The 144,179-nt window shown below is 34.5% G+C and overlaps 4 protein-coding genes across 4 annotated transcripts; all 4 read right to left on the reverse strand.

Moving 5' to 3' along the window:
* Nucleotides 1-12,928: 12,928 nt before the first annotated feature.
* Nucleotides 12,929-17,989, reverse strand: LOC124367082. Its single transcript, XM_046823734.1, has 2 exons — nucleotides 17,699-17,989; nucleotides 12,929-13,483 (listed from the first exon to the last, which is right to left on the reverse strand). Exons 1-2 carry the CDS (start codon nucleotides 17,912-17,914, stop codon nucleotides 13,289-13,291), a joined length of 411 nt encoding a protein of 136 aa, XP_046679690.1. The 5' UTR covers nucleotides 17,915-17,989; the 3' UTR covers nucleotides 12,929-13,288.
* Nucleotides 17,990-30,461: 12,472 nt separating this feature from the next.
* LOC124367083 lies at nucleotides 30,462-35,296 on the reverse strand. The gene is made up of 2 exons (XM_046823735.1): nucleotides 35,006-35,296; nucleotides 30,462-30,793 (listed from the first exon to the last, which is right to left on the reverse strand). Exons 1-2 carry the CDS (start codon nucleotides 35,219-35,221, stop codon nucleotides 30,599-30,601), a joined length of 411 nt encoding a protein of 136 aa, XP_046679691.1. The 5' UTR covers nucleotides 35,222-35,296; the 3' UTR covers nucleotides 30,462-30,598.
* Nucleotides 35,297-47,184: 11,888 nt separating this feature from the next.
* Nucleotides 47,185-49,655, reverse strand: LOC124367214. The gene is made up of 2 exons (XM_046823868.1): nucleotides 49,376-49,655; nucleotides 47,185-48,118 (listed from the first exon to the last, which is right to left on the reverse strand). The coding sequence occupies exons 1-2, from the start codon at nucleotides 49,589-49,591 to the stop codon at nucleotides 47,924-47,926; spliced, it is 411 nt and encodes a 136-aa protein (XP_046679824.1). The 5' UTR covers nucleotides 49,592-49,655; the 3' UTR covers nucleotides 47,185-47,923.
* On the reverse strand, nucleotides 49,623-113,610 carry LOC124367213. The gene is made up of 25 exons (XM_046823867.1): nucleotides 113,371-113,610; nucleotides 93,224-93,274; nucleotides 89,128-89,518; nucleotides 88,808-89,041; nucleotides 86,749-86,853; nucleotides 84,868-84,950; nucleotides 82,721-82,813; nucleotides 80,056-80,159; nucleotides 79,081-79,145; nucleotides 78,801-78,960; nucleotides 77,204-77,343; nucleotides 76,111-76,315; nucleotides 75,827-75,994; nucleotides 74,661-74,957; nucleotides 72,802-73,050; nucleotides 71,310-71,482; nucleotides 71,071-71,211; nucleotides 67,225-67,486; nucleotides 62,404-62,613; nucleotides 61,540-61,690; nucleotides 53,954-54,179; nucleotides 53,738-53,867; nucleotides 52,692-52,824; nucleotides 52,201-52,422; nucleotides 49,623-49,805 (listed from the first exon to the last, which is right to left on the reverse strand). Exons 3-25 carry the CDS (start codon nucleotides 89,430-89,432, stop codon nucleotides 49,693-49,695), a joined length of 3,969 nt encoding a protein of 1,322 aa, XP_046679823.1. The 5' UTR covers nucleotides 89,433-89,518; nucleotides 93,224-93,274; nucleotides 113,371-113,610; the 3' UTR covers nucleotides 49,623-49,692.
* Between the last annotated feature and the right edge of the window lie 30,569 nt (nucleotides 113,611-144,179).

Below are 144,179 nucleotides of genomic sequence, written 5' to 3' on the forward strand. Positions count from 1 at the left end.
CTCCTAGGAATATTCACTGAGTTGACATTCAAAATTACGATGTAAGATCTAGTGTAACAACCTTGCGTCACTTGATGTGCATACCCGGTTTACTCATAGGTATACTCACTGCTTTAACTCTGTAGATTACTATATGAGAGCTAGTAAAATAACAGTGCAGGCAGCCATTTGACGCATTTACAGAGTTTACTCCTAGATATCTGTTTAATGACTTCCTGAAACTGAATTAAAATATTTTTAAAGGTCCTTCTACCATATGTCGCAGGTTTAAATATTTTCAAACATTAGAGCAATTAAAATATATAACTTTTCTGAACTTCAGTGAATACAGCGATTCAATGTAACATTTAAACTCAGTTTTAAAATCTGCTATATCCCTGTCAAATTATGATATCCGTATTATGAAAATAGAAGGAAGGTGAAGTAGGGAATCTAATCATCATCTCATTAAGTCGTGTTAAAGTTTACATTCCCGTCATACAATACCCGTGTCTTGTAATATACTCACTTTATAATTATCTCCTTTCACACAGTAACGCGTCCCAGTAGTATGGCTTTTCATTACATGTATATTTAACCGTTATTCGACGATTTACATATTTCAAATTTATAAATTTACATATAAATTTAAAATAAAAATATGCATTTTTCATCAGCCAATTATATTAGGATTCAACTGTCTACTACAGAGTCCTTTAACCATAAACCCATATTTCCTACCTTTAATAGCCACCCATAGAAAATTCTCAATACATCCTTCATGTAACAGCCAGCCATAGACAACTCGCCATACGCCGTATCTGTAAATCCTACAGACATCTAAAGACAAGTCATATTACATCGTTCATATAACAGCCACCCTTAGACAACTCGCCATACGCCTTATCTGTAACAGCCAACAGACACCTATAGACAACTCGCCATACGCCGTATCTGTAACAGCCAACAGACACCTATAGAAAACTCGCTATACGCCGTATCTGTATCAGCCAACAGACACCTATAGACAAATCGCCATACGCCGTCTCTGTAACAGCCAACAGACACCTATTGACAACTCGCCATACGCCGGCTCTGTAACAGCCAACAGACACCTATTGACAACTCGCCATACGCCGGCTCTGTAACAGCCAACAGACACCTATAGACAACTCCCCATAACGCCGTATCTGTAACAGCCAACAGACAACTATAGACAACTCGCCATACACCGTCTCTGTAACAGCCAACAGACACCTATTTACAACTCCCCCATACGCCGTATTTGTAACAGCCAACAGACACCTATGCACAACTCGCCATACGCCGTATCTGCAACAGCCAACAGACACCTATAGACAACTCGCCATACGCCGGCTCTGTAACAGCCAACAGACACCTATAGACAACTCCCCATACGCCGTATCTGTAACAGCCAACAGACAACTATAGACAACTCCGCCATACACCGTCTCTGTAACAGCCAACAGACACCTATTTACAACTCCCCATACGCCGTATTTGTAACAGCCAACAGACACCTATGGACAACTCGCCATACGCCGTATCTGCAACAGCCAACAGACACCTATAGACAACTCGCCATACGCCGTCTCTGTAACAGCCAACAGACACCTATAGACAACTCGCCATACGCCGTCTCTGTAACAGCCAACAGACACCTATAGACAACTCCCCATACGCCGTATCTGTAACAGCCAACAGACAACTATAGACAACTCGCCATACGCCGTCTCTGTAACAGTCAACAGACACCTATTTACAACTCCCCATACGCCGTATTTGTAACAGCCAACAGACACCTATGGACAACTCGCCATACGCCGTATCTGCAACAGCCAACAGACACCTATAGACAACTCGCCATACGCCGTCTCTGTAACAGCCAACAGACACCTATTGACAACTCGCCATACGCCGGCTCTGTAACAGCCAACAGACACCTATAGACAACTCCCCATACGCCGTCTCTGTAACAGCCAACAGACACCTATAGACAACTCGCCATACGCCGTACCTGTAACATCCTACAGACATCTATAGACAAGTCATGTTACATCCTTCATGTAACAGCTACCCATAGACAACTCGCCATACGCCGTCTCTGTAACAGCGAACAGACACCTATGGACACCTCACAATACATCCTTCATGTGACAGCCACCCATAGACAACTCTTCATATGCCCTTACTTTGACATGCACTCATAATCAATCTCCGTACGTACTCTCTGTGACAGACACTCACAGGCAATTCCCCACTTCCTCTCTGTGGTATCCGTTTCAATTACGCTCCTATGAGTAACACATTGGTCATAAAGTGTCAGAAGTGGAAGCGTATTTCTCAATTTGACTTAACTCAAAATAAAATGTCACTCTACTTAGTGGGAAATTACTTGCATTATTACACCTGAGCATTACCCTGTAGTACTACCAATGAGTAGGTTCAACCATTTAAACGTTGTACAAAGTAATTTTTTTTATTAAGCAAATTCTTTAAATAGGCTTTTTTGTCATGTTATTTTGAAAGATGTCCATTTTAAACGAACATTTTAAGAGTTATATACTGTATATATGTTGTCTCCTGGAAAAATAAAGAAACAAAGAACGTTTATAAATCCAGAAAATTACTCGTAATTTGTTCTGGCACATTGAAATTCTAAAATACTGAAAAAAACCTAATATATGTTTTTAAAATGTATTAATCCCACGTAAAATGTGGTAGGCTATAGAACTGCGTTAGAAAAATATATTTAATAATAATCAAAAGCAATAGTACAACGTTTCCATTTTTTAATGTTAAACATTAGTTTTTTAGTTATCACTTGAAAATTCTAGAAGTGTCGGTGATCGTTTAGGACACTTTTTCTATCTCACCCTGTATAAATATGAAAATAAAAATATGCATTATAATATTATGAAATATAACACTCCAAAACAAATAAAACTAAACTTAAAATCTACTTAACGTTTAAAATATATTTTTAAATATGATCCCCAATAATATTACTATTAAATATTTCATCCTACGTTTATGAATGTAGTTTTAATCTGTCTCTAAGTCAAAATGGTGTAATATAGATCCCTTCTATATAAACGTTAAATTTTCGTCTCAAATACTGCATTATTGAAATTTCCTGAGCCTTAATGGAAAACTTACATTGTGAAAGCTTTTTTTTTATCAGAATTTCACGACCACAGCGCAGCAGCCTTCAAAGAGCGCTTTGTTAAGCTCCTTCGAGTGTTGTACAGACCGCGCGGGCCGAGATTAATCGTTGACCGGAATCGTGGATTGTGCTCCGTACTTTCCCGTGTTTCTGTAACAGAGTTATAATTTATAACCACCATTATTTTAGCTTAAAACTATGAATTTATTGAAAGTATTTATGCAGCGTAAAACATTCTGCATTGTAATAACAAAACTAAGTTTGTGCAAACACAGCCCTGTTTTACAAATATAATTTTATTAGACTAGTCCATTAGAGGGTTTATAAATGACTGCTATCAAAGGTTACCAATTCATAGGTGATATTTATATTCTAATCTAAAAAAAATCATTGTGGAAAAGTTGCAAAAAAATATAAACGGTAGACAATTAGGCTTTGTAATGTAAGTTGAATGAAAGTTTAACGTGCCGGTTTGTTTGTGTTGGTTTGAGCGGAAGCTACAGCTCTATAGACATTGTCTCACCGATGATACATAGGTCGGTTTCATTGAGGATGCGACAAGGATTTGAAATCGTGTCGTTGACCGTCCTTCAGTGTGTCTGTCTGTCTGTGCGATAACTCGTGTTAATTGAGGATCGGACAGGGACTTCAAATCGTGTCGTTGACCGCCTCTCTTATCCATCACTCTGTCTGCCTGGGCGATCACTCTTGTACATTGAGGATCCGACAGGGCCTAGAAATTGTGTCGGTGATCGCCAGTCCATATGTCGGTTAGTCTGTGCAATAACTTGTGTAAATTTAGAATCCGACAGGGACTGGAAATCGTGTCGTTGATCGTTCATCAGTCTGTCTTCTGTGAAATTAACTCTTGTTAATTGAGGAGCCGACAAGGACAAGAAATCGTGTGGTTGACGGTCGATCAGTCAGTCTGTCTGTGCAAACAACTCTTGTTAACTGAGTAGCCGACAAGGACAAGAAATCGTGTGGTTGACCGTCCATCAGTCGGTCTTTCTGTGCAATAACTACTCTTGTTAATTGAAGAGCCGACAAGGACAAGAAATCGTGTGGTTGACCGTCCATCAGTCGGTCTGTCTGTGCAATAACTCTTGTTAATTGAGGAGCCGACAATGACAAGAAATCATGTCGTCGACTGTCCATCAGTCTGTCTGTCTATGCAATAACTCTTGTTAATTAAGGAGCCGAAAAGTACTGGAAATCGTGTCGTTGACTTCCGTCTGTCTGTCTGTCTGTCTGTGCGATAACTCGTGATTATTGAGGATCGGACAGGGACTAGAAATCGTGTCGTTTACCATCCGTTTATCTGCCTGTCTGTCCAATACTATTGTAAATTGATACAGTAAGAAGTAACGAACAAGGTGTCATTTTCTTTCGCCCAAGAAGATTGGATTTAAACGAGTGAAATGTTTTTCAAGGCAATACATGTTGCAAGCAGTTGGAAGTTTTCAATCTTGTACTTCATCAAATAAATACTTTGCTGCTTTAGCTCTTGCAATCAGCTTTAACCCTTCTATTTGTAAATGCTGCATACACAAGATCAGCCGACAGCACACAACACAAAACGTCAGCGTGAATGCATGGTTGTGAGCGTGGTATACGTCTGTTTCAAATCTGCCGTTTGTAACTGTGCCATACACTAAAGACTGAATATAAAAAGTAATTCTCATGTAAGACCTCAAATCCTCTGTTGGTGGAACCCTTATCACATTCCGAACAACAACTGCTATCACGGCTCAGGTTAAGAATCAAGGATACCCGGTATTTGATACTGATTGCAAGAATATCGAACATTTCTCACTATCTGACGAAGGGGTTTAAGGTGTTTAATGGCAAACTTATAGCGTCAGTCGACACCGGAGACTTGGCAACATTAGATTCAGACATGCTCGCATCTCTTGCACGTCTTGAAACCTCCATTGCTGCTCTCCCATTGGTCCAGACAAGCCCATGTTACAGCCCTGTAAGTACCAGCTGTTTTACTGACTCTTTATCACATGATACTGAACCATACAATTTACAGGAAAGTCTAGATTGGAACTACATCATGAAATTCTAGCTAGAAACAATAAGTCAGTAGTTCATGAATTTTGTTTGTTACGGTGAAAATTTTAAAGAAAATAAAAAGAATACTACCATCCCATACACTTTATTTTAAATAAGCATAAGCTTTTTATACACACATAATATGTATGATATATTTGTGCGCTACTCACTAATTTTACGACTATGCATGCATGGTAAAATTACGCCACAACGCGTGTGACGTAACAGGCCACACTGGGTTTACATGCAAAATTTCAACAATTATTTCATCTTTGAAACGTCCTCCGAACAGTTAAACAAAAATATATGAAATTTCTCCAGAACCTTGAGTTACAAATAAACCAAAGCACTCAACCAGAAACCTTTCGGATTTGCATTAATAGAGCTCTGAGACGATAATATTCAAACAACAGTGAATATAAGATTAAACTTAGTATCCACCCCAAGGCAAGGGGTATAACGGATATGAGCCTAGTTTCCTCAATAGAGCATTCAACACTTTCAAGCTGAAGATAATCTCGTATCAAGTGAAGCGTTCAACCGCACCAGACGCCTCAGATATAATCTCTTTACGAACGGGTTAAGCGGATTACAGGTTTCTTCCGTATACTGCTTCGATGCACATTACTGAGAAACAGTAGCCTACATTGACAAAATGTTTCAATACAAGAATGTACGTTATAATTCATAAAATGAAATTATAATAAAGAGTCTGAATACTTACCAAACCGTTCACAATTTGTTTTGTACACATTCTTTAAGGAAATTTTCATTTAATATTTAATACAATATAATACAAGTAACTATTATATTACATGACTGTAGATGTTTTTTCTATTATTTTATAAATACTGGAATACATGGCATATATAATTGCTTTCCTATTTATTGTCATTATATGAAACATGCTCGTTTCTCAGGTTCAGTTATTATCAATAAAGAGATAATAAAAGTCTGAAGACTATAATGGCTCATACTAGAACAACTGACTTGAACATTTTAGAATTCAAAATTAACTTAGATATAAGCAAACTTTTGGAACTGCTAAAAGTTTTAAATTATTAGTATCACTCATTGCTTATCATTTTTAATGCATTAATGAAACTTCGTGTTGTACTTTTCCTTTCACATCCTCATCGTCAATAGCAAACGTGAAATAAAGGAATGAAAAGTAATTAGAAACTAGGTAAAGGAAAGATTTCTTTAATACCTGTATTATTAAATGCTAATAATGAAGGGACGTAACGTTTCAGGCATTTCAAAAAATGTTGCTGGTGGGGTGCACACAAACTCAAATTTTAATAGCAATCCTCCCCCTCCCCATCAAATGTGAGACACTGTTGGAAAAAGGAATACGTTATTGCGGACCAAAAGTCGCTATCTATCACCGTTCCAAGATGGCGGCCGCTAAATTACGGAGAGGTTTTCAGGTATTTACATATGAACTTGCCCAAAACTTGAGGTTTTTTTGTACAAGAAACGTGTAATTTATACCATTTTAACAAACTGCCGGTCACTTTCAAGGTGGTAGCATCAAACAAGGGATGAAGCGTGTTATCCTTCGTCTTCCGGTCATTTTCTGACGGATATGAATGAAAATTGGTATCTGAGTCTTTTTTAGCATTATAAGCAAGGTATTGAAATCGTTGTTTAAGAATTCCAATACGGAAATTAAAAACTAATTCACTTAAGTTACAACATTTTTTTTCATTAAATTTACTGAAACGATTTATAAATGGATCCATAGTAAAATGTCCTATAACATTTATTGCTGTAGAATATTATTAAAATTCCATACTTTTCAGTTTTGAAAATCAAATCGTAAACATAGCGTTTATCTTAAACATGTATAGCTGTTACCTTGTCGTTATACATTTTTAAATAGACATTAATAATGTTTACATCCAAGCAGCATATTTTTCAATTTTGGTAGTTGTGTTGTAAGGAAAAATAATTTTTAAATAAGACACATACTCTTAGAATTCTAAAATTGTTAACATTAAAGTAGTTATAATGATTTTACTATAGTAAATATTCCCTTAAATTACGGATGTAAGTTTTAAAATATCCAGTCTAGGTTGTTTAAATAATCCTATTATATATATTATAGAATTTACAAACAGATGAAACTCATTTTAAAAGAAGTGGTAAAAGATTGGTAAGGTCACGAGTGGAGGTTTCTATTTCATTATGTAAGAAAATTGCGTCTATTTCAAGTTGAAAGGTTTTATTTAGCTAAAGTGTGGAAAACGCCCTTTAATTATTCTAACCATTTAAACCAGAAGATCCCATACTTAGCATATCTTAATGGAGTAAAAAAACACACCACTCTATATATAAAATTGATTGCGATAAATAAAAAAGAAATTAAAATATATGTGAAATAGTAAAATAAAAAAAACAAATAACAGATTTATCTGCTTCTGTATCTCGTATGCTTTTCATGTAAATGTATTTTGCGACTATTGCAATATTGCAAGTGTTATTTTCAAAAGTTTTCAAAACATTATTATTACTGGTATTTTCTTATAACATAATAAATTAAAAAACATGAATAACATTAAATTGCATAGTTATTATATTGTGTTTAAGATATTTCATAAAAGTAATATTTAAGAAATTTGTAACTAAAGGAATGAAATGTTGTTAATAATATAATTAAACTTGCTATTAAACTATTAAACAGGACGAGCTCCATGTTGCAGCCTAGATTACAGCACCATTAGTGTAATTGTTAATCCCTCGGGCACCACCATTGCCTCGCGTAAGCTTTTAATCACAGGTGGATCAAGGGAACTTACCTCCTCGTTCCGCTGTCCTGTATTAGTGAGGAGTGGGGTGATTTAATGGATAAAAGTGGACGAAACATTACTAAAAATATTACAATTGAAAATAGTAGTAAAAATATCTGTTAATTATGTACATACCCTTGAATTGAAAAAATATTCAGAAAGCTTACTACATGTTTTCTCTATTTAGCCTACAGTCATGTCGTGTTGCAAACAATACATAAAACCTCAATTCATTGAACGTTTAGTGAAATTCCATGGAAATCGGCCTGGTGCAATCACTCAATTTTCTGATTATAAACCCCATCACTAAGTAGGTACACTTCATATTATCTTTAATTAAATAAGACAATCAATTTGCATTACGACAATCAAACTGGCACATGCCCTAAGCCACAATCACTTCACTTACATGGCGCCGCTCTCTATATGTAGTGGTATCGGCACTTAGTTACATGGGCCTAATGGCTCTTGTCACGGAGATACAATATTGTAGTCAGCCTCGAGCTACACCTCACACGTTACAGGTCTGACACAACAAGACAATAATTGCTCGTCAATGTACACTCAACGGCTTTTCACATGAAGCACGTTCTATACCACAATCACTTAACTTACATGGCGCCGCTCTCTATATGTAGTGGTATCGGCACTTAGTTACATGGGCCTAATGGCTCTTGTCACGGACATACAATATTGTAGTCAGCCTCGAGCTACACCTCACACGTTACAGGTCTGACACAACAAGACAATAATTGCTCGTCAATGTACACTCAACGGCTTTTCACATGAAGCACGTTCTATACCACAATCACTTAACTTACATGGCGCCGCTCTCTATATGTAGTGGTATCGGCACTTAGTTACATGGGCCTAATGGCTCTTGTCACGGACATACAATATCACAGTCAGCCTCGAGCACACGTTAAATGTCTGACGCAACAAGATAATAATTGCTCGTCAATGTACATTCACTAGTTTGTCACATGAAAAGATTTCTACGCCGCGTTATTTATCCGATTTCCTCTTATTGTCTATATTCTTCTCTATATCAAGGTTTTGGTTGTTTTCAATGTTGGTCTGATAATATTTTGTATGATATACAAAATTGTAATTGTAACTGAATGGGACAATACTCTTAGTTTAAAGTCCGAAACAAAATATGTTAAGTTGTAACTGTGCCAGAATATCTCATATATATATATATATATATATATATATATATATATATATATATATATATATATATATATATATATATATATATATATTTCTAGTTTTTACTTTTACTTATGTTTACAAATACTTTAATCTGCATTTTAAAAGCTTATTTCTTTCTAATTCAAGAACAGCAATTTATTGTTAATTATTTGCTGAAAATATTTTCAACCCGTTAATCCTTTCATGGTTAATATTTTATAATACGTATCACTTATTACAGAAAATAGTTACAGGTTCTATAAAAAATAAATCGAGCTGATTACGGACAAGACTTTGAGGCACTAGACTTATAATTAATTTTACGGAACAGAATAAAATTGTTTTTGTTAATGCTTAGCCACTATTGTCGCATAATCGTGAAGTCGAACAAAAAATTAACACTTTAATAGAAAAAATTTGTTGTTATTAGTAGGTATAAAAAATATTTTAGAAAGTATTATATAAAACTGACATTTTAACAACCAAAATTTCAGCAATGAATTAAAAATTTTTATGGATATTTACACAGAAAAACTATTTAAATTCATCATGTGTTTTATTTTATTCGTTACAAAACGCTTAATATACTAAATTGATACAAATGTTACGATTCATATGTTGCATTCACAATTAATCACTTAAATTGGTCTGCTTCCGTAAAAAGAAAAATACTAGTGTTCGGTGAAGTCAGTGTTCCGTTGTGCCGTGACAGCTGTGGGAAATATAAAGGTTCCACCATAGCTTAAATTTTTTCGAGTTCCCAAAATAGTTTTGTGTGCAACAAATGCGGATGTCTCTGTAGCTGGGATTCAATAAAACTTTTAATTGGTACACCTTGAAAGAGTTATGCTCACAGCTAAAATAGAAATAGTTATAGTAAGGAAATATCATAATTAAAATAATGGCATAGATTTTATTGAGATATATTAAAAAAACTGTGAGCATAAACAATCAAAGTAAATTGTTTAATTACAGGTAAACATAAATGTTTCTAAACTTTTTTATTTTAAAGTTTGGAATTAAGATGTTATCTTAACATTGGTATGGTAATCTGTTAATAATAGGGTTTGTAAAGAAGATAATACAAAATAATGCTAACATTTTGTCAATATATCTCACTACTAGAATCTCAAAAATAGCTTGGAACCCAGATAATTTTACTTACTAATTTATATGCGAATTCCTTGAGTGTCTTGCAATTAATAACTGTCTTTCCTGATTTTTAGGATCATATCAATATGAGTTTTGAGTTTCCATAGGAACTAATAAAAATAGTAATAAATTCGTGATAATAATAACTGTCCTCTTCGCTGTACAACGTTTGCAAGCCTCCAATTAAAAATACTTAGTTTTTGAAACTTTATTTAAAAAACTAGTATCACAAATACCGTGCTGTATTTCATTTAATACTTCGTGCATGCTACATAATCCCCCACAGTTATGATTTTTACTCTTCGATAAAAAAACGTATTATATTTATATAAAATATTAAACATACAATATTTGTAGCGTTCTAGGCTGTAAAAAAGACAAAATGAGATCTTAAATGAAAACAGAAGTGTCACAGGTTCTAATGGATTCAATTCAACTAAATTCAATTCCAATTCACTGTGTCAACTTCCACCGCAAACGTTGCGTTTATGCTAAGGGCAATCCACACCTTTTGTCTTCATCATTATTTTCAATTATTAAACAGGTCTCATCTGAAAGCTGGTAGTACGTCGGAAGTGCAGAAATAACACAAAATCATAATAAAATAAAGAGTTCTCGAAGATTTAAATGCTCGTAACGAAGCCAGATAAGGGTAAACTATACATGATACTGATGTGTTACATGCATCCCCTTAGTGGGAAGGGTAAAGTCAATGTGAATGTTAGGTTTGGCTCAAGTTCACCTTCCTCTTCGTGCAGTTTCTGGAATCTGACGCCTTCACAAAGTCTACTCCTGGAATCTGGAGTCATCTACATATGAAGAGCCCCAAAGAAAGTTAAAGGAGCTCAAAATTTAATCTTTACGTAGTTCTGATACCAGAGACGCCTATACGATAAACTGTAGTGTATAGATTTTCTCGTTATCATGTACACGATTGAGTACACTACGGTGTTTTTAGACACGTTTTATAAGCATTTGTTCACGATATATAACTTAAATTTAAAGTGATAACCTAACCCTTAAATTTAAGAGCGATATTTTTATAAATATTATGGACTTAACTTTTCCTCAACTAATAAAAAAATAACTGATGTGGTCGTATACTTTATAAGCGTTTTGATACATGAATGATACAAAAAAATCACTTGCATGACTGTAAAACAAATCCGTCTAAATAGCATGTAAATTCAATTACAGCATTACATGCATAAGACCATAATCCAAGTAAACTGTATTCTTTAATACTACTTTTGCATAACAGCGCCCTACGTTCATAATCCCATCAAATATTTATTTTATTATCACATTTTTACGTTTAAGTCTCTTCAAGATTGGTTTCCACCCACAAGAATCTCAAAGTGTCTATTGTAAATAAATTTCTTTTTATAAATAAACTTAAACAGGTTGTACTTATATGTTCTTTAATGTATTAATAATAATGATGTTATTTTTTGAGGTCAGTTTATGTGATATAAATGTTCTAGTTTGACATTCTTTTCAATCAAGTTATGTCTCTAAGATTTATATGAATTAATTATTTGTTTCAATTGACCATATAAATATCAATCTTAAAAGTTTTGAGATGCTTTATTATTATAATATTTACTATATTATATATTTTTATATTTGGTATGTTCGGAAGATAAAAATTGGTTTAAATAGTAATGAAGGCCATGGCAGGTTGTTATTATTTTTAAAGTTTAGGTTCAACAAAGAATGATACAAACATACAAACAAAAATATTTTATTTACCCTGTTTTACAACCAGATTTAACAAATACATATAACACTGAAGAAATCTCTATAGTATTAATTACCAAAAACTTAACAATTTCATAAGTTTTCATATATTATTGAACTTTATTAAAGTAACATGATTAAACATGGCCAATGTTATAAACGAGCGATATGACAAATATAATCAAATATATAACATTTTTCTAAAGATATCTCAGAATTGAAAGTGTACAATTATTATAATTATATTTATTATAGTGGTTGAATTTTAACATTGATAATAAACAAAATAAATACAATAAGATAATTTTGTAGCTAACTTATTGTAAATATTTGAATGCAGCGACGTATGTAAAAACTAATACATGACATATAAATAGTTTCACATATTAAATTAAGTGTTGCTGAAACCGTTTCGTTGCACCATGTTATTTAAATATTAGTTTGTTATTTTTTCACAATAACTAATATTGTTACAAAAATTTCTCCTTAAAGGAATGCAAAGTCTTATTTATGAACAATTTTGGAAACATTTAAGGTAAATACGTGGAAAAAGTATTAAGTTGTAAAATGTTCCAATAATGCATGTAATGAAATGAGTATGAATATAAATATTTAAATTACCATTCAAACTAAATAACAGAGATAGTTTAGAACTATTAAACATTAAAATAATGATTTAATTTTATTCAAACTGTACAATATTTTTACCTTTAAAAGTTGTCTCAATAAGTTGTAGAATTTTATGTAGTGTACTTAAGTATGTTTTTAAATATTTACTGTACCATTCAATTTACACTTCTTTTGGTTTTATATGTCACCCATAATACGGTGTATGTATAACTTAAATAAACAAAAAGAAACATTATTTATAGAAAACACTAAAATATAAAACTGTAAACATACACTATAACGGGTTTGAGCGTGTACTTTATGCTGAAATTATACTCGTAACAAATAACATTGTGATGACATTAATATTGTACAAAATGTATATACAGCTGTACACAGACAATGGTAGACTGTTAAGACCGGGGCTATAAGCTGGTATGTTGTATCAGAATGTATATACAGCTGTACACAGACAATGGTAGACTGTGAAGACCGGGGCTATAAGCTGGTATGTTGTATCAGAATGTATATACAGCTGTACACAGACACTGGTAGACTGTTAAGACCGGGGCTATAAGCTGGTATGTTGTATCAGAATGTTCGGAATTGCGGCATCGTCTCTTGAATTTTTCACACCCCCCAAGAGATAGTCTAAATCGTGACATATCCTGTCCATTACGTCTGCGTCTGTCTCGGTCTCAGTCTCTTCCACGTCACTCTTGTCCTCTTCCTGTCGCTCTGCAGGGCACTCTTCCTCTGCCTTTATCTGAGCAAATAAACATATCATTATACCACTTTTAAATAAATAAATAAAGTGATCATTCTTAATATTTAAGTAATTCAACTAAGTTACATAAAATAATAGTTTCCAAAAGAAATTAAGAAATTATCTTGTATATTGTGGTACTATCATTTTGTCTTACAGTGGGGTACTGCTCCATTAAACACCATGTTATTTAACATTCACGATTAAGCGAAAGTCATTTACACTCGAAAAGCGAAAGTAATTGAAGACAGCTTTGTGCATAGAGTATTAATATGTTTCGATCATTTAAGTGTATCATCTAAAATAACACCAAGAACAGGAGCAGACCTTGATGGACTGTACCAATTAAGCCGAACTTGCCAAATCACGGAAATATGGTGAGAAAATCGATATCTTAGTTTTACTTTCATTTAGGTAAAGACCAAAATTGACTTACACCATCTATTACAGTCACAATATGGCTGATTCTTGATAAAATTTAGGTTGTGAACATCATAACAAGAATTCAGAGCAGTTGAGTCATCTGCATAGCAAATGATGTATGAATGTATATTGTAAGAAATTTTTTTCGTGTATGTTGAAAATGGGAAAGGACCAATTAGTGAATTGCATGGAAAATTAAATTCTCTTAAGGGAAAACTTTAATTTTATATTATATCAGCAAAATTTATTGACAAAAATTAAATGTGAATGTACATATACAGGATGTTACACAACAGTTTGATATAATTCCAGGAAACGATACCATGGACACAACTAAGAAAACTAGTTAATAACAAACACGATTTGTCCTCTCTATCGTCAGTCTGTATATGTCTGCTGCATGAGTTTTAATTTTTTTAAGGAGGGAGTTCAAATAAAAAGTGAAAATCTTTATTTACTAACCAATTTTTACTCATACTACACCTTAAGGTGAAGTTATATAAAACATACAGAAAAAAACTGGAAATTTTTTTTTCCGCTACCCAAGGGTGGGGGGGATATTTTGTGTATGGCAAGGGTTTGCGAGAACATAAATTTCTCAGGTTTTTAAAGTGATAGAGGGTTGTTTTTTTAATTTGTTCCTGAGAGTAATACCTACAATCTCTAGCATGGGTTTAAGGAAATTATATAAAATAAAATTACAGTAAATTTTTAAATTTCGAAAAATTTTTTCCCCATAATAACTGGAAAAAACTATTTTTTTAAATATTTTAATGACATTATTTTTACAAATTCATGCTAGAGATTGTAGATCTTGTCAAACTGAACAAAATAAAAAAAATTTCATCCTTCTATCTAGTATAGAACTTGAGATATTTATGTTCCCATACGAAAAAAGTAAACTTTTGAAAAACGACCGAAAACCAAAACACGGTGCTTTTAGTGATGCACTTCCCTGGAACAGGTTTCTCAGTCAGCTGATGGGTTCTAGCTTTGGAAGTAAATCCATAATACTATATGCCAGTACTATAATTAGTGGCTAGATTTAGTTTAGAATAAGTAATCAATCTACAAAAGCAAACTATGTCAAGATTGTGTAATGCTGCAAAAATCACTAAAATAAAGTGCAACTTCAAAGTATTTTTTTTATGAGAAAAAAAATTGTCTAAGGTTGGTTTTAACTGTTTTATGTTCAGAATTTAATATATAATTAAAAAAAAAAATTGTAAACATTCATATTTTGGCCATTTTTGGCGTGAGCTCCCCCCTTAAGTCACCTTTCAATAAACTTGAAGAAAAAATTGGAATATTGTGAAATAGTCAAAAGATATAATCACAAAACATCCAAAACTCTAAGTTACTCACACCAACGGGTTAGACATTTGCTTTTTAAAAAAACAGTAGCAGTCGTGGGACTGCCGATAGAAGTGAACACGGAACTATTAAGTTGAAAGTAATTAAAACTATAAATTTAATGACTTTTTTAATGTTTTATTTATTAGTTACATATGATGGGTTAAACAAATCATGAACAAAATATAAATACAAAGTGGTTGAAAAAATAACTAATATACAATTATCTTAACAATATCTTAATAAAAACAATAAATGAACATATTTCATAAAATCTAAAATTATTATAAAATTTTTTTAATTTTCCAATTTTTAAATCCACGAAAAAATATTATCAAATAACTAGAAATCTATTTTACCACGCTAGTAAGATAAATCTTATACCGTAATAATACTCATTTCATGATGAAGAGGTTAAATATTAATAAACATAAAATACAAGTGAGTAAACACCGAGTGAACACCAGTGAGTTGAACACCGTTGTAAATAATACAGTTATTGCTACGAATAAAGTATATAATTGCAATAACAATTAAACCCACATTATTTTTAAAACTAATAAATTAGTTAAATTAACTTGGTTCTTCCGTAAAGGTATTTTTATTGCACAATAAACTAATTTATTGAGTTAAGGCCATGTCACACTGCCGTGGCGTCGCGTCCGTCCATCTGCGGATGGATTTTTAAAATAATCGCTAACCATGTTGTCAAATAGGACAAGTCACACTGACATAACCGACGTGGCGCAACGTTCGTCGCGTCGGCCACCGTCTGCTGCGCTATGCGGCTGGAGCGATCCTTGGCCGACGTCGGCGATGCTACGAAGGCTCGCGCATGCGCATAAAGCACTTCCCCAACTCCCTCACCAGGGCATCGCGCGCTCTTGCCACTGCCTACTCCTTTTATTTTATATTTTTAATAATTTGTTTAAAAAACCCTTGCGCGAAGCTCTAAAACAGCCCGACACTCCAGGATGAAATGACCGCCAGTTCTAGGGTTAATGAATACTCTGGTGTCATGTTTATATGCAACCATTTTATTTGTTATTTTTCATATTATGTTTAATCTATAACAAAATTAAATAGGCCTTATTTTAAAAACATAAAGACTTATTACAAAACTGAAAACACCAACACAAAAATTACAAAATAATCCTTTCATGTGCATCTTATATATAAAAATCAATAGTTTTAAAGAGGTATTTAAAGTATTGAATGCCCTAATTACTAAGTTCATAATAGAAATAGTATTGCATGTAATAATGAAAATATAATTTTGATAATAATTATTAATGAATACGCTCCAGAACAATAAATTAATTTGGTAGAGCTATAACAAACTATTAATTCCACTATCAGTGTATAACTAAACAAATTCAAAGTAGTTGAAACGCATAAGCAACTCCTAGAAAGACGTGGCGTTGGCCGCGGACGCGGACGCGTGTCTGGTAGTTTGACGGGATTCGAGACCGTCGCGGCATACGCGGACGTTCATACTATGGATGGACGGACGCGACGCCACGGCAGTGTGACATGGCCTTTAATACGGTATCAGTGAGCCAATGCGCCAACTACAGTTCCGGCAGAAACGTTCACTCATCACTTCATACGCTACTACAGGCTAAACTAAACTTCCAATAAAAAAATGATAAATTACAAAAAAATATTCATCTATTTTCACACAACTTTCTCGCTGACAAATTTTGTGTCTGACCAAAAAATAAAAAAAATCCTCGCTTACTACATTTTTCTTGTCATTGTAAACGCTATGTAAAATGTAAACAATAATCAAAATTATTTCGAAATTTTTTTAATATTTACAAAATGTAACCAATAGATTGCCAATTTAAGAGCTTTAATTTGACGCATCTTACAGAATTTTACGACATTGGCTTCACTTTTAAATCGCGAGAGGAAGCCGTAAAGGTCACTGATTTTCGCAGTCTGTTTTCATACTCCGCCGGGACAGTTTTATCACAGCGAGACTGACTTTTTTATGCAGGTTAGTAGTACGCGGCCAAGACTACGGTTAAAAAACACAGCGAGACTGACTTTTTCATGCAGGTTAGTATCATTAGCATGTCGGTGACGCGAACCGAGGATTTTACCCTCTACCAAAACGCTCAACGCGCCTAAAGAAGTTTTCACTTCAATAACACTTATAACCACTTTTACGTGTTTTGTGCCTGCTAATATTATTGAAGTAGTACCCAGGCACTGTATATGTAAAACATATTAACCATATCAAGAAGTAGTCTTAGTTACATAATTCCAGGTTAGAAATACTAGGCTACAGAAATACGCAACAATATTTTATTATTTTAATACTGCAATTATTATTATTATTAAAACTTATTTTAATATTGTATCAAAAATGAATTTCGGATAAAAAATATGCTATTGTGTAGAAGGATGAAACAATTGAAAAGATTTACTAACCGGCAAAGGATTACTAGCAACTTCGGAGCTGACGATGGACTTGTTGAGGACGGTACACGGCTCCACATCCACGCTGCACACGACTACACTGGGAGTGTCTACCACCACACTGGTGATCACGCAGACTCTTGTGGTGCCGGGGTCAGGTGGAAGAGACAGCTGGAGATCCCCTGGCTCCTTGGTCAACTTGCGAGGACTGCCAGGGTACACCTCCATGTCTACTAGTGGCTGGTGGTGGTACTGCTGTTCATCCTTGGATACCTTCTCGCTCACTGGCCACACATTACGAGTTAGTGTTCCTAATACAAAGACTAATACTAACTCTTGTGGTGCTCCTTGGTGAACTTGCGAGGACTGCCGGGGTACACCTCCATGTCTACTAGTGGCTGGTGGTGGTACTGCTGTTCATCCTTGGATACGTTCTCGCTCACTGGCCACACATTACGAGTTAGTGTTCCTAATACAAAGACTAATACTAACTCTTGTGGTGCTCCTTGGTGAACTTGCGAGGACTGCCGGGGTACACCTCCATGTCTACTAGTGGCTGGTGGTGGTACTGCTGCTCATCTTTGGACACCTTCCCGCTCACTGGCCACACATTAAGAGTTAGTGTTCCTAATACAAAGACTAATACTAACTCCTGTGGTGTTCCTTGGTCAACTTGCGAGGACTGCCAGGGTACACCTCCATGTCTACTAGTGGCTGGAGGTGGTACCGCAGCTCATCCTTGAATACCTTCTCGCTCACTGGCCACACATTAAGAGTTAGTGTTCCTAATACAAAGACTAATACTAACTCTTGTGGTGCTCCTTGGTCAACTTGCGAGGTCTGCCGGGGTACACCTCCATGTCTACTAGTGGCTGGAGGTGGTACCGCAGCTCATCCTTGGATACCTCCTATCTCACTAGCTACACATTACCTGATACTAATACTAATAAAAAAATATTAGTAACTAAATTTCTGTAATTCCTTATTTAATGGCGCTTGTGAGTCTAAGCTTCCTAGGAATTGGGATTGTGGTAATGTTTTGTTCTCTTAACACAAATATATACAAAAATTTTGTTTCTAAAATATATTTCGAAAATTATATCCTTTATTGCTATTCTCTTCAAATATTTTCCTTATTTCTTCACGTAATTTCCATTTCTATGAAACTGTTGGCATAAAGCTGATATTTGTACGTTTTTTTATCACTCTTCCTACGTTCGAATATATTGTTTGAGTACTATCTCTGACAATACGCTAATCCAGTATTTCAAACCAAAACTTACATCGCATATATCATCTAAAAGTCAAGAAACTTACTTTGAAGCAATAACTATGCAGAGATACACAAAAGAGCGATAACACATTAATTTCACAGACGTACTAGTGGTGAGATGTCACGTGTCTAGGCCATGTCTATCATTATAGGGCTGCAATGAAGGTGTTAGCTACTGTACAGGTTCTATAGGTGTACTATTATTTTACTCTACAGTAGCAATATACAGTAAAGATTACTACCTCGTTTAAGTACCGTAAGGTATTTAAATATTTGATACCTATAACTAATCCTAAATACATGAACGAGGATCTTTATTAAATACTTTATAAAGATACTACGATTACTTGTGTGTCATATGTTTTAATATGGCAAGTAGCAAGTCTAGTGCCGTACTTGCACTGCCACAGGGTTCAATTCGCTGCCTTATTTTGCTGTTATGTATGTATGAGATGACGTAATAAACATTTTATACTTTTAAAAATAAGATTTTCTTAAACAAAATACTTCTTGTGATTACTAAACTGCGTCCAAAGGTAATTAGGATGTGAACAAAATATTTAAACAGTCAATTGTGGTACATACAAACGCGTTTGCAAGGAGAATTTGACAATTGTTTTCCTTGTTGAATAATGGAAAATATAAGATAATGTATGTTTCAATAGCAATACGAGACATTTATGTACGATTTCTTCTTCTTTAATCTTACAATAATGCCTTCTAAAGTAAATAATAGTAATATTTAAAGCTTTAAAAGTAACTATATAATCCACGACTCCGGTGTATAGTTCGTTGTACACAACATTGCATTAGAATGTAACTTGCAAAGCTTCAGCTATGAAGGTCAGTGGTACAGACGTAAAGAGTTTAACACTTTGACTGCGGCAGACTAGTAAGTAGAGCCTATACTGTGTAAACGTGTTATTATATTTATTTTCTTCAATCTAGTTTCCATTTTTTTATAGAATTGATTCAAACTAAGTTGTAGAAGCAGTCACTCCACCTCAAGTCCATTTCCCGCAAATAATTGTACAAATCTTTAACGGTCGCGATTCAGCACTCAAGTAGTCCCCCCCGCCATTGTTTCATATAACCTGTCCCAGGTCAAAGGTCATTCTAAGCACCGTCCTTGGTACTCGTGGACGTGGTATAATATTGCATTGATGGTTATTTAAGGACAAAGACCATTAATAAAACTAATAATTCTAGTATTTAATTTTAAGTTTTTTAGATTCCCTATTGTATTCAAAAAATATACGTGATAATTCTCAATTTTATTTTATAAAACAGAAAATTTAATGAACATATTAATACGTACCCTAAATCATTTTAATTATTCATTGACGATGTTTCGTCTTCACTCAAAATTGTCTCATATATTTTGATAAATTGAATATAAATGCAAGTAGAATCTATATTATCACGTTTAAAGCTATTTTTAGAAATTGTAAAACGTGTATATTTCTCTTCATTATAAATTTAACACTTGTAAGGTTGAAAAAACAGCATACCTGTTTGAGAGTTCACTTTTGAAATTCACACCCTTGGACATGTTCAGGCATATGGAAGACAACGACAAGTTCTCCTTGGTCGCCTCCGTGTCCCTAGTCCGGTGACAAGCCGTGGGCGGCGACTCCTTGTGTGGTACGTCGACACCGGAGACTTGGCAACATTAGATTCAGACATGCTCGCATTTCGGGCACGTCTTAAAACCTCCATTGCTTCTCTCCCATTGGTCCAGGCAAGCCCATGTTACAGCCCCATAAGTATCAGCTGTTTTACTGACTCTTTATTACATGATACTGAACCACACAATTTACAGGACAGTCTAGATTGGAACTACGTTATATAATTTCTAACTAGAAACAATAAGTTAGTAGTTCATGGATTTTTGTTAGTTACAATCAAAATTGTAAAGAAAAGAATAAGAATACTACTATCCCATATATTTTATTTTAAATAAGCATAAGCTTGTTATACTCACACAATATGTACGATATATTTGTGTGTCACTCACTAATTTTACAACTATGTATGCATTAAAATAATTACGCCACAATGCGTGTGACGTCACAGGGCACGCTGAGGTTACATGCAGCATTTAAACAATTATTTTATCCTTGAAACGTCCTCCAAACAGTTAGACAAAAATATATGAAACTTCTCCAGAATCGTGAATCATAAATAAACCAAAGCACTCAACCAAAACATTTCGGATTTGCATTAGTAGAGCTCTAAGACGATAATATTGAAACAACAGTGAATATAAGATTAAACTTAGTATCCACCCCAAGGCAAGGGGTATAACGGATATGAGCCTAGTTTCCTTAATAGAACATTCAACACTTTCAAGCTGAAGATAATCTCGTATCAAGTGAAGCGTTCAACCGCACCAGACGCCTTAGATGTAATCTCTTTACGAACGGGTTAAGCGGATTACACGTTCTTCCGTATACTGCTTCGGTGCACATTACTGAGAAACAGTAGCCCTACATTGACAAAATGTTTCAATACAAGAATGTTAGTTATAATTCACAAAAATGAAATTATAACAAAAAGTTTGAATAAATACCAATCCGTTCACAGTTTGTTCTGTAAAGATTCTTTAAGGACATTTTCCTTTAATATTCTATGCAATATAATAGAAATAACCATTATATTACATGACTGAACATGTTTTTTTCTCTCTTATTTTATAAATACTGTAATACACGGCATATAAGTGCTTTCCGATTTATTGTTATTATATGAAAAATGCTCGTTTCTCAGGTTCAGTTATTAGATATTAATAATGTTAACATCCATGCAACATTTTTTTATTATGGTAGTTGAGTTACAAGGAAAAATCATTTTTAAATAATACCTGAATTCGGAAATTGTTAACCCTCCAACTGTTGTTCATCAAAATTTTGATGAATACAACCCATTGTAAGTTGTTGTAAAACATTTCCTTGCATAGTCACTCATTACAGTATATTCCGGCAACGTATCGATTCGATTCATGCACCATTGGATTCGGGAAAAAAAAGCCTAAGGAATACTATAGTTTTATTCCTCTTTGTATTGTAGTTACAACGTACCAAGTTCGTAGTTTGGAACGTAAAAGATGTGACCGCCATGTTGTCGATGCCGTCTGAGTTGTTGATGTGACGAGTCGTGTTTATTAGTAAGTTTTAGTAGGTTTATTTGTGTTTTAGTGTTGTGTTTAGTGTGTGGTGAATTTTTAAATATTGCAGTAGTCAAATAAATATATTTTAGAATAAATAAATTTCTCGAAAATTTTTCGCAAAAGTTTTGAGTAATGACAAAATGAAACTTTTTTCGACTCTTCAAAAAAAAAGTTATGGAATTTATTTTACTACTGCTGTATAGTTTAGTTCATTCTGAGTAATAAAATATGCAATATAACATGTATTGTAGTAAAACTGTATTAGTAAAACTTTTATTAGCAAACTCTTACATATACACCCTATTTTCACAATTTATGCTCATCGCTGCTTTTTGTTATATAGTGTTATTATAGTTTCAAAAATTTGTATAATGCTTATGTGTTTCTGAAACTAGAATAAATTTGATACAAAATGGCTCTCTCACTTTTATAGTTTTCTTACTATAACTTGGTTTGCTAGGTATGGTCCCCCCCAAATTAAAAAAAAAATGTAAATTTTGAATTTCATGGAAAAAAATTTTTAGTCAACATTTTTTTAAGGCCAAATTTAAATACTAATATTATTATATGTTTAATTCTGAACACAAAAATATATACTTTATATATATTACTTTTAATTTATATTTTTAATAAATTTTTAAAAAAACCCTTGCACGAGGCTCGAAAACATGCCGCCACTACAGGAAAAAATGACCGCCAGTTGGAGGGTTAAAATCGAAGTAGTTATAATGATTTTAATATAGTGAATATTCCCTTAAATAACGGATATAAGTTTTGAAATATCCAGTATAGGTTGTTTAAATATCCCTATTATATTTTATAGAATTTAAAAACAGATGGTAACCCATTTTAGAGGAAGTGGTAGAAGATTGGTAAGGTCAAAAGTGGAGGTTTCTATCTCATTATGTAAGGAAATTGCGTCTATTAGAAGTAGAAACGTTTTATTTTGCTACAGTGTGGAAACGCCCTTTAATTATTCTAACCATGTAAACCAGAAGACCCCATACTTAGCATATGTTGATAGAGTAAAAAACACACCACTCTATATAAAATTGATTGCGATAAATAAAAATGAATTTAAAATAAATTTGAAATAGTAAAATATAAAAAACAAATAACAGATTTATTTGGTTCTGTATCTAGTATGTTTTTCTAGTAAATGTATTCCACGACTATTGCAATATTAAAAGTTATTCGTGTTATTTTCAAAAGTTTCCAACTTATTATTAATACTGGTATTTTATTATAACGTAATAAATTTAAAACACATTTTTAACTTTAAATTGCATAGTTATTACATTGTGATTAAACACATCTCATAAAAGTTATATTTAAGAAAACTGTAACAAAAGGAATGAAAGTTTGTTAATAATATAATTAAACTATTAACATACAGGACGAGTTCCATGTTGCAGCCTAGATTACAGCACAATTAGTGTAATTGTTAATCCCTTGGGTACCACCATTGCCTCGCGTAAGCTTTTAATCACAGGTGGATCAAGGGAACTTACCTCCTCTTGCCGCTGTCCTGTATTAGTGAGGAGTGGGGTGATTTAATGGATAAAAGTGGACGAAACATTACCAAAAATATTACAATTGAAAATCGTAGTAAAAATATCTGTTAATTATCTACATACCCTTGAATTGAAAAAATATTCAAAAAGCTTACTACATGTTTTCTATATTTAGCCTACAGTCATGTCGTGTTGCAAACAATACATAAAACCACAATTCATTGAACGTTTAGTGAAATTCCATGGAAATTGGCCTGATGCAATCGCTCAATTTTCTGATTATAAACCCCATCACTAATTAGGTACTCTTCATATCATCTTTAATTAAATAAGACAATCAATTTGCATTACGATAATTAACCTGGTACATGCCCTACGCCACAATCACTTCACTTACAGATAATAATTGCTCGTCAATGTACACTCACCAGCTTGTCACATGAAGCATGTTCTATACCACAATCACTTCACTCACATAGCGCCGCTCTCTACATGTAGTAGTATCGGCACTTAGTTACATGGGCCTAATGGCTCTTGTCACGGAGATACAATATTGTAGTCAGCCTCGAGCTACACCTCACAGGTTAAACGTCTGACACAACAAGATAATAATTGCTCGTCAATGTACACTCACCAGCTTGTCACATGAAGCATGTTCTATACCACAATCACTTCACTTACATGGCGCCGCTCTCTACATGTAGTGGTATCAGCACTTAGTTACATGGGACTAATGGCTCTTGTCACGGAGATACAATATTGTAGTCACCCTCGAGCTACACCTCACATGTTAAATGTCTGACACAACAAGACAATAATTGCTCGTCAATGTACACTCACCGGCTTGTCACATGAAGCATGTTCTATACCACAATCACTTCACTTACATGGCGCCGCTCTCTACATGTAGTGGTATCGGCACTTAGTTACATGGGCCTAATGGCTCTTGTCACGGAGATACAATATTGTAGTCAGCCTCGAGCTACACTTCACAGGTTAAATGTCTGACACAACAAGATAATAATTGCTCGTCAATGTACACTCAACGGCTTGTCACATGAAGCATGTTCTATACCACAATCACTTCACTTACATAGCGCCACTCTCTACATGTAGTGGTATCGGCACTTAGTTACATGGGCCTAATGGCTCTTGTCACGGAGATACAATATTGTAGTCAGCCTCGAGCTACACCTCACATGTTAAAAGTCTGACACAACAAGATAATAATTGCTCGTCAATGTACACTCAACCGGCTTGTCACATGAAGCATGATCTATACCACAATTCACTTCACTTACATGGCGCCGCTCTCTACATGTAGTGGTATCGGCACTTAGTTACATGGGACTAACGGCTCTTGTCACGGAGATACAATATTGTAGTCAGCCTCGAGCTACACTTCACATATTACATGTCTGACACAACAAGATAATAATTGCTCGTCAATGTTCACTCAACGGCTTGTCACATGAAGCATGTTCTATACCACAATCACTTCACTTACATAGCGCCGCTCTCTACATGTAGTGGTATCGGCACTTAGTTACATGGGCCTAATGGCTCTTGTCACGGAGATACAATATTGTAGTCAGCCTCGAGCTACACTTCAAAGGTTACATGTCTGACACAACAAGATTATAATTGCTCGTCAATGTACACTCACCGGCTTGTCACATGAAGCATGTTTCTATACCACAATCACTTCACTTACATGGCGCGCTCTCTACATGTAGTGGTATCGGCACTTAGTTACATGGGCCTAATGGCTCTTGTCACGGAGATACAATATTGTAGTCAGCCTCGAGCTACACTTCACATACCTATTACATGTCTGACACAACAAGATAATAATTGCTCGTCAATGTACATTCAACGGCTTGTCACATGAAGCATGATCTATACCACAATCACTTCACTTACATAGCGCCACTCTCTACATGTGTAGTTGTATCGGCACTTAGTTACATGGGCCTAACGGCTCTTGTCACGGAGATACAATATTGTAGTCAGCCTCGAGCTACACCTCACAGGTAAAATGTCTGACACAACAAGATAATAATTGCTCGTCAATGTTCACTCAACGGCTTGTCACATGAAGCATGTTCTATACCACAATCACTTCACTTACATGGCGCCGCTCTCTACATGTAGTTGTATCGGCACTTAGTTACATGGGCCTAATGGCTCTTGTCACGGAGATACAATATTGTAGTCAGCCTCGAGCTACACCTCACAGGTAAAAATGTCTGACACAACAAGATAATAATTGCTCGTCAATGTTCACTCAACGGCTTGTCACATGAAGCATGTTCTATACCACAATCACTTCACTTACATGGCGCCGCTCTCTACATGTAGTTGTATCGGCACTTAGTTACATGGGCCTAATGGCTCTTGTCACGGAGATACAATATTGTAGTCAGCCTCGAGCTACACCTCACAGGTTAAATGTCTGACACAACAAGATAATAATTGCTCGTCAATGTTCACTCAACAGCTTGTCACATGAAGCATGTTCTATACCACAATCACTTAACTTACATGGCGCCGCTCTCCATATGTAGTGGTATCGGCACTTACTTACATGGGCCTAATGGCTCTTGTCACGGAGATACAATATTGTAGTCAGCCTCGAGCTACACCTCACACGTTACAGGTCTGACAAAACAAGATAATAATTGCTCGTCAATGTACATTCACCAGTTTGTCACATGAAAAGATTTCTAAGCCGCGTTATTTATCCGATTTACTCTTATTGTCTATATTCTTCTCTATATCAATGTTTTAGTTTTTTCAATGTTGGTCTGATAATATTTTGTATGATATACAAAATTTTATTTGTAACTGAATGGGACAATACTCTTAGTTTAAAGTCCGAAACAAAACATGTTAAGTTGTAACTGTGCCAGAATATCTCATATATATATATATATATATATATATATATATATATATATATATATATATATATATATTTTTAGTTTTTCACTTTTACTTATGTTTACAAATACTTTTATCTGCATTTTAAACGTTTATTTCTTTCTAATTCAAGAACAGCAATTTAATGTTAATTATTTGCTGAAAATATTTTCAACCCTTTAATCCTTTCATGGTTAATATTTTATACGTATCACTTATTACAGAAAATAGTTACAGGTTCTATAAAAAATAAATCGAGCTGATTACGGACGAGACTTTGAGGCACTAGACTTATCATTAATTTTACGGAACAGAATAAAATTGTTTTTGTTAATGCTTAGCCACTATTCTCGCATAATGGTGAAGTCGAACAAAAAATTAACATTTTAATAGAAAAAGTTTGTTGCTATTAGTAGATATAAAAAATATTTTAGAAACTATTATGTAAAACTGACATTTTACCAACCAAAATTTCAGCAATAAATTAACATTTTTTATGGATATTTACACATAAAAAACTATTTAAATTCATCATGTGTTTTATTTTATTCGTTACAAAACGCTTAATATACTAAATTGATACAACTGTTACGATTCATATGTCGCATTCACAATTAATCACTTAAATCGGTCTGCTTCCGTAAAAAGAAAATACTCGTGTTCGGTGAAGTCAGTGTTCCTTTGTGCTGTGACAGCTGTGGGAAATATAAAGGTTCCACCATAGCTTAAATTTTTTCGAGTTCCCAAAATAGTTTTCTGTGCAACAAATGCGGATGTCTCTGTAGCTGGGATTTAATAAAACTTTTAATTGGTACACCTTGAAAGAGTTATGCTCACAGCTAAAATAGAAATAGTTATAGTAAGGAAATATCATAATTAAAATAATGGCATAGATTTTATTGAGATATATTAAAAAAACTGTGAGCATAAACAATCAAAGTAAATTGTTTAATTATAGGCAAACATAAATGTTTCTAAACTATTGTATTTTAAAGTTTAGAATTAAGATGTTGTCTTGACATTGGTATGGTAATCTGTTAATAATTTTGAAAGAAGATAATACAAAATAATGCTAACATTTTGTCAATATATCTCACTACTAGAATCTCAAAAATAGCTTGGAACCCAGATAATTTTACTTACTAATTTATATGCCAATTTCTTGAGTGTCTTGCAATAACTGTCTTTCCTGATTTTTAGGATCATATCAATATGAGTTTTGAGTTTCCATAGGAACTAATAAAAATAGTAAGAAATTCATGATAATAATAATTGTCCTGTTCGCTGTACAACGTTTGCAAGCCTCCAATTAAAAATACTTAGTATTTTAAACTTTATTTCAAAAACTAGTAACACAAATACCGTGCTGTATTTCATTTAATACTTCATGCATGCTTCATAATCCCCCACAGTTATGATTTTTACTCTTCGATAAAAAAACGTATTATATTTATATAAAATATTAAACATACAATATTTTTAGCGTTCTAGGCTGTAAAAAAGACAAAATGAGATCTTAAATGAAAACAGAAGTGTCACAGTTTCTAATGGATTCAATTCAACTAAATTCAATTCCAATTCACTGTGCCAACTTCCACCGTAAACGTTGCGTTTATGCTAAGGGCAATCCACACCTTTTGTCTTCATCATTATTTTCAGTTATTAAACAGGTCTCATCTGAAAGCTGGTAGTACGTCGGAAGTGCAGAAATAACACAAAATCATAATAAAATAAGACGAAGATTTAAATGCTCGTAACAAAGCCAGATAAGGGTAAACTATACATGATACTGATGTTTTACATGTATCCCCTTGGTGGGAAGGGTAGAGTCAATGTGAATGTTAGGTTTGGCTCAAGTTCACCTTCCTCTTTGTGCAGCTTCTGGAATCTGACGCCTTCACAGAGTTTACTCCTGGAATCTGGAGTCATCTACATAGCCACAAAGAAAGCTGAAGAAGCTCTAAATTTAATCTTTACGTAGTTCTGATACCAGAGACACCTATACGATAAACTGTAGTGTACAGGTTTTCTCATTATCATGTACACAATTGAGTACACTACGGTGTTTTATACACGTTTTATAAGCATTTTTTCACGATATATAACTTAAATTTAAAGTTATAACCTAACCCTTAAATTTAAGAGCGATATTTTTATAAATATGGTGGACTTAACGTTTCCTCAACTAATAAAAAAAATCACTGATGTACTCGTATACTTTATAAGCATTTTGATACATGAATGATACAAAAAATCACTTGCATGACTGTAAAACAAATCCGTCTAAATAGCATGTAAATTCAATTACAGCATTACATGCATAAGACCATAATCCAAGTAAACTGTATTATTTAATACTACTTTTGCATAACAGCGCTCTACGTTCATAATCCCATCAAATATTTATTTTATTATCACATTTTTACGTTTAAGTCTCTTTAAGATTGGTTTCCACCCACAAGAATCTCAAAGTGTCTATTGTAAATAAATTTATTTTTATAAATAAACTTAAACAGGTTTTACTTATATATTCTTTAATGTATTAATAATAATGATGTTATTTTTTGAGGTCAGTTTATGTGATATAAATGTTCTAGTTTCACATTCTTTTCAATCAAGTTATGTGTCTAAGATTTATATGAAATAATTATTTGTTTCAATTGACCATATAAATATCAATCTTAAAAGTTTTGAGATGCTTTATTATTGTAATATTTACTATATTATATATTTTAATATTTGGTATGTTCGGAAGATAAAAATTGGTTTAAACAGTAATGAAGACCATGGCAGGTTGTTATTATTTTTTAAAGTTTAGGTTCAACAAATAATGATACAAACATACAAACAAAAATATTTTATTTACCCTGTTTTACAACCAGATTTAACAAATACATATAACACTGAAGAAATCTCTATAGTATTAATTACCAAAAAACTTAACAATTTCAAAAGTTTTCATATATTATTGAACTGTATTAAAGTAACAAGATTAAACATGGCCAATGTTATAAACGAGCGATATTACAAATATAATAAAATATATAACCTGTTTCTAAAGAGATCTTAGAATTGAAAGTGTACAATTATTATAATTATATTTATTATAGTGGTTGAATTTTAACATTGATAATAAACAAAATAAATACATTAAGATAATTTTGTAGCTAACTTATTGTAAATATTTGTTTGCAGCGACGTATATAAAAACTAATACATTACGTATAAAATAGTTCAACATATTTAATTAAGTTATGCTGAAACCGCCTCGTTGCACCATGTTATTTAAATATTAGTTTGTTATTTTTTCACAATAACTAATATTGTTACGAAAATTTCTCCTTAAAGGAATGCAAAGTCTTATTTATGAACAATTTTGGAATAATTTAAGGTAAATACGTGGAAAAAGTATTAAGTTGTAAAATGTTCCAATAATGCATGTAATAAAATGAGTATGAATATAAATATTTAAATTACCATTCAAACTAAATAACAGAGATAGTTTAGAACTATTAAACATTAAAATAATGATTAATTTTATTCAAACTGTACAATATTTTTACCTTTAAAAGTTGTCTCAATAAGTTGTAGAATTTTATTTACTGTACTTAAGTATGTTTTTAAATATTTACTTGACCATTCAATTTACACTTCTTTGGTTTTATATGTCACCCATAATACGGTGTATGTATAACTTAAATAAACAAAAAGAAACATTATTTATAGAAAACACTAAAATATAAAACTGTAAACATACACTATAACGGGTTTGAGCGTGTACTTTATGCTGAAATTATACTCGTAACAAATAACATTGTGATGACATTAATATTGTACAAAATGTATATACAGCTGTACACAGACAATGGTAGACTGTTAAGACTGGGGCTATAAGCTGGTATGTTGTATCAGAATGTATATACAGCTGTACACAGACAATGGTAGACTGTGAAGACCGGGGCTATAAGCTGGTATGTTGTATCAGAATGTATATACAGCTGTACACAGACAATGGTAGACTGTTAAGACCGGGGCTATAAGCTGGTATGTTGTATCAGAATGTTCGGAATTGCGGCATCGTCTCTTGAATTTTTCACACCCCCCAAGAGATAGTCTAAATCGTGACATATCCTGTCCATTACGTCTGCGTCTGTCTCGGTCTCAGTCTCTTCCACGTCACTCTTGTCCTCTTCCTGTCGCTCTGCAGGGCACTCTTCCTCTGCCTTTATCTGAGCAAATAAACATATCATTATACCACTTTTAAATAAATAAATAAAGTGATCATTCTTAATATTTAAGTAATTCAACTAAGTTACATAAAATAATAGTTTCCAAAAGAAATTAAGAAATTATCTTGTATATTGTGGTACTATCATTTTGTCTTACAGTGGGGTACTGCTCCATTAAACACCATGTTATTTAACATTCACGATTAAGCGAAAGTCATTTACACTCGAAAAGCGAAAGTAATTGAAGACAGCTTTGTGCATAGAGTATTAATATGTTTCGATCATTTAAGTGTATCATCTAAAATAACACCAAGAACAGGAGCAGACCTTGATGGACTGTACCAATTAAGCCGAACTTGCCAAATCACGGAAATATGGTGAGAAAATCGATATCTTAGTTTTACTTTCATTTAGGTAAAGACCAAAATTGACTTACACCATCTATTACAGTCACAATATGGCTGATTCTTGATAAAATTTAGGTTGTGAACATCATAACAAGAATACAGAGCAGTTGAGTCATCTGCATAGCAAATGATGTATGAATGTATATTGTAAGAAATTTTTTTCGTGTATGTTGAAAATGGGAAAGGACCAATTAGTGAATTGCATGGAAAATTAAATTCTCTTAAGGGAAAATTTTAATTTTATATTATATCAGCAAAATTTATTGACAAAAATTAAATGTGAATGTACATATACAGGATGTTACACAACAGTTTGATATAATTCCAGGAAACGATACCATGGACACAACTAAGAAAACTAGTTAATAACAAACACGTTTTGTCCTCTCTATCGTCAGTCTGTATATGTCTGCTGCATGAGTTTTAATTTTTTTAAGGAGGGAGTTCAAATAAAAAGTGAAAATCTTTATTTACTAACCAATTTTTACTCATACTACACCTTAAGGTGAAGTTATATAAAAACATACAGAAAAAAACTGGAAATTTTTTTTTCCGCTACCCAAGGGTGGGGGGGATATTTTGTGTATGGCAAGGGTTTGCGAGAACATAAATTTCTCAGGTTTTTAAAGTGATAGAGGGTTGTTTTTTTAATGTGTTCCTGAGAGTAATACCTACAATCTCTAGCATGGGTTTAAGGAAATTATATAAAATAAAATTACAGTAAATTTTTAAATTTCGAAAAATTGTTTCCCCATAATAACTGGAAAAAACTATTTTTTTAAATATTTTAATGACATTATTTTTACAAATTCATGCTAGAGATTGTAGATCTTGTCAAACTGAACAAAATAAAAAAAATTTCATCCTTCTATCTAGTATAGAACTTGAGATATTTATGTTCCCATACGAAAAAAGTAAACTTTTGAAAAACGACCGAAAACCAAAACACGGTGCTTTTAGTGATGCACTTCCCTGGAACAGGTTTCTCAGTCAGCTGATGGGTTCTAGCTTTGGAAGTAAATCCATAATACTATATGCCAGTACTATAATTAGTGGCTAGATTTAGTTTAGAATAAGTAATCAATCTACAAAAGCAAACTATGTCAAGATTGTGTAATGCTGCAAAAATCACTAAAATAAAGTGCAACTTCAAAGTATTTTTTTTATGAGAAAAAAAAATTGTCTAAGGTTGGTTTTAACTGTTTTATGTTCAGAATTTAATATATAATTAAAAAAAAAATTGTAAACATTCATATTTTGGCCATTTTTGGCGTGAGCTCCCCCCTTAAGTCACCTTTCAATAAACTTGAAGAAAAAATTGGAATATTGTGAAATAGTCAAAAGATATAATCACAAAACATCCAAAACTCTAAGTTACTCACACCAACGGGTTAGACATTTGCTTTTTAAAAAAACAGTAGCAGTCGTGGGACTGCCGATAGAAGTGAACACGGAACTATTAAGTTGAAAGTAATTAAAACTATAAATTTAATGACTTTTTTAATGTTTTATTTATTAGTTACATATGATGGGTTAAACAAATCATGAACAAAATATAAATACAAAGTGGTTGAAAAAATAACTAATATACAATTATCTTAACAATATCTTAATAAAAACAATAAATGAACATATTTCATAAAATCTAAAATTATTATAAAATTTTTTTAATTTTCCAATTTTTAAATCCACGAAAAAATATTATCAAATAACTAGAAATCTATTTTACCACGCTAGTAAGATAAATCTTATACCGTAATAATACTCATTTCATGATGAAGAGGTTAAATATTAATAAACATAAAATACAAGTGAGTAAACACCGAGTGAACACCAGTGAGTTGAACACCGTTGTAAATAATACAGTTATTGCTACGAATAAAGTATATAATTGCAATAACAATTAAACCCACATTATTTTTAAAACTAATAAATTAGTTAAATTAACTTGGTTCTTCCGTAAAGGTATTTTTATTGCACAATAAACTAATTTATTGAGTTAAGGCCATGTCACACTGCCGTGGCGTCGCGTCCGTCCATCTGCGGATGGATTTTTAAAATAATCGCTAACCATGTTGTCAAATAGGACAAGTCACACTGACATAACCGACGTGGCGCAACGTTCGTCGCGTCGGCCACCGTCTGCTGCGCTATGCGGCTGGAGCGATCCTTGGCCGACGTCGGCGATGCTACGAAGGCTCGCGCATGCGCATAAAGCACTTCCCCAACTCCCTCACCAGGGCATCGCGCGCTCTTGCCACTGCCTACTCCTTTTATTTTATATTTTTAATAATTTGTTTAAAAAACCCTTGCGCGAAGCTCTAAAACAGCCCGACACTCCAGGATGAAATGACCGCCAGTTCTAGGGTTAATGAATACTCTGGTGTCATGTTTATATGCAACCATTTTATTTGTTATTTTTCATATTATGTTTAATCTATAACAAAATTAAATAGGCCTTATTTTAAAAACATAAAGACTTATTACAAAACTGAAAACACCAACACAAAAATTACAAAATAATCCTTTCATGTGCATCTTATATATAAAAATCAATAGTTTTAAAGAGGTATTTAAAGTATTGAATGCCCTAATTACTAAGTTCATAATAGAAATAGTATTGCATGTAATAATGAAAATATAATTTTGATAATAATTATTAATGAATACGCTCCAGAACAATAAATTAATTTGGTAGAGCTATAACAAACTATTAATTCCACTATCAGTGTATAACTAAACAAATTCAAAGTAGTTGAAACGCATAAGCAACTCCTAGAAAGACGTGGCGTTGGCCGCGGACGCGGACGCGTGTCTGGTAGTTTGACGGGATTCGAGACCGTCGCGGCATACGCGGACGTTCATACTATGGATGGACGGACGCGACGCCACGGCAGTGTGACATGGCCTTTAATACGGTATCAGTGAGCCAATGCGCCAACTACAGTTCCGGCAGAAACGTTCACTCATCACTTCATACGCTACTACAGGCTAAACTAAACTTCCAATAAAAAAATGATAAATTACAAAAAAATATTCATCTATTTTCACACAACTTTCTCGCTGACAAATTTTGTCTGACCAAAAAATAAAAAAAATCCTCGCTTACTACATTTTTCTTGTCATTGTAAACGCTATGTAAAATGTAAACAATAATCAAAATTATTTCGAAATTTTTTTAATATTTAAAAATGTAACCAATAGATTGCCAATTTAAGAGCTTTAATTTGACGCATCTTACAGAATTTTACGACATTGGCTTCACTTTTAAATCGCGAGAGGAAGCCGTAAAGGTCACTGATTTTCGCAGTCTGTTTTCATACTCCGCCGGGACAGTTTTATCACAGCGAGACTGACTTTTTTATGCAGGTTAGTAGTACGCGGCCAAGACTACGGTTAAAAAACACAGCGAGACTGACTTTTTCATGCAGGTTAGTATCATTAGCATGTCGGTGACGCGAACCGAGGATTTTACCCTCTACCAAAACGCTCAACGCGCCTAAAGAAGTTTTCACTTCAATAACACTTATAACCACTTTTACGTGTTTTGTGCCTGCTAATATTATTGAAGTAGTACCCAGGCACTGTATATGTAAAACATATTAACCATATCAAGAAGTAGTCTTAGTTACATAATTCCAGGTTAGAAATACTAGGCTACAGAAATACGCAACAATATTTTATTATTTTAATACTGCAATTATTATTATTATTAAAACTTATTTAATATTGTATCAAAAATGAATTTCGGATAAAAAATATGCTATTGTGTAGAAGGATGAAACAATTGAAAAGATTTACTAACCGGCAAAGGATTACTAGCAACTTCGGAGCTGACGATGGACTTGTTGAGGACGGTACACGGCTCCACATCCACGCTGCACACGACTACACTGGGAGTGTCTACCACCACACTGGTGATCACGCAGACTCTTGTGGTGCCGGGGTCAGGTGGAAGAGACAGCTGGAGATCCCCTGGCTCCTTGGTCAACTTGCGAGGACTGCCAGGGTACACCTCCATGTCTACTAGTGGCTGGTGGTGGTACTGCTGTTCATCCTTGGATACCTTCTCGCTCACTGGCCACACATTACGAGTTAGTGTTCCTAATACAAAGACTAATACTAACTCTTGTGGTGCTCCTTGGTGAACTTGCGAGGACTGCCGGGGTACACCTCCATGTCTACTAGTGGCTGGTGGTGGTACTGCTGTTCATCCTTGGATACGTTCTCGCTCACTGGCCACACATTACGAGTTAGTGTTCCTAATACAAAGACTAATACTAACTCTTGTGGTGCTCCTTGGTGAACTTGCGAGGACTGCCGGGGTACACCTCCATGTCTACTAGTGGCTGGTGGTGGTACTGCTGCTCATCTTTGGACACCTTCCCGCTCACTGGCCACACATTAAGAGTTAGTGTTCCTAATACAAAGACTAATACTAACTCCTGTGGTGTTCCTTGGTCAACTTGCGAGGACTGCCAGGGTACACCTCCATGTCTACTAGTGGCTGGAGGTGGTACCGCAGCTCATCCTTGAATACCTTCTCGCTCACTGGCCACACATTAAGAGTTAGTGTTCCTAATACAAAGACTAATACTAACTCTTGTGGTGCTCCTTGGTCAACTTGCGAGGTCTGCCGGGGTACACCTCCATGTCTACTAGTGGCTGGAGGTGGTACCGCAGCTCATCCTTGGATACCTCCTATCTCACTAGCTACACATTACCTGATACTAATACTAATAAAAAAATATTAGTAACTAAATTTCTGTAATTCCTTATTTAATGGCGCTTGTGAGTCTAAGCTTCCTAGGAATTGGGATTGTGGTAATGTTTTGTTCTCTTAACACAAATATATACAAAAATTTTGTTTCTAAAATATATTTCGAAAATTATATCCTTTATTGCTATTCTCTTCAAATATTTTCCTTATTTCTTCACGTAATTTCCATTTCTATGAAACTGTTGGCATAAAGCTGATATTTGTACGTTTTTTTATCACTCTTCCTACGTTCGAATATATTGTTTGAGTACTATCTCTGACAATACGCTAATCCAGTATTTCAAACCAAAACTTACATCGCATATATCATCTAAAAGTCAAGAAACTTACTTTGAAGCAATAACTATGCAGAGATACACAAAAGAGCGATAACACATTAATTTCACAGACGTACTAGTGGTGAGATGTCACGTGTCTAGGCCATGTCTATCATTATAGGGCTGCAATGAAGGTGTTAGCTACTGTACAGGTTCTATAGGTGTACTATTATTTTACTCTACAGTAGCAATATACAGTAAAGATTACTACCTCGTTTAAGTACCGTAAGGTATTTAAATATTTGATACCTATAACTAATCCTAAATACATGAACGAGGATCTTTATTAAATACTTTATAAAGATACTACGATTACTTGTGTGTCATATGTTTTAATATGGCAAGTAGCAAGTCTAGTGCCGTACTTGCACTGCCACAGGGTTCAATTCGCTGCCTTATTTTGCTGTTATGTATGTATGAGATGACGTAATAAACATTTTATACTTTTAAAAATAAGATTTTCTTAAACAAAATACTTCTTGTGATTACTAAACTGCGTCCAAAGGTAATTAGGATGTGAACAAAATATTTAAACAGTCAATTGTGGTACATACAAACGCGTTTGCAAGGAGAATTTGACAATTGTTTTCCTTGTTGAATAATGGAAAATATAAGATAATGTATGTTTCAATAGCAATACGAGACATTTATGTACGATTTCTTCTTCTTTAATCTTACAATAATGCCTTCTAAAGTAAATAATAGTAATATTAAAAGCTTTAAAAGTAACTATATAATCCACGACTCCGGTGTATAGTTCGTTGTACACAACATTGCATTAGAATGTAACTTGCAAAGCTTCAGCTATGAAGGTCAGTGGTACAGACGTAAAGAGTTTAACACTTTGACTGCGGCAGACTAGTAAGTAGAGCCTATACTGTGTAAACGTGTTATTATATTTATTTTCTTCAATCTAGTTTCCATTTTTTTATAGAATTGATTCAAACTAAGTTGTAGAAGCAGTCACTCCACCTCAAGTCCATTTCCCGCAAATAATTGTACAAATCTTTAACGGTCGCGATTCAGCACTCAAGTAGTCCCCCCCGCCATTGTTTCATATAACCTGTCCCAGGTCAAAGGTCATTCTAAGCACCGTCCTTGGTACTCGTGGACGTGGTATAATATTGCATTGATGGTTATTTAAGGACAAAGACCATTAATAAAACTAATAATTCTAGTATTTAATTTTAAGTTTTTTAGATTCCCTATTGTATTCAAAAATATACGTGATAATTCTCAATTTTATTTTATAAAACAGAAAATTTAATGAACATATTAATACGTACCCTAAATCATTTTAATTATTCATTGACGATGTTTCGTCTTCACTCAAAATTGTCTCATATATTTTGATAAATTGAATATAAATGCAAGTAGAATCTATATTATCACGTTTAAAGCTATTTTTAGAAATTGTAAAACGTGTATATTTCTCTTCATTATAAATTTAACACTTGTAAGGTTGAAAAAACAGCATACCTGTTGAGAGTTCACTTTTGAAATTCACACCCTTGGACATGTTCAGGCATATGGAAGACAACGACAAGTTCTCCTTGGTCGCCTCCGTGTCCCTAGTCCGGTGACAAGCCGTGGGCGGCGACTCCTTGTGTGGTACGTCGACACCGGAGACTTGGCAACATTAGATTCAGACATGCTCGCATTTCGGGCACGTCTTAAAACCTCCATTGCTTCTCTCCCATTGGTCCAGGCAAGCCCATGTTACAGCCCCATAAGTATCAGCTGTTTTACTGACTCTTTATTACATGATACTGAACCACACAATTTACAGGACAGTCTAGATTGGAACTACGTTATATAATTTCTAACTAGAAACAATAAGTTAGTAGTTCATGGATTTTGTTAGTTACAATCAAAATTGTAAAGAAAAGAATAAGAATACTACTATCCCATATATTTTATTTTAAATAAGCATAAGCTTGTTATACTCACACAATATGTACGATATATTTGTGTGTCACTCACTAATTTTACAAGTATGTATGCATTAAATAATTACGCCACAATGCGTGTGACGTCACAGGGCACGCTGAGGTTATATGCAGAATTTCAACAATTATTTTATCCTTGAAACGTCCTCCAAACAGTTAGACAAAAATATATGAAACTTCTCCAGAATCGTGAATCATAAATAAACCAAAGCACTCAACCAAAACATTTCGGATTTGCATTAGTAGAGCTCTAAGACGATAATATTGAAACAACAGTGAATATAAGATTAAACTTAGTATCCACCCAAGGCAAGGGGTATAACGGATATGAGCCTAGTTTCCTCAATAGAGCATTCAACACTTTCAAGCTGAAGATAATCTCGTATCAAGTGAAGCGTTCAACCGCACCAGACGCCTCAGATGTAATCTCTTTACGAACGGGTTATTTAAGCGGATTACACGTTCTTCCGTATACTGCTTCGGTGCACATTACTGAGAAACAGTAGCCTACATTGACAAAATGTATAAATACAAGAATGTTAGTTATAATTCACAAAAATGAAATTATAACAAAAAGTTTGAATAAATACCAAACCGTTCACAGTTTGTTCTGTAAAGATTCTCTAAGGACATTTTCATTTAATATTCTATGCAATATAATAGAAATAACCATTATATTACATGACTGAACATGTTTTTTCTCTCTTATTTTATAAATACTGTAATACACGGCATATAAGTGCTTTCCGATTTATTGTTATTATATGAAAAATGCTCGTTTCTCAGGTTCAGTTATTAGATATTAATAATGTTAACATCCATGCAACATTTTTTTATTATGGTAGTTGAGTTACAAGGAAAAATCATTTTTTAAATAATACCTGAATTCGGAAATTGTTAACCCTCCAACTGTTGTTCATCAAAATTTTGATGAATACAACCCATTGTAAGTTGTTGTAAAACATTTCCTTGCATAGTCACTCATTACAGTATATTCCGGCAACGTATCGATTCGATTCATGCACCATTGGATTCGGGAAAAAAAAGCCTAAGGAATACTATAGTTTTATTCCTCTTTGTATTGTAGTTACAACGTACCAAGTTCGTAGTTTGGAACGTAAAAGATGTGACCGCCATGTTGTCGATGCCGTCTGAGTTGTTGATGTGACGAGTCGTGTTTATTAGTAAGTTTTAGTAGGTTTATTTGTGTTTTAGTGTTGTGTTTAGTGTGTGGTGAATTTTTAAATATTGCAGTAGTCAAATAAATATATTTTAGAATAAATAAATTTCTCGAAAATTTTTCGCAAAAGTTTTGAGTAATGACAAAATGAAACTTTTTTCGACTCTTCAAAAAAAAAGTTATGGAATTTATTTTACTACTGCTGTATAGTTTAGTTCATTCTGAGTAATAAAATATGCAATATAACATGTATTGTAGTAAAACTGTATTAGTAAAACTTTTATTAGCAAACTCTTACATATACACCCTATTTTCACAATTTATGCTCATCGCTGCTTTTTGTTATATAGTGTTATTATAGTTTCAAAAATTTGTATAATGCTTATGTGTTTCTGAAACTAGAATAAATTTGATACAAAATGGCTCTCTCACTTTTATAGTTTTCTTACTATAACTTGGTTTGCTAGGTATGGTCCCCCCCAAATTAAAAAAAAATGTAAATTTTGAATTTCATGGAAAAAAATTTTTAGTCAACATTTTTTTAAGGCCAAATTTAAATACTAATATTATTATATGTTTAATTCTGAACACAAAAATATATACTTTATATATATTACTTTTAATTTATATTTTTAATAAATTTTTAAAAAAAACCCTTGCACGAGGCTCGAAAACATGCCGCCACTACAGGAAAAAATGACCGCCAGTTGGAGGGTTAAAATCGAAGTAGTTATAATGATTTTAATATAGTGAATATTCCCTTAAATAACGGATATAAGTTTTGAAATATCCAGTATAGGTTGTTTAAATATCCCTATTATATTTTATAGAATTTAAAAACAGATGGTAACCCATTTTAGAGGAAGTGGTAGAAGATTGGTAAGGTCAAAAGTGGAGGTTTCTATCTCATTATGTAAGGAAATTGCGTCTATTAGAAGTAGAAACGTTTTATTTTGCTACAGTGTGGAAACGCCCTTTAATTATTCTAACCATGTAAACCAGAAGACCCCATACTTAGCATATGTTGATAGAGTAAAAAACACACCACTCTATATAAAATTGATTGCGATAAATAAAAATGAATTTAAAATAAATTTGAAATAGTAAAATATAAAAAACAAATAACAGATTTATTTGGTTCTGTATCTAGTATGTTTTTCTAGTAAATGTATTCCACGACTATTGCAATATTAAAAGTTATTCGTGTTATTTTCAAAAGTTTCCAACTTATTATTAATACTGGTATTTTATTATAACGTAATAAATTTAAAACACATTTTTAACTTTAAATTGCATAGTTATTACATTGTGATTAAACACATCTCATAAAAGTTATATTTAAGAAAACTGTAACAAAAGGAATGAAAGTTTGTTAATAATATAATTAAACTATTAACATACAGGACGAGTTCCATGTTGCAGCCTAGATTACAGCACAATTAGTGTAATTGTTAATCCCTTGGGTACCACCATTGCCTCGCGTAAGCTTTTAATCACAGGTGGATCAAGGGAACTTACCTCCTCTTGCCGCTGTCCTGTATTAGTGAGGAGTGGGGTGATTTAATGGATAAAAGTGGACGAAACATTACCAAAAATATTACAATTGAAAATCGTAGTAAAAATATCTGTTAATTATCTACATACCCTTGAATTGAAAAAATATTCAAAAAGCTTACTACATGTTTTCTATATTTAGCCTACAGTCATGTCGTGTTGCAAACAATACATAAAACCACAATTCATTGAACGTTTAGTGAAATTCCATGGAAATTGGCCTGATGCAATCGCTCAATTTTCTGATTATAAACCCCATCACTAATTAGGTACTCTTCATATCATCTTTAATTAAATAAGACAATCAATTTGCATTACGATAATTAACCTGGTACATGCCCTACGCCACAATCACTTCACTTACAGATAATAATTGCTCGTCAATGTACACTCACCAGCTTGTCACATGAAGCATGTTCTATACCACAATCACTTCACTCACATAGCGCCGCTCTCTACATGTAGTAGTATCGGCACTTAGTTACATGGGCCTAATGGCTCTTGTCACGGAGATACAATATTGTAGTCAGCCTCGAGCTACACCTCACAGGTTAAACGTCTGACACAACAAGATAATAATTGCTCGTCAATGTACACTCACCAGCTTGTCACATGAAGCATGTTCTATACCACAATCACTTCACTTACATGGCGCCGCTCTCTACATGTAGTGGTATCAGCACTTAGTTACATGGGACTAATGGCTCTTGTCACGGAGATACAATATTGTAGTCAGCCTCGAGCTACACTTCACATATTACATGTCTGACACAACAAGATAATAATTGCTCGTCAATAAACACTCACCTGCTTGTCACATGAAGCATGTTCTATACCACAATCACTTCACTTACATGGCGCCGCTCTCTACATGTAGTGGTATCGGCACTTAGTTACATGGGCCTAATGGCTCTTGTCACGGAGATACAATATTGTAGTCAGCCTCGAGCTACACTTCACATATTACATGTCTGACACAACAAGATAATAATTGCTCGTCAATGTACACTCACCAGCTTGTCACATGAAGCATGTTCTATACCACAATCACTTCACTTACATGGCGCCGCTCTCTACATGTAGTGGTATCGGCACTTAGTTACATGGGCCTAATGGCTCTTGTCAAGGAGATACAATATTGTATTCAGCCTCGAGCTACACCTCACAGGTTAAAAGTCTGACACAACAAGATAATAATTGCTCGTCAATGTACACTCACCAGCTTGTCACATGAAGCATGTTCTATACCACAATCACTTCACTTACATGGCGCCGCTCTCTACATGTAGTGGTATCAGCACTTAGTTACATGGGACTAATGGCTCTTGTCACGGAGATACAATATTGTAGTCAGCCTCGAGCTACACTTCACATATTACATGTCTGACACAACAAGATAATAATTGCTCGTCAATAAACACTCACCTGCTTGTCACATGAAGCATGTTCTATACCACAATCACTTCACTTACATGGCGCCGCTCTCTACATGTAGTGGTATCGGCACTTAGTTACATGGGCCTAATGGCTCTTGTCACGGAGATACAATATTGTAGTCAGCCTCGAGCTACACTTCACATATTACATGTCTGACACAACAAGATTATAATTGCTCGTCAATGTACACTCACCAGCTTGTCACATGAAGCATGTTCTATACCACAATCACTTCACTTACATGGCGCCGCTCTCTACATGTAGTGGTATCGGCACTTAGTTACATGGGCCTAATGGCTCTTGTCAAGGAGATACAATATTGTAGTCAGCCTCGAGCTACACTTCACATACCTATTACATGTCTGACACAACAAGATAATAATTGCTCGTCAATGTACATTCACCAGCTTGTCACATGAAGCATGTTCTATACCACAATCACTTCACTTACATGGCACCGCTCTCTATGTGTAGTGGTATCGGCACTTAGTTACATGGGCCTAATGGCTCTTGTCACGGAGATACAATATTGTAGTCAGCCTCGAGCTACACTTCACATACCTATTACATGTCTGACACAACAAGATAATAATTGCTCGTCAATGTACACTCACCAGCTTGTCACATGAAGCATGTTCTATACCACAATCACTTCACTTACATGGCGCCGCTCTCTACGTGTAGTGGTATCGGCACTTAGTTACATGGGCCTAATGGCTCTTGTCACGGAGATACAATATTGTAGTCAGCCTCGAGCTACACTTCACATACCTATTACATGTCTGACACAACAAGATAATAATTGCTCGTCAATGTACATTCACCAGCTTGCCACATGAAGCATGTTCTATACCACAATCAATTCACTCACATAGCGCGGCTCTCTACATGTAGTGGTATCGGCACTTAGTTACATGGGCCTAATGGCTCTTGTCACGGAGATACAATATTGTAGTCAGCCTCGAGCTACACATCACAGGTTAAAAGTCTGACACAACAAGATAATAATTGCTCGTCAATGTACACTCACCAGCTTGTCACATGAAGCATGTTCTATACCACAATCACTTCACTCACATAGCGCGGCTCTCTACATGTAGTGGTATCGGCACTTAGTTACATGGGCCTAATGGCTCTTGTCACGGAAATACAATATTGTAGTCAGCCTCGAGCTACACCTCACACGTTACAGGTCTGACACAACAAGATAATAATTGCTCGTCAATGTACATTCACCGGCTTGTCATATGAAAAGATTTCTACGCCGCGTTATTTATCCGATTTCCTCTTATTGACTATATTCTTCTCTATATCAATGTTTTGGTTTTTTTAATGTTGCTCTGATAAAATTTTGTATGATATACAAAATTGTAATTGTAACTGAATGGGACAATACTCTTAGTTTAAAGTCCGAAACAAAACATGTTAAGTTGTAACCGTGCCAGAATATCTCATATATATATATATTTCTAGTTTTTAACTTTTACTTATGTTTACAAATACTTTTATCTGCATTTTAAACGCTTATTTCTTTCTAATTCAAGAACAGCAATTTATTGTTAATTATTTGCTGGAAATATTTTCAACCCGTTAATCCTTTCATGGTTAATATTTTATACGTATCACTTATTACAGAAAATAGTTACAGGTTCTATAAAAAATAAATCGAGCTGATTACGGACGAGACTTTGAGGCACTAGACTTATAATTAATTTTACGGAACAGAACAAAATTGTTTTTGTTAATGCTTAGCCACTATTCTCGCATAATCGTGAAGTTGAACAAAAAATTAACATTTTAATACAAAAAGTTTGTTGTTATTAGTAGGTATAAAAAATATTTTAGAAAGTATTATATAAAACTGACATTTTACCAACCAAAATTTCAGCAATAAATTAAAATTTTTTATGGATATTTACACAGAAAAACTATTTAAATTCATCATGCATTTTATTTTATTCGTTACAAAACGCTTAATATACTAAATTGATACAAATGTTACGATTCATATGTTGCATTCACAATTAATCACTTAAATTGGTCTGCTTCCGTAAAAAGAAAATACTCGTGTTCAGTGAAGTCAGTGTTCCTTTGTGCTGTGACAGCTGTGGGAAATATAAAGGTTCCACCATAGCTTAAATTTTTTCGAGTTCCCAAAATAGTTCTCTGTGCAACAAATGCGGATGTCTCTGTAGCTGGGATTCAATAAAACTTTTAATTGGTATACCTTGAAAGAGTTATGCTCACAGCTAAAATAGAAACAGTTATAGTAAGGAAATATGATAATTAAAATAATGGCATAGATTTTATTGTGATATATTAAAAAAAACTGTGAGCATAAACAATCAAAGTAAATTGTTTAATTATAGGCAAACATAAATATTTCTAAACCATTTTATTTTAAAGTTTGGAATTAAGATGTTGTCTTGACATTGGTATGGTAATCTGTTAATAATAGAGTTTGTAAAGAAGATAATGCTAACATTTTGTCAATATATCTCACTACTGGTATCTCAAAAATAGCTTGGAACCCAGATAATTTTACTTACTAATTTATATGCCAATTTCTTGAGTGTCTTGCAATAACTGTCTTTCCTGATTTTTAGGATCATATCAATTTGAGTTTTGAGTTTCCATAGGAACTTATAAAAATATTAATAAATTCATGATAATAATAATTGTCCTCTTCGCTGTACAACGTTTACAAGCCTCCAATTAAAAATACTTAGTATTTTAAACTTTATTTCACAAACTAGTAACACAAATACCGTGCTGTATTTCATTTAATACTTCATGCATGCTTCATAATCCCCCACAGTTATGATTTTTCTCTTCGATAAAAAAACGTATTATATTTATATAAAATATTAAACATACAATATTTGTAGCGTTCTAGGCTGTAAAGAATACAAAACGAGATCGTAAACGAAAACAGAAGTGTCACAGGTTCTAATGGATTCAATTCCACTAAATTCAATTCCAATTCACTGTGCCAACTTCCACCGTAAACGTTGCGTTTATGCTAAGGGCAATCCACACCTTTTGTCTTCATCATTATTTTCAGTTATTAAACAGGTCTCATCTGAAAGCTGGTAGTAAGTCGGAAGTGCAGAAATAACACAAAATCATAATAAAATAAAGAGTTCTTGAAGATTTAAATGCTCGTAACAAAGCCAGATAAGGGTAAACTATACATGATACTGATGTGTCGTATGTATCCCCTTGGTGGGAAGGGTAAAGTCAATGTGAATGATAGGTTTAGCTCAAGTTCACCTTTCTCTTTGTGCAGCTTCTGGAATCTGACGCCTTCACAGAGTTTACTCCTGGAATCTGGAGTCATCTACTTAGCTACAAAGAAAGCTGAAGAAGCTCTAAATTAAATATTTACGTAGTTCTGATACCAGAGACACCTATACGATAAACTGTAGTGTATAGGTTTTCTCATTATCATGTACACAATTGAGTACACTACGGTGTTTTAGACACGTTTTATAAGCATTTCTTTACAATATATACATTCGCCTGCTTGAAATATAAGAGCGACATATTTATAAATATTATGGACTTACCTTTTCCTCGACTAATAAAAAAAATTACTGATGTACTCGTATACTTTATAAGCATTTTGATACATGAATGATACAAAAAATCACTTGCATGACTGTAAAACAAATCCGTCTAAATAGCATGTAAATTCAATTACAGCATTACATGCATAAGACCATAATCCAAGTAAACTGTATTCTTTAATACTACTTTTGCATAACAGCGCTCTACGTTCATAATACCATCAAATATTTATTTTATTATTACATTTTTACGTTTAAGTCTCTTCAAGATTGGTTTCCACCCACAATAATCTCAAAGTGTCTATTGTAAATAAATTTATTTTTATAAATAAACTTAAACAGGTTTTACTTATATATTCTTTAATGTATTAATAATAATGATGTTATTTTTGAGGTCAGTTTATGTGATATAAATGTTCTAGTTTGAAATTTTTTTTCAATCAAGTTATGTGTCTAAGATTTATATGAATTAATTATTTGTTTCAATTGACCATATAAAATATCAATCTTAAAAGCTTTGAGATGCTTTATTATTACAATATTTACTATATTATATATTTTAATATTTGGTATGTTCGGAAGATAAAAATTGGTTTAAACAGTAATGAAGGCCATGGCAGGTTGTTATTATTTTTTTAAGTTTAGGTTCAACAAATAATGATACAAACATACAAACAAAAATATTTTATTTACCCTGTTTTACAACCAGATTTAACAAATACATATAACACTGAAGAAATCTCTATAGTATTAATTACCAAAAACTTAACAATTTCAAAAGTTTTCAAATATTATTGAACTGTATTAAAGTAACAAGATTAAACATGGCCAATGTTATAAACGAGCGATATTACAAATATAATAAAATATATAACCTGTTTCTAAAGAGATCTCAGAATTGAAAGTGTACAATTATTATAATTATATTTATTATAGTGGTTGAATTTTAACATTGATAATAAACAAAATAAATACATTAAGATAATTTTGTAGCTAACTTATTGTAAATATTTGTATGCAGCGACGTATATAAAAACTAATACATTACGTATAAAATAGTTTAACATATTTAATTAAGTTATGCTGAAACCGCCTCGTTGCACCATGATATTTAAATATTAGTTTGTTATTTTTTCACAATAACTAATATTGTTACGAAAATTTCTCCTTAAAAAGGAATGCAAATTCTTATTTATGAACAATTTTGGAAACATTTAAGGTAAATACGTGGAAAAAGTATTAAGTTGTAAAATGTTCCAATAATGCATGTAATAAAATGAGTATGAATATAAATATTTAAATTACCATTCAAACTAAATAATAGAGATAGTTTAGAACTATTAAACATTAAAATAATGATTTATTTGTATTCAAACTGTACAATAGTTTCACCTTTAAAAGTTGTCTCAATAAGTTATAGAATTTTATGTACTGTACTTAAGTATGTTTTTAAATATTTACTTGACCATTCAATTTACACTTCTTTTGGTTTTATATGTCACCCATAATACGGTGTATGTATAACTTAAATAAACAAAAAGAAACATTATTTATGGAAAACACTAAAATATAAAACTGTAAACACACACTATAACGGGTTTGAGCGTGTACTTTATGCTGAAATTATACTCGTAACAAATAACATTGTGATGACATTAATATTGTACAAAATGTATATACAGCTGTACACAGACAATGGTAGACTGTTAAGACCGGGGCTATAAGCTGGTATGTTGTATCAGAATGTATATACAGCTGTACACAGACAATGGTAGACTGTTAAGACCGGGGCTATAAGCTGGTATGTTGTATCAGAATGTATATACAGCTGTACACAGACAATGGTAAACTGTTAAGACCGGGGCTATAAGCTGGTATGTTGTATCAGAATGTATATACAGCTGTACACAGACAATGGCAGACTGTTAAGACCGGGGCTATAAACTGGTATGTTGTATCAGAATGTTCGGAATTGCGGCATCGTCTCTTGAATTTTTCACACCCCCCAAGAGATAGTCTAAATCGTGACATATCCTGTCCATTACGTCTGCGTCTGTCTCGGTCTCAGTCTCTTCCACGTCACTCTTGTCCTCTTCCTGTCGCTCTGCAGGGCACTCTTCCTCTGCCTTTATCTGAGCAAATAAACATATCATTATACCACTTTAAAATAAATAAATAAAGTGATCATTCTCAATATTTAAGTAATTAAACTAAGTTACATAAAATAATAGTTTCCAAAAGTAATTAAGAAATTATCTTATATATTGTGGTACTATCATTTTGTCTTACAGTGGGGTAATGCTCCATTAAACACCATGTTATTTAACATTCACGATTAAGCGAAAGGCATTTACACTCGAAAAGCGAAAGTAATTGAAGACAGCTTTGTGCATAGAGTATTAATATGTTTCGATCATTTAAGTGTATCATCTAAAATAACACCAAGAACAGGAGCAGACCTTGATGGACTGTACAAATTGAGCTGAACTTGCTAAATCACGGAAATATGGTGAGAAAATCGATATCTTAGTTTTCTTATCATTTAAGTAAAGACCAATTGCCTTACACCATCTATTACAGTCACAATATGACTGATTCATGATAACATTTAGGTTGTGAAAATCATGACAAGAATACAGAGCAGTTGAGTCATCTGCATAGCAAATGATGTATGAATGAATATTGTAAGAAATTTCTTTCGTGTATGATGAAAATTGGAAAGGGCCCAATTAGTGAATTGCATGTAAAATTAAATTCTCTTAAGGGAAAATTTTAATTTTATATTATATCAGCAAAATTTATTGACATAAAAATTATTTATGAATGTACATATACAGGATGATACACAAAAGTTTGATATAATTCCAGGAAACGATACCATACACACAACTAAGAAAACTAGTTAATAACAAACACGATTTGACCTCTCTCTCGCCATTCGGTATATGTATGCCGTGTGAGTTTTAATTTTTTTTTAAAGTCACCTTTCAAGAAACTTGAGAAAAAATTTTGAATCTTGTGAAATAGTCAAAGATATAATCAGAAAACTTCCAAAACTTTAAGTTACTCACACCAACGGGTTAGACATTATTTTTTTTTTTAAATAACACTTATAACCACTTTTACGTGTTTTGTGCCTGCTAATATTATTGAAGTAGTACCCAGGCCCTAGTATATGTAAACATTATTAACCATATCAAGAAGTAGTCTTAGTTACATAATTCCAGGTTAGAAATACTAGGCTACAGAAATACGCAACAATGTTTTATTATTTTAATATTGCAATTATTATTACTATTAAAACTTATTTAATATTGTATAAAAACTGAATTTCGGATAAAAATATGCTATTGTGTAGACGGATGAAACAATTGAAAAGATTTACTAACCGGCAAAGGATTACTAGCAACTTCGGAGCTGACGATGGACTTGTTGAGGACGGTACACGGCTCCACATCCACGCTGCACACGACCACACTGGGAGTGTCTACCACCACACTGGTGATCACGCAGACTCTTGTGGTGCCGGGGTCTGGTGGAAGAGACAGCTGGAGATCCCCTGGCTCCTTGGTCAACTTGCGAGGACTGCCAGGGTACACCTCCATGTCTACTAGTGGCTGGTGGTGGTACTGCTGCTCATCCTTGGATACCTTCTCGCTCACTGGCCACACATTACGAGTTAGTGTTACTGCTACGAAGACTAATACTAACTCTTGTGGTGCTCCTTGGTCAACTTGCGAGGACTGCCGGGGTACACCTCCATGTCTACTAGTGGCTGGTGGTGGTACTGCTGCTCATCCTTGGATACCTTCTCGCTCACTGGCCACACATTACGAGTTAGTATTACTGCTACCAAGACTAATACTAACTCTTGTGGTGCTCCTTGGTCATCTTGCGAGGACTCATCCAGGGATACCTTCCTCGCTCACTGGCCACACATTACGAGTTAGTCATACTGCTACCAAGACTAATACTAACTCTTGTGGTGCTCCTTAAGGTCATCTGCCTAATACCTTGGATACTCTTCTCGCTCACTGGCCACACATTACGAGGTCTGTCAGGGTACACTGCTACTTAGACTAATACTAACTGGCTTGTGAGTGCTCCTTGGTCATCTTGCTCATCCTTGGATACCTTCTCGCTCACTGGCCACACATTACGAGTTATTGTTCATACTGCTACTTAGACTAATACTAACTCTTGTGGTCCTTGGTCAACTTGCGAGGACTGTCTGGGTACACCTCCATGTCTACTAGTGGCTGGTGGTGGTACTTCAGCTCCACCTTGGATACCTCTACTATCTTACTTGCTACATATTACCTGATACTAATACTAATAAAAAAATGTTAGTGACTAAATTTCTGTAATTCCTTAATAAAATGGCGCTTGTGAGTCAAAGATTCCTAGGAATTGGGATTGTGTTAATGTTTTGTTCTCTTAACACAAATATATAGAACATTTTGTTTATAAAATATATTTAGAAAATTATATACTTTATTGCTACGAGTATTCTCTTCAAATATTTTTCTTATACCTTTACGCATAATTTCCATTTCTATGAAACTGTTGGTATAAAGCAGTTAATTTTACGTTTTTCTTCACTCTTCCTACGTTCCAATATATTGTTTAAGTAATATCTCTGACACTACGCTAATCCAGTATTTCAAATCAAAACGTATTTTGCATATATCATCTAAAAGTCAAGAAAAATTTTAGTTTGAAGCAAGAACTATGCAGAGATACACAAAACAGCAATAACACATTAATTTCACAGACGTACTAGTGGTGAGATGTCTTGTGTCTGGTCAATGTTGATCAGTATAGGGCCGCAGTGAAGGTGTTAGCTACTGTACAGGTTCTATAGGTGTACTATTATTTTACTCTACAGTAGCAATATACAGTAAAGATTACTACCTCGTTTAAGTACCGTCAAGGTATTTAAATATTAGATACCTATAACTAATCCTAAATACATGAATGAGGATCTTTATTAAATACTTTATAAAGTGACTACGATTACTTGTGTGTTATGTGTTTTAATATGACAAGTAACAAGTCTAGTGCCGTACTTGCTCTGCTACAGGGTGTCATACTAACTCGCTGACTTATTTTTCTGTTATGTATGTATGAGATGACATATAAAAAACATTTTATACTTTTAAAAATAAGATTTTCTTAAATAAAATACTTCTTGTAATTACTAAACTGCGTCCAAAGGTAATTAGGATGTTAACAAAATATTTAAAGAGTCAAGTGTGGTACATATAAACACGTATTTGACAATTCTTTTCCTTGTTGAATAATGACAAATTTCAAAAAGATAATTTATGTTTCAATAGCAATACGAGACATTTATGTACGATTTCTTCTTCTTTAATCTTACCATAATGCCTTCAAAAGTAAATAATAGTAATAGTAAAAGCTTTAAAAGTAACTATATAATTCACTACTCTGGTGCATGGTTTTTTGTACACATCACACTAGAATGTTACTTGCAAATCTTCAGCTATGAAAGTTAGTGGTACAGATGTAAAGAGTTTATCACGTTGACTGCGACAGACTAGTAGTTAGGACAGCCGGTTTCACTCAGTATAGAACCTATAATGTGTAAACGTGTTATTATATTTCTTCAATCGTTTCCCTTATTTAGTAGAATTGTTTCAAACAAAGTTGTAAAAAGCAGTCACTCCACCTCGCGTCCATTTCACACAATTTCCCGCAAAAAATTGTACAAATGTTTAACAGTTGCGATTCAGCACTCAAGTAGTCCCAACCCCTGCCATTGTTTCATATAACCTGTCCCGGGTCAAAGGTCATTCTAAACACCGTCCTTGGTACTCGTGGACGTGGTATAATATTGCATTGATGGGTTTTTAAGGATAAAAACCAATAATAAAATTAATAATCCTAGTATTTAATTTTAAGTTTTTTAGATTCCCTATTGTATTTAAAAATACACGTAATAATTCTCAATGTTATGTTATTCAAACAGAACATTTAATAAACTCATTACTACGTACCCTAAACCAATTTTAATTTTTCACTATCGCTGTTTCGCCTTCACTAAAAATTGTCTCATATAATTTGATAAAGTGAATATAAATGCTAGTAGAATCTACATTGTCGTGTTTAAAGCTATTTTTAGGAATGGTTATACGTGTATATTTCTCTGCATTATGAATTTAACACTTGTAAGGTTTAAAAAGCAGCTTACCTGTTGAAAGTTCACTTTTGAAATTCACACCCTTGGACATGTTGAGGCAGATGGAAGACAACGACAAGTTCTCCTTGGTCGCTTCCGTATCCCTAGTCCGGTGACAAGCCGTGGGCGACGACTCCTTGTGTGGCTCGGGTCTCCCACTGTGTGGCGGGGGCTTGTCGTGAGTGTGTGGCGGTGCTCCCTCACACTCCACCTCGGGTTCTTGCTTCGTAAATACTGACATACACATATATGTGTCAATAGTAACGTCACTACTACCTCAATACCAACTGAACTGTCACACAGCTGAAATATGTTCTTCGTGAATAATTGACGATTATTATTTCATTATTAGTTAGGCCTGATTGTATTCAATTGTCTGTTTATATTGTATTAAATCTCTTCGTGGGACACCCTGTATATCATATTTCTATAACCAGGCAGGGTTTTCTATTTGATTACGTTACCACCTCACTATACATAGTGAGTAGAAGATGGACACTTACTGCTCAGAGGGCTGCTGTCCGACTCCGAGCTGAATGCGGGGTTATCAGCGTGCTGCAGCTTGAATGTCCTCAGCACGTGGAGGTGCAGCGGTGACTCGCAGTGCAGAATGTAGCACACGAGCAGAAGAAACCCCTACAGCCACGTACAAACAGTTTAATATCATCGGAGTAGGATGCAGTAACGTACACAAAATAATAAAATATTGAATTACGTTATGAAGTTCTTTACAAAATTTTCATTCTCATACAGTTTAGAAACTTCAATTAGACATTTCATCACTATAACGTACGTTTAACATGCATTTATGTATCTTGCATTACAGCTCTGTATACAGTAATCTAGAGAGCTATTTTATTTCCGAATTTTAGTTTCAATTGTTTTTTCTTACGGAACTCTAAAATTTTCTTAACCATATAATCATAGTGCAAGGAGTGTGATTGATATGTGTACCAATATCTAGTCAGTTTATCCATCTAGCAATGTATGATAACCGTCATTAGCTTTGACTTTTAATATTCTTGAATACAATGTAAATGCTTTGTGAAGAAATTAAAAAGTGCATACCAATTTTCAGGGGTTTTTAACAACAACGTAACAAGACAAATTTAGTTCCTTTTGTAATAACGTGACAACCTACTTTATTTTACTAATTTTGTATCGTGGATGAAGAGACTCATACCAGAATATTTACATAAGACAGGATAATACCATATATAATGTTAGTATTTTTGTTAAATGTAAATAAAATACTTTATGCTCAGGCTTCATCACATCTTTATTTTCATTTCAGACCTGTACGGGTAATCAAAATACGACTAGTGAAATCGACAAAATCTGAAATAGTGTTGTGAATATTTCACTTTTACCAATAAGGCACTGGATAGGCTGAACAAGTATTGACATCTAACTATGGGGTAGTTGATGTACAGGACGCTGGAGCCCGCCATGATAGTGGTGGATCCGAACAGTACAATAACTATTACTTTTTAAAATAACTACGTTTAACGAATAAATGATACAAGTATTATGCATATTTCACTATTACCAATAAGGCACTGGATAGGCTGAACAAGTATTGACATCTGACTGTGGGGTAGTTGATGTACAGGACGCTGGATCCCGCCATGATTGTGGTGGCTCCAAAGACAACGCCCGCTCTGTTCAGAAGTCCTAATCTGGAAAATATAAAATGTGATAAAAAATTAATTGTTGAAAAGATCGGGTAAGGTTGATAATAACATTACACAAGAAAATGACTTACCGTCTCGTTATGGCTTTTTTCGTGTCCACATTTTTTGAGGTCACTAAGCTCCTGAGTCTCTTGGAGACGTGAAAGTGGAGGAAAACGAAGAGGATGATCAGAAGACAACCCGAAGAGAGGCAAGTGTAGAATACTGTCGTTCTGCGCATCAACCACCAGGAGATGACAGGGGCGTCCATAGACACTTGAGCGATGTGGTTGCAGAGCACGACCAGGAGAGGGATTCCTGTAACATAAAGTCTTTAACCTATTGTGGCAACCTGAAGAGAGGCAAATGTAGAATACTGTCGTTCTGCGCATCAACCACCAGGAGATGACAGGGGCGTCCATAGACACTTGAGCGATGTGGTTGCAGAGCACGACCAGGAGAGGGATCCATGTAACATAAAGTGTCTAGCCTAGTGTGGCAACCTGAAGAAAGGCACGTGTAGAATACTGTCGTTTTGCTCATCAACCACCATGAGATGACAGGGGCGTCCATAGACACTTGAGCGATGTGGTTGCAGAGCACGACCAGGAGAGGGATCCATGTAACATAAAGTGTCTAGCCTAGTGTGGCAACCTGAAGAAAGGTACGTGTAGAATACTGTCGTTTTGCTCATCAACCACCAGGAGATGACAGGGGCGTCCATAGACACTTGAGCGATGTGGTTGCAGAGCACGACCAGGAGATGACAGGGTCTTCCATAGACACTTGAGCGATGTGGTTGCAGAGCACGACCAGGAGGGGGACTCCTGAAACATGAAGTGTTTAGCCTAGTGTGGCAACCTGAAGAAATGCAAGTGTAGAATACTGTCGTTCTGCGCATCAACCACCAGGTGATGACAGGGGCGTCCATAGACACTTGAGCGATGTGGTTGCAGAGCACGACCAGGAGAGGGATCCCTGTAACATTAAGTGTTGAGCCTAGTGTGGCAACCTGGAGAATAAATATAGAAGTTACCATTATTATAAAACTGCATTATAATAATTAGTCATAATAACTTCATTCTGAAACATAATTCATGTTACCAGTGAGAAACCAAACTGTGTCAAGCAGCAAATAGAGTATATAGTACATGATTATAACATAGATATAACTGGTTAATGTACAATATAAATAAATAGCAAAATAACTGCACACGTGGGCTTCCAGACAATATTTTATGTAATTCACTTACTCGGTCTTGCCTGACCTGACCGAGTTTGACTTCTACTACAAACCGCACATAAGTAGTCCGATTTCATTTGAGGTAATGCTACCATTTCTATTTTACCTTCTGCGGTCCCACCTATAACGAAACTATTTTCACACACAGTCTGCAGGTTATTGTAGGAACGATGAATAGACTCAAATGTAAGTTAATTGTAGAGTATAAGTAAAAACCGGGCTGAGTGCCAAAAATTAAGAAATTGAGTTTAGTATCAAAATGTGTGCTATAAGCCAACCCCAATCTATATATATAAAAATGAAACTGTTCGTGTGTAACAGCATCACTCACAAACGGCTGGACGGATTCGCCTATTTTTTTTTTTTTAATTTGTTCGTCTTGATCTGTAGGAGGTTATAGGATACTTTTTATCCCTTTCCCGATTCAGGATTCCGCCCCACTGGTTACAGAAATACCCGTAAGAAATGCATTGCAGCAAACATATGTTATTAAGTGAAAGAGTCTTTTCAAATTTTTAATCAGCTGTTCTTTGTAAACATATATAATGCGACAAAAAATATATTTATATATACATTTCTTTACACTTATAATTTTAAAGCATAGAGTAAGCTTAAGAGAAACGACAAATTTTGTTTAAACTGTTTCTGCAATCATAATATATAAAAATGAATGTTTGTGTGTTTGTCCTTTATAGACTCAGAAACTATTGGACCGATCACTATGAAAATTTGTATTTTTCTATGTAGAAGGTTTATACGCAATGCCCATTGATGTAACTAACCACCAGGCTGTACTGCAAGATATAAAAGTTATCAAAGCGCCTGCACATTATAAACTGCAATTACAACACAGTAGTTACGTATATTAAAATATCCAAACACTATTTGAAGGCAAAGCTTAAGAGACGCGTGCGAAGCCGCGGGAAACAGCTAGTACAGTATAAAACCGGGCTATGTCGAGAAAAATCAATAACTCGTTCAAATCCTTGCCGCTAGAATGCACATGGGCTATGTTCAAGGGTGACATCAGTAAAAACCGAGTCAAGTGCCGCGCGCAACACACGCCAGACTACACGTGTTTTGCAGGTTATGTTTGTTGCCACAGGCATTCTAACCACTGTATGAGGAGTGTGTGTTACCGCTTTACATTGTGATTAGATTGAGTTTGTGTTATCCATAATGGATGTGCCTTTAGTATTACCCAAGTGTAATAGACGAGCAAAGGGTGAAGGTCGTTTTAGTGAATTTCAAGCAAAAATGAGGGCTTCAGGGCAAGAGTATATTGGTAATAGCCTAGTAGTTGAAGCAAAGCAACCTCCTCCAGATGAGGTATGTTGGTTATAAGAATTGTATTATGTAGAATTAAGTTGTTTTTTAAACATATGTTAGGTACAACAAACGTTTAGCTCTACTTAATTATGTATCTCATTTAATTAATTAATTTTACGTGTGAAAGAGTAAGCGAACATAAAGGTTATTAGAGACATTATTATAAATATGTCTCTAATGCATTTATGTTTGTTGCAGGTGTCTTGCAAATGCAGATATAAGTGTAATGAGGCCACACTGGAACAAAAGTTAAAATTATTTAATGATTTTTATGACATTGGTGATAATTCAAAACAAAATTAATATTTAATGGGACTTTTAAGTGTTTGTGAAATCAAACGCCGGCGTAATGGGAACTACACAGAATCTGTTGAGAGCCGTAAACAAGCAAATATCTGTTATACTATTCCTAATGGAAAGGGTGAAACTATTCAAGTTTGTAAAAAAACATTCTTAGAGATCCATGGCATTACCAAACGGCGTGTGGAAACTTTAGTGAACGCAAAGAAAAGGGGTGATATCGTGTACACTGAACGTCGAGGTAATAAGAAGCAACATAGAAAGTATACTATAAACGATGAAAATCGTATTATAGAATATATAAACAGCTTACCTAAAGAGGAGAGCCATTACACAAGAGCAAAAAACTCTAAAGAATATTTAAGCCAGGATTTAAACTACAGCAAACTGTTCTTGGCTTTTAAGGAAATATACCCTAACTGTAATATTACTTATAGATTTTACACAGATACGGTAAAAAAAACTTTCCAAAATTAAGATTTCAAAGACCCAGAAAGGACACTTGTGGAACTTGTGACTTGCTGAATAGCAAAATAAAAAATGATCCAGGTCCCAACAAAGCTAAATACAAAAAGGACCTTGAAATTCATCATAGAAAGGCTGAAAAGGCGAGGCTTAAAATGAAAAAAGACCATGAAAATTCACAGAAACCGAATAGCGACACATGTACTATCTCGGTCGACCTTCAGCAGGTATTTTCAATACCAACGTTGTCACACTCACAAATGTACTACCTCCGCCAGCTATCGTGCTACAACCTTGCCATTACTATGGGCGACAACAATCAGTCTTTTATGTTTGTGTGGCATGAGGGTATAACAGGCAGAGGAGCTAATGAAATAGCATCTTGTTTGTTGAAAGGAGTCTTGAACAAAATAACCCACAAAAATAAGTTGATTGTTTGGAGTGACAACTGTGGGGGACAAAATAAAAACAAAATGTTGCTGTTTTTATGGAATTATTTAGTTTGTCGTGTATCTTTGATGAAATTGAACATAAATACCTTGTGTCAGGCCATTCATATCTTTCTTGTGATCGAGACTTTGCGCTCATCGAGAAAAAAAAGAGAGTAAGTAGGTGTGAAGTCCCACTAGACATAGTTCAAATTCTTGTAAGTGCCTCCCACAAAAAGCAATTTTTTGCCTCACTTATGGATGAAGATGATTTTTTTGATTTTAAGGAAAGTAGTAACAATTGTCTGAATACAAAGAAATTGGAAATATCCAAAGTCCAATGGCTAAAAATTATAATAACAAAACCAGGTATAGTATTTGTGAAAAAATCATGGACTGATATTGAAACTTGGGTACCAGTAAGATTAAACGCCGGGGCGGCAAATCACGAATTTGACGTTACCAACGTATTCTGCTCACCCTCCTGAACAAAAAAATATATATAGTACTAGGGGGTGCAAATGACAAATAACATGATTTTAGGGGGTATATTGATAAGTGGTAAAGTTTCTAATGTTTTAATGTTCAGTTTGTGTGCTGTGTCTGGATAATCTGTTTACTTGAATATTATCTGCGGCCAAGACTGATAGCAGCCTGATAGCATACCTGTTATCTGAGTTGTCCGGGGCATAGGTCAGTTCTACACAAGATATCGTGTTCAGTAGGTCGGATTGAGTGAGTGAGTTTACAATGATGAATCAACCATCCACTAGTTCAACCAACCCTAGTGAATTGTGTGTGTCGGAGTGTTTCGTAGGGCACGTAAAGAGCTTACGTTTTAACCGAAACGAAATTATCTCTTTTTTAATAGAACAGGGCATTTTTAAAAATGAGTGTATTTGTTCGTCGTGCGGTCGAGTGGTGTTTTTAAACCGGGAGACTGTGTCGTTTCGTTGTGATAGACCACTTTTTTGTTGCTGCTGTTTAGCTATATCCGCCAACACACTAATGGTAAGTGTTCTCTGTTAATATCCATCTATATATTTGAGTTTTTCATGATTTATTTAGTTTTTAAACTTTACATAATTGCCTTTGCATTACATTTCAATTTATATTATTGATCAGCCCCTCTAGAATTTTATATTTTACTGATAGGTACTATCTCGAGGGATGTTTTTCTTTTATTGACATCAGCGCGGGGCAGCACCTTTGGTGCTGCCCCGCGCTGATGGCCGGAGGCACTCGTAATTAATTTTTTTCTCGAAATTAAGAAAAACATTATTAATTTTGATCAAAATTCTGCTCATTTCTGTAATTTCTCATTTACGTTTGCAAAGATGGCGGCGCAACCGATGACGTCATCACGAGGTTCAATCATTGGCCACAAAAGGTCACGTGACGCTAGACGTGGATGTAGAACATGGAGATATTACTGGAAAGTTATTTAATTTTTTATTTTCTAGAACTTCGTTATTTCTCATTTCCACCCCATCAAACCTTATACTTTTTTTTATATAGGACGATTCCAATAAGTTAAGAACGCAAAACTCGTATTTTTTCCGCCCCGGCGGTTAATATGATAATTACCGAAACTTGGCTTGAAATAAATGTGTTCAAAAAGGTGGTTAAGGAAGAGGACATCTTGCAAAACCTATCCACTTTGCAAACAATAAACCGATTAACTAAAGAAAAAAAAGAAGACCTGAAAAAGATGATACCTTACCTCAAAGAAGAGAACAAAGACTTTTATAATAATTTAACTGCATAAAAGTGTCAGTGTTCCTGACTGTTAACTTTAGTTTAGTGTATAATATACTATCGAGTTTTTGAGTAAAAATTTAAAATAATTAAACTGGTAAAAAATTATAATTGTTTGTCTTTTTAACCTGTATTATTTTTAAACGACATGATGTTTGCTTACTCTTTCATTTTTCTGGTTTTTTAGGAACATTTGTTTGGTACTTAGCCCTCTTTTTACATCAGTAAGTTGTGACATAGCCCGAAGAAAATGTGGCACTTAGCCCGGTTTTTACCTCAGTAAGTTGTGACATACCCCTTTTCAAAAAAAGTCGAATTCAATATTTTTTTTCTTTACTGTTGCCATGGTATATAATGCATTCTTCCACTGATACTATTAGTAGTGATGTATATTTTTTATTTAATATATTATAGTAAAAAAAAAATTCAATTATGACAGTTATATGCAGTTTTTATCGATTATCTCAAAAGTAACTTTTTGGCACTTAGCCCGGTTTTTACTTATACTCTACAATTGTTTACAGTATCTGCTGAATATATCTTATTTATAGTGAGCCGGGGCTCAGTTTGGACAATTTATTTTTGTGTCTTTTATTTTTCCCACCTCGGCCACTCTTCTCAGTCGGTGGGGGAGTCACTCCGTCAAGTATTGATTTTCTGCCTGGCTGGACTGATTGGTCGAGGTCAGCTGGTTGACCTTGACTAGTTTACCGACCACCTGTTCACCGGCACCGGCTACTGTTCGAAGCGGTCATACACGTTCGGAGAAACTACTGTGTTACTGGCTGTTCTCTGCTCGTCCTGATGCCCAAGGCTGGCTAACTCGACTACTTTCGGCAGGGTCCCCGTGAGTACCGTCAACGGAATGGTGCGGCGAGTCTGCCCAATGATAAGAACACTGAAACAAACATTGAATGCCCGCGCCCTGCCAGCGCTTCTGTACCGGCATCCAACCGGAGTGTATGTGTTCCTATTCATTTCATCTGGAACATGGTTGGATCCAAAATGTTTTTTTACTTTTCTTATACTGAACTTGCGAGGATTGGGGTGTATGGAGCGCTGCCAGATATTATGTCTGGAGGAGGGCTAGTATGTAACTAGTAATTAACTAGTTAACTAGTATGTATTTAGTTCAGTGACATGATCTGAAGGGGAGGATTTCATCTTTAATTCGGATTCGTGGAGGCAACTAAGCCCCCGCCTCCTTCGAAAATCGGCTTTAAGTATTTTTTTTTTTTAATTTTCAGGTATCAACTTGAAACCAAATTATTTTTTTAAAAATAGTGGGCCTAGAAATTCTACAACCTTTTCCCTCCCCTCAGTTCATAAAAATTACCAGTTAAAATGTTATATTCACTACTGCCGTACCTGATATATGTTATTTATAGACCAAATTTCTATTTATTGTGTTATTATTATTATATTATTAATTTATTGTTATTGTCATTGTTGGAATTATATTTATTGTTTTTATTTAGTTTTTAAGTTGCGCGGTGCACCGTGGTGCTGCAGTTAACCGTATTTTGTATAAAAATATTCGCCACCTTCTTTAATTATAAATCATGTTCTCGAAATCTTGTCTCTCTTTGTCTCTCTTCCCACTAGTGGCATGTGATTTTTTATGGTTTGCTCCGAGTTTGGGAGAGGCGCGCTTCCGAGACCTCCTGTCTTTTTCGCTAACTCGGGACAATAGCAACGGATGTTGAGATACACCAGTAACTTACCATCGGACTATTTTCGTCCAGGCTACTGTAGTTCTCTTCGACCTTATTATGAACCATATTACGTTATATAATTTGACTTAGATTAAAAATTGAAAATGCTTATTATATCAGAATTTCCTTAAAAACGAGGTACCGTACTCGGCAATTCGCGATTGAACCTCTCTCTCTAGCCTGTCAGACAACATTGCCTTCGACCTAAAAGTCTTTTCCCAGAAAATTCAATAAGTTACTGGCCATTTGTGAAAACTATTGTTTGGAGTGGAGTCACAAGGAAACCGTTATGGTAGTGAGAGCGTTTGTTGTTAATCCTTTCTACTGTATCCCTACAAATAATACTATACAATATTGATCTTTGACTCTATCCACTTTTGGAAAGGACTTTATGTCTATGTAGACTACAAAAGAAGACTACAAAATAGTATTTACTTTACCAGACATGATGGATATGATGGTTTGCTTGAGGTTCTTCACATTGGGCAGGTACACGATCTCCGTGTAGACCAGTAGAATCTTGCTGAGATGGCTGGACATGCTGATGAGGATGATGGCTTGCAAACTGTTGGATATGGACGGATAGGAAAGCTGAAACCAATTGATTTCAAAGCCTTCTAGAAAGAAACACTGACATAAATAAGCAAAATAATACTATTCATGTAATATTCACTTTATTCAAAAGTTCAATTCTACTTGGTGCTAATTATATCTTTCCCTGAGAATTCAATAGCCTACTTCATGGTTATTATAAGCAATGAGTAAAAATGCCATTTAAAATAATACCTTATACAAGTATATACGTTTGCTAGACTGTGCGAGAACCAATTGTTCGAGGACTTTAGCTGCGCGCGTGACCTTGAGTGTGTGGTGATAGGCGGGAGGGGTGACGGGGTAGTATTATGCGCTGCGTCCCGAAAACATTCCCTGTGACTCATGGGTAAAACTCTCTTTTCAGAAATCTCATTGGCCCAAATAACTCTTCACACTCGCTAAAATGAGCCTGTTTTAGGACAGTGCTGATTGTGGTGGAATTAAATAATAAAAGAATACCACATAATAGCAATAATAGGACTTATTCTTTTTTTAAATTGATATAGTGTTGTTTAACGTGTTTTTGAAAATTACGTATTTGTCAGTACTAATCTGCAAATCGAAATCGTGAGTTTAAAGTCGTTAAAGAGATGTTGCGCCTTCATTTCAGCGGCGAGCACGTAAACGCAACCCGCCACACAGATAGCGTTTATTTGTTGAAAGAGTAGTATTTGGGCCCTATGAGCACAGCTAAATTCCTCCAACTGTACCTGTGGAAGAGTGCGACTGAAGGCGTACAAGAAGAACAACATGGCGGCAACTGTGGCAGCGCAGGATTGCAGTTTGAGAAACACGAGACAGGTCCTGTGTCGCCACCAGCGCATCAGCAGGAGTGCCAGAGTCAACAGAGACTGTACCAGGCAGCAGGCACAGCCCACCAGGATGATGCGCGGAGACATCTTCCTGGGTTGTTGATCACGCTAACATACGGTGAAATGTGTTGTAAGTGAACTAAACATGGATATTACTGGTATTTATCATAGCCTTATTCGTTCTATATAATCTCACACATTACAATGTCCTATCTCAAGTGAAGCGACAAAACATTCGAATATTTGACATTCCAGAGATTTTTACACTAAAAATAATAATTCGAGCCCGATAGCGGCCGAACGGTTGGCCATAGCTCAAATCTTATTGACCCATTAAATTAGCAAATTTCGCGATCTACAGAAAATGTCCAGAGAAATTTTGCCCTATGTCCATTGGTTTTGGCCGAAAAATGTGATTATGTGTAATATTTTTTTGTAATTTTTACGTGGGAATTTTGTCTTTGGGGTAGATAGCGGCCATACTCTTCGTCGGAGGTAAAAACAACACCCAAGCAGGATTTAGGAAATGACGTGAGCTACAAAAAGAGTCTAGTGACGTTTTACTCTATCTCGATTGGTTTGGCCGCAAAACGCGAATAAGCAAACATATTTGGAAATTTTCGCCTAAAAATTTACCTTCCAGGCTTGATAGCTTGATGGTTCGTCGTAGCTCAAAACACGTTTTTAAATAAGTGTTAATAATTGACGTGTTGTACAAAAAAAATCTAGTAACTTTTTGCCCTATCCTAAATGGTCTGGCCGAAAAACCTGTTTAAATGAAAATATTTTATAATTTTTACGTGCGAATCTTGTTTCTAGAGGCGGTAGCAGCCGAACCATTGGTCATAACTTAAATCCTAAATTTTAAATAACTAGACAATCTATAGATCTAAAAAAAGGTTATGTAGCTTTTTGCTGTATATCCATACGTAAGCCCTAAAATCTCTCTTAATGGCAATATCTTGGTCGTAATTAGCAATTTCAGGAGTTGTAAATATGATGCGAGTATAATTTGTGCAATCCGTTCTGGTTCCGTATTTAACTTGTGTTACTACGTTAACGAGTGCCTACAACCCCACAATGTCAATTGGGTGAGCGTTAGCGAAGCGCCAATAGTAAATAGGGACAGAGTAGTGTTTAATTAATTTAATGAAATAGTGACTCATTGTCAACACTCTGGTATGGAATGATAATTTACTAAGTAGTGTAAACCTTCTGATCAACTTTTTATTGTGATAAAAATTACTGTACACATATTGTCGTAGCAAAGACACACATTTCCCAGAAAAGTACCTTTCGTACTTATAACCCCCTGATAACATAAACCCCCCTCTCGGGAATTTCCTGGTAGATGAACTCCTGATTAAGTTATACCCCCTGATCAACTTAATAATATATTAATACAAATAATGTGATTTACAAAAAAGGTCAAGTGACTTTTTTACCCTATCTCCATCGGTTCGGCTAATAAATGTTAATATTTTATAATTATTACGTGACAATTTTGTTATTGGAGTCGATAGAGGATGACCCGATTGTACTAGCTTACATCTGTAAACATTTATAAATAGCTATTGATAGGATCTACAAAAAAGGCTGAGTAGCTTTTTGTTGTATATCTTTCCATAGGCTTGTTATACGCTCTAAATGGCAAAATCTTTTTTGTGAATTGGCAATTTTAGGCTTTTTTATATGTTCCGACTAAAAATTGTGCAATTCATAACAATTCCAGGGTAAACGACTGACTATTATACGTCTACTAGATCACATCGTGAATTATCTGAGTTAAGGTCAATAGGAATTAGGGACAGAGTGAATTTACACAACTCAAAACTCACAAATACAACACCCTCCAAAAGAGGCCCACGTGTGCCTTAACCCCCGGTAACATTCCCCCCCCCCCTTGAATTTCCTGGCATGACTAGATACACCAATGAGAAACTTAAACCCCCTAAACAACTTGAAAATACTGACTTAGGGTGGGTTTTTATAATATGTACACTAAAGAACTCACAATAGCTGACCAGTGCAGGCTTCTCTTCCAAGCTCTGTACCGGCTAAAGCAAAGGTCCTACATCATATCCAAGGGCAGAATGGTAACAAAAAATTAAATCTCCAACAAGAAAGCTTCAGTGACCATTTCTCGTATCTCCAACGGTTAAGCCTCAAAACGCCCTCAAACTCAAAATTTAGATAAAATTAAACACTCTAAATTCCACTTCCTGGCAAACCTAATCCCGGACTGCAGTCATCACCAAATTCTTCTTGTCTCCTAATTTTACAAACACGTCACTTAATTTTCTACGATATCCATTGATTATTATTTTATACAACACTCATCATTTGGCTGAGCATTAGCAAAGCACCCGCACCTTCTCGAGAACGGATACAACTGTGAACATGAAACTTGGAAACCTCACGTCCGAATTTAACCAATCACCAAATCGCTCTTATCCCCGAATTTGGCCAATATCCACAAGGGGGCCTGGGAGTGTAGCCCCCAGCAAGCCGAAGGCGAGTCATTATATATAATATTACATGAGAGATCAGATATCAACTCTCAGTTCAAATCGAGCAGAACAATTGAACGTTTTTCTGTCTGTGTCACACTCATTGTAACACTCCAGTGGTTTCCGTTTGTTTACCTCCCAATTGTGTACAGTGTTCGTTTACACGCGCACAACACACCAACGGCATTTGGATATTGAAACTCTCAGTAATTTCTATTTTAAACATTCGTGCAAATTTTAGTTTATTTTGTAGTACAGAAATTTGGATATAAAACCTAATAGCATAAATGTTTGAAATGATAATACTAAACATACCTATGAATTTGTTTCAAAAGACCAAGATTTAAAAGCTAAGCATGTTTTTTAAATTAAGAGGGACAATTAGGAAATTCCACTGCCATGTAGGGAAACAAAATCCATGTTGTTTTCCAAGTGATTCACAAATAATATTTATTCAGTCACTTGTATTCTCTGGCGGCATTAATGTCTTGTCTTGTTAAGTAAGCTTTATTCTAATGTTTACACATTATTCAGTCTTAAAACAAATTCTGAAATTTTTTTACTGATATTTTAAATTTCTTTAAAGAACAATAACTAAAAAATAACTATAACTTAGGTAGATGTTAAAATGAAAATTTTGAAAACTTTCAAAGATATCTAGATGATCGTACAGAGGACATTGGAGAACTATCAGAATAGTCAATGCTATGGACATGATAAGAACCCTCTATTACGGTATCTGCTATCCCACGTGTTCTCGCCACTTCGTCACAGTTTGGGGGGGGGGTTGAAGAGGAGCGCCAGCGTCTGCACAAACAAATATCAAATATTCTCTAGTATCTGTTGGGGTTCTTCGCCACCTGACAAACAAATTGTTTGTATTAATATGTCTACACACTTCTAGACATGAAATTTTGGTTATGCTGCCTTGCAGCCTGATTAAAGGGAAAACTCCGGATTATAACCTCAACCGGCTTTGTTATTTCCAAACGAGATACCGGATGAAGACGCGTATTTCGCACTTGGAGAGAGATCGGATTGACATTTTTCTCAAAATGTATTGTCGTATTGATAATTCTTAATGTACTTAATGACCTCGAACCAGTCTCGTTGCGGAGGGGAGGAATCAGGCTTCACGGCAGTGTAGCCAACATGTCGCAATAAAAGTCCCTCCGGCCGTGAGAGCCTCAGTATACTTACTTTCTGGATTTGTCTCGTATTATGAGCATGGGCCTCTACTGCCATATGCGACCCAGACTTCTTTTATGTTTTTTTTTTTTCTGTTGCTTTGGTCTAAAGTATTCAATGTGCATCACGCCTTCATCGTATTCTTCAGCTAAAAGCAAATAATATTTTAACTAAAAAAGTTTTGCTATGTCAGTGAAACTTCACAGTTCCATCTTCAAACTGCCTAATCAACTCCTGTATATAATCCACCGGCCCAGCTTGTCTACCAGTGAGTTCGTTTATGCACCTCACTGGTCTGACACTAAACACTATACGTCTTTTTAGTTAATAACAATTGTGATATCAGTGGAGGAGATAATATTACATTAACTTAAGTTGGTTGTTGACTAATTATAATGTGTAAAATATTAGAACACAGTGTTTTCATTTTGACATACTGTGTTCACTACAGATTACGTACTAAGTTTCTTGCTGTTGCTTGGAGTTAATTTATTCAGGATTTGATAGACTCTAAGTAATAGAAGTGCCATCAAAATATTGACAGAAGGTGTGGTTGTGGGTGGAAGGAGGATAGATACGGTATAACGTTACAAATATTTTGATGTTAGCAGAATACTAACACTGTGGATGACCTTGACTAACATGGCCGCGTAAGTCCCCAGCACCGGGCAGTGACAGAGGGTGTGGTTGAGAGTGGAAGGAGGGTAGTTGCGTTATAACGTGGCAATATTTAGATGTTAGCAGAATACTAACATTGTGGATGACCTTGACTAACATGGCCGCGTAAGTCCCCAGGACAGGGGTAGTGACATAAGGTGTGGTTTTGAGTGGAAAGAAGTTAGATACGGTATAACGTGACAAATATTTGGATGTTAGCAAAATACTAACATTTTGGATGACCTTGAATAACATGGCCGCGTAAGTCCCCAACACAGGACAGTGACAGAGGGTGTGGTTGTGAGAGGAAGGAGGGTAGATGCGTTCTAACGTGTCAATATTTAGATGTTAGCAAAATACTAACATTTTGGATGACCTTGACTAACATGGCCGCGTAAGTCCCCAGCACAGGGCAGTGACAGAGCGTGTGGTTGTGGGAAAGTGGAGTTGCACGGCACGCCGTCAGGTTCCAATGTGAACTCGAGGTTCCAGTGGACGCACACCGGACTTGCCAGCCAGGGCGAGGGTTCCAAGCCAGTTCCAGGGAGGGTAGAACCACCAGCGGTCCTCTCGCCACCACCGCCACCACCTCAGAAGCTATCTCATACTGGACCTCACTTCCATTTCTGGAAAAACACACAAATAACAAAAATACTTTGTACTAATTATATGTTGTTCGAAACAGTTTCATAACTTTTCATCTAAATCACTTGTCAGCATGTTGTTCTAAAATATACTTACTGTTGAATTCCGTGCTACTAATGAGTTAGATGAAATCTAACACCGATAAGCAGGCCAATTTAAAATATGTTTTCATCCAATATTCAAACATTTATCTGCACACTATTATAAATACACATTACATATTGAATTGGTTTGGTTTTTAATGTTGGACTCTAGGGTGTATGCTTTTTTGATTGTCAAAAGAGAATTGATTAGTATTTTCTACAAACGTTTTCTCCCCTCTCCTAACATCTTGTAATCGTTCATACTAAATTGTAAGAGTAGTTAGAAATAATGTAAAGGTACATGTAGGTAGTCGCAACACTTTATCGTTTTATTTATTTATTTTTTATGTTTCGCTTGAGGAGACACCTGACGATGAAACCTCTGCTTTCAAAAGTCCGGAACCCAAAAAAATTATTATATTGGGAATTAGATGTGATGGCATCTAGCTTTAATATCGACGATACCAAATACGTGCAGCAAACATTCAAAATTTTAATAAATTTTAATATTTCTTAGTAAATTTATTTTTAATTGTATGGACTTGGAAAAAACATCAGATTTACCTACGATAATATTTGATAAGTGAGAAATAAAGTCAAGAAATATCAAACATGAAAAAATTGTTTCTACTTACTCCTCAACAAATAGTGGAAGTGATGATTTTCTAAATTATCGGTTGACAAAATGTTTGATTTCAGTAAAATATTTGCATAGCCACTCTCAGACTTTAATTGTTTTCTGTCAACTTGTACGTAAGATTACGCTTTCATTACAGTAAAACAAACAAACTCAGGCTGGTTGTGTAGTTGGTATTATTCGAATATGCAAGTTAAATTTATACTTCTCATAAGAATTGGTTGGCATTTCTTTGCTCATTTAAAAAGAATATTAATAGAATTAGCGAGTGTGCAACTGATTACTTGCATACTTTTTAAGCATTTACAAACTTATTACATCATATGGAGTGGTAATAAAATAATAAATAAATATTAGAATTCTTCAAACAAATGTAACAGACTATATCGAATGATCTTATAATACTAATTATACCACATATAAATACAATTTCAGAACACAATAGCCTAGTTAGGGTACGGCTGGGTACATACATTACATATTGCATACAGAATTCAAGCAGTGGCTTCAATGCAATATTTCTTTGTATCATTTTTTTAAATTTTGAAGAAATAATTTAAGTGCTATAATAGTGTTAATAATACTGCTAGACACACGATTTTGGAATTTCTTAACAGTTTTAAGTAAAGTTCAAAATTTTGATTAGTCCGCTTCATTAGAATCCATAGCTTTATTTGGTTTTGTGACTATGCAATACTTTAAATATCTTCCATATCTACACGTTAGGAAATAATATCAATATTTTAACAACTGAAGTTATATTTGTAGGCCTAAAAGTTCTTATTAAATGTATGTTACACAATAATTATTGCCTTACAATAATTGTACATGATGAATTAAAATTTGTAAAGAATACATTTTAATTTAGGTGAATACTGTAAATAGGGTCTCTGACGTTAACAAAACTTATTTGATACGGAAATTAAAATTAACTATTACAATCGAAACACAAAAGAGAGAATTAAATTTTGTAATTCAGGACGAGAAAATGATTGATAGTTTACAAAAAATTTCAAAATGGCTGGGCCCCCACATACCCATTTATGCTGCCGTTCCACCCATTGAAAAAGGGAAGAAAGACACCCAATGGGAAACAGGATACCAAGGACAATAGAAACCTTAATATACTGCCCATGGTTGATCGCAGGGATTTTGAGACGGTACATTACAATTTTAATGATTAAAAAGTCAAAATTATCAAATTTTAATAGCATTACCATCGCACAAGACAAGGCAGAACAATAAAAAAACTAAAAATTCCACTTTTATTTTTTTTCAGAATTTACTTTATTTATCAAAGAAGTCAATCCTCTTTGCACACTGGTTAACAACTGATACGAAAAGAGACGAAGAATAACACAGAACAAATAAATCATATTGGACAAATGCCCAAAAACATTTACTACTATTTTTAAACGTTTTCAATTGCTCAAAGAGTCTTCAATGGATTATTCCATGTTTTGGGATATAGCCATGGAGAATGTATATACAAATATCGATTTTTATCCAAGTTTTGATGAAAAGCGTTACTTTTATTATAATAATAAGAAATTATATAAATATAAAAAATAAAAAGATTGTCGTAGGAAGAAGAAATCAGTGGTAACTATAGCCCAGGTGGTTATGGTATATTGAATTAGTTTTACTGCACCAATACGAGTAGTGATGTATTGCGATGGTAAATGATGACAAATTTAGAACGATCTCCTGACCATATGTTTCTGTAACTTGCAAATGGTTTTACAGTAAGCTAAGTAAGTTTAAGATGTAACAAAGTAGTAATGGAGTACTAATACATTTGCTAACTAGATGGCTTGTGACGTAAATTGTATAACAGACCAAAAGGCCTTCGTCCTGGAAAGTTTACGTCAGGAAATAAATTAAATGAAGCCTTATTTAGACTGTTTGATTCTGGATAACTAATTTTTATAGCGTTTTTAAAAGTGCATGACTCCCATTCAAAATACTAAAAGTAGTTCGTTCTCTGAGGTTTTAAAAACAAAACGTAACGTACTGACACAAGTATCATTAAAACTTGCATTTAAATATATTTCAATAAAATATAGAAATGATAAAAAAGGAACAATGTTAAAGCCATCGATTGTTGCTCAATGCCAGTAACTGTAGACCATCGCTGCTGGCCATTCAATAAATGTCTGGTGAAAGGAACAAAGCGCGCTTTTTACGGCTGCTTCACTGCAATCGCTAAATTTAGATACAACAATGATCTGAAAAGTGGACTTTCCATTTGGGTTCAGGAAGTTAAAGTGATGGAATATTTTGATCATTGAATACAGTTCTTTCAGAATTCAATGATTTGTTTTATAGAAACGAATGCCATTGATTATTATTTTATAACTCATCAAAATTTAATTGCTTGATAAATTTTTCACACGTTTAATAGCAATTTTTATAAAAATATATTTAATCGTGGATTTAAAGTAAGTATAATTTTATAAATCCTGTCCTTTTACACTATTAATTTGTATTTTAACAATGCTTATGTCTTTTTTAAATTTAAAGATCGTTTCTTGGTCATCATTATACTTACGCATAAAAGTGGATTCGTTACGTTACATAACTGTAGTCTAAGGCAAGTAGCTTTTTATCCATCTTTATTTACCTCGAATCTATTTACAGGATATTTTAAGAAAGCACGTATTAAAAGTGATCAATTAATTCTTGTTTTATATTTTCTTATTAAAATAAGAAAAGAGGAAAGTTAAATTAGTACACCTTTATATAATAAATTGAGCATATTTACAGTATAAAACCTTAAAATATATCTCTGAGTTCTGACCTTATCATATCTGGATCACAAAGTATTACATATGCAAAGACTTACTCGAGAGTCTGCGAATAGCGCTGCGGCAGAAACTCTGAGAGCCTGTGGTAGACTATGATAGCAACACTGGAGGTGGCGTTCTGGTACACTCTGTCGCTCTCCACGTGCAGAAGAACTCTGGAGGCTAGCCACGGTGGGTAACTGTGGAATAATTAAAATTGTAATATATATTGTTACTCATTTACAATAAACAGTAACGACAAACGAACAATAAGCACGTATTGACAAAAATGCCAGACCTGAGGGTGGGCCTGGGGATGTGAAGGGTGAGGCCGCGCCGGAAGGACGGTTCCTCGTACCGGAACATGTCCACCACAAGGCTGTCAAAGGCGAGATGAGCACTTCCGGTTCCCCCCTGAGCTCCCCACAGTCCCGACCACAAACTCACCACCTGCTGTAACTCCTCCACTTTCTGGACAATAAACAATCATTATGTTAGTTAGTGCCATACGTTCCATTAGTAAATTGTTGTATTGCAACACAAGAATCGTTTAATTTATAGGAATATTGAAGCAACAAGTTTTTATGTAAAACATTGTAACACTCAGATTTTCGTTTGTATTTTATTGGAATTTTTATAAAAATCTTATTTAAACTTTTTTATTAGATAATATCAAACTTTTACATTATCCTATTGTAACTTGCTGAAATTAAGAGAATAGTTAAAATCTCCATTTCTATAATAAAGACAGAACGTTAATTAAACTCCTGAAGTTTTTAAAATTTATCCATATATTTCATATTTGCCCTAAATGATGTAGGAAGATTATACATTACATAACCAAGTGTTCAGAAGAATTAAATTTACTTTGAATATTATTCATCGATGTGAATACAATTTTAAATAAAGTTTTACTCCTTTTGTTTTCAATAAAGCAAATTGCATTTTGCATGCTATGCTATACCAATTAAACCATACATATAAATTAACTGAAGCTTACTTGTAGCAATATAAAACCTAAAACACTATCGAGAACGAAAGGAACTTATCCAGAACTCTGGAATTAGGAAGGACTCGAAATTTAAACTCAGTATGTATTGCTCTAATACAATTAAAACACCTAAAATATTTTCTACAAAACGGACTTTATATAAAATTATATAATAAAGACTAATTGACACAAATATTTCCTACTCATTAAGCCAAACAACAAAATGTTTTTAGCAAGTATTCACTATTAGGAAATTTACATTTTAAAATAAATTATAAATTATACGTTCAACTTAAATAACTGTCAGTTATTGTCCATAATTTTGGATAAATCTGTCTTTCCTAAAACAGCATTCGCCATCCTGATACAATTCCTTTTATTTTAAGAAATTGTCCAGACAACTGTACCTCGCAAGTTTCATACCAAAATAAAGGATACTATACTCTTATCTTGACTTGACATCAGAAATAATAACGGTTTAGTGTGCTGACGGCTTGACCTGATGGTTGGTGATGGAGTCATGGTGGAGCAGTAGCGTTTTGACGGCGCTGTAGAGGAAGCTGGTGGAGTTGGCGAGCTCCTCCCACCTCGCTGTCAGGTTCAGTTGAAAGATACCTTATATTTGAGTTTAGTATGCTGATGGCCTGACCTGGTGGTTGATGATGGAGTTGCGGTGGAGCCGTAGCGTGTTGACGGCGCTGTAGAGGAAGCTGGTGGAGTTGGCGAGCTCCACCCACCCCGCTGTCAGGTTCAGTCGAAAGATACCTAATATTTTAGTTTAGTATGCTGATGGCCTGACCTGATGGTTGATGATGGAGTTGCGGTGGAGCAGTAGCGTGTTGACGGCGCTGTAGAGGAAGCTGGTGGAGTTGGCGAGCTCCTCCCACCCCGCTGTCAGGTTCAAGTAGGTGGCTACTCGGTGCAGGAGGGAGATGGCGGGCTCACCCTCCCCAGGATATATAACTCCCCGGTCCCTCAAGGAGGTGAGCACACCGAACACAGCGTCCATTGCCGTTGTGTTTCCGAAGCCAAGGGTTACCTTGTGGAACTGGAACACAACGGTTGTACCAGGGTATAAATATGCACGCTTATAGATTATAGTAACAGTTATGTTATGTAATAATTATAACTAGGTCATACTGTCGGATTGGAAAAGTTTAATTATTTCTTAATAAGTGTTACAATTTCCATTGCAGTGATAATTTAACATGCACGAATATAAGTATTGAAAACCAAGAATTCTCCCAATATTGAAAATCTTCTTTTATCAAGTTGTCAGATACTAATGTTCTAGGAGATGTGTAATGCTAGAGACTTGTCTTAGCACAACTCATACTTTTCAAAATATATATAAATATATATTTTCAATGTAAGTGTCTGCCGGATACTCTTTCGTGTCTATTTTGACAACTAAATGTTATTGCATAACAATGAAGATGTTCACGATTATATCATTTTTAGTGATGAATCAACACTTCACCTCAGTGGACATATGAACATTCAAAATGCGCGTATCTAGGGCTCTGAAAACCCTTACGATATGGTACTATTGCAGAGATACTCCCCTAAATTAGATTGTGCTAATAGATAAGCGGAAAGTTTATGGGCCATTCGTTTTTGGAGAAGAAACTGTAACCCGTATTCCCTATCGTACTGCTCTAGAACTATCATAATGCTATTTTCTCAATTGGAAAAGATGGACCACAAAAAGTTATTTCACAGCAAGATGGTGCACCGCCTTACAGGTGTTCAGTACGCGATTGGTTGAACGTCACTGTACCCGACGGCTGGTTTTGCCCAAAATGGCATTATGACAAGGCTTGTTTCACAATGCCTCCACGTTCGCTCGATCTGACGCCATGTGATTTCTGCCTTTGGGGATTCTTAAACGGTTGTTGTATGTATGTCCGTTACCAGGTAACAAGAAACTGTATTGAAGCAGCTGTTGCAATAATCATGCCAGTCAGACACATTGATCAATAATCGGTAAGAACTGGGCTATGGAGTTGATGTGTGCCATGTGATGAATGAAGCTCACATTGAACACTTGTAAGCTTGCAGGTATAACTATTTCAGTAGTTCTTTAATTTCATGTATTAAAATTGAAAAAATTGAATTGAATTGTATTAATTGTATAGCTTAATTGTAATTAAGTGCTACACATCGTTGAATCATTAAGTGTTAGAGAGTGCTTCTTAGCCCTAACTTCACCTGGTAAAATAAGGCATATTTACTTTGCTTTAATAAATTTAATCTCTGATATTCAATTATGAGCATCCAGTGTTATATGCATACCAAAAGTAAAATCTCTGCCAATGCAGAAGTTCAAGATTGTTACAATAGAGAATCAATAATTATCTGGAACTGATCAGTCTATAAATTCAGAAATCCATTTCGGTAGATAAAAATGTATGTATATTTAATATGTATTGTATTGATACTTATTTTTATAGAATGTATATCTTGTAAAAAATACAAAGAGAAAAACATTATAGATTACAAGTGACAGTTTAACTATTGTACTAACTATGTCTAATAATTATGATAAGTAAAGTAGTTAAAACCAGTTAATATTATAATTCTTGAAGAATAATTCTATCATAAAAATTCTTGAAGGTGATGACTGAAGATGATGACGATCCAGGTGTTTATACTTACGTTGTTGGATATAGCAGTAATCTTATCGGAGACGCAGTCAGAGAAGTCCGGGGTCTGCCAGCGAGCCTGGTGTCCCTCCCCCAGCAAACACAGTCTAGTAGCGACACCCGTGTAGTGAGCAGGACACTCCACTTTAGCCACTACTCCAGGACCTGCTCTCTCCCACTGGATCCCTCCTACTCCAGTCTCGTCAGCAGGGCACCACGGGACCACAGAATGGTTCAGCATCTCCAGTCTCATACTGCGGGAGACCGTCCTCACACTGCCGTGCACGTGACAAGTGTAGGTGGCCGACTTCTAGAACACAAATTGTCAACATTAGTCTCTTCAGCAGGGCAATACAGGACCCCCCCCCCCCCGAACGGACGAACGTCCGCGGTCCATGGTGGAACGTGGTTGTGCACATGATGACAATGATGTCTCCAACTGTAAGCGGAGGAGGTGAACTCTTATAGCATAAATATTCCACAGATCCATTCGTGAAGTTATTTGGATTGTGTGCTTCTGGATTTTTAAGAAATTCTACGTAGTTGTGTTTCTGCCTGTATCGAAGATACAAAATGAGGTATGAGGTAGGGCACATACTATGGACACGGAACATTTGAGTTAGGTTAAGTAGGCTATAAAGTAACACATAAAAAGAACTAAATATTTAATACAATTGAACTTTGCATGAATTGTGGTTGAGTAGCCTAGTTTTCTACACATAACGTAGCTATGGTAGTAAGGGTTTCTTCAATTGAATTTTGGTTTTTGCTCCAGTTCAATAGCTTGAAGTTGAGCAAGACAATTTAATAAACCTATGCAATATCATTTTGTGTTAACAATCAAAATTATTTTCCATGTGTTGTAAAAGAAAGTTTAGAAGTAATGAACAAGGAAGATAAGTTTAACAAAGATTACGGCACCAAATTGTGAAAAACCTGGCAACCTGTAATATGGACCCATATAGACTGTTAGCCATAATGGTCATTGATTGGTTAAGCTCAAGCCAATCACGTTACATGTCTACCCTTCCAAATCCTGTATAAGCAGATTGTATTACTAAAAGTTTCGATTGAATATGTAAAAATGGTTCTCCACAATGAGACCGAGGTAGAAACCTATGGCTGTGTCGACATAATAATGCGAAAGTCTTAGATGACAGATATTATTTCCAATATTACCTGTACGTTGTATATCCTCAATAGACTTCCACCTGGGAAAAGATCTTCCCAGAATTCCTGTTCTGGAGTCATCTTAAACAACGCGTTGTTCTTGGTCCAGCTGTATCCGAATTTGGTGTCGAACTCCAGCTCGTTCGGTGAGGTGCATTTTATCGTCACATTTTCACCCTGCACATTAAACACACAGTTTGAGACTAATAATCATAGTACTAAATATATATCTGCATTACCAACTGCAATATGAATGTCCATTAATCTGTCACCAAATGAATGTTGAAACAAACCTTCTCTACCGTAATGCTCATTGGGTCCAGCCGGACTCGAGGGACCTGCAGAACCTCCAGTGACACAGATCGACACTGCTGGTAGCCCCAGTCCGTCACCTGACAAGTATAGACACCTTTGTCCAGAGGATCTGCTCTCTCCACCCCCAACAAGGCGGTGTACTGCTCGGAAGAGTCCAGCGGAAGTAGCCTTGACCACATTGTCCTAACAGAATGTACACGTTGAATTAGGGACAGTCTATAAAATATTAAAGTAAGGGCAGTGGCGTAGCAAAGGGGGGCGCTGGGGGCGGGCCGCACCGGGTGTCACCTTTTTTGGGATGACACCCACCCGGTCTCTCAACTTTAAGAACAATGTAAAAAAAATCACTAGAACAAAAAAATTTACTTTTTGGGGGATTCCTCCACTAGCACTAGCCCTCCTCTATGTCTAATTCGGGGATTCCCGCAAAAGAGCCTGGCGCTGTCGTGGGGGATTCCCCGTCCCATACTCGCGATCTTTGACGTTTCAGTTGCAACATTTCTCATTTGTTTCGTGAAGTGTGTTGTGTTTGGTTGGCGTGAATTTTTAAACGTGTATTATTCCATAGTAATAGGTAATAAAAAGAAAAAAATTATATCCATGATCATTGTCATATAAAATCTATTGCTTTTTACTTTCGATGGGGTGACACCACCAACTTCCGCACCGGGTGCCACCCAAGGTAGCTACGCCACTGAGTAAGGGACTGTCTTTCCAGTTCTTTACAAATGTTTACAGGACACTTTACATAAGTATAGTTCAGAAAAAGACTATTCAATGACAAAACGCAATAAAGTACAAAGTGTCGTACGAACAATACAGTATCAATCCTAGCAGATAGTATTGTGAACTTTAGAGTGTCTTTCTACAATCCCAAAGTATTTGAGAGGAATAGCTGCGTATCAAAAGAGTTTTGTACCTGAGTGAAATACCTCCTGCAATACATTTAAAACTATTGGACAGTCGTGTTCTCCTCTTACTACAATTGCTATGTATTGTATAAGTGTACCTTGCTATAAAAGTGTACAACAATACAATGTAATTGTATGTCTGGAACATAATGTTACTGACCTCCTAGATTTTGTAATGTTGACGAAAACGCCATCTTTGAACCATCGGAAGCTAAGATGCGATGAGCCCTGGACGATGCACGAGAGGACAAACTCTTCACCTTGGCGCACTTGCATCTTTGGATGGTTTAGGCGGAGACTCTGCAATATAAAGATATGGTTACTTTTTCTCAGTCACTCGTAGTCTTAGAATTGTACTAATGATGATGGCCGAGCTTGATTCATTGTACATCAAGCTTGGTTGGCAATATTTTCTAAAACTTAGGGTCACGAAAAATATTAAAAAATATCATTGAAATTCTTCTATTAAAGCCTTAAACATAAACATTATTTGTTTAAACCAGCAATATAACTATGGGGTATTTTTTTTTAAAGGAGTTTGGTGGTGCTGCTTGATTTTTAAGTTTGATAAGAAAAAGACGAATTTAAGAAACGATTGCGTGGCAAATTATTAATGAAGGATGAAGTCAAGGAACTCTTAGATAAGAAATTATAATGTCGATATTTAGAATGATTTTGTTGTTTGATTGATTTGTTTACTCTTCTTTCTTATTCATTAACGCACCACAAGCTTTTGAAAGGCAGGTGTAATTTCTGTATTCGTCGGAAAGTACTTTTAATTAGATTTTTCCCTTATTTGAGAAAAAATATTTATTTATTTAACCATATTAAATTTTTCGTAATATCCACTAAATTTTACTAACAGTGTTTCATAAACAATTGGTTTATTAATGATCTCTTAAGCATTTGGAAAAGTTTTTAGCTCTGTAAAAAGAATTGTATAAAATATATATGTCATATCGATTAGATGTAATATTTAGCGTTACTACTATAGCGATTTTAACAGTTTCTTCAACATTTTAAAATCCTTTTATTTTTTATACCTTAAACTGATAAATTTCGATTGGATTTGCGTCGAACACTACCAATTATCTTTATATAAATTAGCATTTCAGCTTCTAACATTTTTTAAAAAGATGATTGTTTTTGTAAGCATTGTATTGTAATAACTTACAATAACTTATGTATGGAGGTATCGTTTTCACCATACTTGTGGCATCCTCTTAGTGCTATAGAAAAGGATATTCAAACACGCAGGTAGTTTCACTGGGAGAGAATGAGTTCAACCTCCTCTTCTACAGGCAATATCTGAGAATATCAATAACACAGGGACTGTCCAGTCGCTGGGAATAAGTACTTCCTAGTGAAGCGAGTAGTTCCGGTCATTGCGTTTAGGGTGCAAGTGTCGAAAATATGTACTCGGTTGTTACTCCCTCCCGAGGAGAAGAGGCTGCTGAGTCTTTAAAGTAAGTAAAAAATATTCATACAATGACATTTTATAGTGCATGGACATTTTTCACTTGTAAGTTTTATATGTAAAATATTTGGTCGCTACCATATGGGCAAATAAACGAAAAGATGTCACTATGTTCAGAAACTATTCTTTGTTTAAAGTTTGTTATTGACGATGGAGTTATATGATTGTGGACTATGTTATTAAGAAGCACTGGTAGTGAGTATGGTTGTAATTGTTGTTATATTTGACCAGTACGTAAGCACAGTGTAGCTCCCCCTGTCAAGGTCAAGGTCAGAACTACCTGCAGGTGAAGGGTAGGCTCCTGAGTGATGGCCAGATGAGTAGCCACCAAGGTCACGTTGCCCAGACGTCCTCTCTGCACCAAGCGGTTGAGCGACTCCCGGACTCGCGACCCGTCACTCTTTCCTCCCCAGAAGTGGAAGCGCACTTCTCCGCTAAACCTGTCAATAATAAGTACGTTACTCAATTAACTATAGTCGAACTATGCATTTTATCTACACTCGTACTTCTGACACAATTATTGAATTGTTACAACTATAATGATTAGAGGTTATATTTACCCGACATCTAGAACTCGAAGATCTTCCATAATGGAGAGGTTACTACTCCTGAGATATTTTGTTATCTGTAAAATTTGTACAACGTGTATTAAACTGGTTTTACTTTACTGTTATACTTATCATAGTGATCTACGTAAGCCTACAATTTGTGAAATTGGATTTGCCATGAATTTTCAATCACATATATATATATATATATATATATATATATATATATATATATATATATATATATATATATATATATATATATATAAATATATTAAAACTTGTATAAGTTAATTGTGTTGTTAATTCTTAGTATAAGCTCATATAAAGTTAGTTTTGTATACATTTTGACATGCATTGTTCAATCTAGCAAAATATGTGCAACGTGTAACTCTCTATAAAGGTACGAGTATTTTTATACTCTGAAAGGACGTTTTATTGTAAGCTAAATATTCCATTACTTGAAATTTCCTGAGCCTTAATGGAAAGCTTACATTGTGAAAGCTTTGTTGTATCAGAATTTCGCGACCACAGCGCAGCAGCCTTCAAAGAGCGCTTTGTTAAGCTCCATCGAGTGTTGTACAGACCGCGCGGGTCGAGATTAATCGTTGATCGGCATCGTGGATTGTGCTCCGTACTTTCCCTTGTTTCAGTAACAGAAATCTAATTTATAACAACCATTATTTTAGCTTGAAACTGAAATTAATTTATTGAAAATATCTATCTAGCAAAAATACGAGTAATACAGCCTTATATTCACAAAAATTCATTTGTGCAAACACAGCCACATCTTTTTTTAACAAAAATAATTTTATTGGACTCTTCCATTAGAGGGATTAAAAATTTCTGTTATCAAAGGTTACCTATTGAAAGCTGATAGATATATTTTAATCGAAAATAAAAGATAGTTGTATACAAGATGCATTTAAACTTCGCAATAAAAGTCGAATGAAAGTTACTTGTTTGCTTACTTGTTTGCAAACTTACCTGCTTGCTTAGTGTTGGTTTGAGCGAACAGCTAGAACTCTCCAGGCATTGTCTCACCGCTGATACATTGGTCAGTCTCAAAGTCCCCTCGTATCTTGCCCTGTCTGTCAAACCATTTTATTAGTTTTTGTAAAGTGTAGATTTAAGGGAGCAACTGTAGCTACAGACACTGTCTCACCGCTGATATGTGGTCAGTCTCAGAGTCCCCTCGTATCTTGCCCTGTCTGTCAAACCAGTTTATTAGTTTTTGCTTAGTGTCGATTTAAGCGAAAAATTGGAGCTATCAAGACATTTTCTCACCGATGATACATTGGTCAGTCTCAGAGTCCCTTCGTATCTTGCCCTGTCTGTCAAACCAGTTTATTAGTTTTTGCTAAGTGTGGATTTAAGCGAACAACTGGAGCGCTACAGACACTGTCTCACCACTGATACATTGGTCAGTCTCAGAGTCCCCTCGTATCTTGCCCTTGTCTGTCAAACCAATTGATTAGTTTTTGTAAAGTATGGATTTAAGCGAAAAACTGGACTATAAGACTTTGTCTCACCACTGATACATTGGTCAGTCTCAGAGTCCCCTTCGTATCTTGCCCTTGTCTGTCAAACCAATTAATTAGTTTTTGCTAAAGTGTGGATTTAAGCGAACAACTGGTACTCTTCAGACTTTGTCTCACCACTGATACATTGGTCAGTCTCAGAGTCCCTCTCGTTTCTTGCCCTGTCTGTCAAATCATTTATTAGTTTTTGCAAATTATGGATTTAAGCGAAAAACGGCTATAGTTCTTCAAGACATTGTTTCACCGCTGATACATTAGTCAGTCTCAGAGTCTCCTCGTATCTTCCCTGTCTGTCAAATCATTTGATTCACTGTGGATTTCTGTATCAAGAAATTGTCTCACCGATGATACATTGGTCAGTCTCAGAGTCTTAGAAAAGAGTTTTTGCAAAATGTGGATTTAAGCGAACAACAACATTGTCTCACCGCTAACATCAGTCTCAGAATCTCCTCGTATCAAACCAATGCAAAGTGAGGACCTATCAAGACGTTGTCTCACCACTGATACATTGGTCAGTCTCAGAGTCCCCTTGTATCTTGCCTTGTCCTTCAAACCATTTCATTAGTATTTCCAGTGTAGATTTAAGGGGACTGCTAGAAATCTCCAGACACTGTCGCACCGCTGATAAATTAGTCAGTCTCAGAGTCCCCTTGTATCTTGCCTTGTCCTTCAAACCATTTCATTAGTATTTCCAGTGTAGATTTAAGGGGAAACTGCTAGAAATCTCCAGACACTGTCGCACCGCTGATAAATTAGTCAGTCTCAGAGTCCCCTTGTATCTTGCCTTGTCCTTCAAACCATTTCATTAGTATTTCCAGTGTAGATTTAAGGGAACTGCTAGAAATCTCCAGACACTGTCGCACCGCTGATAAATTAGTCAGTCTCAGAGTCCCCTTGTATCTTGCCTTGTCCTTCAAACCATTTCATTAGTATTTCCAGTGTAGATTTAAGGGAACTGCTAGAAATCTCCAGACACTGTCGCACCGCTGATAAATTAGTCAGTCTCAGAGTCCCCTTGTATCTTGCCTTGTCCTTCAAACATTTCATTAGTATTTCCAGTGTAGATTTAAGTGAACAACTGCTAGCACTCCAGATATTGTCTTACCGCTGATAAATTAGTCAGTCTCAGAGTCTCCTCGTATCTTGCCGTGTCTGTCAAACCAGTTTATTAGTATTTGCAAAATGTGGATTTAAGCGAACAACTGGAGCTCTCCAGACATTGTCTTACCGCTAACACGTTAGTCAGTCTCAGAGTCTCCTCGTATCTTGCTCTGTCTGTCAAACCATTTTATTAGTTTTTGCTAAGTGTGTACTTAAGCGAGCAACTGGTACTCTCCAGACATTGTCTCACGGCTGATACATTGGTCAGTCTCAAAGTCCCCTCGTATCTTGCCCTGCCTGTCAAACCAGTTTATTAGTTTTTGCTAAGTGTGTACTTAAGCGTACACTGGTACTCTTCAGACATTGTCTCACGGCTGATACGTTCGTCAGTCTCAACACATTTCAAAATCACTAGTGCAGGACACTGTCATCAGTTATTGAGTGAACACTGGCAGTTAGCTTCAACAGACAAGGAGAGTCTCCTTTATTTAAGACAGCACATTCTTGAAGCAACACCCTGAACTACTAAAAAGTAATAGGTACTTTACATCCTATTACTTTACTGAGAGAATCTGGTCTGTTGCACACAGCGCATTCTTTGAATGGTGACGTGAACAGCTAGAGAGAGGGAACTGGTACTAAGTTCCCACAGACTTGTAAAGTATGTTCTGTTAAATATAACTAAATTTTTCAATATTAATGCGAACTACGAAAAAGAGATATAGAGGTAGGGATAGAGTGAGTGAGTGAGGGAGGTAAAAAAGTGTGGTAGGGAGAGAGGGGGAAGGAGGTAGGGGGAGGGAGGGAGAGAGAAGACTGGTACATTGCACTCATAGACTGGGAGAGTCTGTTCTGATACAGACGACGCTTTCTTTAATGAACTAGCTGAAAAACTAAATTTGTACTAAAAACTCTAGTTATATTTTTATAGCTATGTATTACTAGCTTTTCCTAATTAACCGTAGATAGAATGATTTACATGTTTGTTTCCAAGTTCAACAGCACCTTACCGTTTGTGAGGGGTACACCCTTGTGCCCGCAAGCGCACGGTTCTCCAGTTCCGTCCTCTGGACACTGAGTTGTGCAGCTCTCCTCAGCGCAATCTGCACATTACATTTATCAGTTATATAGCATGTATGCAAATTCACATTGTTAGTAATAGTTTAAATTTATTCGTTTAACTCAACTCAGTATCGTTTTTGCGTGGTGTCATGTTCTCAATTTTCCATGTTGAGATTACTACGCAATACGTGTGACATATAACTATTCTACAAAACCATTTTATTTGATGAATAAAAATAAAGATGAAGTAAAATGTAATCCTATTTGCCTGCATATCTACAGCTTTTCCATAAAATTATATCTAAATATGTATATGTATGCAAGAATGTATGCCTTTAACATCACCTATATTTTCACATCTGTAATTTTAGATCATTAAAAGTTCGATGTATTTATATTTCAACACCTAACTCAGTTTTGTAACACCTAATTAGTAAATATAATACAAAATATTTTGCATAAGTAGATTTTAACATAACTAATAAAGAATATTTACAGGTATAGTATTTATAGTAAGGAAACGTGATTAATAACATAATAGTGTTACTATGTACTGCTGTTCGTTCACATTTTGGATGTCCAGATAGACAATTATAGATGTTACATACGAACCAATGTACTTGTATCAATGACCTTTGATACACAATGTTAGCTGGTACATACTAACCTATGTATTTGTATAAATGACCTCTTATGGACAATTTTAGTTGGTACATACAACCCTATGCAATTGTATCAATAACCTGAGATAGACATGTAAGATGGTACACACTACCCTATGTACTTGTATCAATGACCTCTGTTAGACAATGTTAGCTGGTACACACTACCCTATGTACTTGTATCAATAACCTGAGATAGACATGTTAGCTGGTACACACTACCCTATGTACTTGTATCAATGACCTGAGTTAGACAATGTTAGCTGGTACACACTACCCTATATACTTGTATCAATGACCTGAGTTAGACAATGTAAGCTGGTACACACTACTCTATGTACTTGTATCAATAACCTGAGATAGACAATGTTAGCTGGTACACACTACTCTATGTACTTGTATCAATAACCTGAGATAGACAATGTTAGCTGGTACACACTACTCTATGTACTTGTATCAATAACCTGAGATAGACAATGTTAGCTGGTACACACTACTCTATGTACTTGTATCAATAACCTGAGATAGACAATGTAAGCTGGTACACACTACTCTATGTACTTGTATCAATAACCTGAGATAGACAATGTTAGCTGGTACACACTACTCTATGTACTTGTATCAATAACCTGAGATAGACAATGTTAGCTGGTACACACTACTCTATGTACTTGTATCAATAACCTGAGATAGACAATGTTAGCTGGTACACACTACTCTATGTACTTGTATCAATAACCTGAGATAGACAATGTAAGCTGGTACACACTACTCTATGTACTTGTATCAATAACCTGAGATAGACAATGTTAGCTGGTACATACTACTCTATGTACTTGTATCAATAACCTGAGATAGACAATGTTAGCTGGTACACACTACTCTATGTACTTGTATCAATAACCTGAGATAGACAATGTAAGCTGGTACACACTACTCTATGTACTTGTATCAATGACCTCTGATAGACAATGTTAGCTGGTACATACTACTCTATGTACTTGTATCAATAATCTGAGATAGACAATGTTAGCTGGTACACACTACTCTATGTACTTGTATCAATGACCTCTGATAGACAATGTTAGCTGGTACATACTACTCTATGTACTTGTATCAATAACCTGAGATAGACAATGTTAGCTGGTACACACTACTCTATGTACTTGTATCAATGACCTCTGATAGACAATGTTAGCTGGTACATACTACTCTATGTACTTGTATCAATAATCTGAGATAGACAATGTTAGCTGGTACACACTACTCTATGTACTTGTATCAATGAACTCTGTTAGACAATGTTAGCTGGTACACACTACTCTATGTACTTGTATCAATGACCTCTGATAGACAATGTTAGCTGGTACATACTAACCTATGTCCCTACTATTAATGACCTCAGATACGCAATTTTAGATGGTACCTCCTACCTCGGTCAGAGAGACGGACGTCACACTTTGCTCCCGTGAAGCCCTCGGGACATTGACATGTGCTGGCGATGGCTCCCACCTGTCTGGAACAAACAAATAATATGATTCACCAGATTATTATAGGTTCTTGCACCTTACAGAGCTAGGTGAAATGCGGCAAAAGGGCCCTCAAATCAGATTGCTAAAGGTTCTCAAACTTCACATCGCTAGGAGAGTGGCAGCAACGGGGCCCTCAAGTCAGATTGCTAGAGATTCTCACACCTCAGAGAGATAGGAAAGATGCGGCAACAGTGCCCTCAAGTCAGATTGTTAGAGGTTACTTACTCCTCACAGCGCTAGGTGAGATGCGTCAACAGGGCCCTCAAATCAGATTGTATTGACAGAGGTTCTCACACACTACAGAGCAAGGTGAGATACGGCAACAGCGCCTTTAAATCAGATTTTTAGAGGTTCTCATACCTCAGAGAGCTAGGAGAAATGTGGCAACCGGGCCCTCAAATCAGATTGTATTGACAGAGGTTCTCACACACCACAGAGCAAGGTGAGATGCGGCAACAGCGCCTTTAAATAAGATTTTTATAGGTTCTCATAGCTCACAAAACGCTAAGTGAGATGCGGCAAAAGCGCCCTAAGATCAGATTGCTAAAGGTTCTCAAACTTCACATCGCTAGGAGAGTGGCAGCAACGGGGCCCTCAAGTCAGATTACTAGAGATTCTCACACCTCAGAGAGATAGGAAAGATGCGGCAACAGTGCCCTCAAGTCAGATTGTTAGAGGTTACTTACTCCTCACAGCGCTAGGTGAGATGCGTCAACAGGGCCCTCAAATCAGATTGTATTGACAGAGGTTCTCACACACTACAGAGCAAGGTGAGATACGGCAACAGCGCCTTTAAATCAGATTTTTAGAGGTTCTCATACCTCAGAGAGCTAGGAGAAATGTGGCAACCGGGCCCTCAGATCAGATTGTATTGACAGAGGTTCTCACACACCACAGAGCAAGGTGAGATGCGGCAACAGCGCCTTTAAATAAGATTTTTAGAGGTTCTCATAGCTCAGAGAGCTAGGAGAGATGTGGCAACAGGGCCCTCAAGTCAGATTGTTAGAGGTTTCTCACTCCTCACAGCGCTAGGTGAGATGTGTCAACAGGGCCCTCAAATCAGATTGTATTGACAGAGGTTCTCACACACCACAGAGCAAGGTGAGATGCGGCAACAGCGCCTTTAAATAAGATTTTTAGAGGTTCTCATAGTTCAGAGAGCTAGGAGATATGTGGCAACAGGGCCCTCAAGTCAGATTGTATTGACAGAGGTTCTCACACACCACAGAGCAAGGTGAGATGCGGCAACAGCGCCTTTAAATAAGATTTTTAGAGGTTCTCATAGTTCAGAGAGCTAGGAGAGATGTGGCAACAGGGCCTTCAAGTCAGATTGTTAGAGGTTTCTTACTCCTCACAGCGCTAGGTGAGATGCGTCAACAGGGCCCTCAAATCAGAGTGTATTGTTTGAGTTTCTCACGCCTAAGAGTAAGGTAAGATGGAGAAACATTCAATTAAATTTTTTATGTTATTAAAAAATCCTAAACAAAGCCTTGCTATGTTGTGAACGCTAAAATATAGACAATGAAATCAATTATGGAATTTCTGTTATAATACTTGAAATTTTTGTAAGCTTAGGGAAAGCGTGCTCTAGAGGAGTACACAACTTTTAGGAGTTATAGTGAAATTGTTATTATCTAGACATTCGCCATCTTGAAAGTAATCAACAGACAATAGACTACATCTTTTTAGCAGCAATCCAAAATGTCAGTTCGAGTGCAATATTTTTGTTTATTATAACATTTAAAGTACAATAAGGTGACTATTTGTAGTATTGTTATATACCTGCAAGTTGCTCCGTTCTCACACACGTTGCCGGCGGGTTGGCACAGAGGTCCGAGGCCACACAAAGGACCCGAGAACCCGTGGAAGCACGAACAGTAGTACTCCCTAGGACAGTGAACTATTACAGTTATATTTGCTTACAGTTCCCACACACGTTACCGGGGGGTTGACACTATCTGTGAACTGTCACAGTTAGATTTGCTTTAGATACTTTAGAATTTATTACATCACTACTCATTGTAAATAAATAATAATAAATATATTTAGTATAATTATTGTTGATGAATATGGAATGACAATGATTCATGTTGGGTACATGTACAAGCAATACCAGTATACATTTTAAAATTGAATAATGCAACATAGTTAAGGTTGTATACACAAGACAAAATTACATATACTGTATGAGCCTTATCGCGATTGCCTGGTTCTGTGCCTAAATAGTGAAACGAGAAAGAGATAAAGTTTGAATTAGACAATTTTATCTATATTTTGTAAAATAAAATAAATTTTCTTTTAAAATTTCAAACTAAATTTTAATCAAACGAAGCGGATAAATATCATGCTACGCCTTTTATATATTTAAAAATATTTTTTGCTGCGCTTGTAGTCAAAAACAAAACAAATCTATTCAGTTTCTTACCAAATAGGTAAGTAATAAGTAACGTAGGTAATTAAAAAGCATTGAGTATATTAAATAGCAACAAGATATAATTATAGTGAAAATATTTTGTGAAGCACTTGTAGGGAAGAAAAAACAGAGATTTCTACAGATTCTAATCAGATAGGTGTGTAACCAGAGGTCTGTATAACTAAATAGCATTGCATATAGTAAATAGCAATAAAAATATGCTATATAAGCAATAGAATTATAATTATTATGAAACACCAATTTATCATTGGAATACAGTTATTATGTATTTATTACTGAAAAGGGTAAAAATGTATTAGATTATTATAACAAGGATACCAGAGGATTTTGTAAACACATCTACTGCCTCAGTGTAAAATATATTTCATTACTTTTTGGTATTTCAGCTAAAGTAATTAATAAACCGTTGAAACGGCAAAGTAATACATTTTACCAGCTTCTTCTTATTGGAAACCAAATGTTTAATATATGATGAAACACCCAATAAATGACAAATTTTTATTTTTGTGAGGCCTTTCGTGCTCAATGAACACATCGTCAGACCCACATAACTGATTTTGTTTTTCAGTTATGTGGGTCTGACGATGTTTTCATTGAGCATGAAAGGTCTCACGAAAATAAAAATTCGTCATTTATTGGAGTGTTTGATCATATATTAAGCGACGGAATAATGTTAAGATTTATTGTTTATACAACAAAAAACGTTAATAATAAAATCGTCAACAACATCTGTTTATTACTTTTTATTTTTGTTATGCATCCAATATCAAAAAAATACTCGTACATTGTTTATTATAATAAGAGCAAGTGTTTTATATTTATTAGGTAACTAAACCTTTGAATAAGTGTAAACAGGCTTTGTATCGTGCTTTAGAATTTCATATTAGTTGCTTGAGAGGGCGAATATATTAAAGAAAAGCTGCTTGTTTGAAACTAAGAGATTTTTGGGTATACAAATTAATATATTATTTATTTTGGATGTAGTGTGCTGTTGATATATGTTTATCAGAAAATTGAATTTAAATTATTTTACTACTTAAATTATTTTACAAAAAATTAATAAATTTTTTATTTACAACAAATTAAATAAAAACTTCTTTTTTTTAACTTCTGTTCCGCTCTAAATGTTAACAAAGGTCTAAATAGTAGTGTCCTAAAGTTTGATGATGATAGCTTTAAAGGTTTCTGAGAAAAAGGTACATACAATTGGCCAAATTAACATGGGAAGGATAGGGCATACCGAACCCCCTTAGTAACTACAATAAATAAACGAAGTTATATGGTTTTATCTATACAGATAAATATTAGTATACACCTAATATATCAAACCTTTATTAAAAGGTTATAATTTATCAAATAAAAATGCCTCGGACAGAATTTTTTGATGACGTTTATTTTACAACTCACTTAAAGTCGTAAGAGGCGTAGCAGTGTCCGGACATGGAACAGTCGATGACTGAACAAGAACTGTTCTTGGCACCCTTGTCAATCTCGTATGTGATGTTAAACCCGTACACGTCCAGCATATCGTCCAGCACCCGGAGATGGTTTCCTTCCAGCCGCTCCAGCGAGAAGTCCACCACCAGGTACTGGCGAGGAGTCATCAGCCACTGGAGCGACGTGACGTTCTGCTCCGTCACCCTGTGGGGAGCAGTTGGACATGAGTTATCCCGGTCCGGGCTGAGGGAACCTCGGCTAGCGGATACACACTGATCAGGAAACATTACCTGTGAATCTCCCGGCCGCCGAGCTGGAACGTGGAGTCATGCTCGTAGTAGTCGAACTCGGTGAATGTTAGACCGGCCGTGACGAAGAGCTGCGTGAAGTAGACGATGATAGAGGAGTGTTTCCCACTGGACACCTGACTGGCGTCTATGATCCAGTGGCAGCGCTGTGGAACCGCGAACTTCCGGGGGAAATTTGGCGTCTGCAGGACTCCCCGGGGAGCGCTCAGCATGCCCCCGCACTGACCTTGACCTTGACTCTGACCTTGAGACATGACCCACGCCAGCAGCAACACGAGCGCTCTCATATCCACGTGACGTCCATCCCCCGGGCCGGTGTAGCTCACCTACAGATCTCCATGCTGCAGTCACGCTGATATCTCCTCTGGTCTGTCTAAAACAAAATTATCCAATTCTAGAATATTCAAAGCATATTTATTTTAACTGTAGACAAAAACTTACAAAATAAAATATCATGTGAATACAATAATTTGATAAATAATTATAATATGTGTAGGATATTATACAGGGTGATTCATGAAGTTCTCCCCCCACTTCTACAGCACATTGTACTAGTAAAAAATAATGAAAAAATGTTATATAAACATAGGTCGAAAACGCTTTCGTTAGCGAGTTACAGCTAGCGAAAGATTTTCGCCTGAATTCCTGGGTAAAGAGTAAAATAAAGCCATACTGAACTTTTGGAAAGGTTTAATTAAGTAAGAAATATTGTGGATTCTTATGTATTTTTACCTGATAAAGCTAATAAAATAGGTTTCAGAACTATACCTGTAGTAGTTTTTGAGGGATTCAGGGTTAAATGCTAAAAATTGGGGCACGAAACAATGTTTTTTTAAGTTTGATGTACAATAACTTTGTTAAATTGGTAATAAATACATAAAATCAACGAGCATTAATTGTAGAGAATTTAATTCTGAGAAAATTGATATAATCAAAGTCTAAAATAAAACACAAATAAGTACCAAAAAAATCGATTTTATTCAGTATAATACATTACTAGCTGTAAAGAAATACCGTACGGTATTTAGTTAAAATAAAACAAAAACAAAATGTTTGTTCCTTAATAATGAGATAAATTGAGAAAACAAGATTAACTGTTAAAATAAATTTGTTTGTAAATAAAAATATCATGTTTTATTACGTTGTATTTTTTTTTTAATAAAACTTTACATCAAATGTTCGAAAATAAATGAAGCAAACATTTTCCCATTATTGTTTACTAATCATCGAAATGCAGTTTTTTGTTTTATTAATTTCTAAGTTGGTAACGCACGAATAACAGCTGATCAACAATGGTATTCTGTAATGTTACGTTAGAACTGTGTATTAGTGGTGTTTTGCAAGCTACAGCAGGAGATCGGGTTCTGTGAAATCGTGTTATTAAATGCAATGTTTCTGTGAGTTATAATTCGATTGTTTATTTCAGCGAAAAAATGCCTTACTTATTTACATCAGAGGAATACGCTGATATGGTTTTTATTTTGGGTTTACTGTAATGGTAATGCTAGAGCTGCTGTAGAAGAATATGAACTACGTTACCCTAATAGGAGGATACCAAAACAATTTCAGGAACTTTTCGTACTCTTCGGGAAACAGGATCACTAACCAATTATGAACGAGCTGTCCAACTTGATGATGATATTGTTATTAATGCTGTTCATCGCAGTCCAGGTGTAAGTACACGACGTATTTTCTAGGCGGATAGGAGTTTCGCAGTCAACGGTGTGGAGGTCACTTAATCGAAACAAATTTTATCCGTTTCATAAACAAAAGGTTCAACATCTACAGCTAGGGGATGGTCCGCTTCGCTTGGAGTTTTGCAACTTTTTGAATATTAATAATCAACTCTACAAGCGTATTTTGTTTACGGATGAGGCACAATTCACTCGGGATGGTGTCAATAACTTGCACAATAAACACTCATGGGCAGAAGAGAAAATCCACATGAGGTAGTGGAACAGAACTTTCAACACGATTTAGCGTCAATGTCTGGTGTGGCATTTTGCACAATCGGCTGATTGGACCCTTTCATATTACCTGGACGCCTAAATGCTGAGTTCTATTTGCATTTCCTTCAAGAAGAGTTGCAGCAGCTGTTAGAGAATGTTCCTTTACATCTCAGAGAAAATTTGTACTTCCAGCATGACGGAGCACCTCCCCACTTTTCACGTGCCGTTTCTGCTTACTTAAATCATCAATTTCCTGGACACTGGATTGGTCGTGGAGGGCCTCACCCTTGGCCACCAAGATCACCAGATCTATCTCCATTGGATTATTGCATCTGGGGATGGATGAAAGACATTGTATACAAGACAAAAAGTGAATTCTCGTGATGAATTAATAGCCCGTATTATGGATTCGGCTGTGCAGATACAGGGAAGTCCTGAAAAAATTAAGAAACGCAACAAAAGCAATACACAAATGGCCTCATTTTCGAATATCTATTATAAAAAGGTGCGTACGGTTGGCCAACCTGATTAATTTTTGCTTAAAACTAGTAATGTATTATACTGAATAAAATCGATTTTTTGGTACTTATTTGTGTTTTATTTTAGACTTTGATTATATCAATTTTCTCAGAATTAAATTCTCTACAATTAATGCTCGTTGATTTTATGTATTTATTACCAATTTAACAAAGTTATTGTACATCAAACTTAAAAAAAAACATTGTTTCGTGCCCCAATTTTTTGCATTTAACCCTGAATCCCTCAAAAACTACTACAGGTACAGTTCTGAAACCTATTTTATTAGCTTTATCAGGTAAAAATACATAAGAATCCACGATATTTCTTACTTAATTAATTAACCTTTCCAAAAGTTCAGTATGGCTTTTATTTTACTCTTTACCCAGGAATTCAGGCGAAATCTTTCGCTAGCTGTAACTCGCTAACGAAGCGTTTTCGGACCTATGTTTATATAAACATTTTTTCATTATTTTTACTATTACAATGTGCTGTAGAAGTGGGGGGAGAACTTCATGAATCACCCTGTATATGTATATACATAATTGAAATAAACATTTTACCACAAAAGTACTTGCCCCATCGGGACTCAAACCTTTAAAGAATTTTAAAAGTCGTTTGGTATTTGAGTCTTACAATCATATGTTAGTTTGCTTATATAAACACATATTATGTCATAGGAACGGCCAATAATACAAAACAATTGACTATTAAAAAGTAAGGGTGCAGTGGAAGCTTTTACTTTTTAGATAGCAAATAATTTTTGTAATTGAATATTTATTTAAATTAAATTAAGAGATTGCCTTAAGTGAAATTCTATAAGTTTAAAATGCGTTTTAGCATATTTAGTCTTACTATCATATGTTAGTTTGGTTATATCAACACATATGTGACAGAAATGGCAAAATAATGTATTTGTCGAAATTAAGGGTTTTGTGGGATACTTATGGGATATACATAAATAAATAAATAAATATATATATATATATATATATATATATATATATATATTTGAAAATGCAATTGTATTACATTGACTGCACTAATTATAACTTCATTACGCGCCCCGAGGATCACTGCACCAGCAGCAGTCGAAAACGCGTTCGTCGTTAATAAGGAAAAGGTGCATCAATTGAATACCGTAATGAAATTACATTGCTGACATTGAAGCGTTAGCTTACTTAATGGTAATCAGAGAACGAGATTAATATTGTATTTCATTATTAAAACTATGGTGCGACAGTTTAATACGGTCTAAAATTCACATGTTACAATATTATCAATAATGCTGACACAATATTGCACTGTACATTATTGGATTGTCAAACATAATATCATAATCAAATGCATTAGCACAAACATAGTTATCATATGTGATGACTACCATTTGTGTTTACTTCATATCCAAATTTGTACTAGTTCTTAGTCTCTTTCTCTTCGTACTTTTAACTGGTTTACGTAGTATATGTTGGGTTTTGAAATCATTCAAGATCTACCTTACTGCTTGTTATTCTTTAAAGTTGGCATGCAATCTAAAAGCTAAATCATTATATACTAATGAAAGGTCCGAGTTACACAATAGAAATGAATACAACGTCACGTGATCCACTTACTCAGAATCTGATCCTGTTTAGCTCCTTAAATCGTGGGTTGATCTGTTCATCCTGTAACAAAATGTTTCTTTTAATTGAAGTGAAAAGAAGATAAGTTTACTAAAGACAATCAATAACTTATAAGTTTGCAATGGTAGCATGTAAAAAGTGCTTACTTTCAAACTGGTGTTTATAAACAGGATAAACAAATATGTTTATAAAATAACATTTAATGTATGTAGGCTAGACGTGAAGTATTACACGAAGCTTTATGCATACATTAGCAACACTTTTCGATGATGATGCAACATCTCACCATTGGATTTGGCTGGCTGTCAGCGAATTTTTTACATTGGTCTTATGGGTACAACGATGGTAACGAAAAAAGGCAATCATTTTAGATTTCAGCATGTTGTTTTTATTTGAAAAGTAAAATGAGGAAAAAATTGGAAAGTGAATGATAAAGATCGGTGATAAGATTTGATTTCAGCGCACTCTTGCGTTCTAGTACCCTCTATAGCTCACCAGAACTTTTATTATTTCCACACTGCTATGAACCTAATCTTCTGTTCACCTTGAATTTTGGGTCAAACTTCATTTATACATTCAGAAGGATGTATTCAATGATGGTGCATGTTCATGCACGGAATTTGGCCCAGCGTCACTGAAGGGTATGACTCAGTAGGCTAACACAGTTCTTCATTGTGCTGCAGGAAGTGGAGCTTATTTATAATCTGTACCCGGATCGTCTCGAGAATGAAAAGCCATGCATGTTAAAGTTGATATCCAACCTCAGTGGATCCTGTAACGTGACACTGGGTGTGGCGTATTCAAAGTATTCCACATATTAATATATGTTTATACTTGCATTAAACATTTGGTCCAGTATCTCAATAGTATAAAATGATCAAGTACATAATTATACCACTGGGAATTACATTGCCATTTATATTTAAATGTAGGCCATTCACTGTTCATACCTATGATATAATATATTAGAACATGTACTAAATTGAGTTTTCGTGTAAAGCAAGTATAAATATCACTGTCGTGTAAATATCCTATATGACTTAGTCAGGAGACAGGTACATTTCAAACTAAGATGAAGTTGTAGCACGGATCCTAAGTGTGTTAATTGTAAAATATATTTTTTAAACTATTTTCAAACACTGATGGTACGTCGCATCAAGGTTGCAACGTTAATATACCGTAATACTTTCCAGTATTCAAAAAAACTTTAAAAAATCGTTGATGGCATATAAATGTTTGTATCATTAAGTCATTGATTGTAAAGATCACATTCTCTTACAACGGATCAGTGTCATTATTTAATTATAAGGCATTTGAATGATTTCTATCCTGTAACGCTAAGAGCTATTGAAATATTTTAAGAATTACAGTCTCTTCAAATTGATTTTCAACTTCATAAAAAGCTGTATTTTTTGTTCATGTTTTAATACATCTAAAATGAAAATACTGCTCAAATGTGAATCGCCGCCCTCCTTTGGACCTGTTTTCGTTGAAACCGCTAATAAACATGATTAAGCAAATCTCAAATATTGTTTTATACCAAGTTTACGTCTTTTAACCGGATCTAAATTACAGAAACATAGTGCTCGCCTTTGTTTCCACAGTTTTAAAACCATTCAAGACGGTTTACGGTAACAATCTTATAATCCGGAAAACATACACAATACGTAAAGAAAATCAATACTTTTAAGAACTTTAAAAAAAGCAATATTTTAGTTGTACGATGTGATAACAGAGCTATTAACGTTAATTTTATAAAGTTTGAATGTACACCATTTTGAAACTGTAATTATTTCTATTGAAATAATTAACAAGTCATATTTGGGCTTTTTTCAAATATTACAATGAAAACTCAGAGTAGGCTGAATGGTCTAAGGTAATTGTGAGGAGTTCTTTTATAATTATAATTTATGGATAAGTTCTGTATAGTTTCTCTCTTTTTTCCGATTTGTTCAGTAAATTAGCTGTGAAGTCATGGACTAATTGACCATGACATTTCGCCAAACATTTAAAGGATAAAACTCTAATATCGTTCATTACTGTGGTTTTTCTACTCATGACGAGAATAATTATTTTAACAAGCAAAAAATATTTCAATCTATAAATGCTATTTTGTAAAAAATACAATACCATTCTAAACTTTCGTAAAAAAGTAGGAGTCCATGGAAGAAGGCCTGCTTTCCGACCATTGAGGATGCTCTGGTCTACTTGGCTCAATGAAGCTCCACCGTCTCTGATGATAGTGATGAATAATCTTGCACTACAATAATGTAACGTTGTAACGCTCACAAGTCAAGTACGCTCGCTCTTCTCCAGGGCACTGAGCCAAATGTTATGCAGATGTTTGCTACTAATCTTGCTACTAAAACTTGTCTTTAAGGCAGGGGTGGGTGGGTGAAGGGTCGCATTTTGCGCAGATTCGGAATTTTGCACATACTAACTAAGAGGACATTAAGAAGATTCAGATCTCAAACAACGGGGATAACATTCGAAGTTAATGTTCAGATGGAAGAGGAATATTAGTGGCTTCACGTTCTTACTAACGAAGACGATATAAAAAAGTTAAGATCCAGGTTCAGATAGGAGATTTATATGTATGGGTAACCCTCCGCACAAATCTCCAAGTTCTACTAACCTAGACGATGTAATGAAGTTCAGTTCTAGGTTCAGATAGGAGATTAATATTTATGGCTCCCCTCCGCACAAATCTCCACGTCCTTGCTAACCAAGACGATGTTAAGAAGTTCAGTTCCAGGTTCAGATAGGAGACAAATATTTATGACTAACCCTACGCAAAAATCTCCACGTCCTACTAACCAAGACGATGTAAAGAAGTTCAGATCTAGGTTCAGATAGGAGATGAACATTGATGGCTTACAATCCTCACAGTTCTCAATTGACTAGAATATTGATAAACAATCCGTCCGAATAAACTGTAAAACAGGTGGGACAGTTTGCATTGCTTATGCAACACACGTACACGAAGAATTATCACGTCTCTGGTCTTTCCATCCCGTCCCTCTGTGGCGCTTGAGGGTCGCCCCTTCTTGCATTTTATTACAGCATAATATTTCTACATAGGCTACACTGAGGCTTCATGATGGTAAACTATCCATAATTAGTACATCGGATTTTGATGAGTGTTAATAACAATATTTACATTGCTCTTATGAGTAACGAAGAGTCCAACGAAAAACTTGTAGAGTAAATAAACTTGAAAATTGTTTGTAAAAATAATATGATATTTTAATTTCTTATGCACCCTGACTACCTAAGAACAAACTTCATTCCTTTGTGACATAGTTTATAGGTACTTATAATATAAACACCGGTGTGAAACTCAATTTATGTATAAAAATATGAATTTATCATGCGGTAACATATCTAGAGAAATTTTTTAATCTGTTACCTATAATAATTTAATTTGGCATAAAACTGCATTCCTACATAGACAAGAATGAGTGCAGTAGTGTATTTTTATCCATGGGATTTGGCTGAGAGTCATTCAAATCTATCACTTAGTAGACTGGCACAATTTCATTTTACAAGGGCATGTAAATTTTTCTTTTTCTGAATGATAGTCTATATATATATATATATATATATATATATATATATATATATATATATATATACCCAAGACGTCTCAAGAATAGAATGAATTTAAATGAATCTATAGTTTTAAAATTTCGCATGCAACTTCAGTGATGCCTGTTACGTTACACGTGGTGTGCGGTTTTCCTACGATTTAGTTTAGATTAAAATTACTTAAATATATGTAAATGAAACCCCACCAAATTTCATTTATCTAGAGTTCCACGTTATAGTTCATTACATTATTACAGTTTCTGTAGAAGTAAAACTGTAATAATCTAGCTTGAAAACCATCAATAATACATTTATTTTATTGGGTAAATTTCGTTCATTTTCCTATGTGTAAACTGTAGGTAATTTATAACTAGTGATTCATGTAATTTATTAATGATGTTTATTACAACTAGCCATTACTACTGTCTTTAATTAAAAAATTCAATTTCAATATATCAGTATAATTAAAATTGACGCCTGTTTGATTGAGACTGTTAGACTATGGAGACTTTTGACCCAGGAACAACGCCTTTCATTGCATTTAGAGAATGCTGAAACGCATGTGTACAAGAGTGTATAATCGGCACTGATGGACTATGGAGACTTTTGACTCAGGATCAACGCCTTTGATTGCTTTTAGAGAATGCTGAAACGCATGTGTACAAGAGTGTATTTACTCCTATGTTTATAATGGTAAAAAGTACGAAAAAATAATAATCCGAGAGCTAAAAGACAAAATCTCAGGAATATAATGTTTTTACTGGCGGAAGTCTTATTTTTACTTTTATAATTTCATTTTATATCTGCTTATCTTCTATATACAATTGGAGTTTTTTTATGCATTGCAAAATTGAAGTCCAAATTATTTAAAACGAATACTTATGGATCGCCACATCTGAAAAATTTGTAATTAATTCAAAACTGTAGATCTACAAGTCTAAACCACATTATCAAGAATTACGCCACAATTTATCAAACATGAAAATTTATAGCAAGACAAAATACGGTTGAGACAATGAATGAAATAAAAAAATGAGAGCAGTTGATCCTGGCTATTCTGGGCTTTTTCTGCTTGTGTAATTCTCGGTGATGAACTTCACGCACAATACTTTGGCTTCTTTACTGATTGTTTCAATCAATCTAGCTAATGTAATATTAAATTTTGAACTTTATTTATTAAAGTTAAAACTTTTTAAATTTGATACATTGACTTTAAAGAAATTTAATAAATTGTTCTTATTTATTTCTAGTAAGAAGCTAAATTTGAAGCGCCAATGAAATCCTAGGCCCAGTCTGGTGTAGAAGACACCGAGTTCTACCTTCCCTCAAACTTTGACTCGCACAGATCGTACTTATTTCACATTTCAAACTACTAACGGGACATTATACCATTAAATATTTAAAGAATATAACACCTTCATGTTTTTATAGTAAATATATACAAACACCTGTTACTTCAGTGTTATCTAACATTTTTAGTTATTTACTTTCTCATAGTATGTCTTTTTGTAATTGTAACTAGAATTGTAATTGTAATTATATGTGTCAATTTATAAGAAAGCAGCCATGGTTCATAATGTATAATACATCAAAAGTATTTGACATAATTAAGAAAATTCTTTTTGTAAAATATTTAGATTAATTATATCAATTTGAATTTAGAACCAGAACCCTACAGAAGATGCCTTGCTTAAAGTTAGAAAAATGATGTAAATATATTTTAATAGTGGAATCAAAATTTAGGTTTGTTTATAGACTTCCCTCCAGAAATGTTTTTAATTTACTGAACGATACAGTTCCTTTAAGCAAATTAGAAACAATCGGTGTTAGGGGAACCACGCTTAATTTGATTCTAAGTTCGTTAATGGGTATAAAACAATTAAGATAATTAATGTAATAATTTAACCCCTGTATGTTACACAGGAGTAACACAGAACTCAGTTACGTCTGGAAAACTAATACAATTTTTATTATTGACGCTACAAAAAAATATTTTCTGTTATCCCAAGAGATATTATGCTAACGACATCACCATTTTTTATCGAAGAAAGATTTAAATTTATTCAAAAGCTGGTGTGTTGAAAACAGAAAGTAGATCAACACAAATAAAACCAAATATATGAATCTTGACTGCACAGGTTTATGTTTGAAAACGAGTCAACACTTCACACCCTGAGTAGCCACGAGGGAAAATGCGACTTTCCCTGTAATCGGAACTTTAATATCTCGGCAATATTCTAGATGATGTATTTACATGGAAGAAAATACAAAACTGACAGTTTTGAGCAATAATCTGAACATTTCCATATAAAATTCTATATTTTTGATAATATTAGTAAGAAACACCTAATGGAGTCTACACATTACGCATTGCTTATTCCAGATTAAAATATTCTGTCCAATATTGTGATGTGGTTTGTGGGGGTTATTTATATATAATTTTTAAAAGTTTTTAATTACATTCGATATAAAAGTTGAGAGTACCTTTTAATTGATTTGAAAGTAACATGTTTTGCCAATTAAAAACTTTTAATTTACAAAGTATTATATATATTCATATACAAGAGGCGGGAATACAGTAAAAAATATCATGGTTTATAATACTAACTTTCTAAGTCGCTTTCGCAAACCTAAAATTACAAAAAAAGCTGCATTTAGGTTTTTGACAGCGCTTGTGTAAAATTGTCCTCAAGCATTTATGTAGTGAGACAGCTACCCAAATACTGCACAATTCAGATACTGATGATGACGTATTATGGAATTATCTACTCACATGTATCCTTTGGCGTAGCTTTGTGAGGAGGTTGTACAGAACAACTTTTTTAGGATGTTTATACTTGTCAAGAAAGCCATCAGAATAATTGAAAAACTACAATTTAGAGAGTCGTGCAGATCAGCATTAAAAAATTTGAAACTGTTGTCATTACCCTACCTGAGGTAGCAACATGCACTCTTATGAAGCTAGAGGCAGAGATAACCGCCGCATTGGGAGACAGAACAAACGCTTATCTTCTCGGGCAGGAGTTTAATTTGTGAACCAATTGCTCAATTCAATAAAAATGCTGCAATGAACAACTCATTTAAAAATCGCCTTAAAACCGCGTTGATTTCAAAGCATTCTACATCATAGACGAGTTTATAACTCACGTTTAGGAGACTAGATGATTGGCTGACTGGCAATCGAGCTAAAGTAGGAAAAATTGAAATGAATGAGAATTAGGATGAATTAAAAAACGTATATACATGTAAAGTTCTTATTTAGTAGTGAATGCATTTTTTTAGTAAATAATTCAATTTGATGGTTGCAATAACATATCTGTGTTTATACTCAATAAAACATATATTATATAAATACCTCAATCAGCCTCTACTTGTTGCAACAGGCGTGCCTCACTTGAAGTATTATAGAAATGTTTGTGCTTACTGTGTTTTTGTATTAGGTCTTGAGTGACTTCTTTTTGGCCGAGACTCTTTGATGAGTTGATATCCTTTCTTACGAAACCTTCCATTCTACATCCTGACGCCTACAGTGAGCAGCAAACATTAGAGCTCAAAACTTGTATAAGTATTTCCAACAGTAATGAGGCCAGTATTCCTGAGGTTATTCCTGTTATCCTTTTAAATTAAATAAATAAAATTCTTTGAAATAACGCATTGTGAAAATCTTCTTGAGCCGTTAATCAAGACATTTTGTAAAAGAGTACATAAAATACTCTAGGGATTTACAAATTATATTGAATATCAAGTGATCCACCAAAAATGGTGTAGGCAATTCCATCACTCAATACGTCACACAAAACAGTAAAGTTATTGATAGTTTTTAGGTGAAACTGTTACCCGCTACAATAGTTGAAAAACTCTCTAAATACTTACGATTTAGCGTATTAAAATAAATATCCATTTAAAACCTAACATTTAATAAATCACATTTCATAATTGCTTAATAACCACTGTAAAAACGTCTCCCAGGTTATCAGGAAGGTTTCTCTGCTGTTATAAAGCAGCAAAGCTATTATTTCATATTCAAAGCACGTATCAAGCTTTGCCAGGGAAAAACTGACAAGGTGCACCTTTGAGACCCTCCCAATTGTTACAACCGTCGCGTCAGTCGATTGTAACTACTAGAAATTTTAACTAACGCGAAACGTGTCTTAGTTTATCATGAATGTTTCCTTGCTATTAGAAAGCAGCAAAACCACGATTTCATATTCAAGGCACGTATCAAGCTTTGCCAGGGAAAAACTGACAAGGTGCACCTTTGAGACCGCTCCCTATTGTTACAACCGTCGCGTTAGTCGCTTGTAACTTATCGAGATGTTAAGTAACGCGAAACGTGCCCTAGTTTATCAAGAACGTTTCCTTGTTATTATAAAGCAGCAAAGCCACGATTTTACATTCAGGGCACCTATCAAGCTTTGCCAGGGAAAAACTGACAAGGTGCACCTTTGAGACCCTCCCTATTGTTACAACCGTCGCGTCAGTCGATTGTAACTTACTAGAGATGTTAAATAACGCGAAACGTGCCCTAGTTTATCGAGAATTTTTCCTCGCTATTAGAAAGCAGCAAAGCCACAATTTCATATTCAAGGCACGTATCAAGCTTTGCCAGGGAAATACTGACAAGGTGCACCTTTGAGTCGCTCCCTATTGTTACAACCGTCGCGTTAGTCGCTTGTAACTTCTAGAGATGTTAAATAACGCGAAACGTGCCCTAGTTTATCAAGAACGTTTCCTTGTTATTATAAAGCAGCAAAGCCACGATTTTACATTCAGGGCACGTATCAAGCTTTGCCAGGGAAATACTGACAAGGTGCACCTTTGAGTCGCTCCCTATTGTTACAACCGTCGCGTTAGTCGCTTGTAACTTCTAGAGATGTTAAATAACGCGAAACGTGCCCTAGTTTATCGAGAATTTTTCCTCGCTATTAGAAAGCAGCAAAGCCACAATTTCATATTCAAGGCACGTATCTAGCTTTGCCAGGGAAAATACTGACAAGGTGCACCTCTGAGTCGCTCCCTATTGTTACAACCGTCGCGTTAGTCGCTTGTAACTTCTAGAGATGTTAAGTAACGCGAAACGTGCCCTAGTTTATCAAGAACGTTTCCTTGTTATTATAAAGCAGCAAAGCCACGATTTTACATTCAGGGCACGTATCAAGCTTTGCCAGGGAAAACATGACAGGGTGCACCTTTGAGACCCTCCCCATTATTACAGCCGTCACGTCAAACGATTTTAATTAAAGTTTCTGATTTTTAAAGTATTAAATTATTATAATTTGTTATCTAAACACTTTTTAATGTATGTATGTGTGTGGGGGGGCGGTGGTTAGTTTCTTGTTCAATACGAAAAGATTTTAATAATTTCATTATTTTTCAACACCACTCCTTGTTTAATAAAAAATACCTAAGAAGGTATCAGCTCGTCAAAACACAATATTATTTAAATAAAAATATTGAATGTTCCCTACTGACGTTTTGTTCGTGTTAGTTACTAACCCATACATATATACAAAAATCTATGTTTCAATATATTTATTTAACGTAAATTAAGAACTTTATATGATATGAGGATTCAATAAAGGATATTATGTACGTTATGTTCTGAATAACGTAGAAAATGCAAAGATTGTAAATCTATACTAAATTTCAAATAGATACTGTGATAAACATTTAAAAATTATGGACTTTCTGTTAACGAAATATAAAGTATTCTATACATTCCTGATTATTTAGGTAATATTTTACTAACATCTTTAACACTTTATGGAAGTATTCATAAAAAATCTAAACCATCTATATATCTAAAATGTACAAATTTCAAACAAACTGAAAGTTTAAGAAAATCGTGAAATTTTGTAGTTAAGGTTAGGGTTTTACAAAAGATATCCTGGGGAACTGTTTGAGCATAGCCGTGGAACAGCTACTCAATATTTTATATGTCTCCATGAATTTTCTTATAACGCTGAAATCATACCTAATTCTTCAAGAAGACTGGCTTCAATGATAAATGAGACATTAATGTTCATGCCACAACTGAATATGACCCACATTTACGGAATTTAGTTGCATGAAACCTGTGATAAGCCATCCTAGGAGAGTAAACCTACTTACCTCAGTTAGCTAGAAAATTTTCACATTTCAACTGTGGTTTTGAAAGTGACACTCGTATCGTAGTTTTTATAGAATATATACCCTGACCCTGATAGGCAGATCTGAATACAGTGATTTTCAGGTCAGAATTAAGTTCTTATGAACCTGACTACATTTTAAAATTGCATTAAACGTGTTATCCATTAAAAGGACATAATATTATACAGATAACCAGTTTTTTTTTTAAATATAAATTTCATGTTGTAATAATAAGGAAATATTTCTTCATGCTTCGGTATGAGATGAACCACTGTTTGGACGTGGACCTCAGATTCCAGGAGCTGAGTCTGCAACAGTGTCAGATGTAGATGCTGCTCTAGGCGGAATGTGAAATAAACTAAACTCAATATTCACGATGAATCATATCTTTCCACCATAGATAAGTAATGTTTAAACTCGGATGCTCCAACGTGTTTTTAAATTGTGTCTAAAATTTCATTAGTGCAAATTTTGCAGCTGATGAGACAATCTAAACTGCACTGGATGGCTGTTGGGTAAACGAGACGTAGGTCATTTTTAGAGCAGTTGTCTCTGGTGTGGAAACCATCCAGAGTTCGTTTTAACGTCTTCTTTTTATTGGATATCTTCAGACAAATATGAGGATAATATTCCAGGTCTTTCTCTGTGACAGTGACGGGTATCAGACCCTACTCTAAGTAGAAGGTGAAATTGAGCTATATCAGATATTTCTATTACAATTTATTAAACAGAACAATTGTAGAAACTGTTATTGGATAAATTCCACTAAATTTCCAGATTTTTTAGTTGTAAATTTCTTTATCATTGAACCAAAATTATTAAATTATAAATAAGAATTCCCTGCACCAATAAAAACTATACATTTATTTTTTTATTACACCCTTTCACAAGACAATTATATAAAAATATTAAGATGATTTACTCAATGGAAACATAATATATGTTGGCAATTGAGTGAGAACTTTCAAGTTGTTTGGAATACAATTCCCTAATGTAGACAATTCTTTATGTTATGCTTTATTAAACGTTTCTTTAACATGGTTCACTTTTGAAAACTGTTTGTGAAGTCAGTACATTTTTACTGGTAGCGATGGTTTTTTAGGTATACGAATTTAACTCACAATTTCAAAGATTATCTGAAAATCATGGCGTCTATATTACGCAACTTGTATTCTCGGTTCCTTCAAATGAAACTAAAAAGTCTTTATTATGTCTACCAGAGTGTTTAATTAAGGACTAATGTAGACGTGGAGAAACCCCTTAAGAAGAAACTGCAATGGGAACTTTACTTGATTATCTTTAGAAAGCACTAATAACTTGTATAATTACTGAATGCTGTCTCACACATTAGCAAAAACATTATGAGAGCTTCATTAGTGTGGAATCCCCAGGGACCCATTAGCTTCTGACATTAAACATTGCCTCGAGCTTACATCTGACATGCAACGTTTGTTTACATGTGGTCGAACTTCGGCAAACGAAACAAATGTGTTTACTTTACGGATAAATCCGTAACAATAAATAGTTTGTATATATGTTTCTATAAAGGTTGTATTCCAATATTTTACTCCAAATCATGTAATACGACAGTAAAACACATATCATATAATCATCTCAGGTTCTTATTTTCAATGTTTATATATTTAAAACTTGTAATTAGGAGCATCTTTTGACAAGTCCATAGTGAAATGACTGAAGATGTGCATGTGAGGTTATAAAGTGTGTGTAAGAAAAACGAGTAATGTTGTTAACTTTAATCACTGTGTCCTGTGTCTTTAAGGCTTAAATATTTACCTTCAACCTTATTTAATTACCTTAGTAATTTTATCAAGAACACAAATTAATTAAAAATTTAAATTTTAAATGCTTAATTATATTTTATATTGTAAAAGAAAGTGTTATATTTTAGTTATATTTTAGATTTTTATGTTATTTTCTAGATTTTTTGAATAGCAAAAATCAAATTTAAATGGGTAAAATAATAACATAAAACACTATACTCACTCTTTTCAATAATATTTATTTGAAATAATATAACTCTAAAGTAAAAACTAGGTGAATAATTTAAAGAAGTATAATAATATTGCAATTGGTCACTAACAAATTTTGCCATTTATTAAATCTTATCAGAATAAATACAACTTAAAGGAAAAGTAAACAGATACAGTTTAAATTGTTGCAGTATATGTAAATCTAAAGCTAAACTGGATAAATATAGCTAATTTAAATATCATTTCATAATAGGTAAAACATTTAGATTTACTCAAATACTATAGTATTAACTACAAACTTTATTTTCAGCACAATAAACTTTTATTAAATAAAATACATCCCATGAAAAGAACACAATAAAGATATTACTAGAACTAACAAAAACGTTTTGTCAAAGAAACTTATGAGTTTACCCAGCAGTTGTCCAGTAATACTAATATGTATACATAACGCTATTTAACGATGTTACCGTTATGTGCAGATCACAGTTAACAGTCAAACAGCTCCTTAAGCAGAACAGCTGAGTTTGTCCAGTGTGTTCAGTAAAGCTAATTAATATGTGTCACCATATTTACCGATGTTACCGTTATGTGCAGATCACAGTAAACAGTCAAACAGCTCCTTAAGCAGAACAGCTGAGTTTGTACAGTGTGTTCAGTAAAGCTAATAAATATGTATCACCATATTTACAGATGTTACTGTTATGTGCAGATCACAGTAAACAGTCAAACAGCTCCTTAAGCAGAACAGCTGAGTTTGTCCAGTGTTTTCAGTAAGGCTAATATGTATGTTTCACCATATTTACCGATGTTACCGTTATGTGCAGATGACACTAAACAGTCAAACAGCTGCTTAAGCAGAACAGCTGAGTTTTTAGGCCAGTGTGTTCAGTGAAAATAATATGTATGTATCACCATATGTACCGACGTTACCGTTATGTGCAGATCACAGTAAACAGTCAAACAGCTCTTTAAGCAGAACAGCTGGGTTTGGCCAGTGTGTTCAGTAAAGCTAAGTAATATGTATCACCATTAAGGTCTGTTTGTTAAGTACTCTACATCGCAAACCTTTGAAACACTGCGTTGGATAGTTGGAAAGCCTTTGGAAAGACCAACACAAATCTGACGTTATGTGGATATAAATTTAAATAATTGCTTGTGTTAAATGCCAATGAATGAATTCCAAACGTACATTTTATGAAAGTGGATTACTGAAATTGTGAAATGGAAAGGGTTATCCAAAAAGAATTTTTCAAAACTATATTTCGTTTTGACAGTTAGAACTCGTAATTTTGTCGTTAACAATTAATAAATTATCAGAATTTCTTCCAACAAACTAGAGAGCGTTTTTCAAATAATCGTTGTAAATGGGTTAGCTGTAACAGCGTATTTATTGGACCGAATTTGAATTTTGTTTACAAATGCATTACATTGTAAAAACTAAACACATGTTAGAATTACAACAGTGTTCTTACACAGCTTTGGGCGTGATCAACATTACTGAATATTGCATTTTGTACGGTATGCATATTGCTACAGGTATGATATAGAAAATATACATTAACTGAGAATTTAAAAATTAAATTAAAGTGGTTTGCGAAAGAGATTAGGTAAGCTCCAGTGGCGTTGACGGCTTACAAACAATCACACCTTCTGCTTAATTTAACCTCGTAACAGTCTCCAATTAGTTTGACGAATTGCGCGATTTATAAACTGTTCATTAGAAGCTTTTATAATTAATTAACTAATTTTTCTTCCTAATAATTTGTAAAATACGGTAAACATAATATATGTTAGTATATTCAATCGATTTCTACATAATACACATTTAAATTGTATAATGCATTATACTTGTAATCAATGGTTAAAAAATTATAATGCTATATATGCATAATTAAACATAAAATTAGTATATTTTTATTTTATGGACTTTTATGGAAAACTTGAAATGCAAAAAATTAAATGAAAAATGTCTTTATTAGAGGCGAAGTTAGGACTATAAAGTCCTCTCTACCACTTAACATCTTAAAAAATAAAGTAAGATATATAACTAAACATAAATCTATTTATTTACCTTGTAAGTTAAAAGAATCATAGCTTTCAGATAAAAAAAACATATATAATACTACTCAATCTGTCTGTCTGTCTGTATAAGTATATGTCTGTTACTTGGTGACTAACATTGGTATTTGTTGTAAAAAATAAATAAAATAAAGAATGTCTTATTTTACCAGGCGAAGTTATTGCTAAGAAGCCCTCTCTAACACTTAACACTTCTCCTTTTTGTATACCAAAATTGGAGTTGATTGATTTTCATATATTTAATTGTACACAGAAAATAAACACAACAAAGGATTCAGTAAGTTACAGCAAATTCAACTTTAATATCGATTGCAATGAATATCTGTAATCACGTTCATATGTACATAAATGTATAATTTTAAATAAATCATATGTGTAAATATAGGAATAAAGTTTTTACGAATGATTTGTAAAAGTAAAAAGTAAAAGATGGAACCCCCACGTTTAGAATTACTAAAAGTATATATTTCATTTTGAAAAAGTTATTTAGACAGCGGGAACTAGATACATGAAAATTTACACGAGTGTATCTCTAGGCTGTGTAATTGTAGGAAAACTCCGCAAAAGGTCTAAACTTTAATCCCATCACTTAACGTGGAGTATTTTCTCAGAAACCCGATAGCGGGCAACCCAGAATTTATAATTCAAATTTCAGTTTAAAATTTTACAAGATACAAAAGTTTCCTACGCAACCACTGTCCTATTGCTTATTGACGTGTTTCTGACGGTTAAGCAAGAAAGCGTCCGCAAATTTGAAACATTTGTTAAATATAAAATAATTAACATCCACCACTGTATATTTAAAACACCTAATCGGAATTTTGTATACTTCAGCTTGTTCTCGAATTTGGTAAAAATCCCACTGATGGCTGACGACGTAGAAATTAGCGAAGAAATTAGTTCAATCAAATTACGTAATGGGACGATGAAGTTCTTAAACCAAAATTATTATACGGAACTAATCCTCATATTCTTTGTAAGATGGTTAATACATAAGTAGAACTTGATTAATTATTTTTAATAAAAAGTTTTAAACTAATTAAATAACTACTTTAACGGTTTTAGCATCTCAAACAGCATCAATTTATGTACGCGAGAGGACATTTTTTATTCGTAACAAAAAAAATACATGTAACAATATGTTTAAAAGCAATATATAAGAGGAAGGAAGAAATATATAAAGCCTTCATAAAGAGATTATATTTGAATCGTGGGGTGTGGTTACAGTGATCAGATCCGCAAAGGGATATTCAGCTGGAGTTTACTCAGTAACTGAGGCATTTCTTCGTTCCTCATGTTTAGGCGAATGTTATATATTCATATAGGTTAGTAAACTAAATAATGCAGAAGTGTATTTAAAAAAATTAATAATGAATCATTATATATAACTAATATGAGTGATGAATTCACAACTAATTTCAAAATTACTAATTTTGAAACATTTGAACTTTGTACTTAAAACTGCTGTTGTATCTTTCTCATTAGCACTGAAACAATATTTGGTCCCGATAAGTTGTCTGTAATAAATAAATTATTTTAAATCTGTTGATTGGTTTTTGCCATGATTCTCGTGTAAACTCTTCTTATCCGCGTTTGATCGTAAAATCAGTGGGTCGAAAATATATGTCCTTTACACATCCATACATCTATGGTTTCGTAGACTCTGCTAGGTGAAGTTTGCTGTTCCGATTCTATATCACTAAGCCACTATATTCCTCTGTAATATTTCATGCCCTCGGGATACTTCATTTAGTTGTGTGTGACTCATTATTGTGTCCGTGTAAATATTCAAAACTTAAGGTATAATAAGTACCTTTTTATCATGAATTAACCACACAGCAAACACACCTTAACCTTATAAATCTCGGAGTACTATTTCACAAGAAACGTTTATATCATAAAGAAAGTATTATAATTTTATTTATAAGGATGAGAGAATCATTAGGAAAAATAAATTATGTATGTCACTTATTAATCATATTAATCTTCTTCAAATACAATACTAATACAGTAATTTATATATTTTTTTTATTTTATCATTCTCGTAAAGAAAATATCAATTTGTTTTGGTAATTATTTATTAGGTTACGATTTAAATATAATAGTAACTATACAAGACAGCTCAAACTTTAAACAAAAATTACCAATATCAACACGGATTCTGCTTTGAACAAAGCTTTAAGTTTATTAAAATATTGAAGAACCTTTAATTGAATGCAAGGTATAAACTATTATTTGAACAATACACACAAATAAGCTCCAAAGTTTTTATGAGATAAGAGAGTTAGTTTTAAGGTTATAAATACATTTTTCCAAGCCTCCATCAATAAACGAGATATTATGGTTATGAAAGCCTAGAACCTGGTATCGATGTCATCTTCAAGAATAGGAGTTTTAGGAATAAATAATGTCCATCCCATGACGTGTATTCAACGTTTATTCTGAAGGTAGAGCAAATCGTGTACAGAATGTTGGTGAATACAAGACATTTAACTTTAAAATATTTTCAGGATGACAAACGTTTATTTAGATCACATACATTTATATTTTTAAATTCCAGTCTGCTACTTTAAATTTTGGCATAAAACAGACAATTTCATGAGAAAACTACTTGATTTCCTAAGCATTTAGAAGACAACCTAAATTTTACAACTTAAAATGTTTATCTTGAATAGCAATCATGAGTCACTACCTAATTTTGGCCTCCCATTCACAAGAGGTAAAAGATTTTAAGAATTTCAGAAACTGTACATTATCCCCCACTGCTCCAGTACGTTTGTAGCGTTTTACCGAACAGAATTTTATCTGATTGTAGAGATTTTCCGTTCAGTTAGGACAAGATCCTGAGGTCAAAATTAGTCATACAAGTCCTTTTTGCTTGCTTCCAGAGTGACAGAATGTTCACTAAGAGTGAGGTTGGTGATAGGCGCCGCCTGTAGAGATCACATCAAGAAGTATATATCAGTAAAGTAGAAGAAGGGGAGGCTAGGTTAGTTCTAGTCTCCTTCATTCAAGGCGGGTAAGGGACAGTGCCTCATGTTTGAGCTAGCAACAGCCTGTACTACTAAAGTAGCTCCCATCAACTCCAAGTTATCTTGGATAAAACCCAGACACTCTTACGACAGTATTTTAGGTCAGTGATGTGCTCCTGGACATCGATGAGGTTGGCCTGACGTCATTTATTTATTTATTCATTTCAACGGTACAACACCAATTTTACAAATATTACAAGTAGATCCGAATGAAACCAACAATAGTTAATAAGTATACAAACAAAACAAAAAACAAACACAACAATATCAAGGTATTTTAACAGATAGGAACTAATTGTAAAACAGATTACAGACTACGTAGCTCCACGCATCAGTCTCTCAAGAAACCAATAGCATCCGTCCGGAAAGAAGAATTCCCGAAGAAATTGACGCTTTAGTATTCGCATTCGCATACGCAAAAAATGTTCGACTGAAAGGTAAATCCAGCTAGAATTAACCCTTCCTACGCTTAAAAAAGATTACTAAACAAACCAAAATACCACCAGTACAATAAAGCAATTTATTGTAAACGTTACTCAAATGTTAATTTTAATCATTCAACAGTCTATGACTCCGCTGAGAACGGACTGATTGAATGTTGAAGAAGGTAGTAATTGGTAATTAATACTAAATTATTGAAATCTAAATATTCATCTCATCAAACATAAACGCTGAGGTGATTGCTGGGAACTGGTAAGGTGATATTTAGCACCAAACGGATTGGTGTTGTGAGGAGATTGCTCAAACTCACACTTTTCAAGAGTTTTCATCCTAAAAAAGCAGTCTGAACAATCGGAAATCTGCAGAAAAGTGAGTCGTGCAAACCTGGATTCAAAACTTTTAATCTATTGACGCTACCCTACCTCTACATGCTGGAAACATGCATCTTTTTCAAATCGGAATGCGACCACACAAACACAGTGACGTACACTCCTACGAGACTAGGGACAGGGATAACTACGGAATTGTGGAACATAACGGTGGTTTATGAGCTCCTCACTTCACAGGCTGGACTTCAATTCTATGTAAAGGCATTTAAAACGCGTCTAAAACGATTTATGATCGAAGAAGCATTTTATACTATAGATGCGTTTATGGCGCACAACTGGGAGGCCTATGAATAAACAGGCATGAGCTAAAGTTGAATAGAACTCGATTGCATGAGTCTGAATGGCATAGAGTGTGACTTCTGCGTACCACATGACTGAAAATTTTTAGGTTCTTCACGAAGTTGACTATTTGCAATTATGCAATGTATATTGTCTGATGCAATAAAACTATTATTATTATTATATATCTCTAGAACTGCTACGCCCATGAATTTGCTAATATTCATACAGTTACCTAGACTAAATTAACGAAAAGTCATTATATATAACAATATAATATTTTAAATCGTTTATATATTATATATTATCGTATCCGGGATTATTAAATGTTCCAGGGATCCGGAACAGATAAGTATTTGTTATGAATCAGAATATCAACAGTTTTATTTTATAGGTGGTTGCATTATCGGTCAAACATAATTTCCCCCCTACTTGTGTGTTGAGTGTATTTAACGTAACAATAATATGTTATGTTTACATCAGTTATTTATATCAGTAGATGCTGGAGATCACTAGTTAATATTCGTATGTCGGCTACACCGTGAACAGTTTGTAATCACTGTTTGTTTCTATAAATTATATAGTAATATAAACAAGAATATATTTAGCATTTCTCTCTTTCTATGACTTGTTATGTTTTCAAAATAGATTTAATATAAATAATTATCAAAACCATGTCTGTAGAAATTTACCTAAGAATCTATACTTTATATACTTATAAGATGGCAGAGTATATAACAATATAAGTATAATTCGTAAGTATATCGTAATATATCAATTATTTAGTAATATAAAACAAGAATATATTTAGCCTTTCTCTCTTTCTATGAATTGTAATATTTTCAAAATAGAATTAATATAAATTATTATCAAAACCATGACTGTAAAAATTTACCTATTAATCTATTCTGTCATCATCCTACTTCATATACTCATAAGTTAGCAGAGTGTATGCCTATATGAGTTTACTTCGTAACATACGTAACTTAAAAATAATACTAAACGACATCTAATTTAATCACTGAAACCTTAATACAGAATTATAATAAATGTTTTCCCTTCTATGCTCTGCATAATAATTCAATCCGTATTTCATTATATGAAAATCCAGGTTTATTTATAAATAGATTGAAAACGTCCTATATTTACTCTATTAAACCATCCTGTATTTTTTCGTAAATGTTTTAAAACTTTTAAATAATAGAAATAAAATATGAACCACTACAATATTATCATATATTATATTCTATTTTTTTATCAAAGATAGCCTAAAACGCATTTTGATTGAGAAGTAACCACTAGTATAACCATTAAAATACTCGTATATTTAGAACTGTTTCGGAGAATGTAGTTTTTTCGACGGATAATCAATACCATAAAAATAGAAATGCTAAAAATATGTATGTTGAAAAAATAGTCTTTAAAAAATACAATTTTATGGTTAAAGCAATTTCAGTCTACGGCCCTTGGCCAACGATAACCTGTTGATCATTCCGGGCCCGTAATTTCAGTAGAGCTAGTTATTCAAAAGTTATTAGTCGAATTTATTCATAACGCTAATACTATTTAATCGATGCTTGAAATTAAATTTATTTCAGATTATAAATTGAGCGAATTTTGGATGCTTGTATATAATCATAACATAAAATTTATAAATTTAATGAATTTTTCAATATAAACAGTTTTTGGCCTATCACTGGTTCAAAATATTTTAATTTTTAATGGTAATAGTCATGCAATAATTAGACACAAACGGATTTGGCATGTTTTTTATCTCTAATTCGTTGCTAACAAATATATAAGTAGACTTAAAAAATGTGTCCGGTCGGTAAGTCTATCACATTACGAATGTTGAGCAACAAGCAACGTTTTGTCAGAGTGGCTAACATTCTACATGTTCTGTTGATAGAGTGCAACCCAATTAAAACAATTACTAATTCATTTCATAATTGTACGTTTCATCTGTAATGATCCCATTATCATTTTATATGATAATTATTTGTGGGGAAAATAAAAACCACAACTAAGGATTAAATATTTGTATACGTTTCCCAACATCAAAGCAGTATAAAGAAATCCAAACTAAACACAAACTTATAAGTAATTATTATTCCTCTAGTATAATGTACACCATATCATATCATTAAGTATTAAAACGTAATTCTACAATTTAATGTAAGGATTAAAATGTTAAAGACTAACGTTACCTCGAGAAGATCGCTATCTCTATAACTGCAACCTGTGGGATTCTTGCAAGTGGCACTCCCTAAATGTTCGCCGAAGAAAACCAAAACCGTCTATTTAACTCTGTAACTAGTTTTTCTCAGCGTACGTTTTAGGGTTGGAGGTAATTTATCGTGATAACGGAAGCGAAGGTTACGAACACACGGAGGTTACGCTCGGAGAAGGATGACGATACGACCGGCTGGCGTGGAGTCTGCCGCAGAGTACCGCCACGGACTACAGCCGCAGCTCGAGCGCGGGACCTCCCGCTACCCCCTGCGCAGTCGTGGCCCAGGAACACCCCTACACCTCCGCCTCCCGTGTGAACTTTCCTTGCTCGCTGTCACATCTCTCGATCATTCTGCATTTAATATCTCTTCTCGCTCTTTACTGTACGCTCGGGATATATTGTAGAACAGTTAGTGGTTTAAGTATTGGTTGTATTATAAATAAAAAAGATTATACCGTAAATCAATGTTTTCGTGTAAATGTAATAACAGTAGACTGCCACTTTTTCTATGGTATACACTAATCTTTACAGTGAATAAATTCATTGCGAATTCTTGGGAATGCATCGGGTAGTTAATACTCAGATTAACATTGTATGTACTTGTATTGATGTCATTTTTTTGGTAATGAATTTACAAGTAAATATTTTAAGTGAATTTTTATTTCCTCCTGTAAAAATGTTTGTTCCCACGGAGGAATCATTAAGTGATGAGTTACAGTTTTTTTCTACGAAATCACCGATATTTTTTTAAACCTTTTATTTCATGTTGTAAAATCGTTGTAAACTTTAATGATTTTGTCAAATTCATAAATTTAAAAAGATAAAAATTAAGTTTCAGAAAATTGATTTACTTTTAATATGATGTCGCTCATTAACATTTCGTTAAAATTATAACTGACCTATTTTTCCAATATAGACAGAATGAGCAGTGAGCAGTCTCGTGTGTAATAGCTACTCATAGCATGTTATGAATATAGTGTTCCCTTTGTGAATGTTCTATTACAATAAGAATAGCAATATTCCCGATCCTTGTTATGGTTCAGAGATAAAATCAAACTTGTTTGATACTCGCCTGCAGTTAAACTGGATGCTCCCATATAGTTACGTCCATACAATATGGCAGAGTTACGTCATATCTTAAATGTGGCTTACTGGATATACCTTAATTTTCCAAATTTAAAAGCAGTACTTTAGTTTTCAACCATAAAGCAAGTTTATGAAGATTGGTTGTTTCGGTTTGGAACCATTTAGTTTACAAAGAATTTAATAATGAATTTCAACACGATCAACCTTTCCGTTTACATTTTACAATGCCTGGTTGAAATTTCAAAAATAAAATATAACTTTATTTGAAATCTATAGCGATGTTTTTTGGACCACCATTTTGATGCGGTCCTATAAAGATTTCTAACAAAGGAAAATTCCCAGATGCCCTGAAAGAGTGAGTCGAAAAAGAAGAACGCAGACACTCCACACAGATACATTCCAAAACTTCTACTTTGTACCAAGGTTTTCATGGTACAGGTGTTGAACAGGACTCGCTAAGTTTACAGGCTAAAAGCATTATATCAACGATGCCCTGGTAGGGCACATGCCCTGGTAAGGCAAATGCCCTAGTAGGATACATTACATGTCTTGGTAGGGTACATGTTTTGGTAAGGTACATGCCCTAGTAGTAGGGTACATGTCCTAGTAGGATACATGTCTTGGTAGGGTACATGCTCTGGTAAGGTACATGCCCTAGTAGTAGGGTACATGTCCTAGTAGGATACATGTCTTGGTAGGGTACATGCTCTGGTAAGGTACATGCCCTAGTAGTAGGGTACATGTCCTAGTAGGATACATGTCTTGGTAGGGTACATGCTCTGGTAAGGTACATGCCCTAGTAGTAGGGTACATGTCCTAGTAGGATACATGTCTTGGTAGGGTACATGCCCTGGTAAGGTACATGCCCTAGTAGTAGGGTACATGTCCTAGTAGGATATATGTCTTGGTAGGGTACATGCTCTGGTAAGGTACATGCCCTAGTAGTAGGGTACATGTCCCAGTAGGGTACATGTCTTGGTAGGGTACATGCCCTGGTAAGGTACATGCCCTAGTAGTAGGGTACATGTCCTAGTAGGATACATGTCTTGGTAGGGTACATGCTCTGGTCGGGTATGGTTTATGCCATTGTGCAAAATGTTGATTGATCTCTCTAATAACAAAAAAGTATCAAAAGTCTGCAACGTGTCAGGAGAATTCTGTCCTCCTTGATCCTCCCCTGGATGTTTGAGGGCCATAGGCATACATTTGAGGGCATGCAATAAGGGATATTAACTTAAAATAAATAATTATTGCCTACTTATAAATGCAGGTTCATTGAAACTTCATGATCATAGTTTGAATAAACCTCCCGCCTTGACATACTTTATTAATTCTTATAAAAATATCATGAAGAACTATGCACCAACATCAAACTGGACTTTGCCTGCATTAAGCTTCATCCCAATTTCAAAAGCCTTTAGCTCAAAGGTTTACATAACATTGATATATGTATATATTGTTATATGTAAGTGTGATATATATATATATATATATATATATATATATATATATATATATACAATAATCACTGTATTGAATAGAAGAAAACAAAAGAACCATTTTTCGCTTCTATATTTCGGGCGTTTTAATACCCCGTCTTCAGGAAGTTTAAAATAAAAAATTTTATACAAAACTATAACACATAAACAAGAATTAGGAAAACATAAATGTAAACACAGTGTATAACATTTGATAAAATTCAACTGATGTGAAATTTATCTAATTCAATCTTGTTGGAACAGTTTATTTTTATAAAGGATGGAATACAACTTGTAATTTATGACAATTTTGAATCTATTAAAATTATTCGAAAAGTTATCTTAAATTTAGACCGAATGGAATTTTTGTCTTCAACATAATGTGATGAGCTTGCTCCATGTGCTTGAATTTTAATCTTTTGTAGTTTTCATCAGGGCATGGTGGTAGTTGGTGTATTCCTTTTAATTTAAAACACTCCTCAATTTTGTCTTGTTTATGTTCTAGACAATGTCTTGCCAATGGTTTATCTTCATCTTCATGGAAAATTTCAAAACTATGCCCTTTCATACGGATTCTTAAATGGTTCGATGTTTGGCTAATATATTGTTTGGAGCAAAACTTACAATTAATTTGGTATATTAGATTTTTTGAATTACAGTCGATGTTGCCAATTATAGGATAGGTCATTCCAGTATTACTACTGTTGAATTCTCTTGAAGAACTCATATAAACACACACACACACACACACACACACACACACACACACACAACACACACACACACACACACACACACACACACACACACACACACACACACACACAAATATATATTTACATTAAATTGTATAAATGGCAATAGCCTTATTTAATTTCAATAAAAATTGAATCACAAAAAGTACTTGCTATTAAATAAGGCTATTGCCATTTATAAAATGTAATGTCAATAAAAAGTCGTTTGACAGGTATTTGGTCTTCCGATCATATGTTAGTTTGCTTATTTAAACCCATATGTGACAGATATGGCCAAATACAAAATAATTGAATCGGAAAAAGTAAGCGCTCTGTGGTGTAATGGTAGCACATTCACCCGGCAAGTGAGAGATCCGGGTTCGACTCCCGGCGGAGCAAGTACTTTTTGTGATTCAATGTTTATTTGAAATTATATATATATATATATATAGGGTGATTCATGAAGTTCTCTCCCCCCACTTCTACAGCACATTGTACTAGTAAAAATAATGAAAAAATGTTATATAAACGCTTCGTTAGCGAGTTACAGCTAGCGAAAGATTTCGCCTGATTCCTGGGTAAAGAGGAAAATAAAGCCATACTGAACTTTTGGAAGGTTAATTAAGTAAGAAATATCGTGGAATCTTATGTATTTTTACCTGATAAAGCTAATAAAATAGGTTTCAGAACTGTAACTGTAGTAGTTTTTGAGGGATTCAGGGTTAAATGCAAAAAATTGGGGCACGAAACAATGTTTTTTTTACGTTTGATGTACAATAACTTTGTTAAATTGGTATTAAATACATTAAATCAACAAACATTAATTGTAGAGAATTTAATTCTGAGAAAATTGATATAATCAAAGTCTAAAATAAAACAGAAATAAGTACAAAAAAATCGATTTTATTCAGTATAATACATTACTAGCTGTAAAGAAATACCGTACGGTATTTAGTTAAAATAAAACAAAAACACAAAATGTGTGTTCCTTAATGATGAGATAAATTGAGAAAACAAGATTAACTGTTAAATAAATTTGTTTGTAAATAAAAATATATCATGTTTTATTACGTTGTATTTTTTTTAATAAACATTTATATCAAATGTTCGAAAATAAATGAAGCAAACATTTTCCCATTATTGTTTACTAATCATCGAAATGCAGTTTTTTGTTTTATTAATTTCTAAGTTGGTAACGCACGAATAACAGCTGATCAACAATGGTATTCTGTACTGTTACGTTAGAACTGTGTATTAGTGGTGTTTTGCAAGCTACAGCAGGAGATCGGGTTCTGTGAAATCGTGTTATTAAATGCAATTTTTCTGTGAGTTATAATTCGATTGTTTATTCAGCGAAATAAAAATGTCTTACTTATTTACATCAGAGGAATACGCTGATATGGTTTTTATTTTGGGTTACTGTAATGGTAATGCTAGAGCTGCTGTAGAAGAATATGAACTACGTTACCCTAATAGGAGGATTCCAGATACCAAAACAATTTCAGGAACTTTTCGTACTCTTCGGGAAACAGGATCACTACCAAGTACTAGAACCAATTATGAACGAGCTGTCCAACTTGATGATGATATTGTTATTAATGCTGTTCATCGCAGTCCAGGTGTAAGTACACGACGTATTTCTAGGCGGATAGGAGTTTCGCAGTCAACGGTGTGGAGGTCACTTAATCGAAACAAATTTTATCCGTTTCATAAACAAAAGGTTCAAACAATCTACAGCTAGGGGATGGTCCGCTTCGTCCGCTTTCGCTTTGAGTTTTGCAACTTTTTGAATATTAATAATCAACTGTACAAGCGTATTTTGTTTACGGATGAGGCACAATTCACTCGGGATGGTGTCAATAACTTGCACAATGAACACTCATGGGCAGAAGAAAATCCACATGAGGTAGTGGAACAGAACTTTCAACACCGATTTAGCGTCAATGTCTGTGTGGCCGTTTGCACAATCGGCTGATTGGACCTTTTCATATTACCTGGACGCCTAAATGCTGAGTTCTATTTGCATTTCCTTCAAGAAGAGTTGCCGCAGCTGTTAGAGAATGTTCCTTTACATCTCAGACAAAATTTGTACTTCCAGCATGACGGAGCACCTCCCCACTTTTCACGTGCCGTTTCTGCTTACTTAAATCATCAATTTCCTGGACACTGGATTGGTCGTGGAGGGCCTCACCCTTGGCCACCAAGATCACCAGATCTATCTCCATTGGAATTATTGCATCTGGGGATGGATGAAATACATTGTATACAAGACAAAAGTGAATTCTCGTGATGAATTATTTGCCCGTATTATGGATTCAACTGTGCAGATACAGGGAAGTCCTGAAAAATTAAGAAACGCAAACAAAAGCAATACACAAACGTGCTGCTGCAAAATGTATTGATAATGATGGCCTCATTTTCGAACATCTATTATAAAAAGGTGCGTATGGTTGGCCCAACCTGATTAATTTTGCTTAAAACTAGTAATGTATTATACTGAATAAAATCGATTTTTTGGTACTTATTTATCTGTTTTATTTTAGACTTTGATTATAACAATTTTCTCAGAGTTAAATTCTCTACAATTAATGTTTGTTGATATTATGTATTTATTACCAATTTAACAAAGTTATTGTACATCAAACTTAAAAAAACATTGTTTCGTGCCCCAATTTTTTGCATTTAACCCTGAATCCCTCAAAAACTACTACAGGTACAGTTCTGAAACCTATTTTATTAGCTTTATCAGGTAAAAAATACATAAGAATCTACGATATTCTTACTTAATTAAACCTTTCCAAAAGTTCAGTATGGCTTTATTTTACTCTTTACCCAGGAATTCAGGCGCGAAATCTTTCGCTAGCTGTAACTCGCTAACGAAGCGTTTTCGGACCTATGTTTATATAACATTTTTTTCATTATTTTTACTAGTACAATGTGCTGTAGAAGTGGGGGATAGAACTTCATGAATCACCCTGTATATATATATATATATATATAATATATATATATATATATATATATATATATATATATATAATATATATATATATATGAGAGAGGTTCACCTGTATAACGAATCTCAGTTTAAGTTCACTTATATCGGTCAAAATTACTGTTACAATGCCTATTAATTAAATATAATTGTTTTAATTCTATCTATATTTCGAAATGGCTTCGAGTGATATATAAGTTCTAACAGAATTTAAAGAGTTCATATTCATTATGAAAATGTTTTTGTTCAGTCATGCAAATTAGTCTAAAAATCTAATTTCTTAAGAAACTTAAATAGTTTCATCATTTTTTTGGTCAGATTTAGACTTTCAGTTGCAGTAATTCAAAGCGGAAAAATTTTCAAAAACTTGATCAAACTTTTAAATTTCGTGATAAATATATTTACCAAGGTTTGAATTTTTATGTGTTCAAAACCTGTAAATGTAGGTCAAGAAACCAGGTTATACAAAAAAGAAAGCTAGGATACAAAAGTCAGCGTATAACAGCAGTATAACGTATAACACAGCATATAACAGTAGGGCACCGTTCCAGTGCCAGCATGAGTCGTAACGTAAAGTCTGGGTTTGGCTTTATCGCTGGTCTGAAACACAAAGCGGACATTCTGATATTGAAAAATATTACATACATGTGAATCCTCTGTCGAGTGAGGCGGAGGCATAATGTAGGCCAAGGCTGACTGTACACAACACTATGATATCCAAAATAACATCAGCAAGTTGTAAAGTAAAAAATACTGAATTACTAGGAATAATTTTCAAAACATACTCCTAAAAACGCCATTTACTTGCAAGTGTAGACTGTACGACCATTAGTTATCAAACTTCTACTTGTACAACAGCTCTTTAAGGCTTCAAGCTAACACATTGACATCTCAATGTTACTTAAGAGTTCCCAATAGAATTTACTTTAAACATTTATAAAACTGTCTAAGCCATTAGTTTAAGAACGTGAAATTTTTATTTGTCTCTCATACAAACTCAACATAATTAATTGAACTTGAGTTATAAAACAATGATCCTCTAACTGGCTAACAATTATAGCTCGCGTTTATGGTACTAAATGTGGTTTCTATTATGTCAACATACCTACATGACTAAGTTTATACTGCATAATTTAATATCAAAACATTCTTGACAAGATTAATTCTCATCGTTACATAACATAAATCATTTAAACAGCATTGCATTTTAATGACAATGGTATAACACTAGACTTAAAGAAATTAGAGATAATAGCTTTTTTAAATTTGTTAAAGCTCAAACCTCACAAAATGTCGCGGAAGTAAGTAACGCAAGTCCCATTTTGGAAAACGTTTAACCACATAAGGAAAGGTTATAATACACAATATTGTGGCTGCTTGTTAACAAATAATTTACTTTGCATGAAATCTATGATATCGCATGGATTGTCTATGATGCTCAGCTGCAGTATCCATGTATACCCAAGGACAAATTCCATAGCCAAAAATAATATGATAATTAAAAAATATAATATTCCAAAAATGTTTATACTCAAATAATTAAATATAGATTAGGAACCATACAAGTTATTTAAGAGGTATATAAAACAGATTAGTTATAAATCTCAGCAATTAATTAAGTAATACATTCATAACAAAAGACCTGTGTTAAAAGTATTTATACTATTTTCATTTAAAGTGTTCATTAATTCCTATTTTAGCTGCTTAATAACGAGTTAAATATAGTATTAATGAACTGATATGTTTTCGTCACGAATATCTGGTACACTTCTGCCCTCTAATACACTTACAGTCATATCAACCTAATAAAACTATAAAATATGTTTTTCCTCTATTGAACACAAATACAAAAATCCCGTTATTCCTTTATTAGTCGAGCGCTTTTCTGTACAAGCAGGTTTCTGAACGGAAGTCATCTATAACTAGTTGTAATTAATTTAATTTAAACCTAAAATATATAAAAATACAACCTAATTGTTAATTGGGAACATTTATTTCGCCTTGACTTCAAGGGCGGCCTCCTTGAGTCATTTTAGATCTCGAGAGAGGGAGTTGTACAACTTAAGGGCAATGTAAGAAAAGCCTCTCATCCCTATGTCGAGCCTTACTCGAGAGAAGTGGTACTGATCGTCCTCTCTGGTTCTGCGATCAGTAACCTCGCCACGGTACAGGAGTCTCTACCAAGTACCGCGGCTCCTGGAGAGACAGATCGCAATGTATTAGGTAGCAGGTCTGCAGCCTGCATACGGTTTCCATGGGAAACAATCCTGCAGTCCATCGATAGGCAGATAAGTGGTTGTATTTACGTAAATTTTAAATAAAGTGTAGAGAAGTGTTCTGTACTTTTTAAATTCTGTTAAGTCTACCCTTAAAATGCTGCTACCATGCGCAGGATCGCAATAAAATAACACGGTTGAAATCAAGGACTGTGTCAGATGGATCTTTGCTATCTCTGGCAAAACCAAACTGTGCTTGTACATCCCTCGCTGTATAGCATATGTGACGTGGTCAAAAAAGATGAGTTCACTGTCGAATATAACACCAACGTTTTCATCTCCACGATAAACAATATACTACCTTAATATTTTTTCTATAACATTTGCTTTGTATTCGTAAGTAAAAGAAATATTTCATACCACTGGTCTGATTCAATTTCCTTGTAGTAGGTAATTTACGTGTTGAAAGTTGTAGAGGATTTAATCAGTCGTATGGAAACAATAATAAAGTTTTAATTGTATAGATTTTAATACTACATAATTTTATTTATTCATTATTTTATTTCAATACCATTTTATAGATGTTCGACGTAGTCGCTATAACATTATATGTATAATGTATAACATGGAGAAAAATACACAAGACGAAGACAATAATCGTCTGTGGAATAGCCCTGTACCTCATAACGTTGGTTGCATTACACTTATCTGTATTTGATCTACCTCCACGAGGAACGTGAACCTTATTGCTCTTTACATATGAGATTTATATATGTTTAATATTATAAGATCACTTTCTTAATATAACGTATCGTAATAACTATTTAACTAGTAAATTAAATTTAGCTATAAACATTACGGTGACTAATAACTTTTACAATGTTTTAAAAGTTGACAAAAAATACTCGTAATATAATCAACCCCGTTAAAAATGTTACAATTTGACGTTTTGTACATGACATACCTGTGGATGAGAGTAAACTTCTATGTGAATGTTGAGTTCAGCTCCATTTCACCTTCCGTTGAGTGCAGCGTCTAAAATCTGACATTGTCACAGACTTGACTCCTAGAATCTGGGGTTTTCGATGTCTGAAGAGAATAAAGATTCGCGACAAAGTCGTTTCTGTATCGACATTTATATAACACTGGACGGCTGCTAGGTAAATCAGACAGAGAGCTCTTCTCCAGTCTAGGCGTCTCCGATGTCGAACTTGACAACTGGTTGACTGGTTGATCCTAGTAAAGTGATTTTCCCCCCACGGCTCCGGAAAGTTACAGCTTCCAACTGGTTGACTGGTGGATCCTAGTAAAGTGATTTATCCCGTTGGTTCCGAACAGATACAGCTTACAACTGGTTTACTAGTGGATCCTAGTAAAGCAATTTACCCCGCCAGTTCCGAAAAGCTGAAACTTACAACTGATTGACTGGTGGATCCTAGTAAAGCGATTTACCCTGTCGTTTCCGGAAAGCTACAACTTACAACTGGTTGACTGGTGGATCCTAGTAAAGCGATTTTCCTCGCCAGTTCCGGAAAGCTACAACTTACAACTGGTTGACTGTTGGATTCTAGTAAAGCGATTTACCCTGTCGTTTCCGGAAAGCTACAACTTACAACTGGTTGACTGGTGGATCCTAGTAAAGCGATTTATCTCGCCAGTTCCGGAAAGATACAACTTACAACTGGTTGACTAGTGTGTCTTAGTGTAGGGTTCTGGAACGCTGCAGGCTCGACACTCTATGATGCTAGTAGTAGGTGTCTATGATCTGTAAATAACGCTCTTTCCGAAAGTATGACCGGACTTGTTTAATATGTAGGCATGGAGTTAGACTATCACTTAATTTATTTTTAAAGGTTAATTGCTATTCTCTGAAACTATACAAAATATCCTACAGATGTATAGGAAGTCATACCATTGCCCAATTGCAAGTCTTGATCCTGGTTCAGTAGTTGAATGTTGTATTTACTCTAATACTGTATGTTGCGGCAACCTAGCATTTCTTCAATTCACAATAAATGACTGATTTGTTCTTGTAATTACTGATAGGATTTACGAAGAACAGCTCTTGTAATAGTACGACACTGACGACCAATCAGCCCAGTAATTAGCTTTGGTGTCCATTATTACTAATCGAGTCAACTTAACTGTTATACTCACCACTATCTTCCTTTTCGTTTACAATCTGTATAGGCCTAATTCAATTTCAGAAATGTAAGCACCTAAAGCTATGTGGCAATGAATCGTAATTTTGTAAAGATAGCAACAACCTTATTTGTTTAATTATGACTTCTTTCGTAACAAAGAGCGAAAATCGTTGCAACTATTCCGTTGGTGGAAGTGCACTTCCAATAAGGTTGTGTTTTCCCACTCAGAGCTGAGTAAAGTATTTCCGGCCAATACCAGCAGTAGAGTTCTAGCAACGTATTCGTCTTTACCTTCCGATCTTCCTCATTGTATTGTATTCGATATAATAAAATGAATAGCTATTGTGTTTCTTCTATTTTCAGACATATTTATGAATACAATGTTGAAATTCTCCTTTACGCATTATACTTGAATAGCAGAAGTGCATTATATATATTAAATACCATAACTTTGTAATTTCTTTCTATTATATATTTCATTGACAATATTTAATGAGGTCGAACCATAAAGTACTATCTTGTCACCATACTTCTAAGTACAATATAAAACAGAAATTTAAAAATTAAAATTTTGTAACAATGGAATATTTGGGTGAAATATGTTACAATCGAGTGGTTTAATTGCACACGTTGGATTCTTGTCCTGTCAGCAAACTCTTACTGGATGTAACAATATGTCCGTTATAAGTTACAACACCATTTGTCACGTAACAGGCTTCTCTGAGGTTGGATGTTAAATTTCAAAAACGTATCCCATTTCGTTCACGAGATTACCTGCGGATAGTTAGATAGACAGAGCATTATACAGAATAGAAAATTTAACATTTCCTCAGCAAACAAAAGAGAGTTGTGTCCGCCTGCTGAGGCTTCGATTTCACTCAGCCAACTATGTTCTACGTTCATCGTGTCTATGTAAAGTTTAAGTTTTTTCCAAAGTTTAAGGTCTATATAAGAAATAATGTCTTGAGATATGTTGCGGCAAGAAACATTACAATTTCCCCTCATTAAGTATGGTTTCATAGCATTGTTTCAACAATAAATATACCGGTGAGGTTAGAAAGGAACTACAAAGCAATAGTGCGCTGAAATCAAAGTATAGCCACTTACTGTACTTCGAACCTGAATTTCCCTACGTAATTTTGTTATTTTTATACTATGACTACAAGTCTTACGTGTTAAAATCCCATATAACCGTACTCAGTTTAATTACAAAACGATTTAATATACTATTTCCTCGTTGCCATTAAAGTTACCCATATAAACAATGATTGTATTTTCTGTAACGCTCAGCAAATAGCATGGAATAACATGCAAAATCATCGAACTCATAGTTAACTATAAATAGATGTGAAACTTCAAGCAAATTTTCAAATCTGTATACCATTTCATTCTCGAGGTATTTTATTGGTGAGCGTCTATGATATAGTTAATAAAAGACAAAGTGAATTTGAAGCATTATTTGACACATGTATTTGTTGACGAGATATTATTTCAGTGAACTATTTTTGAAGATAAAAAACACGTGCATATTAAATTTTACGCAATAGATGCAATGTAAATAAAACTTCAGAAATAAATAGAACTTTAGTTCAGTAAAATTATTTGGAATTAGAATATTTTCTCAAAAAGAGACTCTTGCATTTTAGGACCATTTCAGCTCACTGTTGATTTTTGGATCCCCAATTTTTGTTTTCAATTTTAAGTATAAACTATTTGTACACTCCTTGATGGATTAGGGTGCCATGATGTTCATATTCAGAGTGCCAGAGTGCTCACTTCATTGCGACAATGGATCGATGTTACTATATAATTATCTCGGCCATTAAAGTGTTGTACTTAGAGTTTTATATACTGTATCGTATTCCCTTCAAAAAACTGATTATTATGTTTTTATCTATATAATCTCATCAGCACCCGCACATGTGGCAGTTTGAGACTGTCATTAAATACAAATAATAAAATTATCAAGGCTCTGAACCCACCAAATTCAAAATTTACGGTACAATACCATGTCTATCAGTTTGTATACAGTTTCAAGAAATTTTTTCATTTATACACCAATAGAGGTAAACCATTTAGTAATTATAAAACACGAACAGGGCCCCTATACTACTTAAATTTTCAAATAAAGTTATGTTTAAAAAAAAGTATACAGCAAATCTCTACAGTTCTACCAATTGCTACCATAAAGCATAAATGTCCATTATAGGTAAATATAGAAATGACAAAGAACGTTTTACTCTACAATTTGCTAGGTAACGTAACTAGTTTAAATACATTCATATAAACTCTAAACTGTTTTAATTGGTATGACGATTATGAATGCCTAAACTTTTATTTCGTTACAGGTTATAAACATTTGCATTGAAATCTTCAATAAAATATATACATGCACCAAAAATGCTATATTAATCCTAAATAACCAAACTCTTTTTTTAGAAAGGTCTTAGATACACAAAACTGTGTACGTTCTGTCTGGTACTTGAACGTGGTATCGGTTTGTTTTATTGAAGCACTGCTGATATTTTATATGCGCACGCAACTCGAGAATTTAAAATACTGTGGTCATTAAATTACTGTGGTTTAAAGTACTATGTTTCTATATTCTCTACTTATTAAAACAAGCAAAATTATAATCATGATTGAAACTAAAATATATAAAACAAATTTGTCAGTGTTTGGCAACAAATATTAATATATCTTGCTGGGACATGATTATATGCAGTCGGCAGAAAGGAAATCTCGGAATACAGCCACACCTGAGCCCAGGAGAGGAAGGCATAATTCAGATTTGGAGAGTCTTCTTTTTCGCAGTTGTTATTGTTCACATATATCATATTGTGTTCGCTTTATTTTACTAACGACTATGACAAGACTAAGCCTCCCAACCGGTCCCTGTTCCAAAACTATGAGCCTTATCGAAGTATTGGTTTATTAGAAACGCCAATCACTACCAAACAACAACCAGTTTCATTTACTGTGAGAACTTTGTTATTTATAAAGCACATGCTCAGTTTCGAATAAATAACCACTACCTAAGCGAACCACAATTCCTAATTGTTTATTTTATAATGTGATAGCTATATATGAAGAATAATGTTATATATAACTAATTTGATACAAAGAACTAGGGCTAAAGGGGAAATAGTTTTCAACAATAAAAATTTCTTTCTCGATATGTATAAATTTTTCAGTGTATCATTCAAGTTTACAGTGATGGAATTGTTGTTGAAAAATTGAACAACAGTGTGTCTAGTCGAAAGATGATAATTTTAAAATAAAACCTACAAAATACACGTGGTTTTGTCCATAACATTTATTCCTTAATTATGATACATGAATTACGAGTGAGTTCTCTTAGGTCTTAACCAAAAGTAACTACGTCAATTCAGATACACAGAAGACAATAATGGGAGATAAGTAGGGCCGGTCGGCAGAGGGTGGTTTTCCATTTGGCTGCGTATATCTCGACTTCACAAAAAGGCCGGGCAAGGCCGGTCCCAGTGGGTGGTTTATCTATTTGATTGCGTATATCTCGACTACACAAAAAGGCCGGGTAAGGCCGGTCGTAGTGGGTGGTTTATCTATTTGATTGTGTATATCTCGACTACACAAAAAAGGCCGGGTTAAGGCCCGGTCCCAAGTGGGTGGTTATCTATTTGGTTGCGTATATCTCGACTTCACAAAAAGGCCGGGCAAGGCCGGTCCCCCCAGTGGGTGGTTATCTATTTGATTGCGTATATCTCGACTACACAAAAAGGCCGGGAAAGGCCGGGTCCCCAGTGGGTGGTTATCTATTTGATTGCGTATATCTCGACTAACACAAAAAGGCCGGGTAAGGCCGGTCCCAGTGGGTGGTTATCTATTTGATTGCGTATATCTCGACTTCACAAAAAGGCCGGGAAAGGCCGGTCCCCCAGTGGGTGGTTATCTATTTGATTGCGTATATCTCGACTACACAAAAAGGGGCCGGGTAAGGCCGGTCCCAGTGGGTGGTTATCTATTTGATTTGCGTATATCTCGACTTCACAAAAAGGCCGGGAAAGGCCGGTCCCAGTGGGTGGTTATCTATTTGATTGCGTATATCTCGACTACACAAAAAGGGCCGGGTAAGGCCGGTCCCAGTGGGTGGTTATTTATTTGGTTGCGTGTATCTGGACTTCACAAAAAGGCCGGGTAAGGCCGGTCGTAGTGGGCGCCGTGCTTAACATAGCACTCAACATTTTATTCTCTGGTTTAGCGTTTTATTAATTTAAATGGTATAAGTTTTATCTACATTATCTTTTGGTTGCAAATGTATGTATTTTGTCCTTAAATATTTACGTGATTAGATTACAAAAATAACAAATATTAATATTAACTGCCATTATCCAATGCAGATATTTGGAATTTCCATTGGAAATTGACATTAAGCTTGAGATTGACATTGACATTAATAGCACCTTCCCTAAAGATTGATACACTTCCGTGGATTTTGTATAAAAGATCAGCCTTTTTCACTTGCCCTCATGCACTTACCGAAAGTTTCTACTTAACTTCACAGTAACATGACCGTAACTTAAAAGATTTTGCAAAAATTCTGATCATTGTTCATGGTACCATTTAGTGTCAAAGACATTGTGTAAAACCTTTACAGGAGTTTAGACTAGTTTTGAATAATGGTGTTACTACCAAAAATACACAAATCATTTTATTTTGACCTGCTTTCTCTACAAAATGCTAGATAACGTAACTAATTGAAACACATTCATATAATCTCTAAACTGTTTAAATGTATAACTTGATATGAATGCCTAAACTTTTATTTTGTTACAGGTCATAAACATTTGCATTGAAATCTTCAATGAAAGATATACATGCTCCAAAAATGCTCCATTAATCCTAAATGACCAAACCTTAATGGTTTAATATCAGAGCAGTCTTGGAACCATACTATGAGAAAGTGACTTATTTCCAAAAAAACCTGCGGGAATATAAAAAAATATTCTAGGTAGATAGAAAAATAATCATTATATCCTCCACTAACCCCATAATATTATAAAACAAAATGATTATTCTTAAATTTTAGAAAAAGATTCAGCATGTCCTTTCAACTTGACCTTCGTTCCAGACTCTTAAAATGAGGTACTTACTTTCGGGAAACGTGAGATATTCCCCGAGACTTTGCTAACGCTCAGCACCTAGCGGTTCGTCCGTCTGTCTGCCGTCTGATTTCTGGAATGATAACTCTTTATAGAAAGGTCTTAGATACATAACACTTTGTACGTTCTGTCAGTACTTGAATGTGGTATCGGCTTGTTTTATTGACGGATTGCTGATATTTTATATAGGCACGTAACTCGAGAACTTTAAACACTGTGACTATTTAATTTCTGTTGTTCAAAGTACTATATTTATATTTTATCTACTCATTAAAACAAACAAAATCATAATCCTGTTTGAAAATAAATATATAACACAAATGTGTCAGTGTTTGGCAACAAATATTAATATATCTTGCTGGGACATGATTATGTGCAGTCGGCAGAAAGGAAATCTCGGAATACAGCCACCTGAGCCCAGGAGAGGAAGGCATAATTCAGATTTGGAGAGTCTTCTTCTTCACAGTTGTTATTGTTCACATATATCATATTGTGTTCGCTTTCTTTTACTACGACTATGACAAGACTAAGCCTCCCAACCGGTCCCTGTTCCAAAACTATGAGCCTTATCGAAGTATTGGTTTATTAGAAACGCCAATCACTACCAAACAACAGCCATTTTCATTTACTGTGAGAACCTTGTTATTGATAAGACAAATAATTAGTTTCGAATAGATACTATTGACTACACTATTCACTATTCTTCATCGGTTATCGCATACATGATAGCTATATGTGAGAGAGAAATAATTTTATATACAACAATTCGTTAAAAAAAATTAGGATAAAGGGGCTTGAAAACATATTTTACAATGATACAACTTTTCTCCACATGTATAATTTTTTGGTGTATCATTAAAATTTTATATAAGACTGAATTTTTGTTGAACAATTGAAAAACAGTGTGTATAGTCGAAATATAATAATTTTAAAATAGAACCTACAAATACACGTGGTTTTGTTCATAAAATTGTTTCCTTAATTATAATACATGAATTACGTGTGAGTTCTCTTACGTCTTTACCAAAAGTAACTACAACAATGCAGATACACAAAAGACAATAATGGGAGATAAGTAGGGCCAGTCGCAGTGGGTGGTTGTCCATTTGGTTGCGTATATGTTTACTTCACAAAAAGACCGGGCAAGGCCCGTCGCAGTGGTTGGTTGCATATATGTCGACATCACAAAAAAACCGGGCAAGGCCGGTCGCAGTGGGTGGTTGTCTATTTGGTTTCGTATGGCCTATTTCGACTTCACAAAACGGCCGGGCAAGGCCGGTCGCAGTGGGTGGTTGTTCATTTGGTTGCGTATATGTTTACTTCACAAAAAGGCCGGGCAAGGCCGGTCGCAGTGGGTGGTTGTCCGTTTGGTTGCGTATATTTCGACTTCACAAAAGGGCCGGGCAAGGCCGGTCCAAGTTGAGCGCCGTGCTTATCATTGCACTCAATATGTAATTCTCTGATTTAACTGGTGTCATACGTTTTATTAATTTAATTGGTATAAGTTTTATCTACATTATATATTGGTTGCAAATGTATATGTTTGTTCTTAAATATTGACGTGATTATATTACTAAAATAACAAATAGTAATATTAACTGCCATTATGTAATGCAGATTTTGGGAATTTCCATTGGACATTGACATTAAGCTAGAGATTGACATTGACATTGTTAGCACCTACCTAAATATTGATACATTTTCGCTGGATTTTCTATAAAAGATCATCCTTTTTCACTTGCCCTCATACACTTACCGAACTTTTCTCCCTAACTTCACAGTACATGACCGTAACTTAAAAGATTTTGTGAAATTCTGACCATTATTCATGGTACATTTAGTGTCAAAGACATTGTGTAAAACCTTTTCAGGAGTTTAGAGTAGTTTTTTAATAATGCGTTACAACCAACAATACGCAAAAACATTTTATTTTGACCTGCTTTCTTTTACAGGAGTTGCAGCGCTGTGTAAAAGAGCCCGTGTGAAATTCATTGGGATTCTGATTGTTTAATTCAAGCATTTTCGTATGAGTTTTCTGTTGCTTAGTAATATTTTTGTTTCATTAATATCCTTGCAAAGTGATAATTATCATTGTAATAATTTTGTTGTCTTTCAGGGCCCTTGTGCTACTCTGCAGATTTATTGTAAAACGTGAATAGGGATATTTATGTTTTGTTTTGTAACTATTAAAAATCTATTTACAAAATAATACACGAGACTGTATGTACCAAAAATAAGTAACAGAAATTAAAAATACTAAGTAAAAAAGACGCAAAAAATTGATAAGTTAGACTGTCCTTTTCTTATAAAGTATAAAACTGCATAATTTTTATTATATTTTGGTTGAATTGCATTATTCATATTTTAAGAATATAAATTTCATGAATTATTGTTATGACGTAAATATTTTAATGTATAAATAAGCATGTAACTATTTAATAATATTTCTTTCTATTCTTTTTTTCTAACCTGTTAATGTTGAATGCATGACATATAGTTAAAATGACAAAGAATACAAAGTATAGTGACAAGAAACTTAACTGTCAAGCTATAATGCGAGTTTGGAATATAAGAAATGTTGCTCAGAAGTGTCGAACCCTAATGGTAATATAAAGACTGACAAATGAAGCTTAGTTTTCAATTGAGCAGGAACGTATTCCGAGTATGCGAAGCCATATGTAGGCGGAACTCTTTTCTAGTGAAAGATACTTAACTATTGCCAGTGAATTTCAACCCCTCTCATGAGAAAATGTTGCCCTGAAGTCTTCCAAGGCACAAGTACATTATCTGAAGTTTTAACTATCAACTAGTATCATTCCTACCTATGAAAATTTCTTTGTAGATCATTTAATTTAAAGACAAGAATAATATCGCCAGATTAATTAAAATCATTGATCATAACATCCCATTCACCCAAGAACGTTGATAAATCTGAAAATTTAAAAAATCTGTGTAAGAAATTACACATTGTTTCTCTACACACAGCAGTTAGTTACAATATATACGTATTCTACAAATTATTACACTGCAGTTCATCAATTTCCTAATATGATCCAAATACACTATTCCGAATAAATCGTCAAACATTTGCTGAATAACACATAAATGTACATTAATTTATGTCTTCTGTGGCACGCATCACAGGTGCGAAGATGAAAGTTATGTATGCTGTAGCTAACAGACTGGTCGCAATGCAGACTACATAAACAATGTATGGCTTGTTGCCTGTAACGGAAGTTCTCACCTTCGACCCATATTTAATTGATGTCCTCTGTGGCACGCATCACAGGTGCGATGATGAAATGTTATGTATGCTGTAGCTAACAGACTGGTCGCAATGCAGACTACATAAACAATGTATGGCTTGTTGCCTGTAACGTGAGTTCTCACCTTCGACCCATATTTAATTGATGTCCTCTGTGGCACGCATCACAGGTGCGATGATGAATGTTATGTATGCTGTAGCTAACAGACTGGTCGCAATGCAGACTACATAAACAATGTATGGCTTGTTGCCTGTAACGGGAGTTCTCACCTTCGACCCATATTTAATTGATGTCCTCCGTGGCACGCATCACAGGTGCAATGATGAATGTTATGTATGCTGTAGCTAACAGACTGGTCGCAATGCAGACTACATAAACAATGTATGGCTTGTTGCCTGTAACGGGAGTTCTCACCTTCGACCCATATTTAATTGATGTCCTCTGTGGCACGCATCACAGGTGCAATGATGAATGTTATGTATGCTGTAGCTAACAGACTGGTCGCAATGCAGACTACATAAACAATGTATGGCTTGTTGCCTGTAACGTGAGTTCTCACCTTCGACCCATATTTAATTGATGTCCTCTGTGGCACGCATCACAGGTGCGATGATGAATGTTATGTATGCTGTAGCTAACAGACTGGTCGCAATGCAGACTACATAAACAATGTATGGCTTGTTGCCTGTAACGGGAGTTCTCACCTTCGACCCATATTTAATTGATGTCCTCTGTGGCACGCATCACAGGTGCGATGATGAAATGTTATGTATGCTGTAATTAACAGACTGGTCGCAATGCAGACTACATAAACAATGTATGGCTTGTTGCCTGTAACGGGAGTTCTCACCTTCGACCCATATTTAATTGATGTCCTCTGTGGCACGCATCACAGGTGCGATGATGAATGTTATGTATGCTGTAGCTAACAGACTGGTCGCAATGCAGACTACATAAACAATGTATGGCTTGTTGCCTGTAACGGGAGTTCTCACCTTCGACCCATATTTAATTGATGTCCTCTGCGGCACGCATCACAGGTGCAATGATGAAAGTTATGTATGCTGTAGGTAACAGACTGGTCGCAATGCAGACTACATAAACAATGTATGGCTTGTTGCCTGTAACGGGAGTTCTCACCTTCGACCCATATTTAATTGATGTCCTCTGTGGCACGCATCACAGGTGCAATGATGAAAGTTATGTATGCTGTAGCTAACAGACTGGTCGCAATGCAGACTACATAAACAATGTATGGCTTGTTGCCTGTAACGGGAGTTCTCACCTTCGACCCATATTTAATTGATGTCCTCTGTGGCACGCATCACAGGTGCGATCATGAATGTTATGTATGCTGTAGCTAACATACTGGTCGCAATGCAGACTACGTAAACAATGTATGGCTTGTTGCCTGTAACGGGAGTTCTCACCTTCGACCCATATTTAATTGATGTCCTCTGTGGCACGCATTACAGGTGCGATGATGAATTTTATGTATGCTGTAGCTAACAGACTGGTCGCAATGCAGACTACATAAACAATGTATGGCTTGTTCTCTGTAACTTTAGTTATCACCGTCGACCCATATTATTAATCCTCCTATTCTCTTTCAATTCCAAGCACGAAAATCTTATTACAGTTAATTATAAATATTTAAGTAACAATTTGTGTGTTTCCATTTCACGTGTATCTTTACTTATGGAGACTCATAATAGCATAAAGATATAAGTAACTAGACACTGTACAACTTGGTACTTGTCATGCGGCTCAAACAAAGTATACATTATTTACATTTCCCTGTAACTGTTTTTAAATTCTCACTGATTTATTGTTTAACAGTTCGTTAAGTAAAAAATCACTTCAAAGCAATGAAATCTTTACTGCATATTAGCGCACTCTAAGAAATCAGTAACGTATAATTTAAGATTAAGTGAAATCAAGTTTTAATATTACCTACATTACAAAATATGTACGATTTTTGCAATACATGCATTTTTATTGACAACAAACTTATTAAACATAAACTGAATCGTTATACTTGAAAAGTATAAATTTTCTTTCCACATCACACGAGTTAATCCGTCACTAAACTAAAAAATAATGGTATTTATAGAACGGTGAATTTTAATTACCTTATAATAATAGTAATGATAGAGGTCATAAGGCTATTTATTATAGAACAAAAACTATTATTTTTTGTTTAAAGGACAGGTGGAATATATTACTTTGTTTTATAAATGTTTATTTCTAATTACTAATTTTTTTAAACTAAGCCCATAGTTAATAATCAATAGAAATTTGATTCTTTAATAAATTATTATATATTACAAAAAAATATGATTTTGTTGCAGATAAACATTACTCTTACATTTTTCTTTGTTTATAAATCATAAAACATTTATGTTCAATAATTCTTGTAATTTTAAGAATATTTCAGTATATCTATATCCTAATATCCTGTTTTCTACTTATTACTATTATTTCTTCATAGTAATTTGATGATTAATCATAGCATTCCAACACCTACAAACACTCTAGTATTAACTGAATTTGGTTGCTGTATTTATGATTGATATATAATCCAAGATATTTATGTATAATTACGCTACCGCAAAATAGGAAATTAATTCGAAAATATTTTTTTTTATAGTAACTGAATGGAGAAAAATTTCTTGGAAGTGCCCTAAGCTGTTTCAAACCATTTGATGAATTAATTCTTGATTACATACAGGAATATTTTTGGAAAAATGAATACTAGTAAAAACATAGCGATAACCCTATTAGGTAATTTAACGTGGTTATGAACTGATGTAATTACGACATTGATAGTACACCAGATGGAAATTAAATATTAGGTGCGGTTCTGCACTGTATCTAATTAAATTTATGATTATAAAACAACGACGAGATAAAAGTCCATTTCCAATGTAAAGCTATTATCGGTTTTGAACCATTTTTATCAAAACATCAATAGTACTGCTTATAAAAATTGTGGGTTAATAGGTGCGCTGGATCTACTAAACAGCATAAATAGGAGCCAACAACAACAGTAATTTCAAAGATCGTACTGCCCAAATTTTGATAATTTGTAAACTGATAAAATCAATATATCGCTTGTCCAGAAAATGTTAACTGTGGGTAGCTGGGTGCGCTAGACGTACTAGTTTGAGTAATTAAGGGTGTACAGCAACAGTAATGTCAAGTTCCAGTTGTCTAAATACTCCTAGCTAGGCTAGGCTAATCTGTGCGTCACATTAGAGACACTAGGGAGCATTCATTACATCTACTGGTACACTTTGTGTCATAACTATTGGAGGGATAGGATTGTAGTGTAGTATACTATAGGTTTAGTGTCAATGCTAGATAACCATTCAAGCAATTGCACAACCTGAGTTTACTCTTTATAGGCGTAATGTCAAGACAAATATGAAAATAATTTAAAATTAATTGTAGTTATAATTTAGGTAAATAGTATGCTGTTTTTAAACTACAGTTTCCTAGATCACGCCATTTTGTTTACATTATGTACTAGCCCCATCCTTAAATACATAGTTTAATAACAATTAAAAACTTTGGGTTTCATTTATTCTTCCTTATAAAATAGAACTACAACAAATTTAACCTAAAAATTATAAAATCTTTATATAAAATAGTAAACAGTACATTTAACGAAAATTTTACTGAATTTGCACTCGAGATATTAGGAGAAACAACGTTGCAATCAACTACTGTGTCCTGATAAAACTAATTAATGGTAAAGTGTATTGTATTATATTGCCTTATTAATACATACATGCAAAAGACATGCAAATAAATAAAGGACTAGATAATGTATCTTCAACACGTATTTAAAAGTAAAAAATACAGACTTTGTAACAAAAGATAATCATACCAAAAATAGTGACAAATATAACCCAGGCCAACAGATGCAGACAGTTCAGTGTTCAGTCCGCTGTTGGTGTTTATGAACCATTTGCAGGATCCGGACATAAACCCAAGCCACGTCCGCCCTCCATTCAGTGTGCGCTATATAGATACTGTGCTTCCTCTATTGCTTCTGGGACAAACAGCTGCAAACAGTTCAGTGTTCAGTCCGCTGTTGGTGTTTATGAACCATTTGCAGGATCCGGACATAAACCCAAGCCACGTCCGCCCTCCATTCAATGTGCGCTATATAGATACTGTGCTTCCTCTATTGCTTCTGGGACAAACAGCTGCAAACAGTTCAGTGTTCAGTCCGCTGTTAGTGTTTATGAACCATTTGCAGGATCCGGACATAAACCCAAGCCACGTCCGCCCTCCATTCAGTGTGCGCTATATAGATACTGTGCTTCCTCTATTGCTTCTGGGACAAACAGCTGCAAACAGTTCAGTGTTCAGTCCGCTGTTGGTGTTTATGAACCATTTGCAGGATCCGGACATAAACCCAAGCCACGTCCGCCCTCCATTCAATGTGCGCTATATAGATATTGTGCTTCCTCTATTGCTTCTGGGACAAACAGCTGCAAACAGTTCAGTGTTCAGTCCGCTGTTAGTGTTTATGAACCATTTGCAGGATCCGGACATAAACCCAAGCCACGTCCGCCCTCCATTCAATGTGCGCTATACAGATACTGTTCTTCCTCTATTGCTGCTGGGACAAACAGATGCAAACAGTTCAGTGTTCAGTCCGCTGTTGGTGTTTATGAACCATTTGCAGGATCCGGACATAAACCCAAGCCACGTCCGCCCTCCATTCAGTGTGCGCTATATAGATACTGTGCTACCTCTATTGCTGCTGGGACAAACAGATGCAAACAGTTCAGTGTTCAGTCCGCTGTTGGTGTTTATGAACCATTTGCAGGATCCGGACATAAACTCAAGCCCCGTCCGCCCTCCATTCAATGTGCGCTATATAGATACTGTGCTTCCTCTATTGCTTCTGGGACAAACAGCTGCAAACATTTCTGTGTTCAGTCCGCTGTTGGTGTTTATGAACCATTTGCAGGATCCGGACATAAACTCAAGCCACGTCCGCCCTCCATTCAATGTGCGCTATATAGATACTGTGCTTCCTCTATTGGTTCTGGGATAAACAGCTGCAAATTGTTCAGAGTTCAGTCCGGGGTTAGTGTTTATGAACAATGTGCAAGACCAGAAAATAAACTTCACCCACCTTCGCCATCCACTCAAGGTGTGCTCCAACGATACTGTGCTCAACATACTAAAACTAAATATTACGTAGCTAATTATGTTGATTATTCATTAATTTTGGAGCTGTAAAAATAAAGTTAGAGTTAAAACATGCTATTAAATTAAAAAGGAAATTCTCAAAAACGTAGGATTTCATTGGTTAATACTGGTGCCACATTACAATTAAAATGATCTTGAATAATATCGAAGTAAGATTGTACAAGGTTGAAATTTTAATTTAAACTTCAATATTTAAATATATTACGTATTACATATTATTAAATATTAACAAATAACGTTTAAGCTGTAATTTTTCGTAAGTAAATAAAAACGATTGTATTACTTTACCATACATCCCTTTTTAATTTTTTGGTTAAAACAATTAAGAAATATTTTATAAAGTATAATTCTATCTTGTGTAATTTACTGTCTACCTGTAATTTTGTGTCCATAAGGACGCAATTAAACCTTTAAATTAACTAACTGTAAAATTGTATATATTTTAATTTTAATCAATACTTATTTTGAACCGTTTTCAAAGCAAAAATATACAAATACAGTGCTAAATATGTAACAAAATAACGATCTTACACAATTTTCAAAAGGTTTTAACAATAACCTGGAGATTTTATTAAAGTTAAGTAGTTTCATTATTTTTTTGTGGAGTACTATTGTATGGATATGTTGATACAAAACTTATTTTACCACGGCAAATAATAACCGAACATTAGAGTTATATTGAGAACCGTGGTTTGCTTTAAATACACTAAATAAGTCTCTTTAAGTTGCTAACTTCCAGTTAAACTTCGGGATTGCCTGCAGGTGTCAATCGTAGTATAACTGTCTGAGTTTGTAACAAGAAGACCTGAGGGTCCCGACATTGACTCACGTCTCTCAGACGTTTGTAACAAGAAGACATGAGGGTCCCCACATTGACTCATATCTCTGAGACGTTTGTAAAAAGAAGACCTGAGGGTCCAGACATTGACTCATGTCTATCCGACGTTTGTAAAAAGAAGACCTGAGGGTCCAGACATTGACTCATGTCTATCCGACGTTTGTAAGAAGAAGACTTGAGGGTCCCCACATTGACTCGTGTCTCTCAGACGTTTGTAACAAGAAGACCTGAGGGTCCATACATTGACTCATGTCTCTCAGACGTTTTTAACAAGAAGACCTGAGGGTCCAGACATTGACTCGTGTCTATCCGACGTTTGTAACAAGAAGACCTGAGGGTCCCGCCATTGACTCATGTCTCAGTCGTTTATAAAAAGAAGACCTGATGGTCCCGACATTGGGACATTAATTTTCTACAACTATGGATTGCCAACCATACTGATCTGCCCTCAGCTTTGATATTATTCTTAATTCGACTTCATAAAATTATAATCTATATTTTAACTATTAAATTTAAAGTTAGTGACTTCTTTTTACAGCTAAACATATTTGGTAACATAATTATAATTCAATGATATCAAATAATTAACTTCTGATGTTGTTATTCGTTAACAATTAAGTAAAAAAACGCGTAAATTAGTTCAAAAATCTAAATAAACATATTACTCAACGTGTGAAGAGTAAACCTGATGATACAATGAAAACACATCTCCATCTAGATTACACTGGGTGGCTGTTAGGTAAACAACAAGAGTTACAAAGAGAGACGCCTAGGTCGTTGACTTCCTTATATCTCTTCAGACGGTTTTGGACTTCCTTATATCTCTTCAGATGGTCATGGACTTCCTTAGATCTCTTCAGACGGTCGTAGACTTCCTTAGATCTTTTTAGACGGTTGTGGACTCCAGAATACATGAATTGTCTGGCACGGTGTCAGATTTAATACGTTTTATTAAAAAGAAGATGAAATGAAGCTGAACTCAACATGCAAATGCAATCCACCTTTCCTTTCATTGCCTCGTTATGTATATATTACTTAAGATTCACAGAATATTCACGAAGAAACACTAAAAATGGTGTATATGTCAAAGTCATCAAAAGTTCAATAATACAAAGAATGGAAATTAATATTTATGGAAACGATATCGTTACCTCTTTAGATATCTCTGTAGTGTATTACAAGTATTTTTAAAGTACGGCAGTGGCAAAAATACAGAGTGTGGTGGCAGTAATTGCTCTCAATTATTAAAACAAATATTGGGAGGCTTTAAGCACACAAAGAGCCCACCCTTATAATACAGGCGACCTAATTAATCATTACGGGTTTTCTAAAAGAGTCTCTCTGGATAGTTCGTTAATGTGAACTATATTTCTTGTCTACGGGAGTCTCTCGATAGTTCATTAATGTGTGCAATAGTTCTTGTCTACAGGTCTCTGGATAGTTCGTTAATATGCAAAAGTATTGATAGTTCGTTAATGTGGACTATAGTATTTTTCGACAAGAGCCTGAATCGTTTTTTAATATGCGCTAAAGTTCTCTCCTAAAAGAATTTGGATGGTTCGTTCATATGCACTATAGTTCTTTTCTACAAGATTCTGGATAGTTCGTTAATGTGGATTATAGTGTTCATGTCTATAAGAATCCCCGGCTAGTTCGTTAATATGCACTATAGTTATATTCTACAAGATTCTGTATAATTAGTTAATGAGGCCTATAGTTCTTTTAAAAGAATCCTAGTAGTTAATTATACTCATTATAGTTTATTTCTAAAAAAATTTGAATAGTTTTTTTGATGTGAACTATTTTTATTTCTAAAAGAATCTTTGGATAGGACGTTAATTTGCACCATGATTAATTTCTAGAAGTATATAGATATTTTGTCAATGGGGAATATCGTTCATGTATTCAAGAATCTGTGGATCAGTAGATATTTCGTTAATATGCACAAGAGTTCTTTTCTACAAGTGTCTGGATAGTTCGTTAATGTGCGCCATTTTTCTTTTATTGTTCTGTTGTTTGGTTACATATTACAGTTTCAGGCTTTCTGAGCTACATAAGTTTGTGTTGTTGATGTGTAGGTAGTTGATTTATTCTTCTAATATAAGGTTACTTACCGTAGATTCCAACTTTCTGAGTTACATAAGTTTGTGTTGTTGATGTGTAGGTAGTTTTTTTATTGTTCTAATACAAGGTTACTTACCATAGATTCCAACTTTCAGAGTTACGTAAGTTGTGTTGGTAATGTGAAGGCAGTACTTTTATTGTTCTAATATAAGGTTACTTACCGTAGATTCCAACTTTCTGATTTACATAACGTTGTTCTGTTTTCTTTGTAAATAAATGTGGTACACGCGTTTACCAAAATATCGTTTATCATAGTTCATTGAACGGTCCAGATAACGTTTAAGAAGAACGCATCAGAACAGAACCTACAGAATTAATTACTGTACAAATGTACGTATATAACCTACGCATACACTTTAAAAGGACGAATGTTTAATAATTGAAGTGGAGTGTGCTTTATTAGTACATGTTTGTTTTATACTTAGTTAATGGAATAATTAAATATCTCTCAATGCTATTTATCGTGTGTGGCTCTCAAATGCCAATGTTAATTAATTATTTCAACCACTTTCATTAAGGTATAAAATCAATTATTGTATATTACGTGTAATTGTATTAATTTTTATGGGTTTGCTTAAATAAAGGACTCGGCGAATTTTGAATCCATTAAATATTTGTCAATCTTAATATTTACAATTTTAAAACTAGGCTGGTTTTAAATTAACTAATTGTTTATAAGACTGACAATAATTTGTACTCAACTGACTAACGACAAAGATGAGTTGAGTTGTTCTGTTGCTAACTATATTTTCTATCTGTAGACATGAGTTTATTTAACACTGACACAGTCAAACATTATTGACACAATTCCATCTGTCACTTTACATTCTCCTATTTAAACAATGTGATTTTACTTGAGTTACAAGTATATCTTGACAAATACACACTAGAAAAGAAACTGTCCGACTTGTGTGACACTATTTGTGTACACTACTTGTGTAACACTATTTGCGTGATACTAGTTGCGTGACACCACTACGCCATCTATGTGGTACTAGTTATATTACACTACTCGTATGACACTAGTTGTGTTACACTACTTGTGTGACACTAGACGTGCAATGTCAAGGCCTGAAACACGGAGTTGGTAGTTGCAATCTGCAGAGATGTTATTTATTCTCGTTGTTATTGAAATATATATAATATAACTCTTTATATTTAATTTTATGACTACCATTGTCTTTCTTATCAGTTCACCCAAATTTATATAAGACCATACGTTTCGCGATTGATATCAGTAAGGCATATAAATCTAGTGTTCTTTCTCTTCCCTTGATAAACTTCACAGAGAGTAAGGTTAAGTTGCCTAAGTTGGAATGGCTGAAATCCAAATAAGTTGATGCGGACAATAATTTATTAACATTGAACCGTTAACTGAGCCAAGTTTACGTATTCTAAACTTTCATTTTGAGCAGTGCAGGACCTAATTTATAATTTCCGCCAGAAAATAAGTCAATTCATTGGTGAAAAGCCAATAAAGCTAAGATAGCAAAATAGTTAAGAGAATTATTAATAAGATGGATGTAAAAAACAAAAAAATAAAAAGTAAAACATTATTCTTAAAAATTGTGCACAGTTCATATTCACAGTTGATATTCATATTTTTGACGTTGTAAAACTTTTTTTACATTCTCTGATATTTCATCAATTTTAGTGTGTTTTAACTTAATTTAATTCAAAATAAAAGGTAGTGTCAGACAGATTGAGGGAGGTAGTTACTTGTTAACCCTGGAGAGGGCGCGTCACTGATCCACACGTACTAGGTCGCGTGGTGTACAAAAGACCGCACTATGTATTGCTGTCTTTAAATCATTATAATTGATTAAATACTGCTTTATATACAATTCTTATTGATTAAAAGGATTTGGGAATAGAATAATTTTACTGAAAATGTGTTCAACTGTAAAAAAATCATAGAATCATAAAAAAATAATATTTTTATATACTACAAAACAAAATTATTTTAATAAAAGTTTTTAGTATAAATGAGGAGATATAAAGTGTAGCTTTAAATAAACATTTCTACAAAACAAAATATGTAATTTAAAAGAAAGTAGATTGAAACAAAAATACACTTTTTTAACAAAATATAAAAACCTAATAACCAACCGTAAGGTTTAATAATTGAATATCAAATCAAATTAAAATTAAAAAATAACTTACAAACTGCTACGGTAAACAATTTTTCGCTCAAACTTTTTACTCTCTTCACTCATCATCGTCTGTATCACTGACATCCCCTTCTGCAGCGGCACATGTAACACAAGCAAAGGATGTGTGTTCCCGGCAGATGAAGCGTTGACATTGAGGGCACCTCGTGCGACTCTTTCGGTTTTTAGCTCTTGGACAAAGAACACACCTTCCAGTTTCACGCTGATCTTCTTCGACCACTGGACGGGCTGGTTCTGGTTGGCCACTCAGTTGCTGGATCCTTTTCCGTAGTAACACAGGCAGTCGTGGCATTCCTGCCCTTTTTATCATTTGAGGGTTACATAGATCTTTTCCCAGAGATTTTATGAAGTTTCTTCTGTCACCTGCGTCCTCAACGTTACTCCGCAATATCACAAAACTGTTGATGCCAGATATGTTCAGCATGGAGAAGAACACAGTCAATGGCCATCGGTTGCTTTTTCTGGAAACAGAGTAGGCTGCTTTCATTTGATCCACGGTGTCAACCCCTCCTTTGCATTTGTTGTAGCTGGTTAACATAATCGGTTTTTGTTTGTCACCAGTCTCATCGTCTATAGTGTCATTATGATGAAATGTTGAGAGAAGTAACACAACTTTATTGGACCTAGGCACATATGACAGTATTGTCATGTCACTTTGGTAGGCAAACAAACTTGAGTTTACCTTCCTTATTTTACTCTCTATAAAACATGGGGGTATCTCACGTTTGTTGTTTTTCAATGTGCATACTGAAGTAAGACGGTGGTTTTGCATAAGTTCTCTTGCCAGAGGTATTGATCCGTACCAGTTATCCATTGTCACATGGCGTCCGGTCCCTGAAATCGGAGCTATCAACCGAATAGCTACATCTTTTGATGAGTTGCTGTGCCTGTAGGGTCCTGGTGGTTGTCTTGCCGGATATATCTCCAAATTGGCAGTGTAATATGTCCTTGCATCACACAGTCCAAATATTTTGATGCCATAACGAGCAGGCTTGTTTGGTAAGTACAGCCTAAACGAACATTTACCACGAAATGCCTCGAGCATTTCATCAACCGTTACAAAATCACTCAGTGCATAATGTGCTTGGCATTTGCTGACAAATTCCTCAAATACGTCACGTATTGGTGCAAGATTGTCTAGAGCTTTACGCTGTCTTCTGGATCTAATGTCATCAAATCTTAATGCTCTCAACAAAAACTTAAAGCGCTTCAAGGACATGGCTGACCTAAAATACTCAATGCCATACTCTGTTGACCTATAAATCTTCTAGTTTTGTGTGAGAAGACCTTAACATTCCAGCCAGGTACAAAAGGCCCAGTACAGCGTGAATTTCGTCACGGTCTGTTGACTTTGCGTC

The sequence above is a fragment of the Homalodisca vitripennis genome, chromosome 8 (genome assembly GCF_021130785.1).
Source record: "Homalodisca vitripennis isolate AUS2020 chromosome 8, UT_GWSS_2.1, whole genome shotgun sequence".
Classification (NCBI taxonomy): domain Eukaryota; kingdom Metazoa; phylum Arthropoda; class Insecta; order Hemiptera; family Cicadellidae; genus Homalodisca; species Homalodisca vitripennis.

What these genes read in the sequence shown, in the direction of transcription:
- LOC124367083 (XM_046823735.1), bottom strand. Translation starts at nt 35,221, where the DNA reads ATGGAGGTGTACCCTGGCAGTCCTCGCAAGTTGACCAAGGAGCCAGGG. An exon ending in TTGCTAGTAATCCTTTGCCG is followed by an intron (nt 30,794 to 35,005) that starts GTTAGTAAATCT and finishes TTATTTGCTCAG; the next exon opens with ATAAAGGCAGAGGAAGAGTG.
- LOC124367082 (XM_046823734.1), bottom strand. Translation starts at nt 17,914, where the DNA reads ATGGAGGTGTACCCTGGCAGTCCTCGCAAGTTGACCAAGGAGCCAGGG. An exon ending in TTGCTAGTAATCCTTTGCCG is followed by an intron (nt 13,484 to 17,698) that starts GTTAGTAAATCT and finishes TTATTTGCTCAG; the next exon opens with ATAAAGGCAGAGGAAGAGTG.
- LOC124367213 (XM_046823867.1), bottom strand. Translation starts at nt 89,432, where the DNA reads ATGAGAGCGCTCGTGTTGCTGCTGGCGTGGGTCATGTCTCAAGGTCAG. An exon ending in CGCTATTCGCAGACTCTCGA is followed by an intron (nt 67,487 to 71,070) that starts GTAAGTCTTTGC and finishes GTGTTTTTCCAG; the next exon opens with AAATGGAAGTGAGGTCCAGT. An exon ending in GGACAGCAGCCCTCTGAGCA is followed by an intron (nt 52,423 to 52,691) that starts GTAAGTGTCCAT and finishes TGTGTATGTCAG; the next exon opens with TATTTACGAAGCAAGAACCC.
- LOC124367214 (XM_046823868.1), bottom strand. Translation starts at nt 49,591, where the DNA reads ATGGAGGTGTACCCTGGCAGTCCTCGCAAGTTGACCAAGGAGCCAGGG. An exon ending in TTGCTAGTAATCCTTTGCCG is followed by an intron (nt 48,119 to 49,375) that starts GTTAGTAAATCT and finishes TTATTTGCTCAG; the next exon opens with ATAAAGGCAGAGGAAGAGTG.